The 144,179-nt window shown below is 39.9% G+C and overlaps 4 protein-coding genes across 9 annotated transcripts in view; 1 reads left to right on the forward strand and 3 right to left on the reverse strand.

The window, feature by feature from the left end:
• Positions 1-2,950: 2,950 nt before the first annotated feature.
• PLAG1 (PLAG1 zinc finger) lies at positions 2,951-55,214 on the reverse strand. Of its 2 annotated transcripts, XM_059860810.1 has the most exons (4): positions 55,001-55,214; positions 13,895-13,994; positions 9,758-10,116; positions 2,951-9,162 (listed from the first exon to the last, which is right to left on the reverse strand). In XM_059860810.1, the coding sequence occupies exons 3-4, from the start codon at positions 9,997-9,999 to the stop codon at positions 7,899-7,901; spliced, it is 1,506 nt and encodes a 501-aa protein (XP_059716793.1). In that variant the 5' UTR covers positions 10,000-10,116; positions 13,895-13,994; positions 55,001-55,214; the 3' UTR covers positions 2,951-7,898. The 2 variants fall into 2 exon arrangements, with proteins under 2 accessions (XP_059716793.1, XP_059716797.1); XM_059860814.1 differs by lacking the exon at positions 9,758-10,116.
• Positions 55,215-55,383: 169 nt separating this feature from the next.
• CHCHD7 (coiled-coil-helix-coiled-coil-helix domain containing 7) lies at positions 55,384-60,833 on the forward strand. The gene is made up of 4 exons (XM_059860909.1): positions 55,384-55,549; positions 58,267-58,344; positions 58,912-59,010; positions 59,759-60,833. The coding sequence occupies exons 2-4, from the start codon at positions 58,291-58,293 to the stop codon at positions 59,858-59,860; spliced, it is 255 nt and encodes an 84-aa protein (XP_059716892.1). The 5' UTR covers positions 55,384-55,549; positions 58,267-58,290; the 3' UTR covers positions 59,861-60,833.
• Positions 60,834-79,854: 19,021 nt separating this feature from the next.
• Positions 79,855-90,905, reverse strand: SDR16C5 (short chain dehydrogenase/reductase family 16C member 5). Of its 3 annotated transcripts, XM_059860843.1 has the most exons (8): positions 90,755-90,841; positions 88,089-88,184; positions 87,075-87,418; positions 84,366-84,497; positions 83,265-83,364; positions 82,319-82,463; positions 81,628-81,753; positions 79,855-81,079 (listed from the first exon to the last, which is right to left on the reverse strand). In XM_059860843.1, exons 3-8 carry the CDS (start codon positions 87,393-87,395, stop codon positions 80,986-80,988), a joined length of 918 nt encoding a protein of 305 aa, XP_059716826.1. In that variant the 5' UTR covers positions 87,396-87,418; positions 88,089-88,184; positions 90,755-90,841; the 3' UTR covers positions 79,855-80,985. The 3 variants fall into 3 exon arrangements, with proteins under 3 accessions (XP_059716826.1, XP_059716810.1, XP_059716818.1); XM_059860827.1 differs by lacking the exon at positions 88,089-88,184 and having other exon boundaries at positions 90,755-90,905; XM_059860835.1 differs by lacking the exon at positions 88,089-88,184 and having other exon boundaries at positions 90,705-90,842.
• Positions 90,906-133,420: 42,515 nt separating this feature from the next.
• Positions 133,421-144,179, reverse strand: part of LOC132334785 (epidermal retinol dehydrogenase 2-like) — a 12,031-nt gene continuing 1,272 nt past the window's right edge. For all 3 annotated transcript variants that reach the window (XM_059860925.1, XM_059860930.1, XM_059860936.1), the window contains exons 3-7: positions 140,870-141,001; positions 139,325-139,424; positions 136,992-137,136; positions 135,941-136,063; positions 133,421-135,431 (exon numbers count right to left, since the gene is read on the reverse strand). In XM_059860925.1, the coding sequence (XP_059716908.1) occupies positions 135,338-135,431; positions 135,941-136,063; positions 136,992-137,136; positions 139,325-139,424; positions 140,870-141,001 (594 nt within the window). In that variant the 3' untranslated portion in view covers positions 133,421-135,337. The remainder of the gene's footprint in view (positions 135,432-135,940; positions 136,064-136,991; positions 137,137-139,324; positions 139,425-140,869; positions 141,002-144,179) is intronic.

The following is a 144,179-nucleotide window of genomic DNA, read 5'->3' on the forward strand; positions in this document are numbered from 1 at the left end:
ACTTATGGTATGCCCCTAAACCATAACCCAAACCTGTATTTTATTTTTATTTTCAATATAAGTACTTGTGAAGGAACTTAAAGGATTTACCCATGACCATGTGTGTGTAACAATTTAACACAAAAGCCAGTAAGACAGCGTTGAGCCTAATTTAAGAGGCACAGCCTATAGAGCTTTTCTGCTGAAGTTGTATCTAGGACTACACAAGGACAGCTGACAAACACCTTCCTCACTGGAGTCTGTGCACCCTTTAGATAAACTGCTGTCTCTCACAGATTAATCAAGTAGTTGGAAGAAGCTCTGCCAGCTTGCCTGGGAAACCACACACTGTGTTAACTTGGGGATACCTTAATAAACAATATGATTCACTTTGGATTTGTAAAACACAAACACTTTAGACTTAAACATTTTGGAGGAAACCAAAATGAAAAACACCTGAAACTAATTTAGCAACTTTTCCAGCTTGGATTACTTTGCCATGCATACATGCATGCACACATACATGTGCACACAAAACATTCACCAGAGTTTAAGCAAAGTACTGATTTTTAGGAACTGTGACTCTTCAGGTTTTCTGCACTACTTAACACACATCAGAGATGTGACACATGAAAGTGACACTAAACCATTCTTTGTATGTGGCAGTTCAGTGCAACACTGAGAATCAGCCCCACGGGTAAAATATCAAGGGATCAATTCAAATGATTTCCAGCTCAGCCACAGCAGACATTACCACAGGCCTCTTTTCAGCAAGCTCAGCTGGCAGCTGATGTTTCTTCAGTCCCCTCTCAGGCAAACTAGCTTTGTAGCTGGTGATCTTGTAATACAAACATCCCCAAATGAGAAAAGGCTGAGTGATGACAATGACAATGAAGAACAGAATTGTTCATTACTATTTTTTTACAAATACTTATTTCTCTGAAAATGTTCATTACTCGAGGACATGCAGACCAATAAATAAATAAATAAATGTATAGAAAGATAAAAATACCAGGCAAAGTGTTACATCTTTATTAGGAGCAGAGAAAGTTCATACTGAATTACCTGGGGTATAGCACATGAGCAGGAACTTGAAACTTCGCACTACTGCTGGGTCTGTCATTTTCAATACCATTATCTCCGGTGTTGTTGACAACAGAAATACAGTGTTGCTGTTTATTTGCTAAAGGCCCCAGCTTACACTGATAAGCACCAGTTAATCTGCCAAAATGCTTCTTGAACTATTAAGTACAGACTAAATTTTGTAACAGAGTTTATCTTGCTGTCCCACTTGCTGCCTGTGTGTGATCGCCAATCCTTGCTGAGCCAACTACAACAACTACAGCAGCTGCCACTTTGGAAAACTTAATTTCTATCCGATTTTATAGAATGTTTTGATTTGCAAAGCAGGGAAGCCAACAGCATGTACCTGCTCAGTTCTTGCTCATCCAGCAGTAGCTCTGCATCAGTTCTGGATTTCTCTGTCAAAAACCAGTTTTCATCCTAGGACATGCTTGTATGTGGAAAGGAAAAGAAGGTGTAAAGAATGAGGGAAAGTGAAGGGGAAAACCAAATCAACCTTCCTCTTCCACTCCTGGAGGACAGCGAGACCAGCCATAGAGGATACTACAGAACCATTTTTCTGTACTTATGCAAGTTTTGGAAAGAAGTGGTTACAGGAGAGACAGAAAGGAAGATGTTTGTGGCTCTGAATTTTACAAGGAAATTCAGGAGGGACTGCATCAGGAGATCTCTGTATAACACACAGATGCCATCTGTGCAATCCCATTCCAATTATTGCAGAGGCTGATGGAATTTCTAGAGGCTATCTGCTTGGAAGGAGGGCACATTAAATCAGTAACAGCGGGTGAGACCAGCTAGGACAGCAACACAGTGAATGGGATGGTTTTCTCTCGAGGGTGTGTGTGGGGGGTATGTGTCTGTGGGTGGTTATAAATCGTTTTGCAGAGTATTTCATATCATAGAGCATGTGTTGAGCTTTTGACTCTCAAAATAACAAGGCCAACCCTCTCAAACAAGTTAGAAACCTGTGGCACAGAAGTGATACGTCAGCTCAGAGGAGTGGGGTAGGGATCACAAGCAAGGAAAGATGTCTGCATGTGGAGAAGGTGTAAGCTACCAACTCTCTCTAACAATCATTTCTCTCCAACTGGGTTACAGCAAGGAACCTAAAAAGCCAAGATTTGGAAAAGAGAGGAACTCAAAAGCAGGGAAACCCAGACAGTGCTAAAAGTGTTAACAAAAGATGTTCCAAAAAGCAATGAAATTTGAAATGCTACTCTTTTACTTTCCTGGCAAACAGTCTATGCTAGGGAACACCTGAGTGGAATGAGCAGAGGTAACCTTCTGCAGTTGTGTGCAGGCTGCTTGTCTGGCTGTGAGGCACCTCCTCCCCAGGCATTAGACTGGCTTCTTCAGAAGTCAGTGCCAGGACAGACAGACATCTATGGGATCAAAGCAACTGAGTTTCTCCTGGAAATACTGCAGAGAGACATCCCACATACTGTGTCTAGCACATGGCACACCCTAAAAGTTTGTCCTGCAAACTACAACAAACGATGTATGAGACTTGCATTGATCTGAAATGATGGGGAATCACCTATGTGTCCCAAAGGAATGGTCCCACTACGGACACCCCATACTTACCTTCCAGTGTCTCACAGTGGTTCAAAGTGCAATTTGATGGCAAACTCAGTTGCTTCCTTCAGTTCAGATCTGTTCTGTCACAGACACAGTGTAGCATCATCCCATTTGTTCCTTGGTGAAATCATGAAACGCAGATATTTATGCCTTAAGATTTTCTGAAAAACTGACATTTTACCAGTCATTAATTATAAAGACAGTTATGCCTTTGTAAACTACTCCCAGCAAAACTGGATGGATTCTGTAATTACATCTTGCAATCCCAAACATGCAGATCAAGATTATCTATTGAAATGCCAGGCATAAGTTATTCATTAACTAAAACCATTCTGTAATTTTATTGATATATTTTGTGGAGTTCACATATTTTTGTACAGCAAACATAACACTGTAGGCCACAAGAAGCTGCAGCACTATTGTTTAATAGCAGCAAGGTATATTTTATAATCAGGGTATGTGGACAATAAATAGTCTGTTTCTTTGGATGTGAATGTTTAAAATGAAGTTCTGCTGCAGCTTCATAACGTGATTGCTATTTTACAGAGCTTATACACAAAAATATATATGCAATCTTTTTGTCTATATTTTATACAAATACAACAGTAGTTTGTGAATACATTTTAAAGTACATATACATGATAAGCAACTCAATTTCCCATATCACAGGATAGCAAATTTTAAATGCAAGAAACATATACAAATTCAGTCTGGAATGCAGGGTTTTCTGTGTTCTTTTTTTTTCTCTATTTTTTTTCTGACTCAAAACTTTTATCATTAAAAACATTTTAGCATACAAGTCCAAACAATTTTTCCACTAGCTAAAAATAGAATTTCAACAATCCGAGTCAGGTTTGGGTGTGACATCATTCACCAATATACTCTTCCCAGTTTTTGTCTAAGGCTTTAAGTAACATATAGTATGTTCTTCACTCCACACCATATAAAAAGCCCACATTTAACATTTACTAGCAGTCACCTATTTTTGTGAACAAGAGCTGGGCTTGTCAGCGTTTAAATTTGCATGTCCAAAATTTTACTTTTGCAAGTGCATATGAATACATTGTGGTGTTGCACAAAAGTTCATTAATGACAAATTAAGTCACAGTATAAAAATATATCATACAACTATAGGTCTAGTATAGTCCTTTTTTTTCTATGGGTAAAAATACATCTGAATGAGACAGGGAGGTTTGTAGCACCATGAGAGGAGTTGTATCCCAAGTTACATTAGCAGCATGATCCAATATAACAATATTGCAGGAGTGTTTCTGAGGAGATAAACATTCACTCTGGTTCAACTGTACCACTGAAGCTTATACTGAAAAGTGTTTACATATGATTAGCAATAGTTCTGTGTCACTTCCAGGGCTAGATAACTGTTATCAAAAGACACTGCCTTCCAACAAAAGTAAGACACCCTTATTGCATAAAAGCTTTGGGACTACCCAAACACATTTTGAACTACTGTGGCATTACTTGTAAGTTGAGCATGATGCTAAGCTGTGGTTTAAACTGTACACTGGGGGGAAGCAGGACGGGCAGCTAAGCCTATAATGGTTTACTACATACCAGATAAGTACATATATTTCAGAGGCTTATCTATAGACTGAGAAGAATACAGGAGAAGCTGCTAAACCAGTGTATGAGACAGACATAACAAAGGATGCAGGATCCCCATAGCATTTACAGATGCAGGATCAGGCCCAAAGTCAACTTCAGACAGCAGCATAGCGATGATAGGATGTGATAAAAAAAACAATCTGTATCAAATACTGCATGTTAAATATTTTTGACAAAGTTTACCATCAAGAACTCCAGAAGACAGTTTGCAAACGGTGAGGACAAACTCCTAATTGTTTTTGACTGGTATTCAAAATGGCAGTAGAAGACAGTGTAGTTTGAAACATGTAAACCTAGTAAAAACCATTGTAAAACCCTTAAGAAAGACACACTGGTTCTGTGCAATATAGCAAATTGATAAGAAAACACTGTAAAAATGTACCTGTTTAAAATTACAATGTCTACCATTTTGTACACAAAGCATTATACCAAAGGCCTACATATATGTAATCTAATGGCACTTGAAACAAATTATAATAAAAGGTTTTATAATAAAAAGCATAACCTGTAAGAAATTTTCTTAAAAGGTTTAGGTTTTCTTTTTGAAAGTGCTATATCTTGTAATATGTGTAACATAGAGGTTGACCAAGCTTTATTTTAAAAAATATTGGCCTATAATACAAGTTTAGCTCACTAGGCAAATGATCCTGAAAATATGTACTCTTAACATTCATTATTAGCTTAATAAAGCAATCAGCTCTGGCTCATGTTTCAGTCAGTATATGGTTTTTAAAAACCGCTACTGCCAAATTAACAATAAATCACTCTATTCCACAATTTACTACTAAATAAAGCACAAGCAACAAGTACACAAAAATATATATATTTAAAAAAAAAAAAAAAACCAACAACAAAACAACCTTACTAGAAATTTAGAAGTTGCACAAAGAGTGGTGCATGATCAGCCAGCCCTCCCCCCTCCCACCAAGAATCCATGGGAAATAAAAAAAACGGGGTTTAAAAACTGGTGGTTTAGTAGTGGCCAATAGTGACTCTGCCTAAGTGATGCTCAAAAGCACTCTGGTGGTGCTGGTATTGCTTAAAGGGTCAGTCTGCTTCCATGTTACCCTACATCCTAGTTCAGCTGCAAACACTCTGGGTGCAGCCACCCACTGAAACCCTGACTGAATGAGGTTCAATATCTTGTCGGAGGTCTCTATTTCTCAAGTGAAATGTATATCTAACTCCAAGTGAAATGTCAATCCCCTTTCAGGAAGCTAAGGCACAAACAAGGTAGTAAGGGTTCTGGCTACGCACTGAGAAACGGGTGTTGGCAAAGTATCTGTGGGTTTTGGTTTTCACAAAATCTTTCAGCAGCTGGGGCCAATAACAAGTGGCTCCAGACTGAAAATTTGTGTGCCACAGGCTGCCCAGGGAGGGCGGCACTGCCCGGCCACACTGCTGGGCTAGCTGCAGGATGCCAAGCACCTGCAGCTTTCCTTTGTGGCAGGGAGAGTTGCATATGCTTGGCTCCACACGGGACATAACCCACTGGAGGAATTAAGTCCATTTATCTTCATCTCAGATTAAAAGGATTGTGAATAAATCCAAGTTTTTCTTAGATGTGTTACGGTCGTTCATGTAAACTAGAGCTACATTCTGTTGCATTCAGCTTGTGTTCTGTTCATCTGTGTTTTTCTTTCCTTTAGAAAGGTGAATGAAAAAAAGCAATATTGAACAAATCATTCAACTAAAGATGTAAGCAAGCGAGCAATCTGTTTCACAGAAACCAGAGGAAGCAGTCGTGAAGCAGAGCTAAACGCCCACTGAGATAACGTGCTCCTAAAACCAAAATCTAGGAGTAGTTTGCAGAATTTCAAAAGGTATTTTCCTTATTAATACATCCTTATTTTAATGCCTTTGGAACACAAACACATTTATAAAAATGTTATTTTTCAGTAATAAAATTTAAATACACATATGTATAAAATAGTAAAACTACACCTGCATATTGCTCCTAGCATTAAAAAAACCAGTAGGAGCTACTGGTAAAACATCCGGAGCATGAGCTCCTTAAATGGGAGCAACTTTTGTTTCTGTGAAGTATATTTAGTTTAACCACTTAAAACCTTGTATGAATTCTCATTATTCATAATTTGAGAGATACTAATGTACTCGATTTCCATTTTTTAATTCCTTGTACAAAAATGACAAGGAAAATAATGTTATTGTTGAATTACAGCAAATCTAGTTTGCTTTTATGCATCACAGGGTTGGTTGTTTTTTTAGGTTTTTTTTTTTTCCTCTTTTGGTTATTAGGGGATGGGGAATAGAATATATATTGCATTAGGTAAAAGTGGTGTAAGCAATATGCTTTTACTTCACTCCTAAGAGTCCTGTCTTTAAATCTTGGCAATGGGCAAAAAGTCCCTAACCAAGTACCCAGGTGTAGAAAGTGTGATTAACATCTAACTTGTTGCTTAGGAGGACATAACACACCATGTAACACAACTGAAAAGATCACTCCAATAAAAACAAAACAAAACAAACTGGTAGTTGCAAATTTACATTCACTTTCTGACTGCACACTGGTTTTGAACTGAAAATAGGTACACACTTTCTGGCTGGACTTGATCCACCCTTTGGCGGTGGCAGCGGGGAGAAGACTGACGCCTACAAAGGTGAACACACTACTGGAAGGTTCCTATGCAGTACTCTTTCTATGCTACTAAAGAGAAAAAAACAGCAAGTTAAAAATTAAAACAAAAACTGCGACAAAATATTCTGCATTACTACGTTACAACACTTTTATATTTCAAGATCAGCCATTAATTTTGCCTGTTTCCCTATACCAGAGTCACAAAAGCACAACAACAGTTTCAAATTCAACTTGAAACATCTGTCATTTAGGCAAGCAGAGATTCTCTGTCGAAATTCTGTTCAGCCCTAATTTTAGAGAATTACATAATTTTTTTTTCTTCTGTTATCCATAACAGGCCACCAAAATTTAAGCCAGAAAATGGCAAAATTCTTAACAACTTTTATAATGACTTCAATACAAGTCAAAATGCTATATATATGTACATGTGTATATATGGACTTCTATATATACACACACAAGTTTTCAGAAAAATCTGAATTCTATATTCATTTTAAAAATTTAGATTTGTCTTTATAGAACAGGTCAGATGTGTCACCATTTGGGAGGAGGATTTGTTTGGAAACAGACTGGAGAATTTTTTCCCAAATCTCAGGAATCCTTGTGATACATATTTTAAATGGATTATTTGCAAATAGTAGAATATGTTAAAAGGTAAAAGTGGCAGTTCTACCACTGACATCGATAAAATAGAATAGCTGGTATGGTTGAAAAAGTTTTAAAAACGGGATGAGTGTTGTGAGTTTGCTTGGGATGGCTTTCTACTGAACATTTTAAATGTGTAAATTGGCAGTGAAAATGAAAACAATACAATGAGACTGTTTAAAAAAAAACCAACAAACCAAAGTAAACACAGCTGAGAATAAACACTTTCAAAACATTTTAAAAAAGTTAATTTAAATTTCTTACTGGCTTCATGAGATTGGTACTGTACAAAAGCAGAGAATTTATAATGTCTTATAGTAGGCACTAAGTTAAAAATGGTCACCTAAGGCATTTCTACAAATAGACAGTTAACAAGCCAGCTTTGTACATCCTATTGGAAAGCTTGATGAAATCGTGGTAGGGTGGTGGTTGTGCTTAGACTGCTTGTGAAAGCTGCTGACAATGAGTGCAGAGACCCAAGACCTATACTATTGCTAGGATCTTGTGGATCCTGGGTTTGTGGTGGGAGTTGAGTCATAGAAGAATGTGCCTCCTCTTGCGTATAACTCATCCCGAGGTTTCCCACTGAAACAGAAGGATTATAAGGAGGGCCATTTACAGGTATGAAGTTGAACAGCTGAGAAAAGTCCAATGATGGGGCATTTAGAGGTTCACTAATAGGAACGGAGCCCTTGGAAAGGGAAACTTCCCCAGACCCATCATCTAGTGGCCCTACTTGTGGATCCAGCCCTAGTTTTGATGAAGATGCTTGAGAATCCTGGGATGAAGAAGGCATACCACTTTGCAACTCCATTAGGTAACTTTCAATTTCCCCTTTCAATGGCTGTTCTTTTTCAGGCATAGAAATTGAGTATGAGGTAGTACCGAGCGGGTATTTCAACGATAGCTGGTGAGAAGGGTGGACAGACTCCATATCTATTGGACAAGGCATTCCCAATGGTAACGACGTGGCAACCATTTGGTGTGCAGATGCAGAACTCTGCATGGACTGAATCTGAGTGTTGTAGAGATTTAATTGCAAAGTGTTTGTAAATGGCTTTGATGTCAGTTCACTGGAAGGTAAAGACATCACTGGAAGCAGCTCATCCTTAATAGGCACAGAAACATTGCAGGTAAAGGGATCTAGAAGGTCCATTGGCTCTGTTTTGACCTTCAGAAGTTCTTGGTTGTGACTTTTCTTCATGTGGCGCGTGAGGTGATCCTTCCGCCCAAATCTCTGTGCACAGTACTGACAGAGGAAGTCCTTTCTTCCAGTGTGCACTACCATGTGTCTGCGGACATCCTTTCGGGTGTAGAACCGACGGTCACAGTGTTCACACTGGTGCTTTTTCTCCTTCACTCCACCCGATGACTTGCCTGCATGAGTTTTTAGGTGCTCCAGCAGCACTCCTGTGCTTTCAAAAGTCTGCAAACATACCTTACAGGTGAGGTCACCACTTGTTGCAGCATGCAAAGCCAGGTGACGTTTGAACCCAAGCTTGGTATTGTAGTTCTTTCCACATTCTTCACACTTAAAGGCCTCTTTGTTGGGATTGTGTGTATGTAGGTGATTCTTTAGGTGATCTTTTCGGTGAAACATTTTCTCACAATAATTACACTTGTGGGTTTTCTCAGGAGAATGAGTAGCCATATGCCTTTAAACACAGATATATTCTGTAAGTAATTATTTTGATCAAAAAACACACGTGCTCATTTTTTAATGGCAGCTAAATACTACACTAAGGGCTGCTTTGCAACAGAACCTTTTAACTGAAAGCATGACACTACAAAGACAGTTTGACAAATTTAAATATAGCAAAACGCGAGCCATTTCTCTTAAATTGACACTTTAGTTTTGGTGGGTCTTAGCTACGGTAACAGGGGTATATGGGCAAGTATGAAAGTACTCGTGTAAAAGTCCATAGCCAAAGAACTTTCAGTCCATACTCTTTTTCTTGTGACAATTCCTTATACAAATGAAAATTCTACGCTCATTAAAAACGAAACAAAACAAAACAAAAACAAACAAACAGAAAACAAAAGCAGAAAACAAATTAAGAAACAAAATCAAAGACATTAGCTTGCAAACTTAGGTAATTTAGAATTCTAGAAACAATCCAATAGCTACTTTAATTAACACATCCTCTCTGCAATCAGCTGAAGGCGTACAGAAATATATACTTTTACACGGCTTAACACGGCCAACATAAAATAGATAATATAATCTGAAAGATAAATAGAGTTTAATACCTTAGTAATTTGTACTTAGAAACAAAGGCCTTGGTGCAGTCTTGTTGTGTGCACTTGTAGGGCCTCTCTCCTGTGTGAGAGTATGAGTGAACCTTTAATTTCTCAACACTGTTAAAGGCCTTGTCACACAGTTGGCAAGGAAAGTTTTTTCTTGGTTTGGTTTCACCACGCTTACGTTTCCCTGAAGGGACTTTCTGGGTATCTCTTACTTCTGACAAATCACCAGGAATGACAGTGGCCATCGCAGCCTAAACCAGGCCTTCTTGTTGGACACTTGGGAATTGCCCAACTCCACTAAATGATTTAGCTTTAGATGGCTTCTCAAGTTTCATGTGGTCGTAAAAGAAAGCAAAAGGGGACTGGAAAAAAAAAATAAGAAACAACTAGTTTGTAACTAAACTTAGATTTTGAAGTTTACTTGCTAAGTGATGCTTCTGAATAAAACTTAAAAATAAAGTTAGGTTCAGCTGGTCTAACGTAATACCTACAGGTTTCTTTATACTATTTGCTGCAACTCTTAAAATGCATTGCTCAGGATGAACAGATCCACATATGCCCTGAAATCACACCTCACAACTTTCCCCTCAAGCACTGATGGAGAACAGCAGAGTTTCTGTCAGGTTAAGGGATGCATAAGGAAAGAGCCTACCTACCCAGGCACCTTTTGGCAGCTTCCGATTTCAAAGGAACTACAGCCGCGCCTGTGGTGTTTGCACAGACATCCCCATCCCCTCCCCACACACACACAACTATCAAAGCCTCAATATGTTTGAAAACCTGCACAAAACACAGCAGTACCCATGCAGACACTATGGAGGTCAAAGCTCATGTTCCCTTTTGGATATACCTCCCTCCCCGTGATTACTGCACATCTATGCATCTACTCTGGGAAAATGCATGCACTGCCAATGAGGCCTAACACCAGGTGAAATTTCCTTTAAACTCACCCTCTGCTAACAGAGACTTGATCTATGAATGGCAGAAGTCCCACGAATTAGGGTTAGATTAGACAGATCAGGGTTTTATCAGCCCAGTGCTGGAGACCCCCAGCCTTCTCACGCTACCCTGGCAGACACGAAGGCTGTAAGCACTGAGACTCAGGCTAGCTCAGGATGGAGGCTCCAAGTCCTGCCCCTGTGGCATAACAAAATGTCAACTAAATCGGAGGCTTTCATTGTCAGGAAGTGCGTGACGTGATCCTTGTGTCTGACTGGTGGATGAGAAATCTGAAATTTGTCATCTGGTATCATATAGTGGCAACTGGGCACCTGCCACCACAGGGCACTCAACAGCCCTCCTTTGTCAGGGGTTGCTGACAGCTTTGCTTCATCCTTGGAGCACAGGTGCTACTATAGATACCAAAATCCTGTGCTACCCAGAGTGGGAAGGGTGGAGCGTGACATCTGCAGCAGCAGGGACAAGAAGGACAGCAGGACAGCACTCAATGCAAGCATTTTTGAGGGCTGGAAAGCCCCGAAATTTAGCCTTTCTCCCTTGAAAGTGCCACCACCCACCCCCAGCCCTGGTGTCATGGCTGGCAGCTGCTGTCCCCTCCGGTGTCTGCCGGGGCAGCTGCACAGGAGGCGGCCGGGCCGGGCCGGGCTGGGCGGCACCGGGGCTGGGCAGCGGCCGGGCCAGGGCTCGGTGTCCGGGCAGCGCCACGGCCCTGGCAGCAGGGCTGGGGAGGCCGCAGCTGCTGGGACAGGTGGAGCTGGGCAGCTGGAGCCCGGCAGGCACCACCAGGCTGCAGCTGCTCCAGCCCAACACCACCTCCCTGGAAAACAAATCGGGCTCTTCCCTGCTGGCAGTGAGGGAGGCCGGGCAGCTGGGAGGGAGCCCCGGCCTTTGCTGTCCTCTCACCCCTGCTGGGGCTCAGCAGAGATGGAGGCAACCAACTCCAGAGAGGAGTGGAGAGCAGTGCCCAGGTGTGCCGGGGGGAAAACTACACGGTCCTTGCAAGTGCCCCAGCATGGTCGTGGAAGAAAGCGAGAAGGAAGGAAAGCCTGTGTTTTCCTCAATGCATGGCAGGACAGGAGAAGCAGGGAGAGGAAGGGGAAGTGCCTCTTTAATGTCCGCATTTTAGGAAATCCTCAGACTTGAGACCTCCATTTGAAATGTGCATACAGAGTATGTCTTTGTCTAAGCCTTTTCCTCCCTCCTCCCTATCTTCCCTTGCCTTTGGAGGAGGAGAGAAGTACTGGTACACCAAGATGGAAATCCTCTTCCTTTCAACCCTGAAGTCCTTGAATGACAGGTTAAACTATGCTACCTCCTTTAAACTAGCAGTTTTGCAGGAACACCTTATTCCCTTAAATTTCATAAGGAAACACTAATGTCTTTTAAAGATACCTAGTGAGAGAAAAGGCATTTCTTTAAGGACTCTCTTGATTTCAGATTTGTCTCAAACTCATTCCCACTCGTGGGATGAAGCCTGGAGACATCAGTTCCATGAGTGGGAAAATGCACAGGTCTTCAAAGTATCAGCTTAATCTTATTTATTGTCTCATAATCAACAATCTAGTTCACTAATTCTAATTCATAAGAAACAGTTGTTTGGAGACCTAAGAGCAATAATTTTCTTCAATAAAAGTAAATAAAGACCAATTCCAAAGACTTCAATGAAGCCACCAATGTAATCAAAATGAGAGTCTGATTCACACCAAAGCTGTGACATATCTGTGGATTTAAAGGGTTTTTTTAAATATAGGCTTTAATCAGAATCCAGTAATAAAATTAATTTTGTTCTTCTGTTAATGAACACACTGGTCTTCAGTGCATACTGGCCTGAATGTAGAACGAAATTTTTTTTTAGTCTAATCTCTCCTCGCAAATGAAGTTCAGGGGGGAGAAGAAAAATCCTACACTTCAGGGTAGTTTTATACCACACAAGCACCTGCATGAGACCCACAGAGCTGAGAGCACAGCAGTCACAGCCCTCACTGCATGGCCAGGGCACACTTACAGCCCCAATGGGGTACAAGGGATCCAGCCCTTCTGGTCCCCCTGCCAAATCCATACCTAGCCTGAGACAGAGAAGGCAGGATTAGCAGAAAAGGCAAGGGACCAGCCTCCACAGTCTGCTGCATGAGAGTGGCGCTACTTCAGCTCAGCAGCAAGTGGACTCTGTGCCCACACAGTGACAAGAGATGCGGGGACAGCAGGAAACATACAGGGAAGGAGGATGAGCCACCACAGGGAGGGAGAGTGGACAGAACCAGGATGGGGGTATGGGGCTAGGGAGGCTCAGGGAGTGCTGTATAGGAGTTGGGAATATCTAAGGACATGAGGATAGGGGTCAGCTGGAAACACTGGGGTGGGTAGGAAGGAACTGAACATGCATCAAGCTGGGGAGATGCAGGATATGAGGTCATGCAGAAGGCTGAATCTGACGTGATGTCAATAGCAGCCTTTGTTATGAAACAGCATATGAAGCTTAACAAACTAACATCTCACAACTTCTCACTCCTTTTCTCAATGCAAAGATCACACCTCAGGCTGGAGACCATCCTATATTCAGGCCAATATAAGATAAATTTTGTCTTCTCCAAAATTCCAGGTAACCTAGCTGCTGTACCAGTCAAAATATTCACAGGGACAAAAAATTTGGGTTTTGTTCCTCTACGATCAAAACTAATTAAGCTGACTTTGAACTGTGTTTAAGTGTCCTTAAAAATGCATCACTAGAACAAATATAGTGTGGATCCAATCTTTGACAATGACAGAGTTTTATTAAAAAACACGTATGCACTATTATCTCAGTATCACTTCTCAATAGGTGAGGCAATTAAGAATGTCAGTATTGATCTCTGAATAGCAAATAACCACTTTTTTTCCTTTTTTTTGGATGTGGATATATAGACTGAGCAATGGAGATAAAACTTTAAAAAACCACTGATCCTCAAATATTAAATTTTCCAAAGACCAGCTGAAAGAGTAATGAGTAATATTGCCTGCTTGAGTCTCAACATATTATCACTTAAAATCCACATTCTTACTGGTGCTTTCACAACTGCAGGATGAATGATTATATGCAATATCAAATATAACAAACACATTACACAAAAGCTTATATATAATACTATTTTTAAAGGAGTATATACTTAAAGAGAATTAAAGCAGCCTCTGTTCAATGCACACCTGATGTTTGCCCACTAAAGTCCTCAGATTTTGGTCTTAACCAGTTCCGCTGACTCTTCTTGGAGGAAACCAGAATCCAGTACTTCCCATTTTTACTGGTCTGAAAAACAAAAGGAACAATGGACTAGACTCCAGCGAAACCAGCGCATTCATAAAGGCTGCGATGTGGCAAGACCAGGGATTGGAAAGAATTGGAAAGGAAAAGTTAAAAGGGACAGATCCAACCCATGCACAGAACATTATATACTGTTAATTATAAACTGTAGGAATCATTCTTGCATTATCAGTAGCAATTATGCACTTCAATTTGCAGTATACTTACATAATTTCAACTAATGCTATGCTGGACAGTGACACATAAAGAGATAAAATTAGACAAAAGCAAAGGAGTTTTCATATAGTTTAAAAAAAAAATAAAAATTCACAGACCACAAATAATTTAGATGTAACAGCAAAACATGTGAAATGCTGGGCCCAGACTTGAGTTTCTTACTCAGAAAGGACTGAATAAGAGAAGATTCTGGATTAGGCCCAACTTTACTAGAACCTAATGCCTTCATTCTGCTTAATTATACAGGAAATAGCAGCTTAAAAGGTGACCTGCAAAGGAAAATAAAATTAATTTTAAAAAAATAATAAAAGCTCTTAATGATGAACATGCTACAGGTAAATCTCAAAGGAGGGCAAGTCTAGGTACGCCTGAGCAAACTGAGAGGGCCTTTTTGGAATTTCCCTTGTATCTCCCTTTCCCTTGCCATCATCCTTTTGTAAATTTGCAGCAGGTCTTCCTTGTCTTGCTAGAAGGCCTGCTGGATGACACAGGTAAACACAGAAAACATGTTCAGTGCCTCATGTAATGGGAAGGTTTATCCTGTCCAATTCTTCCAGATGTGTAAGGGCAAAGCCCTATACATACCCCACAGCAGGCTGAAGCTGTTTGGCAGGAGCCCTGTAGTAATGTAACGTTTCCCCCCCACACAAAACATTTTCCCTTCTGGCTTCCCTTTCATTCCAGAAATCATTCTTCCTTTTAATACTGAGTTCAGCTCTACACAGCACCAGCATCCTCTGTTGGAGAGTGAGAATGTGAGCAAACAGGTATCCCTAAACACCTACTGATATCAGAAGTGCTTCAGAACAACCGACTGAAGCTCTCTGATGGCTGAGGAACATTTATGTGGGGCTTCGTACATACAGGCAGGAGGCAGAAACAGCTCCAGTACTCAAAGAAAAAGTTCTGTTCTCAACTAATGAGCACAACCCTCACCTCCACTTTTTGGGGTTCCCAAATCATCTTGTTTAAGGGAGAAAATGATGATGACTCCTTACTTCCTCTCCCAGCAAGACCCTTATAAATCCATTTCCCTGCAATGCTCATCTCAACATCTTCCACTATCACAAAGGAAGAGTTTCATTCTCCAGATGTTTCTACTGAGGTACTACTATCGTTAAGTGTTTCTACTAATGTACTACTATTGTTAGGGAGACAATATTAAAGACAGACACATAGATATAATAGACTAAGTCCTTATGGACTTAGCTCCTTCACTATTCACATTTACAGACTATTTCCTGTTTGGAAAAAAGACCCCAACAAATCCTGTTAAAATATTATCAAGTTCTCTCAGTGGCATTTAACATTTTCTCTTAAATGTTTATAGTCCTCAATGCTCAGAATGCATCTAAAGTCACTCTAGCAAAAAGCAGATGACCTCAGGGACAGGCCACTAGAGACATGGAAGGACTATGGAATCAGGGGAAAATGAAGCAACTGGAACAAGTAAATAAACAAGATAAACACGTGATGTAGCTAAAATGCTGAGGAGAATGAAGGAGGACAGTCAGGTACTCTCATTCATTCATTACCTTATGAATACAGCAAAATCACAATGCAGTGGATCCAGGTGAGGGCAATGCTACAGCTACAATTAGTGGGATCTCAATTTCTACAGGGCCTTTATTATGTAAAGAGCTCAACAATGTACACACAGAAGGGGCTACATTTGTATGAATAATGAAAACATTTACTCCGTTTGACAGGATTAAGTGAAAAGATAAAATAATTCCTATTCTTTGCAACAATAAGCATGCTATTGGTTAAAAGACTTTTCCTTATGCACAGAAGACCAGAGTTGTCCATGATAATGCCGATTTCTAGACCACCTTCCTCAGAAGCTTTTGGTGTTCGAAAATGTCTCAGGCATAATACTGGACAAAGATTGATCATTCTCCTTGTAACTGCTTATAATCATAGCGTTACTAAGCTTTTCACCTAGATGAGGTTTGAAGAATTTTTAATGAATAACAAAGTTCAAAGTATTCTCTACATGAAGCAGAGAAGCATCACACTGCAAAATGCATTGTCACATGCATGTGCCCAAGGCCCACTTGGGTATAACAAAACACAACTTCTCTAATCTGTCAGAATTCTTACAATTTACTAGATCTTCCATAATTTGCGAAGCACTAATTTTGCTAAGTCTCCAAACACCCTGAAAATTCCAGGTTAGATAATATTTCAATTTCAACTAAAAAAAAAAAAAAAAAAGTGCCCCAAAACCCTTAGGTGGACGATAAATAATATAAAATATTAAATAATCTATTCCTTTGTATTATTAAAAGAGTAACACTTTTTTCCCCAAATTCACAGTTCCTATTCAAAAATCTGATAAAATAGTTACATTTGAAAATATTTTAAAACATTTGATATCTCATCTAAAAGAATAATGAAGACAATATAGAAATATAACCAATAATCCTCCTCCTAACTTGCATTTCATACCTAAGAGGGTTCAAGCACAGTAAAGGAAAACAACAGTTTCATGGTTATTTTCATTCAAAATAAAAGAGCAATAATGAGAACACAGTACTGAGAACACAGTATTTGTCATTTTGCCTTTTATACAAAATAGCAAATCTAGCTTCAATTCCTGAAATCAATCAGTTTTAAACCAAAGGAAGGGTCCTAGAAATATCAGAATTGTAATAATGGTAGAACTCAGTAAGGAGTCAACAGCATTAGAGTCAGCGTGGATTTCAAATATTTCTTTAAGGAAACAAAATGGAAAGCGGTTACTTACCCTACGGAAACTGTGATTCTTTAAGAAGTGCTGTCCGCACAGATCCCAGGTGAGCACGTACTCACACGGACAGGACCAAGTCCTCTGAAGTCAGTTATGTCCATCCAGGCTGTGCCTGTGAACCACCTCAGCTCTGCACAAGGCAAAGGACTCCCCAGCAGTGCCACGCTCTCCCACCTCTGCCCTTTGCTCACACTGTGGCACAAACCCAATCGCCTGCACCACTGTCACCAACGCAATGCTCTGGCAACCTCCCTCTCCCCTGCTGCTCCCAAACCACTGCTCCCACCTCAGGGGTTTGGGTGCTGATGTGACTTGAGCTGGCAAGGTTTGCTGTGGTTCATGACGGGGAGCAGGGGCATGAGAGAGCAATACATGGGCAAGAATTGATGTCCTAGCTGGAACTGTGGTGTGAAGTTTGGAAAGCTGAGATACCGACTGGCATCCTAGTTGAGGAAGAAAAGAGGATGAACAAATGCAACCCAAGGGAGCAAGGAGTTGCTGCTGCTCAGGATGGTAATGGAGCAAACTAATCTCAGGATGCCCCAATCCAACCTCTCTCAGGTCTGCCAGCAGTAAAGATCCATTCAGAGTAAAGGACAATAGATGACTTTTGGTGCCTCTATTGCCCATGTACCAGAAGAGCCACCATTACCATAGCATAAGTAATGATTTTTCCTCTTTTCTGTGCCAGGTGACTAATAATCTAAAAAGTACTGACAAATGAAATCTGCTCTGTTGGAGCAATCAGGGACAGCTGGGGGAGCTGAGTTGGTGAAATCATCAGCAGGACACAGCTGATCTCATCATTGTGACTCAGAGGAGCCAAAATGACTATCAGACAGCATCTCCATTTGTAGAGAGGCAGTCACTGGAACAGGCTTCCCAAAGAAGCTGTGGGTGCCCCATCCTTGGAAATGTTCAAGGGGACAGGTTGGATGGAGCTTTGAGCAGCTTGGTCTACTGGAAGATGTCCCTACCCATGGCATGAGGGCTGGAACAAGATGATCTTTAAAGTCCCTTCCAACCCAAACTGTTCTATGACTCCAACTACAAACCCCATACCCTTCAGCTGGAGCTCTTACAATGGCACAAATGTTGCCAGAGCTCCTGAAGATGAAGGAATCTAACCCCACATTAAGGTGACAAAAGAAGGAGCACCATGTAGCCTTCTCTGGCTTTCCCTGTGCTGTGAGCTTACACACAAGCCTCTCACCAGGCAGTTCCATTTTGTGGGGGAGCAGATTTAATCCTCCTGCTGATTTAGCTGCTGGAAGGGGCTGAGGCCAGAAGTGGCAAAGTGCCTGCACTGCTCCAGGACAGCATGCTGGGACCTGCTGCCCTGCAAGGCTCAGACACCCTTCCTGGATCAACAAGGATCAACGTGCCTACTGCACACTTGTACAGGCCTCAGAGAGAGAGAAGGAGGTCTGACTGGCTCCGTAAAAAACACTTGATTTTTTGCAGCAGACACTTCAACTCAGAGTAGCTGCAGGCAGCAGAAGATCCAACTTCCCACCTGTGGCTTTCAGAGGCCCCTCTTAGAGAGAATTAACTTTCCATAAGGGAGGATCTCAAAAGGAGAAGCTGATCCCACCAAAGGAAACAGTCAAGCAGGTAAGAAAAATCCATGAAAAGATGTTGAAGTATTGATGCTTCAACATATTTAGGGGTGCCTTTCTCCACCCTGAATTAAAATCAAGTCTTCTGACTGATTCAGGGGTCTACATCCCTGCTTGTGCTTGGCAGGCCATATGATCTGCATTTATTTGAACAGCATGTCACTTTTTAAAAGAGACAGCTGAGGGAGCCTGCTCACCTTTGCTCATATTTAGAAAGAGAATCCTGGCTTTGGTAGGAAGATGCTGATCCTCTCCCATCTGTTCTTGGCTGAATAGTGTTGGAGAGGGAAAGGGACAACGAAGGTCTCTCTGTGGTTCTACATCTGGAAACTCAAGCTGAGGCACTGATGCTGGAGGGCAGAAAGGAAGAATGGGCATTGCTTGGGTGAGACAACAGAAAGTGAATTTGGCCATGAAGTCTTACTAGGCCAGGAGAGGCTCACACCTGCATTTTCACAAAGTGAAATTTAATTTTCTGTCTGCTTTTTTGTGTAATTTGGAAGAGATTTGAACAGCAAGCAACATGCGCAGACACCTGGCACAACTGTCCAAAAATAAGGCACTGCCAAATGGCAGGAGGGACTGATCTTGGCCCCCAGAACCCTGTCTCTGGCTCTGTGGCCTTTTGTATGGCAGGCAGTGAGAGGGGAGAGCTGGCAGGTACCCTACCTGAGAGCAGCTGGAAATCAGCCATGCTTTTATCGCTCCTCTTCTCTCCTAAGCCGACAGACAGATGTGAAAAGACAAAGGGGTCCAGCACTGAGGCCCCAGTGGGACAAGATGGCATTGAGAGGTGGGTGATGCCACCTGGCCATCTGCATTTTCAGACAACAGTTACTGCAAAGAACCATTCAAAGATGCAGGCACTGGCCCTGTGGTACAGCGGTGCTTCATGTAAAGGCAGCACGCACACATATGCAAACTAATCACAAAACAACAGATAGTTTTGCTGTGTGGGTTTTTAAAAATATATACAAGGCTGTATTTATTTTATCTTGAATTTCAGAACCTGCTTATAGCACACAGCTCAATTCAGAAAAATCCTGCTGAAAGGATTCAAGCTCTAGCCTACAGTGCAGAGGGGTGGCTGAGGGAGCATGGTAGGACAGCAGTGAGACCATGCACAGGCTGCAGGAAGACACAACCAAATCCCCAAATCCAGGCATGCAGCAGGAGAACTGCCTGCAAAAGCTGCTGCAGGAAAATGGAATGATGTGGGCAAAACAGTGAAAATATCTCTCCAGCAATCTTAGATATAAGCATAAGAATGACTTAGAGATAATAACACCTAAGAGTTCACCCCTCAGGAAAACAGCCTAACATCTAGAACACAATGAAATAACATAACCACTGAAACTAAAACCAGGCAACCATTGTAACCATTGTAGTCTGCTGTTACTGACAGCACATAATATCTACTGTGTGCAGAATGATGATAATGCTGCAAAGGATATAATATAGAAGACAGAAAAATACAAGATTCATTAATACTAGATTTTATTTAAGGCTTCGCTGGTTTGGATTTTTTTAAAACATCCACAGAACAGAGAAACCTACAGAAACTGCAGGCAGCTGAGCAGGAAAAAAATCCCAATCCCCTCAAACCAGTCTGAAATTTGGGTAGCAATGGAAAGAAATGCACTAAAATTATTAAACGTATTTATTTTCTTGTGGGTAGTAAATACATGGATTTCAGTAGTAGACATCTGTTAAATATACATATCTTTAATCATTAATAAAGCAAGCACTTGGAGGAAAAAAACCACTAGATTCTGTCCTGTGGGACAGTAACCATCATGCAAAAATAGGTATTTATATAGATATGACTATTAAGCTTAATGTTTTTTTTCATTGTCATAATTCTATGTAATTCTGATAGCTGTACTACCGTAATGAAATTTGGACAACTAGCTTTTTAATTTTAGAAAGTAATTAATTCTTATGCTACACTAGAAAGAAGATTACATAACTATTTTTGCACAATATAAAATAAAAAGTTCTATCATGCTTGCTTTTTTTTTCCCCCGTTAAGTTTCTGGAAAAGTAGAACATGAACTTACTAATGTTTATTTTAGCATGACCTAATAGTCTGTAATTTAAAGAAAAAAAAAATCACAATGCCATCCAGCATCTCTTTGTGGGCTTTTCTTGTTTCAGATTACTTAGGTCCACTTTAAATCTTGAGAGCTCAGTTTTGGTTACTAAATGTTCCAAAGGATTCCTGGTTATATACTAAATTAAAGGAAACAAGAGCTGCCTAGAGCTAACCCATCTGATGATTGTGGTTTTATGGACTTTTTAAGAATCTCTGTGGCACTGCATAGATGTTTTTCTAAAAACTTCGTAAAGACTGTGATACAAATAACACTGTTAGTGTAATTACTGTTAGAATTTTTAAAACCTGCAGAAGTGTTTTTGTGTGGTTTGGAATCACACCACCACCAGCACCACCAGTACTAGCACCAGCACCATCCCCCCTCCTCCTCATGAGTAATCTGCACCCATTTTTAAAGTGATGATGCTTTTATGAAAACAAACCAGTTTGGTGACTGTTCAATCTGAATACAGGCCTATACTATTTTTACTATAAAATGCAAAGCAAATCCTGTAGATGCACATGCAAGCATGAACACACAACCTAAAGGTGCATGAAATTATATACTAATATGGTCAGGAACTAATTTGATATTTTTAAGGAAAAGTATTCTCCTTTGCCACAAGTCACCTTCAAATGAGTGTGGGTATGAGGGCAAGAGTAGTGCTACATCTAAGCCAGTATTCTATTTTCAGTAACAGCCAAAACTACAGGACAGGTCACAGACGTGTGATATTTCTCTGATTCTCTTTAGACCACCCACTCCTTTGATGTCAGGGACTTTCTGAACCATATGTGGTTTCTGTTTAGCAACTTTGAGCACATCACCCTTTCAAGCAATAGTCCCCGATTCTCCTGGAAACCATATAATTTTTAATAATATCTACAATATATGTTAAACAAGTCATCCCACAGGTCTCTCCACCACTGATTTCATGGAGAATCTCTTATTTTTGAAAGCTCTTGAATGTGCCTTCCCTCCTAACTGTGCATGCTTTTGTTTTGAAAGGCAGTGGTTAGTATTCATCTTCCTTCCTCTGCATATGTCCACAACATTGCCCTCAATTAATTACTTCCCCAGACCAAAGTTCTAATAAACAGAAATGTTCTTTAATGGAAGCCACCTATGTAGCTCATCATCTTTACTGACCTTCTCTAAGCTTCTTCTAGTTCTAATATACCTTCAAAGGCTCCAGAAATACACACAACACTTGGAAGCAACTTTTATTATTTATTCTGTACATTTTTACTCTTAATATTTGGATTGTGTTTTAGTGACCAATGAGTTCATGATCTCACAGGATCGCCAATCACAATTCCCAAATTTTACTCCTCAGTGGTAATACTCACCTCAAACTCTTATTCCAATATATAAAAGGGATTGTTCTACCCAGTTATCCTTCTTAGTTATCATAATTTATCTACACTGAATCTTATCACCCATTTTGTTGCATAGTCCTCAGCACTTTAATGTCCTTCCATTGTTCTTCACAGCTAGCTCTCTTCTTCACAACAAAGTTGCTCACCCAACTGCTCATCCCCTTACTGATCCCATTCACGAACTCTCCCCACAGATCTCTGTGGAAATTAACTGGGACCCTTCTTTAACTGAGAACTGGCCTCCTACTTCCAGCCTTTGACGGTACCTCTTAAACTGTTATTCACTTGTGCAAAGACCTTCCCTCTTTTATCATCTTAGTTTCCTTAAAAAGTCTTTTTGATAAAGTTCACTTTGATTTTTGAACCAGAACATCTTCACTTCTTGCTGATCCTCCCAAGAACTCTAACTCCCCAAGACAGGACTTCCTCACAAATGCTTCTTTGACTCCTCTCAAATTATCATTCCTATGCAGCTGGCCACCAATGCTATGCTTTATTACACCATCTACCAACTAAATACAGATTTCAGATTTGCCTGGTACAGGCCTGCCTGGCCAAGACTACCCCTGAAACTACGATTTTCCATACTTGCATTTCAAATTTTTCTGAACCTGAATACTCAAGCATGTACCATTTAAACAATGTAATCAGGATGCAGAGCGCAAATAGATTGGATAGGCGTTAAAAGTTTTGCTTTTTGAGTCACCTAACAAATCATAACTAAAGATGTTTTTAACAGTTTCAGCTATCATTCAAGTTAAAGGGTTTCTGTTGCCCTAGTCCAGCTAGTTAACACAAGCTCAAATAAGAGGGGCAAGTTGGTGGTTGAAAAAAATCTCAATAGGTCATAGAAGCTGCAAGGACTGTGCTAGGACAAGGCTTTCCACAGGAGCTGATTTCTCTCATGATGCTACACTAGAGAAGATCAATTCTGGAACAAAACCACAACTCATTCAAGACAGATATAAAGTGACTGAGAGACAGGGTAGTCTCCCCACTACATAACACCACATCCTGGGTATAGCTGGCAACCATGCAGTAGTGCAAAGCCTGTAGCAGAAGCCCAGTCCTGCCTAGAGTCACACTGTGGAAACATTGCCTGGGGGCAAAACCTGTGACAGGGTTTAGCACTGCTTTTTTTGTAACCTTGGATTTCTTTTAACCATATTATTTACTGGACCTATTCCAACTGAAATGCTGATGATCCTGGTTGCCCTGTTTCCCCTGCCTCTTATCCCAGCCCCCAAAGAAAGGCAACAAGTAAGAAAGAGTGACCCATTTCCAAGCAGTCACTTCCAATACAACCTACAGTCAAGGAACTGCTGTTCTATCTGAAAAGAAAATACTTCACAGATTATTGTAGCTTTAGAGTAAATAGGAAGTGTTACACCTAGCTATGATTGCTTTTGCCACTACTGCTACAACTGTGATGATGGTATCAACGAGCTTATGAGCTAAAACACAAAGGCCTTAGGGAAGGTTAGCTGAAAATGCAGAATACTACATTTTGGTATTACCTGCAAAGGTAATACCAAAGCCAATGCCTCTTCAAAGCTGCAACCAGTGAGCCTTTCGGAAGCTGCACAGCACAGACACCGAATGTATTTCTGACTCTGTTCATGTGCTAGCTTTGTGCAATGCTGTTAGTACACCCTTAAATAGTTTACTCTGACTGGAGTGACTACTCAGAGCCCCCACAAGCCCTGCTGCTACCAGAGCATCCTTGTGAACAAGGTAAGTACATAGCTCCGCATTGTTCCCATTTCCCATTTTGGCATGTTGAGCATTCTGCTCCAGAGCACTGTGATGCCATCCAAAGCAATTTGGGATGCACATCTCAATGCATAAGAATTCTGAGATTTGATGCCAGATTAGTGAACAACTAAAAGCAGTTATGCATAATTTAGAGCTACACAACTGAACACTGCAGTGGGAGATAAGGCAGGCAATTAGTATCCAGAATAGGCACCTGGATTATAATATTTGGATTCAGGTGACCAGAAGCAACAACTGGATCAGTTTCAGGCAGCAAAGCCAGGATCTGCTAGAAGTCCACACAGATTTTGTCCTTGAGCTACAGCAACAGAAAACCATTTTGGGAGCTCCTGTCAGCCTGATGAAATGTCATAACGACACGGTCACCAAACAACTTTACCATTAAATCAGAAGATAATCATCATGTTATCGGCAGGACAAGCAAGCCAGGAAGGCTGACTGTACCACAAGATTTCTCCATGTCATGTCAAGGGACAGGGACAGGGTTCCCTGCTGTCACAGAAGCAGGTTGTGAAATGCATATGTGTTCCTCTACTCTGTCCCAGCTCCACCTCCAAACACACGGGCTTAAGTCTTTCTCAGTCTTGCTGGACACAGTTTACCACAGTAAGCATTGACCAACACTGGCTGATCTATGATGAAAGACCTGGATTTCCTGAAATTTAAATTTTATTCTCCACAGTCTAAGACACCAGGCCACTTACAAGCTCTCTTTTTTAAAGCAACTTATTAGACTCTGCTTCCCTGATTTCAAGCCTACATTAAGTGATGTGAGAAAAACACATGCAAGACTTTGCCTTGAACAGCTGCAAACTGCTAGTAGGGCAGGCTTCCAGAAAGGTGGAAGGAAGATGGTGACAAAAAAGATGGAATAAAAATAGTCTTATGACTGTATGGTATGCATCAATATTTCATGCACGTTATGGGAAAAAATCCTGGAGGGCAGATGGAAACATGAAATAGAGATGCTTTTGTGAATCCCAGAGAATGTCTTCCTCTAAAGTGCTCTCCAACAAGACGCTTGGGCTCCTTTCACGCTGTGGGAAAGTAGCTCTAGGCTAGCAAAAAATTTTGCAATCAAAAAGGTATGTTTAGTTTAATTTTATTTTTAAAAAGTTGTGAAGAGATGAAGGTTACAATAGTTGCGTGTTCAATTAATTTTTCAAACAGGTGTTTAGACAAAGAGATTTATTTACTGATTTAGCTGATGGTGAATTTTTTTCAGTGAAAAATAATGACCTTAAAAACAAAGCAAGTCTTGCACAGAGTGCTCCTTTAGATGGTATACACAAGAATCAGAGTAGTAAAGAAACATTTCAGCTCAACTGATGTAGAGGTCTCAATCTGAAATACCTTCTATGTTTTGCAGGGTGTTGGAGATCAAATGCTTCTGTTTCATGATAAAATGCAGTGTTTTGTTAAAACTGTTTAGGTTTAGCACCTTTGCACTGCCTGTTTCTTGTCCCCTTCCAGAAATGCATAATCCATCACAATCTTCTGGGGGTTCTCCAGGAAACCCTCCTTTCACCATTCTGCCTTTGCTGAGCTGACAATTTCAAGGTTCAGATCCACCTTTCGTTAATCTTCTGAAATATGATGGCTATCTTTTAGCTACTAATTCCCTCTTCATATGGGCTGCAGCTTTTTTATGTGCTAAGAGAAATCAGAAAAAATAAAGATGTTACTAGTCACCCCACTCAATACAAAATCTATTTTAATACTGCTAACTAGCTTCTTCCTTCATGACCACATTTAGATTCTTTTCTTCCAGTCTCTCTTTTCACCGTGTGCCCTTCAAAACTGCAAGATGCTTTCCAAATTACTTCCACATACTACATATGCTGTTGTAGGTTTTTCTGAGACATACGTAATGGGGTAAGTTGGTTGCTATTGTTTGAAAACTTAAATAGTCAGACATTGTTGGATAGGGAATTTGAGTATAAAGCGTTCTGCTTTTGGTTGTTTGCTGGTTTTTTGTTTGTTTTTTTAAAAAAAAAACTAATACGTATTACATATTTAACTGCATACATGGGAAACTCGCTGTCCTTATGCTGAAGGACAAATTCCTGGGAGACTTAAAGACCTCATTTATAAAGACAACAGGCAAACTGGGAAAATGCACTGCAAGGTAACCTATCAACAAGCTTCATCCAGGAGTGTTAGAGGACCATTTCCTTAGAGGGGAAAAAACCAGACCCCAAACCAAACAACCCAACACCTCCTTTACCGGCACTTTATGTGTCAAACCCCCCTCTTACACACTATTTTCACTCCTTTTATGGCTCCTGAAAATTACTGTAAAATACACTGCGAAGGTAAGAAATTTCTGTTGCAGCTTTTAGACCTACACAAGCTCATTCTACTACACAGAAGATTCAGAACAGCAATAGAGTTCAAAATTCTTTGTGTACTTCACCCTGAGTGAAGATTGGGCACAGAAATGAAACTCCGCAACAGCACAGCTTTGTATTTGAGACTGCTCTAGGATGAATAAACACTCTGAGCATGACTAAGGTCTGGAGCAGGGGGGCAGCATAACCAAAGCTGGGGAAGGCTGTGATTAGCAAGGAGGAAATGACAGATCAAATCAGTAGAGAAAGGAGGCAGAAAAGTGTGAATCATGTCTGGGACTTGGCACAGCAAAGAAATACATCATTAAAGCTTTGAAGAAAGACTGATGAGAAGATGACATTTCACTGAGGGGAACAAGAGTGAAGAAAAAAGCATGCAAAAGTATCAAAAAGTGTGATAGAGAGCTCTTACAATTGTGGAGTCAGGTACTGGACAAACTACAAAACACAAGTCAGCAGCACAGATGTGACAGTCACTGTCTGGGAGGAAGGCAAACCAACACTTGCTAAGCTGAAGGATGTCACACAGGCAGGGGTGCAGGCAGCAGCAGGAGGAAGCAATCCCATACAACACCATCCATTCTCCATGTCTGTGCACACCCCCTGAACACATCACTCCCTCCAGCCTTCAAACTATCTCCCCTTGCACCTAACCTGAGGAGCAGAGCTCCAGGGAGCATGGAGATGAGCCATGCCATGGCTTCAGCTCAGCTGGGACAGGCAGCTCCTTGCTGTGTCTAACTGGGCTGGGCTGCTTTCTGCCTTCCCCACAGCCTCAGGGCCCCCACGGCAGGGAGCAGGCAGTGAGCTCCATGGTGACATCAACACCAACAGCAGGGTCAGCACTCTCCTTCTGGAGATCTCCAGGCTTTCCAAATAGGGCAAGGTAGGTACAGGACAGAGCTGGAAAGATTTGGACAGTGAGGATGACTGATCTGGGCAGCTAAGATAATTTGATGCTACTCCTCATGAAACGGGTCTTTTACACAGAAGGTACAGAGCACTGAGAACAAGGGGAAGGAGAAGACATGGGAGGTATCACGGAGCTGGTACAGCAAAGTTTCTGAGAAGTCCTTCTATACAGCTGGACTGGTAAGTAGGCATGGCTAGCTGAGCAAAGACCAGGGAGAGGGGTAGGGGACAGTAAAGGTTGATACTGTGGATGACAGAGTAAGAGAAATGAAAGGATGGAGGGACCGTAGCTGGAGTGTAGAAGTTTAGACATGGTCAGTAAGTAACAGCACATCTGTGTGGATGAGGAGCTCACAGAAAATAAAACAGGAGTCTGACACAAGTTTGAGAATGGCTAAGTTAAATTACAAGGGAAAGGCTGCTACCTGAGTGATAGAGCGATGCTCCAGAAAAAGCAGTTTAAACCCTCCTGCGAAGTTATTTTGCAATTGGGCATGCAATACTTACTGGATCAGTTTCCTCCTCCAGCCTCCACAGGATCCTGTAGCTGTTTCTTGGGTATTGTTCGCAGCTGAGGAGACACAGTGCTTTGCAGTAGACCCAGGCCAGGAGGACACTATGGTAAAGGTGAGGCTACTGACTTATTTTTTGCTGGTTTGGTGTGGTTTTTTTTAAACTCATTTACCTCAGACCTCTCTTGTGGCACTGTGTACCATCTGAGAGAAAAAAAAAAAAATTCACTCCTGGATTTGGTGGCAATGTCACTTGCAAAACTGCAGCCCCGAGCACATGTGAGGGCAATGATCAAGAATCCTGCTGAGTTTCTTGGTCTTCTGCTATATCCTTTGTGGTGTCTTGTGCTGATTCATTCCCAAGGCCAGGTCCAGGTGTGTTTTCTCTCCTTCATTTATGTGTGTACCTGTACCTGTCCATCCCATAACGATTTATATCCAAGCAGACTCAGCCATATATGAACTGGAGGCCCCAGAGCCTCAGCAGACCCTTCAAAACTAATATAATACTATAACCAACTTTCTTACAACCTCCATCACAAAAAGCAGCACTCTTGCCTACCTGCCAATGTGTATGGAGCATCTACCTATACTCAGAATGATCCTGGACTAAAGCACGACATGGGTAGTGAGCCAGGTGGGAAGAAATAAGAACTCTGGTGCATTATAAACAATCAATCCAAAGAAGCCTTGAGTGGAACCCAGCTCACCACAAGCATTTACTACAGTAAATACTCCTTTGTGATGCAACATTGAGAATTCAGTTCAGCACAGACACATGATGCTGCAAGAGGTACTGCACTGTATTCAAGGCAACATCCTACTGTGGACTAAGCCATAGTGAATTGGATTTGTTAATTATTTCTCAGTAATCATTAGCCTAGAAATTCTTTCTTACTTCATCCATTTTAAAGTTCACAAAGGGACAATCCTACCTATTGACTGCTTGAGTGAATTCTATGTTTCCGTACTTACAAAAGGAAAATAGAAGTAAAGAATGGAAAATGCAGCGAATTTTACATGCACTTTCTGTTTGTTAGAGAAAAATATTTTTCAGCATATAGGAAGAATATCATAATGTAAAAAAAAAAAAAAACCCAAAAAAAACCACCAAACCCCCAACAAAAACCCCACAATGGGTTATTCCTCATCCTCTACCTTTAAGAGATTACTCTAACAGATAACACACACAGATTTGTAATTACTGTATTCAAGCATCTTCTATAAGCCACTAAGACACTGAAGGAACGGGTCAGATGGATATGTACATTTCAGGTCTGCTAAGTCCTGGTCCCATCTCTCTCACATACCTTTCTTCAACTTTGAGAAAAGCAGCTAAGGCATATCAGCTTACACATTTTTATCAACATCCAGTCCTTGCTTAAAGAAAGAAACAAAACTACTTAACCAAATCCAGCCTACCCCTTTGTCAAGTTTTCCCTCCTCTCACAACAAGACCCATCTATTCCTCGTTTCTAAAGTGCAGCCCCAACCACTGTGCTCTTCCAGAGCCTCCACTGCCCATAAGCAGATGCAGAGCCACACTCCTCCTTCCAAGGCTTCTCTGCTCTGGTGGCAAAACCCAAGGAATCACTTCATCTCCTTGCTGCCAAAGCAGGTTGGTCACTGTGCATTGCATACTGAGTCTTGGAGATTGCTATCAGATGCATAGGTTGCTCTTTATTTACAAAGGCTTGGATATTAAGAAGACACCACTACAAAAAGGAGGAGTATTTGTTTACAGATATCATTAGCCATTTACAAGAAAATGAAATAAATAGGTCACATAGGAACAGCTGAAGCACTGAGCAGCTAACTGGATGTTTCAGCTATCTAAAATTCAGTATTGCATCAAATGTTGTAAGACAGCGACAGATCACAAATGCCAAGTTAGTCATTTTCAGTAACAGTTCTCATGGAATTTTTTCCTTCTAAATAATCAAAACAATTGGTCATTGGTCCTTATAAGGAAAACTGCCATACCAAACAGAATTTCATAAAATACAGCTGTTTTAACTTCACAGTTCCCTCTAGCATATCAGCAGCACCTGAATTTTGAGGCTGCATTTTTATGCTTGTGTCCTTGTTGTTTCGGTTTTTTCTTTTCTTTTTTTTTAACAAGATAACAAGATAAAACTATTAAAATTATTGGCAGTGGAGTAAGTTGTTCAGATTCAGAGTAACAGGTTTAATCTGTTCTTATGAGAGAGAGACTCAATAAAGCCACAACACAGCAAATTTTAAACAAATAAACAGCCACAACTTGTTTTTTAACAGCAAAGTATTAGCCTGTGAGATTAATTGCCAGAAAGTACCTTACAGTCAAGACAGACATGATTTACATAGATAACTGGGATCATCCAAAATTATAATATGATTTCAAGAGGGCTTCAGAAAAAAATAATAGCAACCCTCTTTTTCCAGGACAAAACACAAATCAGCAGAGAATTAAATAAGAGAGGATCTTCTCCTCTGTATCTTACACTTTTACCACCCCTCGAGGCATCTGATAGCATCTAATATCAAGACAAAATACAGGACTAAACAGAATAGTAGTCAGAATTCTTGTGTGGTACCAAATCTAGAGAAGATAACACCTTTGTGGACTCCAAACAGCAGCCTCCCATCTCCCCAGAGCATCTTTTAAAACATGCAGTTGAGCTTGCCTCAAGTATAGCAAAGTGTATGTTTTAAGACCTCGGGCACTGGGATACCCGCCAAGTCACAACAAATATGTATACATAATCTAATCTACTTAAATTCAGAGTGGAAACTCAGTGCCCTTCAGGTATCTCACCCACGGCTACGAATAGTATGCTTGTCAGACAGGATGAAGTTTCCTTGTGTAAGTAATAACTGAGTGCTTCTGGCATCTAACCACGCCTCCCAGCTTCATCCAAACCCCAAGATCAGGGAGGGAGGAGTCATCAGCATGAAGGGAGAGAAGGTTTGGAAACAGGGGCAAAATGAGATTAAGGAAGAGGAAACCAAAACAAATTACAGTGGATTAGGAACAACAAGGCTGTCTTAATAAAACAGTTATAAGAAAGTCCTCTTTTTCCTTCACTTGTCCCTTTATGTGGCAGATGACAAGTTGGTAAAAAAAAAAAAAATCCCCAAAACAGTGATTCCCGTGAAGAGAAGGGAGCCTAAAAAGTGAAACGAAGCCAAGCAGAGGCAAAGCAGCAGAGTTCATGAATTACAAAAAAATGCTGCAGACAGGATTTTTCACATCATTGGTATGGTCACCTTTTCTTAGGAAAAAGTGGCTAGAAATAAAGCCAATGAAATCCTTTGGCGCCTGTAAAGGCTTCTACTGCTAAAAATAAAAATAACAAAACAAAAATCAAAACAGTTTAGGATACAGACAAATGTAAACACACAGGGGGAAATGTTGACAGCAAAAGCAGTAACCGTTCTGAAATGATGGAATGCAAGTATTTTTCTTTAAAAGCAGGTGACTATTGAATATGAAATTTCATACTGCACTTGTTTCTGTGACCTATGAACCCTCTGTTAAGAAAAGCTAAACAACTGGATAAATTTTAATAAGAGATCTTTGCATTTGGACTCTAGAATAAAGATTTCACTGGCAGCCTTACTTCCTACCACTAACCAATCTCTTAAAATATAGTATCTACTAATCCTTTAAAACACTTGGTTTAATAGCACATGCTAATAACAGCTTTATCTGAAGCAGATCTAGCATGTTCTACGCTACTTATTTTAGCAGGTTTTTTTTTCCTTTACTTCTGGCAGATAATATTACAATTACAAATTTCAAACTGCAAATGCCCTACTTACTGAAATCTGAGTATCAGAGGGAGGGGAGAGAGATGTGGAGACTCATGCTCATTCCATCAGTGTTTGTAACTGCTCACATGAGCAGTCTTTAAGAACAAAAGCAATATCTGTGAACACGAAGCATGGATTCACGACCAGCTGATGCTGGGTAATACAGTCTGACAGTGGGGCAGCCACCCAAGCCTTCTATCAGTAAGAACACATGAAAAAGCAACTCAGAGAAACTTGGCCGTAAAAATGACATTTCTTTCCTGCCTCCTATCACCTCACAGAAAAGTGCCAGAGAAAAGGAAGGTGTGCACCCCCTTAAGCAGGAAGAGCTGGAAGCTCATCTTACTAAGCCACACTTGCTACATACCATCAACCACACACAGTAAACTTATTTATGACCTGTAGCTTCCATCCGTCTCCCCAAACTCACCCAGTCCTGCCACCTTGCACAAGCTGCCACCATGACTAGTGCTGGGGGGAAACATCTGCTAAAGAAAAGGGTACAAAACGGTCAAAAAGAGCTAGGGTTATGCAAATGAATGGCTAAGAAAAAAGACTCACTACCAAAACAGGTACAATGAATGGCCTGATGATTTAAACATGTTTCTTTCTGAAATCATTTGCTTCCTTACCAAAGCAGGGGGGTGCTTTTGGAGGAGCCTTTCCCAAATGAAAACACAAGAATGTATCAAACACATTTTAATTTCTCACTGCTACCCTACTTGTCACCACAACTTTGAGGTTTGTACCCAAAAGGCTGTACTTGCCAAGATGAGGGCTGATATTTCCCTTGAATTATACAGAAACCAGCACTCTGAGGCATCAACTTTTCAAAACAAAACAAAACTCAACACAAAACAAAACAAACCCCTGAAAAAAATAACTCAGAATAGATATAGCTACAGTAAAGGTAATTGCTGTTAGTTAACCTCAAGGCCTGATCCGTCATCAGATTTGATAGCTGCCTTGGCAAGCAACTTCAGCAGTTACCTTCTCATCTCTGGATCTAATCCCAAAAGCAAAGCAGCCATCTCCAGAATTAGACAGCTCCACCCAAGCAAGCACCTTGTTTACCGGGTCAAGCATAGGCAGAGGCAACCATGCCCAGCCAAGATGCCAAGCTGGACAGACACAAGCCACCTCCTTGCTGGAAGCCAGACCATGCAGCAAAAGCAGCTGAGCTTTTCAGCTTTTCATCCATGTGCAGCTCAGAGGCAGGGGTAACAGCTCTGGCACAGCATCTTGGCTAATGCTCTGGGATCAGAGATGGACACATCTGTCCAGCTGTCACACTGAAGACAGCACACGTCAGCACTCTGTTAGTCTGCCCAGAACTTAGTTATTTTCAGCATGCCTCCACACTGAAACAGTTCAGTGCTTCTTCCTCCTTCCCTTTCCCCTTCCTTTCCTTTTTCCTTTCCTTTCCACACTCTGTGCCAGGTCAGAGACCTAAAACATTCAAGTTAACCATAGAGAGCTAAAACAGTCAAATTTCTCTACAGAAAGAATTCCAACCATTTCCATGCAGTCTAAGTCTTTGGAGTGGTTTTGTGCCAGCACAAGAAGAGGCAGAGAAGAGCCACCACATGAACAGGGATGAGCAGTTTGGGATTCCCACATCTCTAGCTCCAAGAGCATGCACAGATTTCCTGTGGTCTCTTGGTACTAACTGTTCAGTAGCCATTCAGAGTCAGGAACAGCAATTTCAGCACCCTGCTGAACACGGGGATTTGGCACCAGCTCTGTCCTGCAGACCCAACATCCAAGAGGAACCAACCTGATGGAACAGACTGAGCACAGCCGACTAATGGAGCATCATGGCACTGTGAGATGCTCTCACCTTAGTAGGGGTGACGAAAGGTGCTAAATGACCAAGCTCATATTATTATTGGCAGTGCATAGATCTCCTTGAATAAACTTGGTGCGATCCAAGTCTGCCTAACATCTACAATCACAAGAGGGAGAGAGAGCACTGGGCAACTGCTTGAACTCACTACTCCTACTAGAGTGAAAATAATGTAGAAGTTTACAGCCCTCTGCACCATAGATGGCTGTCAACCACAGAGACCAACACAGGGCCTTCTGAAAGGTGCATTTAAAAAAAAGAAAAAGCATCTACCACACTTATATAATTTTCCCTTTCATATTGAAATACTATCTTCTGATTTAACAGGAGGCAAGGCTGTGATGAGATAGAACAGTTTCACAGCAGCATCAAATCCAAGTACACACTTTTTGCCTCATTTCAATATTGAGAAAGGTGGAGAAAAGTTATCTGGACATACAACTAATGATGATAACATGGCCTCTTGCTTGGAGCACATTTTCAATGAAACAATGAAAACATGAAGGTAAAAAAAAAATCAAACAAAATTTCACATGATTTTTAAAACCATGAACCATGTCAAACACCCACCTTCTTTTCAACATTACAAACAGTCTTTATACAAAGGAAGCACAATACTTGTAGTCTCACTCCATCAGGAATATTCTATACTACCAACTGAGCAGTAATTTGTTGCGCTGAGAACAGAGGACTTAGTTCAAGAATAGTATGACAGGAAAAGCAGCCGATCAAGAGGAGATGACAACAGATTTCTTTCAGAAAAAGGTGGAAAGATGTTAGCTAGGGACTTCTGCCAATATTGGTCTTTGTTTCAACACTTCCATTTAGGATTTTTTTATGCCTTTAAGTGAGCACTACAAAAACCATGCAGAAAATATGAAACTAGGAGGTAGCACAAGTACAGTGCAGACTGAAACAACATACAAGAAAAATGGTAACAAATCTTAAGGACAGAAACAGGATGAAAAGGAACAACAAACAACAGAGTAATGCTCTCAGAGACAGTGGTTTCTGCTGAGAAGTGATGAACTGTTAGTTGGAAGCAGCAAAGAAGGAAAAAATTTGAGTATAACCCTCCTATAAGCAGCTAGTAAAAGTCACTAAAGAAAGCCGTTTCAGAAGAAATAAAATATAATGATTCAAAAAAAGCAGCTGTATTTTCAGTGCAGGAAGGGATATAAAGACACCACCATAGTGGACTACCAAGATCTTGCTGGGAACACCATGTATAAATCTGGTAATACATATTCAAAAAAATTTATCTGGTATAGCACAAAAAAACATCTGACCAAAGGGGTAAAAAAAAAGACTAAAGTTCTTAATAAGTAAACCAAAGAGACAGTCAGTAGGGCTGGAACAAAAAAGTGGAAGTGTAAGCTTATCAAAATATGTTTAGGCTGGAAATTAAAAGGCTTTCTAGACAACACAACACTGGCTTTAAGTTTACACGGAAAAAACTTCACTAGTTTGCAAGTGGCTCTATATAGCTTCACAGAGACAGACGTGGTTTCTGTGACAGCGAGGCATCTGGCTCAGCCAGGGTGATTTGTTCCAGTTCTGGGTGATTTGTTCCGGTTCGGGGTCTCTGAATACTCATCGCAACACAACGATGGTCCTTGCAGGCCAGAGCAAAAGTCCATCAGCCCAGCAGACTTGCTCCAGGAAAAGCCAACATCACATCATGAGGAAGACAAATGCACAGTATTTTGGGGAAGTATCACCACCTGTGATTTAGGGACTTAGATCTCTAGACAGATTTAATACCCCCCTCTTCCACTATTTTGGCAGCCCTCTCTCATGCCCATGTAATCTTTTGTATCGACAACATCCCATGGCAAGGAGTGCCACAGCTTTCACATTTTATTAACAACAGCTTTCTATTAGCTTGTTCTGAGCCCATTTCCCACTATTTATTTTTCCTCTTAGCTACTGATTTTGCTCACCCTTTATCCCATCAATATCACTCCTTTATCATTTTGTCTGTGATATGAAATCTCTGTTTTCAGTCCCTTTTGTAGTCTCTTACAGAGCCGAAAAGTCTAAACCAGCTTAGGCCTTCTGTGCATGGAAACTGTTTCACTACTTTTTTCATTCATCACCTTACCCTGCATCTCTGCCATGGTACATACTATATTGTAGTTCTTCTACTGTCTTGAGGAGATGCACCACAGATTGCTGCCTGTCTGATTTCTTTCCTAACAATTAATTCCCAATATGCAGTGAAGTACTGTACTGACATCTACACCAGGCAAGAAAGCATAAACTTCAATGAAAAACTGGGGTGTGGGTAGGAGGACACAAGAATAAACATATCAGTGAAGAAGCAACATAGTTTAGAAAAGGATGTCAAGCTCCAAGAAGCAAGTGGAGATTCTGGAGAAATCACTACACATGCAGAAAAGGGAGATGCAAATGAATAGCATGCAAGTACACCTCAACTGAAGTGGCTGGAGAGACAGAAAGCTGAACAGACTGACAGCTCTTCCAACTAAAGAGCTGGAGATGTGAAATTAAACAAAAGGACACAGGTTTGAAAAGGCAATGTACCTGCCTTTTAAACATATCTGCAGTTTAACTCCTTGCAACAGCACGTTTAGACACTTTGTAAAAAGCTCAAGAGGTAACCCAAAAATGTTATGGAAAAAGTCCAGTAAAGGTTAGTAAATATAAACTCATTTTGTTTAGTTTAGGAAGTCTTTGACAAGTGGACTACTGAAGATCAGGAGAATACTCTGGAAATATCATCCCTATTCCTCTTAACTTTTCATGACAAAGTTACTTTGGTTCTGCCAGTGCCAGAAACAGAGCACCAGGTTTTAATGTACACACAAGTATAATTATTATAATAAAAATAATAATCATTATTATTATTATTAACAAATAAAATGCAAGCATAGAATTTGATCAGCATTTATCAGGTTAAATAAAAGTTCTGTCATCTCAGGCCTTGATCAGGCTGCAAAACCCTCCTGTAACAGTTCTTCAGCCATCCTTGATTTCAAAGCAGGACAATTCCTCTGTTAATTTGCACAAGAACCAACGCTGCTGTCAGTAAGTACCGATGTGAACTCAAATCCAGTATATTTCACTATTTGCAGAATGAGTGGGATCACATTTCACTATGCTGCCAAACACTTGCCATTATATGATAAACTCCTCTATTTAAGCCAACTTACAACTTTGCCAAACTGCCATTGTTTGGGCTGAAATTTTACAAATTAGTGTCTGCTTCTCTGTTTTGTTTCTTCAGTTTTTATTCATTTCTAAAACATACAGGTTAATAGAAAAAAAAGTTTTGTTTGTGTAAAAAAATTCTGGCATATATTTCCTACTTTTCCTTTTCCTTCAAACACCTTTCTTTGAGATGGAGATTTGAAATTAGACAGGGACAGTGGTGTAGCTGTCATCCCTGTGAACTCTACCCAAATTCAGCTAGTATTCTAATTACTTATTCCACAATCCCATTAGTAACTCAGAAATCAATGTTTTGAGTCAGATAATTGAATGCTGTCCTAGAGGTCTCAGATTCTACTAGAGATCTCTGTGTCATTTAAACTAAATGCTACAGAGAAGGTCATTAATTTTCCCAGTCCTTGGCATGTGTCTACAAGGAGTGATTTGCAGAAATACTTAGCGCCTGAAGCTGAAGTGAAAGGCAGTGAAAGCTGCATTCTCAACAGATTATGAAGACAATGGTTTTGAAAAACTCTGCCTAGTAATCTCAGAACAGGTTCTTCCAAAAATTCCACAGAAATTTGATTCTTAAATAAACAACTGAAAAAAAAAGAAAACCTCACAGGAGTAATTTACTTCATTCTCACTGCATTTTATCCTGTGCATGCACTGCAGGCTCTCCTCCTTTAGAATCAAGGTGCTTTAAGCATCATAACGCAGGTTGGGCAAGAGGTGTCTCTCCATCATAAGAGTCAGCAACTACGTACAAGCAGCTCGGCATTTCACCAGGGCAGGGATTGTGGCTGTAAGGCAGGTTTTCTCAAAGTATCCAGAGCCTGAAGCAAAACATCCAACGTGCTAGAGAGCATACCAGAACTCTGTATAAATATGTTCCATTGTCAAGATCCATGTATAAGTTTCCAGCTAGAAAACTGGCTTGTGAACTCCCATCTGTGGGATAATACTGCTCTGAGAACCAGCATCCTACTGGGTATTTGCCTTCAATGATCCACAGCCTGAAAAACAGGATAGCATAGGAGTGCCCATGGTGATGAATGAGAGGAACATAATTTGGCTTTGTGAGCCTCTGTTGTGCCATATTGTTAAATTAACACACAAAATTAAACAGTGTGCACACATGTAACTCCAAGTACTCTAACTGCTTTTTTCCCTTTCCTTTCCACATGTCTCAGTTCTCCTCTTTCAAGCAACACTGTTAGCTTGTCAGGGCAAGGACAGATGCCTGCTGTGTTTTCCTTTTCAGCCTCTAGTACACTGAATCCTAAAAATGGATGCTATTTTTTTTTAAGACATTAACAAAGCAACACAACTCCTAAAGCCTCCTTTAGTTCTATTTATTCTTCTCCGGTCACCGGTGCTTGGAAACAAACATTCTTCCTGTCCACTGCTCTCCTGTGAAAGACCACAGTATCTATAGTTACTGGAGAAGAGTGTTTCAGTTATCTAGGCTCCAAACCTTCCCATGCTTTGCTTTTCAGCTTGCCCCAGAGGGCTTACTCTCTCCAACATCAGAACCAAGATTTCTCTCTTTCCAAAGGTAGCTACTAAAATTCTCTCTCCTCACCAGGAAGCTTGTCAACTCTTTAGAGAATCAAATACCACGATCACATCTGAAACTGAAGAGCTGAAGAGTCTCTTCTGATCAACTTACAGCTTCCAGACTACTTGCCAGCCCCCCCCCCCCCCGCCCCCCCCAGTGCAAGAAAGAAAGAGGTGAGACAGCAACTCTAGCCCTAAGAAATGCTGTCAGAGAGCACAGGTTGAGGTTTTAAAAAAAAAAAAAATAATAATTACCAACTTCCCCAAAACCATTTTTTATTCATATTTGTAGGCTTTCCTGCCAAAGAAAAGCACATTGGGCAGGTGGCACACACTACCACAAGTTGACGCTGCGAAACTCTCACCGGAAGGATACAAATAGCATCAGAAACAGCATCTCAACTTCCTTCAAAATATCCATGATTTTTTAACAGCCCCAAGAAGCAAACATCAGGATAATTCCTGATCCTAAGAATGGAATGGCAAGATTGAGCAGGGGGAGGAGGACTATATCAAGAAAGAATCTTTCCTATTCCTTTCTTAAAGCACAACTGCTTATAAGAGTCAATCTCATACAAATACAAGATATTTTTGTTTGATCTTGTTCAGCTGTTTCTCCTTGGACGTTTGAATACCACATTTATTAAAAATAATACTGTATTTCTGGTTAGAGGTGGATTAAGAATTTTCCTTTTTAGAATCTATGAGAAGATACTTCCCTCTTTAGCTCAGTGGAGCAGCACAAACTTGTGGCTAAGAAATTTTGGGTGTAATTCTGAAAGGTACAAACAAACAAGCTGAAGTCCAAGTTCATGCAAAAATCCTCTCAGGGCAGCTGTTTATTTTATATAATTCTTCCAGCTGTGAAAAGGTGCTCTAACAAAACAAAGCACACTGCAGAAGAAAGGATAAGAGCTCAACAAAACTGCAGCATGGCAGAGCTGTTCCCTGGGGAGGGGCGGCGCGGGAGGGTGATTGAGGCGGGGGTAGGAAGTCCAAGCCTGAGAAGCTGCTGTGGCACACAACACTGGGCAGCAAGACCCAGGAGCTGAAACCCTGCTGGCAGATGGATATTTCAGATGGTTCATCTCAAGGAATGTGTTAAGAACAGCACGCAAGAATCCGCTGAAGCATTCAAGTAGTCAGAGGATCAGTGCATTTTGCAGGTACATAGATCCTTGGTCACAACCTGCTAGTGCTTTATCTATAAACTACTTGTCAATACACAAACATTCCTGTTTCCCACTGATCCTATGTCACAGACCATCATCAGACTAAGAAGTGCAGAAACATTTTTCTTTTGCAACTGATGAGTAATTTGGGAGTGAAAACTGAAAGCAGAATACAAAAGAAATCTGGTACAGAAAAATGGTACATTAAAAAAAGTAGTAATGAAACATTCAGAAAGAATGAATCAAAACAAAACCTAAAGTGAACTTTTCCTATAAATCAAAGATTTCAGAACACTAAACAATAAGGGACCTGATTAGGAAGTAATCTAAGTGTGCAAAAATAAAAAGGTCAGATGAAAGTGTTTGGAAGCATTATTAAAATGATCATCCACCCAGAGGAGGTAGTTTTCAGATGCACTGACTACTCTGGACAATCTTATTTTATGCTCTCTCCATCTTTTCTTAGACATATAACTGAAAACCATTGTTGAGGAAAGCTGCAGAAACTTGGAATAAACAGGAAAGAACAACAAGATGAGAAACAAGTCATTGCTACACAGAAAAACAGAGAAAGGAGAAATCCAGAAAACCAGAAGCAAAATAACAAACAAACAGTTTAACCTTGTTAAGGACACTGGGACACAGTGATGATAACTAGGAACATGCATTCTTCTGGTCCTCTTTTACTATAAGGAATTTATAATGAGCTCTTGTCTGATTTGGTTTTTTAAATATAAAAGCTCCTCTTCGGTAAATACATTCTCATCTTTAAAACATAATTATGGTCTGAAAGTTGACACTAAAAATAGCACTAAGGAGCTTCATATTTACATCTTCTTGATTTCTGTATCAATTTACTCGATTACAACAGTCAAGTGTATGTCCTCTGGTCCTCAAGACTAAACGGAGTTCTCCTGAGGGTTAATCCTGAAGATAAGTTTGACAGGGTGACAGTTTTCAGTTTGCATCCATAAATTATAGTTGAAACTCAATATGTAACTGTAAACACATTATGTCTAAAGAACAAAGCATTTACAAATGTTTAGCAACTCTCTCAAGAACAGCAAGTATCTGAGAAAAAAAAAAACCAAAAAAACCAACTAAAATTAGATTAGGGAAACATAAGAAAAAATAAAAAGAATACATATTCCACTAATCCATACTGGCATGCCAGGAAAACTTAAAGACAATTTGGAACAAACTTCACAAATTCTTACAATTAGGAAATACATGAGGAATAACATCATGAATAAGTCTTCAAATTAGCAAGTGACCAAGAAGTACACACTTTGCCAATTTCAGTTCAAATCAAAATACTTCATGATACAAGCATATTTTTAGTACTTTTACAAATAAATGAGTTCTTTGGAATAAGATCCTTCACTCACTAACATTCTCATTTTTTTTCCCTGCAGTGTCAGAAACAGCCGTTTCAAGTTGACTTTTCCAAATCTCAAAATTGAAAGGGACACTTCACATGTAATCTCATATGAAGTTAGAGTCTGAAAAAAGGACAAACATCTTTTCAATATGCATCTTGGAAAAGCTGCATATGGGGTTTTTTTCCCTTCACTTTAATGACTATCTGAAATAACTACTGCACTAACCTGATGACACACTTATTTATTATATTTTCTTATGCCTGTTATTCACTTTCTGGCAGTAATACAACTTCATTTAGCAATAGTTTGGACCCCTCAGTAAGGGAATGTGTACATAGTAGCTCTCTAATCTTGCTGCCCAGCTGCTAAGACAGTCACATGAGTCACTTGCTGCCTTTAGAGCAACACACACCACTTGCTGAATTTAGAGACATTCTCTGTTTCTGCAGTGGCCATACATATAAATTGAGTAATACCCTATCCTAACTACATACAAAACTCTCTAGGTATTTGTTTTTAGGTTTTTTATATTTAAATCAGTGAGTCAAAGAACCTATTTTTTTACTAATGCAGTTAACAACCCAGCTCTACAAAGTGATTTATGTACCAATTTTCAGTGTTATCACTCTCATGCCTGTTGGGATAACTTCAGCAGTAGGTAACTGCATCTAATTGTTCAGTGAAAATCCAGCCCTGGAAGAATGAAGAACTCTGTCTGCCAGGACAATTCAGTATACAGCTTCAGAACAAAATATTTTACAACAATTCCTTCCTTATCAGTATTTTAAACTGTGACTGTTTGGAACACCACCATATTCAACAGTCTATTTAAAAACAATTTACATAAAGACTGGCATAGTTGCTTCCATGCAGCACCTGCTAATACATATAACTCCTTGTGGAAAATACTTTATTTACTAACATAATCCCTAAGTGTTATGTAGGAAGCACTATCTCATGCTATTTGGTGCAGTGCCTTACAGGAAAGCACAGTGAGGAGACAGTTCTTTGGACTATTGCTACATCGCCAGTAGGCCTGATGATGTTTCATTTTTCTCTGCATCACATAATACCTTCTTGCCCATATTCTCCCTGTGTCTCTTTACAGCACTGCTCTTTGCAGATGGTTATACAGGGACCAGATCAAAGCCATGATGATTGTGCTCTGGCCATACATGTTTACTGACTACCAGACTAACAAAACCCCCGCAGAATCACGTCAAGGTAAAGGGCTCATGCCACAAAACCCGAGGAGTCTTACATCGTATGAAACAAACTTCTACATTCTACAGTCATTCTACACACATTGCACATTCTACAGTCCAAAACCACACTGGCACAAATTCCAAAAGATGTTTCAGCGGGCCTAAAGAAGAAAGCAGCGTATCAAACCTTAGCTAACTCTGTTAGTTTCAAGTACAGCCAAGCTTGCCTTAAAACAGACTTCTTGCCAGTAGGAAATCACAGTAGGCAATGTCCCAACTTGCCAGTCAGGCAATAGCACATTTTCAAGTTAAATATTCTAATCTGTCAGGTAACATTAAATAGACCTCCATAACTAGCCAGAATAGATTATCACAAAGTAGCAACTAACTAAACTCTTCACTGATGTTGTACCATTCTGAATTAGCATTTAAAAAATAAATGAAAATGGTTACTTCTATGCTCTTTCAGCAAATGCTGCACAGTAATTTAAGTAAATACAAACAAATTTCTTGTATCAGTATTTATTACCTAAAAAATTCTAGTCATTGGTGTACACAGAGCCAGTCTAAATACAGGTAAATTCCAGATTACCACACATGTATGGACTGTCCTTAAAAGCAACACTTAAGATTTCTGAAGTCAAAAGATAAGACAGAACTCTATTTTTCTGTTGCATTTTTTCCACTTCACCGAGTTTTCTGCCAAGTCAGTACTGCTGTTTCCCACGTCTGTGTGACTCTTTACTCAGCAACAGTATACAATTACAAACACTGAAAAGACAACTTCAGAAAACAAAGTGGCAGAGGAACATGGGGCAAGATTAGCAATTGAAACAACTAATCCAGATGAATCTTAGAGTCTCCAATCCAGCTGGCATAAATTCTCATACTCTTTTGTCTTTTCCCTAATCGGTACAGTATTCTATTCAGGTATTTGGTTATCACAATATGATATTCTCCATCAAAATTAGGAATTACTACCCCTTCCCACTGCAAAAAAAAAAAAAAAAAAAAAATTGTATATGCCAGTTTTAATCATCAATTTGTCCCCAATAGCCAGAACTCCTTAGAGAAGGCCAAAACATGTTGTCAGTTCTTGGCAAAAAATTTCTTCAGTTTGATAATGAAGGTATTATGCATTCTATTGAGGATGTTTCTCTCCTTAAGAACTCAAGTTCACGGGTATATTTCCGGGCTATCCTGAAATCTCTCAGATGGGCTCTTGTAAGAGGTAGCTGCTTAAAATAAAAACATTTCCTACAGAGTGATGTATGATGGCTTAGTGGATTAGCATGTTAAAAACATAATCTCTTTTGACACAGCTGTTTTTAAGTGTTCTTAAAAAAAAATTACAAAATGTTAATTCTGTTTTCCAGTAAACATAACTTTTGATCTGCTGAGTCAGAGATGTTATGCATAATAATCACAGCAGGAATACAATACTATTTGTATTTTTTTGGAGGAAAAAGCATGAGCACAATTTTGTGCAAATAATCAGAAAAAGAAAAATCACAGAGCAGAATTCAATTAAAGGCAAATCCACCAGAGGGAAACTGTAGTTCTAACAAAACAAAATACTTGTTTTCCTAGGTAATTTCCATACTTCTAGAAAGTTGATTCCAGAGCCATGTAACACTCACATGCAGGCTTTATAATATGTACTTTCAACACTGGACTAAAATACTTTGTGTTACTAAGTCAACACAGTACCATTTTCCTATGTATCACTTTTAATTCTACTTTTAATTTTTGTTGGTTTCAAACCCCCAAACCAACACTCACTAACTTTAGAAAGCACTTTATCATGCACTATCTGAATGTAGCAGAAGAGCTTTGTGTTTGTACAGCTTCCAGAAATCGTCATGGAAGTTTCTGAATACCTAGGCATATCTAGGTTATGGATGCATGTAGAAACAATGTAATTTTTTTCTGTGATTGAGTTATGATGGTTTTGTTATCAAACACTATATTCCTCTAAATTATATACATTATGTATTATATTAACAAATATACTAATATACCAACATTCTTTTATTGAGGGATTAAAGCTATTGCTAAATGAATGTCTCATGACACATAAGTATTATTTACTTCACTGAAAAATATTACCAGATTAGTACAGTAGTTATTTTTCTTTGCTTTCAAGACAGTTTCATATTTTTGAACATTTTAACTTCATTTGTGGTTACATTAATTGCCCTTTCAAGTTGACAGGCTTGTAAAATCATCCTGAAGTGTCTGTTTCTGATACTGCAGGAAAAAACTGAAATGCCAGTAAGTAAAGGAAGCATCTTATTCCGAATAATTAATTTATTTGTAAAAGCCAGAATAAAGCAGTTCCCTGTTCACACTTTAGAAAGCAACCAATCCTTCACTGCTGGTCTGCTCCTTCCACATTCAGGACACTGTAGTTCCATCATTAAGAGCATCCCCTGCCGAGAAGCATATGACTCTACTGTTCCATGATGTACCCTCAAAGATCACCAGCTTCTGAATGAAGCTACAAAAATACTGGGTTTTACTTACTAGAAAAAACCCTGAACAGCTTGCTTCTTGCCAACCTGAAAGACCACCCCTTTCAATGAGTGCCACCTGAACCAATCTCAAATGCATGTTACAGTATTAAAAAAAAAAAAAGATCATGGGGAAATACCACTTGCTCCCCGAGAAGCACTTCAGTTTTAACACAGATCTCTCACTCTGAGACGGGTTCATTATGTTGGCACTACAGACCATAGTTACTACTATGCATTTACTACTATGCATTTACTAATGACCTATCTAGAATTTGACAGATGGAAATGGTGATGTTTGGAATGCATGAAATAGAGGCTTCATATCTCGAAGGTCCACAGTGAAAAGAATTGTTAGCATCCTACTAGATTCTAGATTCTAATAAGCTTTGCAAGAGGAACCTGGGTCATGCATTTTTACTAACTGTTTAATTTAATTTGTTTTCATTTATAGCAAAGCACTGTTGAAAAGAACAGGAAACTTTCAAATAATCTAGTCAAGATCAGATGGGAAAACAACTCCCTATTCCACTTAGAAATTCTATAGTTCAGATCATTCAGTAACTTTGCCAGCCACTGCAACATACTAAAAAAAATATCAAGAAACAAACTTCCTAAACAAGTGACAAATGCAGAAAGTAGAGGTTAAAAAGAGGATTAATTTTTTCACCCCCTTATAACAGGCTAAAAATACTCAAAGCAAGAAGACATAACACGCACTCTGGGGGTCAGAACTTTGCCATGCACAGGGAGTGAAGTAATTTTGACTACATTCTGTCTCTGAGGTACCCCCAAACGCAAAATCACATCACAAAATTACAAAGTTGCTAAGTAACAGTTAATTCATAAATTAACTCACAAAGGCAATATAATCTTTTTCCAGGAGACCTCATAACATTCCTACAAAGGCCTAAGTTACAAAAAATTTGGATATATTATAGAATTGTAAAATGGTTTGAGTTGGAAGGTACCTTAAAGACCATCCAGTTCCATGGGCAGGGACACCTTTCACTAGACCAGGTTACTCAAAGCCCCACCAAACCTGGCCCGGGACACTTCCAGGGATGGGACACCCAGAGTTTCTCTGGGCAACCTGTTCTGGTGCCTTACTGCCCTCACAGTAAAGAATTTCTTCCTAAAGCCAAATCCAAACCTACCTTCTGTCAATTTTACTCCTTGTCTTATCACTACACACCCTTATGAAAAGTCCCTCTCCAGAGGCTGTTGTCAGCCAAAATGGTGGCAAATTTTATATATATTTGGGAAGGAAGAACTAACAGTTAAGATCTTTCTTAACTGTTCTTAACTGCACTAAGTTAAGCTCTTTCTTGTCCAAACTATGAGTCTTACAGTCCCAAAGTAAGAAATGGGATTTAAGTATACTTCAGAGGACAGTTACAAAGCACTTGCGACCTGACAGATAATTTCTGCCTGCCTTTTAGCTTTTTTGGTTAAGGTGCCTACATGAAACTTTCACGCTAAAACTACCTTCAAATAGAAAAGTACCTCCTTTACGATGAAATTTGGATGCTTAGCAGAAGGGATTATTTGACCTTCAACCACAGTTTAACACCAAAAACTATGACAAGAACAGTCAATTAGAGCGTCCATTAAATCTTGGAGGCTTTGCTCAGAGTTGAGAAACTTTTTATTGCTTGGTTCCTGATGAAAAATGGAAGAAGCAGCACAATACTCAAGTTCTTATTCAGACAAAACCTTTAGGAAATTTAATCTGCTAATGAAGAATTATGGAGTTCATTTCAAGATAACTGAATATATTATCAGTTTCAAGGTTGCAACACAACTGTGTGACTGATATCACAAATTCATATGATTAAAGTATTTAGAGAAGACTGAGGGGAAGTGATTTAAGTCACCAGAACGCCTTTTTGACCACATCTGTCTTCTCACTTGAGGATTGAAGAAAGATCCAGTCTCTTTTTATGTTCATATGTTTTATTAGTCAAACTACAGAAAAACTGAAAATAATAACACATATCCAACCTCCCCAAACTAAACTATCCTGCTACTCCAGTCAAACTGACAAGCAATCAATGTAGTTAAAAACTGTAGTTAACTGTTTAAATATACTTAAATATTTGTACTGAAAGGAAAGTGCAAAAAAGAGCAAGAAGTTTGTTTTACATGATACATAGATAAAAACTACTAGAAATTGAAATGTATTTTTCAATATGGACTTACACTTACTTGTTCTCAAATATTCTGAAGTGGCCAAGTTTTCAAAGGTGAAATAATACAGGGGAGATCTCTAAAACCTTTTTTTTTCCCCCCCAATAAACTTATTCCACAGTTTAACATTTCTGAAAGTATAATCTAGATTTCTGTTTGCCTTCTACAGCAATTGACACTAGAAGTTTGAGTGTTTCTTATGAGAAACAATGATAGCACATATTTGACAAGACCTGACATCTTTTCCTCATAGGTAAATTTAATATTCATCCAGTTAGGGACTATTCCCATCACCCAAACACCATCATGATTAAGTTTCCTGTATTACTCTCCACTCAGTTTTTCTATTTGCAGCATCACCAGCTCAAGCTAATTTTGCAGTACTCCTTGGCACAATTTTTGTAGTACAAAAATTATCAATAGCTAAACTTAAAGGGACACAAATAGATTCTGAGAGAATAAAAGAGTTTTAAACAAGTTAAAGAAGTGCTGAAAAGAGTGTATCCAAAAGAAAAGGATACACTCAGGCAGCTAAGACAAAAAACCCTTTAAAATTATAACTGGGAAAACATTACATTTTACAAGTAATGAGAAATTAAACAAGTTTGATATAAATATTTCACATCTACTTTTTAAAGCAATTTCAACACATACTAAAACCAGCCTGAATAATTAGGATAATTAACATATTAGGATTCTTGGTTAAATTTTTAAGTAAAAAATAATGTAACTTTGTTGTTTAGGAATAGAGCTGATTTCATTGTACTGGTATGCTTATAACTGTACTTAAACACCATTTAAAATAGCAAGTAGCAACACCATCCTTTGACAGATGCAATAATATTTTTATTACTTTTTCTGAAACTGATTAAAATATAGCCATAAGCAATATGTTTGTGCTGGGGCATAATTAGGAGTGGTTTAGTCTGAGCACAATCCTAGTATTCAAAAGAATAAAGAAAACTTCAAATCACAGATGAAAAAAAAGCCTAAAGATTTAAATAACTGGCATTTATGTCTAAGCTCTTCTCTAAGCTAGGTGGTTCAATATTTCCTAGTGTCTAGGTGAAACAAATTATGTAAGTATTGATCACAGTAACTTCCAGTGAACAAAATAAGCTTGAACAATATTGTGTTTAGCTTTTAAACAGAACACAAAACTCTGACACTATTTTATGTTTGTTTTATTTTACTTTAATACTCTTCTTAAAGTACTTGTGAGGAGAAGAGCACAAGTAACTGATAGCAGGTAGCTAACACCATAAATTTACACCTTGGTAATGTATCGTCTTATGAAAACATAAGAACAGCTGCAGGCAATTTCTACTTTTAATATATTTATATTTTATCTATACTTGCATGTGATAAATGCAGTATTACAAAGCCTTGCATGTAGGCAGCTGCAGTAAATGCAAAATAGTATAAATGAAATTTCTACACGTGACAGTAGGAGTTTGAAGAAACTTAACATTTACAAACTTGTAAATGTTTTATTACTAACTATACTGGCTTGATTGAAATTTAATAGCAAGCTGCCAGAATCTCTCATTCTGCCCTTCCTTCAAAAAGATCTCTTTAAAAAAAATATTCCTATACCACAACTGATTCAAAAGACATGATATTGTCCCTAAATGTCTCCTAAAAATGTGTGCATGTCTGTATCTATCCCACATATAAATGTAACATTCATGATAAATACATACACCACACAGTAAACAGTTTTATTACAAATGACAAGCACTTGAGACAGTAAAATCTGATTTGCGTACACAGGGTCTTTCTGCTGCTCAAACACGTAGTATAGTGAGATCTCATTAACTCAGAATCGGATGGTTTGCAGAGTTTTTTAGAAAACTCATGCACTACCAAAACAAGTACATACTCAATACATGCAGAGGGAAGCTTTTCTGACAGCCTCGCTCCTTTTTGGTTATTTGGCAATTCACAGTAAATGTGCATAAGGCAAAATCAGCAATCTACATCTTATTTCCTAAGAAATACTTTACACTTTCAGACTGCCAAATCTGATGTGACTCACAACCATAAAGAAAAGCTTTTAGGGTTAGAGATACACAGTGTCAGGCTACTGGTGAATTACCTGCAGAATACATAAGTAAATCTACATGCAATCTGTATTGCTAAATTGTATCAAATAAAGTATTACTACAGCAATACGGAAGAGATTATTATTAGTTATCCTAACTTCAGTGAAAAAACAACTTTGACAAATAATGCCCTTTAAACACTTTCTAATCTGATTTCTAGGGATATTTTCCTTGAGAGAGGAATTTAGCACATTAAGTGCAAAAGAAGATTATAGCAATTCAGTTTACTGTAACAGACACTTTTTGCATTTTTCCAAGTTTCTTTACATAGTTATTTCTTAATTGCATCTGATGGCAATTCTAAGGTTTTACTTTCCTGACTCCCACTTGACTTTCTCAAATCTGATTTGAGGTATTTTACTTCAGAGTTCTGAGTAACTGTTGTATGCATTATAGCCAAACTTGTCTGCATTCATTTTTTTAATCTCACTTTTTGGTTTTATAATAGTTCAGACCTGTGGGGCTTTTTTCCCTCTCTTTCCTTTCCCCTAAACAAATACCCATTGGGCCACATTTTATTTTCTTTGTGCCCCCCTGTAAGGCTATAGAAACCACCAGATTTGGTCATTAATAGAACAGCTCATCACTCTGGCCATGTATTTTAATGCATTTGACAAGGTATCTCTACACTTGGACAGGCAATGAACCAGGAAGGAGAGAGAAGAAGGCTACAGAGAAGGCTATAATAGAAACTGATTTACTCCTTCAACATGAGAATAACTATATATCCTTTCCCACTCTTCACAGCCAGGTATGTTCTTAGACAGACACCTCAAACCCCTGACATACATGGTGCCTAATTTCAATGCCATGATCTGACAGAAACCGTTTGCTAGACATGCAGGGTCCATTTAAATATTAAAAATTTTAATACATCCTATGAGAAGGCCCCATCCTTTAAAACTGTGAGCACACAACTACTCTAAAAAGCATGCTGTGTCTTTTCAAAAGTAAAAAAACTCCCTCTAGTTCTATGAATTTCTGCTATTTGTCCTAAGATGAGACAATAACAGGTGAACAGTGATACAGATGTAGATAGAAAACACTTTAACAACACAAACTAAATAAAAATAAAACTGAATCTGCAATAATGGTGACCAGTTCTGTTTAATATTAGGTTTTCTGAACTTGCATACAATTAGGTTTTTTTGCATTTGATATTTGGTGGACAACTGTTTATTTAAAATGTATTAGTAACTGCAATCCATGCAATTTCAGATAAATGTTCATTATATTCCTTGGCAACTAAAAAAAAAAAAGCATCTGTGTAAGTGATTATATTGAGCGTTAATCAGTGTTTTACATTCAAGTTACAAGATCACACCATTTTAAAAATCAATATAAATTTAATTAAATTCTAGATGTGGGGTTTTTTTAGATTAGAGGAAAATACACAATTGTCTATTATCAAATGCCCAGATAACTGCAAAAAAATCACTCCAGTGCTTCAGAAATTTAAACATTTTATATTTGATCAATACAAGTGTTACTTTGTTCTAATATTTGAATTATTTTTAAATAGTTTTTTAAGGCTACCTAAACATTTGGTAATCAGTTAAAGATGCTTAGCAGTTCAGTGGATAAATGCTGCACATTTCTTTCAAAAGCTCTGCAAGCTAAATCCTTACTAGTAGCAGATATTTGGAGAATAACTCCTTGAAAGCAAGTTCTCTATCACTTCAGTGGTGGGCACTGCTGGCTCCTTTTAAGTCTATACTGATTTGAGAATGGTCTCAGTACTTGAAGAGATTTCATGTTTTCCAGAATATTTCTGTTTGGTAAACATATAAATTTGTTCAAGAACCCTACCAAAAAGTATTTGTTCACAAAAACTGGTTTTAACAACATAAGGGGTTATAGACAGAAAATTTAAAAACTTATGGTTTAGACTCTGAAGTAAAAACATCTATTTTACAAAACAACCTTGAACAGCTACAAACAGTGGTTTATTTAGAACATGAGAAGTGCCCTCCTTAACCCATTAATTTTAAAACATATGCAATACCCTGAAAGGAGGAGACTTTAGGGCACCATTTTGACTAACCAGCTGCAGAGATGGACAACCATTAGAAGTGGCTGCACTTTGTGCACAGTGCCTTTTGGAACTACACAAACTTTTTTAAGGTTTCTTAATTTAAATCTCAAAAGTTCTACATTGAAAACTAATTTTTCAGGATAATTACAAAATTAAAAGTACACACCAAGAGACACATTTGAGCTAAGCTTTCAAGGAAAGCTGAATGCAAGTCACTTTAGATTCCTGTATTTGCTGGTACTGTTGTAGAATACTGTAGTTATTAATTTTTAAACATTACTGAATAGGATTGGTAAATCTCTAAAAAGGATTTTAATAAATTTACACCTCTCCTGTTTACCTAGGAAAAGTAGGTTAACTTTACCAACAAGAGACCATAGTATTTGTTTCCTCAGGTGTTTTAATTTTAGAAAATCTTGAAAAAAATCAAACTGTATCATGTATGGAATCAGACCAATACATAATAAAGAAGATTATCTTAACTCTTAGAACAAGGAAGCTTTGAAAGTCACTCTGTATTTTTATTTCAAAAAACCACTTCATCACTGTAAGAACTCAGTTTTCTACAAAAGAGTAAGTTTGTAAAAAATAATACTAAACAACATTTTTTGTCCTGCTATTATTATCTCCATCTGGATTATACCTTAAAATTAAATCCAGTTTAGAAGAGTATCAAATTCTGAGAGAACACCCTTGCCTCTTTCTCTACCCTAAACCCTGAATTTTGTACTATGGTTGGATACACCGAATTTACTTTGTAATACAAAGCTGTAAGTCAAGAAAGATACTCCACAACACTGCTTCTTTCACATTGTTATTACCAGTGTCTATACCTATTTTCAGCATTAAAATATTAATGATTAAAAAGCTCCAAATTAGGTAAAAATGTAGAGACATGTTAAGCACTTCATACTGATAGTCACAGAAACAGCATTTGAAGAGTTCTCAGTGCCATTAACTAGCTTATTTAAGTTAGTTCTGCACATCTAGTACCATCTGTCTATATACCCTGGTACATTAAAACTACCAACATATGGTGAACTGCTATTAATTTATCAAATTTCTACGCATTCCAGGGTAATGTTACTTCAGTCAATAAAAATAATAGATCAGATTAAGAAATAATCAGAAAGGAACTTTTAAGTCTGAATACTTACTAACTAAAAAAGAAATCTCTAAACCATAAAAGGCAGTTTTGGAAAAACATTCAATATCATTTCTTTATACAAAATGATTAATCTTTCTTCCTTAATGACCCTTTTTTCTAACCTAAGAGTAGTTAATATGCTTTAATTTTCACAACTGTGAGTCACTGGAAAACTCTGAGATTTCTGCCCAAATCTTTAACCACAAGGCTATCCTAGGCAACAAGTTTCTTTGGTCCCACTTGCAGAAAGGGTACAGATCATTTGCAAGCACATGGTATTCAACACAGAGGGCTATCACAACTCCTGCTCAACTTCCACAAATTCACAAAAAACATGTGCTGCAGTAGTCTCCATCCAAGTTCAGTACCCCATCTCCCCTCTCAAGAACCACATACCTGTACTCAGTTTTCAATCTAGAACTAAGCACAAAGACTCCAAAAGCAAAGCAAGTGTAAAGGCAACATTGCAACTCCTCATAAAGGTATCAAATGCCATGTTAAGAGGTGATGCTAATTTTTTAAAATAGGACATTCAAAAATAAAATTAAAATACATAGGAGATAATAGGGACAAGCAGAGCATTTCACATCATCACAGTTAAACGTTTACAAGTTAAAAATTAAGAAAAAAACCAGTATCAGCCAGAACCCATGCTAAAAGCATGCATGCATACGCACATGCTCACATATACATGACACCAGACCACAGTTAGGATGACTTTTCTTTCTTCAAATAAAGCCAGAGGCAATTCTTCCAAGTGATGTTTTAACTACACACCTAAGGTGTACTTGTAAAGAGCCCCTACTTTGGCCAATTAAAACCTACAGTTATTTTCCAGTATTTTCAAAACCTTTGGGGATAGTTTAGAAGATTTAAGCATAAAATAAACTTTTGAACAAATTCACGTGTTCCCAACAAAACTGAATGTATTCAAAGTAAAAATAACGCACTTCACAACTTTCACAAAATGTCTGTGAAATTGCCCTACACACAGGGAATTCATCTCCTCCCACAGAATTCACAGCTAGCAGAACAGCACTAGATCTTAATATTAAACAACCTGAGACTATTTCATTTCTGCAACATGTAATCCAAAAAACACTCTCCAAAACACAGCATTTTAATTAACACCAAGAAAACTCCCCTGAAGACCTGCTACACACAAAAGAATTGCTTTGATCCCAACGATTCTGCACGTTTCCCCCTGCTATCCTTCCCTAATTTATCAGACTAGGGCCGATTTGATACCTTTCCATTAAAAAAAAAAACAACGAACCACCCCTCTGCTAGAGGCAGAGGTGCTGCAGAGGTGATGATAACCCTAGGAAAAGAGAAGCTGTCTCTTTAAAATGCCCTGCTATGTCCCTGATCCCACGTGGAACCAACATCAGCAGCACTTTCGCATTAACTTCAATGTGAGGCGAGATGAGGCATCATTATTTCATATAAATAAAACGAGGAGACTGCAGAATACATTCTTTGTAGGAGACAAACAGGTGAACTGAACGTGCCAGGGAAATCAGCAACCACCCGCAGAAGAGGTGCCCTGCCCCTGAGCCCTCTCTGCTCTCCCTATGGAGCATTAGCTCAACCCCACACCACTCTCAAGAATCCAGTTCAAATAGAGGAGTGAGCCACCAAGAAAACCTGAAATTCAAAGGCAACGAAAATGCACTTTATAAACCGGAAAGGTTTACTCTTTGCCTCACACATCCTAATTAGATCAGGAAAGTGACACTACAAAAGCATTACATTCCGGTCCGAAAAAAAAAAAAAAAAAAAAAAAAAAAAGGGAAAGAAAAAGACAGAGGAAAAGAAATGAGCCCCCATCTCCCCAAATCCCCCAAAAACACACACACAAAAAAAGCATTAAAAAAGGAAGTTATAAAGCACCACATCCAGCATTTATCTTATCTAGGATCACTCCACATTACCCCCAAGTTATACACTTTCTGCACCATCATCTCCCCCTACCTCTCTGTCCTGAAAGGGATTTTCACGTTTTCTCATTGTCGGTGGCGAGTTATAAGAGGCTTTTGCCTTTCCAAAGAATTCATCAACAAAAAAAATAATAAATATTAACTCCTTGCTCCCTGAAACCTTAAAACGGTCTCGGGAAGACACGGGTTTTATACTGTTACCTTGAGGAAGAAAAGGGGGAGCAGCCCCGATTTTTAGGTATTTTTTGGCATTTTTTTCTGATTTTTATTTTGTTATATGCCTCAGTTCTCCCTCCATTTTGGTTGTTTATGATACTGACAACAAGCTGTCCCTGCTCTCTCTCTCTCTCTCCGGATCTCTCCTGCTTTCAGTTAGCAAACCCCCCTCCCCAATGCAACACGACTCAGCACTTACTTGGGTTCACACTTTCCTCTAAACACACACCGATGGGGAAGGGAAAAGCTCCTGGGCTACTCGGAGGGGGAGAGCAGGCAAATTCGTTTCTTTATTACGAAAAAAAAAACTTTTGTCCAAAAAACGACGGGAAAGGGGGGTCGAGTGCCCCAAAGTCACTCCGGATCCCCCCAAAGACGCGGCCGCCAGGTCCGGGGGACACCCCACGGGTAGCCGGGTCCACGAGGGAAATTTCTGTGCGAAATTTGTCCGGTTTGAGGCGGTGGGCGAATTTATATTAATTTTTTCCCTCATTTTTCGGCACCGCGGTCTCTAATGTCTTCCGCTCCCTCTCTCGCCGCTCTCGCCGCTGTCACTGCATTCACAGCACAGGCTCCGGAGAGGCGAGGAGGGGAGGGGGCGGCCGCGCCGCTCCTGCCCCTGCCCCTGCCCCGCCGCCCCGGGCCCGGGCCGCCGCGGGGGTCGGCGGCGGGCACCCCGCGCCCTCCTGCCGTCCCCCGGGCAGCCCCGCCGCCTCGCCCGCTCCTCGCGAACCAGCAGAGCGCCGCGGGGAGGGAGGGGAGGAGTGGAGGAAACTCCTGAGAGAGGTTTTTCTGAAAATCATCTCTTTCTCCCTCCGAGGGAGGGGAAGGGGGGTGGGGGGGGGGGGCACCGCTCGCCTCGGCTCCCCTCCCCTGCTTTTCCCCCCGGGGGGGTCCGACGCGGGGCGGCGGGGGGCTGCGGGAGATGGGGGGAGAGGGATGGAAGGGAGGGATGGTTAACACAAACTTTTCCTCACTGCTCGCTGCTCCTCTCTCCTCTCCCCCCTTCTTCTCCTCCTCCCCCTTCATAATTTAAATAACCCTGATATTTCCCTGCTAAACCCCGGCGCCTGCCCCCCAAACCCGCAGCAGACTCACCGCGGGAGCCTCAGCATCCCCTCTGCGCCCCGTTTCCACCCTTTACAGTGTTCTCCGATTTTTCTGTAATTTTTTCCCCATATTTCGGGCTGGACGCGGCGGGCCTGGAAATTGTTTGCTTTCCCGTCTTTCCAGCAGCCATTGTAGTGTATGCGCTGCGGTGCAGCCCAGCCTGCCGCACACGCCGCGCCCACACCGCCCGCCGCCCACACGCACCGCGGGTTGGACGCCTCCCCCAGTCAGTCAGGGCCGCGGCCGCGCCCCGCCGCCGGCGCCTGCGGCCCGCGCCGCCCGCCCCGTTGGTGGAAGGAGGCGCCGCTCACGGCCGGGGCGGGCGCGGCGCCGCCGCCATTGGCGGCCCGGCCGTGCCACTCAGAGCCGCCGGGGCGTGGGCGGCGGCGGCGCGGGGCCGGGGGGAGCCGCGGGGCCGGGAGCGGGGTAGGCTGCGCCCGTACTTAAGCGCGCTGCCCGAGCCGCTGACGTCTTTCGAATTGGAGACGGGCTGCCCCGCTCCCGCCCGGGCTCCAGCGGACACGGCCGGGGACGGAGGTGAGTGCTGCCGGCGGCGACCCGCGCTGTGCCCGCCCGCCGCTTCTTTTTCCCGGCCGGCGCAGAAAAGTCTCGCTCGACCTTCGCCGCCCGCGGGCCGGGGCAGCCCCGCTCGGGCCCGGCGGCGGCGCGGCCCGGGCACCGCTCCCTGGCGGCAGGTGGTGCCGAGGGGAGGCGGCGGGAGCGGCCGCGGGGAACGACCCGGGGCGGGGGAAGAGGTCGCCGGGCGCCTCCGGCCGCTCCGCCGCCGGCGGAAGGCAGGGACCGGGCGGGGGGCTCCGGCCTCGCCTCCGCACCTGGACGGCCTCCGGCCTTCCCCGGGAAGCTGAGCTGGGCAAGGCGGCAGCTCCGCGGTGCTGAGCGTCAGGCACCCCCGGCTGCCTCCTCCTGCCTCCGACGCCGTAACAGCCCAAAATGCCGTAGGAATTTTAGTAGGGCCTTGGCTCCAGGATTCAAAGTTTAATTGAGCTGGTCTACATTGCAGCATAATTAGCGAATTTGTATCTATATGTGTGCATTTTAAGCAGCCCAAACGCTTTTCAATGGGCGGGAGCCTGTAGCGAAGTGCCCTGATGGTTTATGATCTGAAAAAGCCCTAGGGTTAAAGAGTGTCAGCAACAGCCCTGGTTCTCTGTGGTACAGTTTACAACTGTTAATGTGTTAAAGCATAATTAAGAACTGTGGCATAGACAAGCCTTCGGTTGTGGTTGGGCTCTGACCTGTAATCTGAAAGCAGGAAGGGAAGCCCGTACACGTGCAAAACCTGGGAGGAGGGGGAAAGCTCGCTTCCTGCCCAACTGCTCATTCAGTCACACAGCAGCATTTCGGCGTGACCTGCCTGCCCTTCCAGCTGATAATGTTTCAAGTCTGAAGTACTTCGGAGAGGGGGAGAGAGCAACACGCGCAGGAGCTGTCAGACCTTTTGGGTAGTGCTAAGAATGTTTAAGCATTTGCCTGCTCCGAGCTGTGAATCTTCATTAGAACCTGAACTGCTTATTCGTTAAATAGGTATTTAATGGATTGTGTGCATTGTTCCTTAGATCGGGCACGGTTGCAGACTCTGGTAGTGTAATCAAACTGAAAGTGTCAAGTGCAGTTTGTATAAGGAACACTGACTATGACGGCCCATCCTTTGACTCCCAAGTATTCTCTTGGAGAGTAAGTCTGAAGTCAGAGTGACAATGTACACCTTGAGGCATGTCTGCTTAGGCAGCAATAGCAATGAAATGCAGAGTTATAAAACAGACACATGCAAACAGCTAAAAGTCTTGTATCTGTTGTGGTGAGTTAGGTGAGGCGTTGTGGTATGCTGCTTTTGTTTCCTACTTCTCCCTTCTCTCCTCCTTTCTTTAAGTCTGTGATGATGCTGGTATATGTGCTTGTGTTGCCATTTGAGCTGGAAGTGCCTGATCAAAAATGCACTTCCACCCATCAAAAAGGAGAACATTTGCCTGGCTTATGAAATTAACTTAAGCACTGGATAGTTCTCAAAGGAAAGTGGAAGTATTCCCCCCCCCCCCCCCATGCTGTTAATTAAAAGGCCCATTTGCAGAAGATGATCATATGGAAAGCACAGAGTACTCCAAGCACCAGGAAAGCATACATGCACAGCTTGTAAAACCGAAGGCTTGTTTACTGGGAGTAGTTTACTCTTCCCCAAAGAAGAAACCCCATCTAAAACATGGTTTTCTATGCAATACAAAGAGCAGTAATTGAATTTTTTTTTTAATCTGGTATCAAGCAAAACAGGCTTTTACTGAAGACTTGCACTTATCATTCCCTAATGTGCACAGAAACAGGTCTAAGTTAAGAATTAGCACCGATTTTTTTTTGAGAAAGAAAAAAACAACAAGATTGTGTCCTTCATTAGCAGTACTTTAATTTACTCCCTCTGTCCTGTGTTTCTAATTGCACTGATTCAAGTCATCTGGTCAACATTAATTTACTTTTTGTTAGATTTAGTATTTGTTTGGAACACATTCCTGTATCCCCTTATGTCTGCCGAAGGCAATGTATAGGAAGCTGTAAAGGGAAAGAGTGCTGTTCATCTCGATGATCATCTTAGATCAGTGTAGAGTCTTGGCACTGAATTCTGTCTCTCAAGCTTACAGAGTCAGTGTCAAAGTACAAAATGGTAAAAAATGTGATTCAAGCTGTCATACACTGTGTAAGTGGGTCTGGTCCCACCTTGCGGTGAAACCAGTTTTTTCTATTAAATATTTGCTATAGCAACACAGGAGATAATTGGACAGTTGTTGTACCTGAGAAAGCCCAATGATGATGCAGATGTGATCCAGCTAAGGAGTAGGAACAAATCTGGAAAAGCTTACTTGTACATTCCTCCCACACACTATTAATTGAAGTGTCTACAGTGTCTTGGCTGTGAACAGCTTCTATGGAGCAGTTTCTCCTACACGTGGTTACTTCCTCCATGATACACAAGCTGGAGTGAGAGCTGCTGCAGTGGCTCCATTCTCTGCAGGAATTTATAAGGGAGTGAGCAGTCTTGGTGATGGGCTAAACTTGCCAGTGTTGTCTTGTTGTTACTGCTTTTGAAATAACACTTTGCAAAAGAAGGTTGAGTTTTGTTTAGTTTTTTTTTTAAAGATAACAAAACTGTGTGTTGCTAGAAGGCCTTTATTACATCCTGAAATTCATACTTAACCCTGAGTCGCTGTTAAAAGTAGATACTTAACCTGTTTATTTTCCCTTTCTAGCCAAGGTGCGAGTGTCTGTGTAGAATGTCCAGGCATGCAAAAAAGCTTAGAGATCACGATATAAATCCATGTCTAGCGGTAAGATGCTCAAATTGAGATTTCTGTCTGTACATTTCAATGTTAAATAATGCACTTTCTAGAGGACTGTTTTGTGGATAGAACACTGGCATTATAGCACTTTGCATTAAAAGTTTCTTAAGAGTCTGAAATGGGAAGGGCTGAAAATATTCCATTATAATAAGCATGAAATAACAAGTTAATTCCCTATAAATAGGAGTAATAGAACTGCTGGCAATCTCTTAAATTTTCTGTCCCTAAAACCAGAGCCTGAAATTCTGGTTAGAGAAGCTTGGTTATTTTTTCAAAGTCTTTTGTGAGTTGTACCAAGCATCATTGTAAACAAATATTCTGTGGACTCTGCACTTACTGTCTGAAGAGTACTATTCTCTGTCATTTCCAAATTAAATCACTGCTTGGAAGTACTGATGATCCTTTGTAATAGGTGTTACTTTGCTCTCTTTGATAGTGTTCTTTCATCTGAAGAACTCACTCCTATCTTCATAGATATTCTGGACTTGTTAAAATATTTAAACACTGAGTACAGTAACTTCCCTCAGCTCTGAAGTATATTTTCCCCTATTAAAGGAAACAGATGCCACTACAAAATGTATGAATGACAACAACTATAACAAGGATATGTGTACTGATTATTTTTTGAAGTACAAAAACTGCAGAAAATTCTGGGTAAGCAGAGTAAACTTTCTAAATTTTATTCCCTGCTATGCTTTATGTATGTTATGACATGCTTGTTTCTGAACCCTTCAAACTTGGCTAATGGTGTTTTTATGGTAATTTACCAGCCCAGGTAGTACCAGTATGCTTGCTGTAAGACTTAAGCACATGCACATCAAAGCACTTCACTTGATTGTTCTGGGTTTACTCTCTTAGATTGTGAGTCAGTGTTCTTGCAGTACCTGATGTTTTCTTCTGAACTTGAGTCACGTATTTCTAGTAATAAGTTCTCTTTTAAACTGATGCAGTGAAAAAATTCTGAGGCAAGGTAAAGTTATCTGGTTTCTCACTGACTTGGATCATGTTTACTTTAACCTGATATAAAGCTTATTTGTTGGTGGAGAAATAACATGAGGATCTCTGTGCAGTTAAACTGTTTTCTGCTGTTTCCTGATACCATTGAAGTAAAGAGGTTGTACCTTAGCCTTTAAATACTTGTGCAAATTACAAAAAAAACTATTTACAGACAATTGTGCATTGGTCTGGCATAGAGTAATGGGAATACTGATTGTACTGTGTTCTGAAGCAGCAAGGTAAACTATCAGGTATCTTGAACTAACTACTAGTACGTTTAGTTATCAGCTAATCAGGCTTTTAGAGTACCTGGGTCTTTATATATAAAGCATTTTTCTATTAAAAAATCTTGTTCATTTGGAGCTCAGGGAAATCTGTTCTCATGGTCACTTTTTTCTATTTTCAGCATGGCATTATGATGCAAAGGAAGAGAAATGGTGTGAAACCAGAGATGCCCTCAGCAGAAGAAAGAAAGAAAATCTTGGAATCAATGGGGAAGCCCTACTGACTAGAAATCTGAATTGATTGACTGTTGTCGCTGTACATATGAAGACTTAGCAGCAGCAAGTTACCATTTTATGAACTGGATTTTACAATTGCCATATGTTGGATTAAAATAAGATCTTAAATTTTGAAATGTGTGAGCTTTCTAGGATAGAACTTCCTGGGTTTGTTCCTACTTCCTGCTGTAGGAACCTGGCCTCTTTTTATTGGAAGATCTGGGTCTCTGCAACTTGTGTAGAAACTTTTGGAAGTAGAAACTACCTTGCTGTACCTTGCTGAAATGCTAAATTTAAAATCAATGGGACTTGAAGAAAGCCTGTTTGAAAAGATGGGTTGGTGAGCATTGCAGTGTGGTTCTAAGTTCTAAGACTGGAGCAGGTTGAGAAGCTGGTACATGCAACATGTTTCTTGCACTCAGCTGTTCTGCTCAATAGTATGGATTTACCATGTGTGATTTTATCACTATTTTCACATGTTGAATTCTGTGTCCCCAGTTGAAATAACTGAATTCAGTTAATTACTGAAAATAACTGATTTCAGTGTCATGAACTGAAATCCTAAATCCAACAAGCTTGTCACTGGGTCTGCCACTGCACTTGCAGTGACAGCAGATGCTTGTAGTAGTCAGATCTGCAAGCTCTGCTAGTTAGAAGGTTAGAGAGACGGGTAAAGATAAAACTGAACTCCTCAGGTCTGAGCTGCATAGTAATTTCTGTGGATAGTAAATAGATACTTTGGTGGCGGGCAGGCAGGGGGAGACTTGCAGACATGTAAACAGATCCTCTGAGTGACATGGCAGGTTTAACTATAGTACATCTATCTAAGACTCTGGACAGCTGAAACCTGGGGTTTGGAAATGCTTACTCATACGAGATTACAAAGCTCAGTTTAAACAGGTACTCTAATCTTAAATAAGGTTTATTCTTTAGCTAAATTGAACAACTAATAAATGTAAACATGTTGCTGTCTAGTAGAAACAGTGTTTTTTACCTTTTATCTTCTGGTGTCCTGACTTAAAAGCTTGTATGCTGTGATAAAACAGAAGAACTACTGTCATGAGCTCAGGTTCCATGTGAAATCCTTTAGTTCTTACTGGGATCAACTTGGCAGAACTCTGGCTGACCTCATGAAGGATGGTGTAAAAGTGTTGTCTCTCTATTTAGACTGTTTTGGAAAGACTTCATGGCTTTCTGTTTCTCCTGTCTGGCTTGTCTTGTTTCTTTCCACTGTAGGCCTATTTCTTTGCTTGCTGTGATTTTAGACTGTTTCCTCATTGTTTGATCTGACTAGTAACCCTACAAAATCTGCTTTTGCTCTTCCTTTCTGCTCTCTGTTTACATCTGAGTTTTGAAATTGATTGATCCCACCCTCTCTGTTGGAATGAGTGTGTAACTCTATGCCTTTTGAGTATGCAGTTCTCCAAGCAAAGCTGTACAGCCTTCAAACATGTCACAAGTTCTCTCGTCAGTTCCTGGCAAGGAAAATGTACTTTCTTCCATCAAGACCATAAGATTCTTTATTTCAAATTACTTTCTATTCACCTAAAGTGCAAACTTTGACATTTTCCTCTTTTTGTGGTTGGGTTTTTTGGTTTTTTTGTTATTGTTGTCTTTGGCTGTTTTTTTGGTGGTTATTTTGTTTGTTTGTTTTTGTTTTGGGGATTTTTATTGTTTGGTTTTGTTCCCCTGTATATGGAGCTGAATATACTTTCATTCTAGATTCAATGGCTTGCTCTTTTCTGCCACATCCTTGCTATCTTTTAATACACTTCTACATACCAATCTTTCCTCATTTTTTTGCCCATTTGACTACAGTTCTTTTTTGACTGATTTTAACATTTTGGTCTCTTCTCATTGCATTTTTTTCTAGTACCTTTGTTTCATCTCTAATGGCGTAGTCTTGCAGTGACTTTCTAATAGATCTCCTTTTGAAGGTCGTGTGTTCTCTCTTCTCTTTAATAGTGAGAGAACTTCTTGCTTTCATTAAACTTAGCCATATTACTTCCTCATTAACCATGCCTCTCTTTGATCTTCTTGTTCATCTGCAGATTTTGGGGAGCTGTTGTTCTCTTCCTTAGGGCTGTGTCTCTTCAGACTCTTCTGTGTTTGCTGCCTTTTTGGCTTTTTGCCTCCCTTGGTGTGTCTAAGGGCACCTTCTCTCCTACTTGGCACAGGTTTGTCATTTGCCACCTCTGCTGTATCTTTGGACATGTTCCTTGCTCCTATGGCTTTAACTACTATTCTAGTGCTTGCTGTTTTTCTGTTGCTGTGCTCTTAAATTCTGGGCTTATCTTAAAATTAACAGTACATTTTACGCGCAAGAAAAACATCTTGTTCTTGAAATGGGTATGCCCATTCTTCTTTGCGTAAGCCCAAGTTCCTTAAGGTTATCTCATTTATCCTTTCAGGTCTTCTTTGCATATAGAAATGTTCTTTCTCTTAGGTTAACTGTTGCACTTATAAGTTGTTGTGTTTTTGGTTTTTTTCCCTGACAGTATTTGCTCGGGAAGTTTCCACTAATGTTATTTTCTTTTAAAGGATGACTGGCCTATCTTTTGGCATTGATAGGCATTGCTGCTTTGTAAAGTGTTTGTAAAGAACTAGTACTGGTCTTCAAAAAATCAGAGAAGGAGATGTGTTACTGCTTTCAGGTGTCAGTGCCAGAATGTGGGATTACAGGATGGGCTAAGGCACATGTAATGCAGGAATAGTAGTCTAACATTAGACTTCTGATCATCAGTGGATGTACATGGCAAGCTCCCTGTGGATGTTACGACAAAAATGAGTTTAGTGTAGAACTGAGGGCAATGTAAGTAGTGACCTTGTTGATTTAATTCAGGTAATCAGTCATCTGTTGTACGGAATGTAATTTATTTCCATTGCGTATTCCTTACTGTTAAATAACACAAGTTTATGAAAAATCTTGGGGGAGCAAGAAGTTTTCTTCCTCATGTCATGATGTCCCTCAGGAGTGATCTTTTACTTGAGTATGAGTTTTTATTATTTTTATCCCTCACTTGAGGTTGCTGTTCTTGCTTTCACTGCTGAAGCTTGAGTGGTAAAGTGTGATAGCTTAAACATAGGCTCTTACGAGTTGAGATTATTCCATTAATTTTTGTAGTGTGATTAACTACCTTTGGTTGTAAGCCAAAGATAATGGTCTTTTCCTCATACCTGAGAGCTTACATTCCACACTTCATGAAACAGAGGTAAGCTGCAGCCTGCCACTCTTAATGGACAAAAAAAAACCCAAGTCTGGGCTAGATTATTAATTTCCTTAAAGCACACTCTTGTATGTTAACCCAGAAAATGTAACACAGTGGATCATTACAATTCATTAAGAAACAGGGAAGGGCCTGTGGCTTCGGTTTTGGTGTTTTGTTTTGTTTTTAATACGTGTAATTACTCATTTTGCTTATGATACAAGGACCAAATCTGGATAGTGGCATTAATGTTTGATAATTTTTTTGTTTGACAGCTGGATGGTGCTGTTGTACAACAGAATGAAAACAGAAGCACTCCACCCACTACTAGCTCTTTCAAGCTTTTTTGGTCTCTTCTCACAGAGGTAGCAGAACTCACCCAATAGAAAGGAAAGATTGGTCCTGTCTCTACACTATAAACAGAAAAGGAGGACAGGAGTCTAAATCATTGCTGGAAAATAGGAAATTTCTGTGCAGCCTGAGAAGCCTTGGAATATAGTCCTTGATAGATTTTTTTCATTGTGGTTGTTTGATCACAACTAGGCACCGAACAGCAGCTGTAGGCTTTCTCCCAGGTCTAGGTGAATATCCTGATTCCCATCTGTACATGTTTGCCTTCTCATTTTTTCTGTTACCCTACAGTGCAAGGCCTTGTCTTGCTCAGTGTTCTGCTACCACAATTGGGATGAGTCTGTGTTCTTGAAGATATTCAAAGGAAGTTCACAGAATTGCAGAGTATGCTGATTTGGAAAGGACTCACAAGGATCATTGAATCCAAGTTGTCTAGCTCTAGAGTCCTGAAAATTTCTTTGGATTTAGCTGAAGCTTTTGAAAGGCAGGGAGTTGAATCTGCTGCTGCTCCAAGTCTCTTTCATGGTCTTGTAATGAAACTTTTGCACTCAAGTGATGAAGAACATGTGCATAGATGAGCTTTTGTAAAACTTTTGCAGAACAGATAAGATTAATTTGGAGTACACAATGTTATGCTGCTCTAATGCATTTGGAGACAGCCCTTAACTCATGTTAAAAGTACCTACATCTTTAAAGTCAGTCTTCCAAAATAGCCATGAGAGAAGTAATTATTGTGTGGAAAAACACCATTGCAGGCTTTTGTTTTCTTGGAAGAATCTCAGGCAACTGGAAGAAATAGTTCTGTAAGTATTAAAGTAGTAAAAAGTAAAACAAGCTGGCTATTTCAGAATATTTTAACTTTTATTGCAACCTCCTTGATATGAAGGAGAAAATGGAAGTACTGCATTTATATTAACTAAATGCAGTGGAGCATTTAAACTTAATTGCTTTATGACATATATCATACCGTATGTAGTAACTCAAACCATCAGATTGTGAAAAAGTAATTTTTCTCTACCCTTTAGGTTTCTACCCTGATGCCTCCTATCTCAAAATCCTTTTTTTGGAAGAATGGTTCTGAATATCCTCAATCATTACTTTCTCTTAGAAGTCCCACTACCCTTGAGCTATGTCTTTATTTATTTTACTTCAATAAACTGCTATGCACTGCAAACACTTCCTGATATCAAGTGACTGGCAGAACACAACAGAATTCTGCATAGAACAAAATTGAGCTTATGTCAAAATGGAAAACAATTGTAACAAGGTGATGTGTAGTGACAGAGAAGATTATGCTCAAGATAGTATATTCAGTCCATACCTCATTTCTAAAAGCAATTCACAGCTCTTAAGACAAATTTACTAATAGAAATAGTGTAGGGACAATAGGGGCCATCAGCTCATGCCTGACTTTGAAGAATCTAAAAATTTTTAATTGATGATAAAAGATTGCAATTGTTTTGGCAAAAAAAGATTTTGCAGTGTTTTTGTGGAAATAGCCTACTGGTAATATTTTGTTACTGTGTCACACGTGGATCTCGAATTTTTGTTTCCCTGAAATATGTTCCCTGAGCAGTTCTTGTCTGCAGTTCGCCTGCAGCTGTTGAAATTGTCAGCAAATGTGGTTGCATATTACAATTAGGGTGGCATTTTCTCCTATTTTTATTAAACAGCAGAATTGAATGAAGTTGCTGCATTGGAATATGTCAGTCATATAGTGCTTGCTTCAATCTACAAGTTACAAAAGGATGGAATTAAGCTAACAAGATAAATCCTTAGGTAGGAGGTACACTGTGAATTTACCATATCCTGCAATATCAGTTTTGAGTACTTTCTGGCTGTATTTTTCCTAATGCTGAATGACTTTGAATGGATGTTACTGATAATCCAAGAAATGCTGTGGTTTGGTATTTATCTACGTGACAGGTAAACTAAAGTGGTTCTTAAGTTAAAGGTGACAGTTCAAGATGTTGGAAAAACCCCTTTGACTTTCAGATTGAAAATTAACAGGTCTTGAGGGTTCTGTACCTTTGACTGTTGGGGTTAGACATCAAAAGCCTATGGATGACAGCAACTTTGATCCAAAAAGTCTCTGATGCTTCATGTTCTACCTTGCACTTTGGTGCTGACAGTGCTGATGGACTGCTTGTTCCTACCTCAGCACTGCTGGGATTTATAGAAAAAATATTTCATCAGCCTTAGGATTGACTGTGAAGTCTGCTAGGGTGTAGGTGAACAGAAGGAAATTTATTTTTCTGCAAGACACTGTTTGAATGGCCATCTTTACAGTCATTCCCTTCAGCAACTGCTGTTCCATGTCCTTTCTTCCTCCCTGCAGCAGGTGCCTCTGTGTGATCCCAGCATCAGTGCTAACACAGACCTCTACCCTGGGCTGTGTATCCAGCTGCCCAATAGCAGAGGGAAAAGGGGATAAGCATTCTTCTTCAGCCCAGCTGGACCTCTGAGCACCTGTCTTCTATCCCTTGGCTGGAAGGGACAATGTAGGGTGTCTGAGTAAGCAGCAAAATACAGGAAGCAAATGCTTGAAGTCACAGCTGCTCTCACAAGTCAGAAGAGGCTTTCTGTGCTTGAAAAAAGGCTTAGCTATTCAAAGCTGTGAGCACTCAGGGGCCTGTGATTCTTAAACTCAGAGCTGTAACATTGGGTCCAACTGTACCCTGGCATTAGCCAGTCCACCATCAAACCCTGTTCCTGAGCACCACATCTACACATCCTTCCAATAGCTCCAGGAATGGTGACTCCACCACTCCTCTGGGCAGCCTCTTCCAATGGTTCACAACCCTTCTGGTGAAGAAAATTTTCCAAATCTCCAATCCAAAGCTCCCCTGGCAAAACATGAGGCCTTTTGCTCTTGTTTGTTACTTGGGAGAAAAGCCTGACTCTCACCCCATTACAAGCTGCTTTCAGGTTGTTGCAGAGAGCAATGAGGTTCCCCCACTGAGCCTCCTTTTCTCCTGGCTCAACAACCCCAGTTCCATTAGCTGCTTCTCATAAAACTTGTGCTCTAGACCCTTCTTGAAGAATGCCTAGCCTTCCTGGACTTTGTTTGTCCTTCAGGACTACTTCCAAAGCAGTGGTGTCAACCAGGCTCCTAAACAGCCCAAAATCTGTCCAGTGGATGTCCAATGTGGCAGTTCTGCTGGACACATCTCCCTCCTACCCCTCTGCCTGCTCCCTTCTCTGAGAATCAAAAACTCATTTCACGATTGCATGCTCAGATGGTTTCCAACAGTTCTTTTCTGTTCACAAACAACTAGGCTGTCTTCCCTAGTTGGCTCCTTCATCAGCTGTGTTAGGAAGTTTCTTCCACACTCCAGGAATGTCCTGGGCTGTTTTCTCTCTGCTGTGCTTTATGAGGTGGCAAGCACCCAGAAGTAGATTGAACCTAGAAGGAACCATGGTCTCCTAGCACCTTCAGCCAGGCAGTCTAAGTAGTCTTTGCAGTGTGCTCATCTGTTTTGTTGTGGATGTGCTCACACTGCAATTGGGTGCTGCAAGCATATGTGTTTGAGGAGCAGAAAACTTTACTTACATCTGCATCAAAAGCAGCTTTCAGGTTTCTGTGTTTTAAATTTTAATGTTCAAAACCCTGAGAATCAATTACAATAATAAATAACACTTCAGTTCTTTTAGTGTCGCTGTGAGACAAGAAGAGTTCACTAAATGCTTTGGTTTTCTGTGGTGTAGGAAAATTTCCAGCCAGGAGTTGGTAGAAAGCATCAGTATCTCTTTCTCCTCCAGTTTGGCAGCTGCAGGAAATCAGCCTGCCAGAAAAGCTGCTACAAAGCTGGATGTTAGCAAACAGGCAGCTGCTCCTTGAGTCAGGGAAATCTCTTTCTCTGACCCAAATGGGTACAGATCAGCCCAGTTTTGTACAGGTCTGGAACTGCAGGCTGGTCATTTTTGATTGTGCTGGTGAGGTCATTTGTTGCTGATTATTGCTACCAATTAGCCTCCGTAAAGCCAGAAGCTAACACTGTTTTTAAAATCAGAGCAATTTGCTAACTTAAAATATTGATTAATTTGGTTTTGTTCACATTCTTTTTTAGGTCTATAATTGCTGTTTACTTGTAGAAAAAGATTCTTTGGGCAAGCTTTTCATCATGATTTATTTCCAGTTCAGCTTTCACATTGCTAGACTCTGCACCAACCCAAGAGAAAATACATTGGCTCTTCAGTAAGGGATTAATGCCATTGATGAGATGTGCCTGACACAGGAGGTTCACACATGTTCTTGCACAAGCCTTTAGAAGGACATTCAACATGTGGCATTGCAGGAACATACTCAGCAAATCCATAGGTAAGGAAATTGACTTAATAAACCTCTTTTCATCAAACTAGATGGAACCAAATCAGGTACTTTGCTGAGAAATTTTTATTAGTGCAGTTTAACTTGCTGCTTACCAAGCTCTCTGGTTCAGGCAGTGTTTGTGAGGGGAAGGCTTGGGGGTGTTGGGAGCTTTCCTGCTGGAAGAGGGCAGCTCTGCTGGGAGCACAGCGGTGCTTGCTGCAGAGATGCTCCTCCTCTGGGTCCTTAAGGAAGGGACACAACACATTGCTACACAACCCATCCCAAAAAAATCACTTGACATGAAAACCAAAGAAAGCTGAGCTGTTTGGTAGCCTGTTTGCTGCTTTTGTTTCATCAGTGATAAACACCAGAGAGAGGGTAAAGTAGGAAATTGTCAGAATACCAGAAGGCATCCTAGGACTCTGCTTCCAGTCTCATAATTATTTCTGGGGTTTCTAACAAGGGGTACCCTTCACTGTGCTACCTTCACATGCATAAACCCTTTCATGGGTAGTGAATGTATTGGCATGTGCAGAGTTCTTTCAAAAGTACATATTCAATACAGATTTCAACATCTGGACAACAAGTTATCTCTCTGTATCCCCAAGCAGCACAGAAGTTGGCCATGTTTTATAATTAAGTGTGATTTCTCCAAAGAGAGATGATTGCAGGAAAAAGAAATTTTCCTCTATCACAAGTTGCCTCCCTGTATCTTTTTCTCTGCTGAAAGATATGTGTGGTATTTGGGATATGCTTTTCTTCACAGTGGATCTTGGATTAAGGATCATGTGCTTTGGATTTTGCCTAACAGGTGGCCTGTCAGGTAGCTCACAGATAGTGGTGACTCCCACAGTATTTTTCCAAATGACCTCAAAATGACTTCTTCAAAGAAACAAAATGAAGGTCATAGCCTTTCCCACCTCAACCCCCTATTCCAATAGCTGAAGTAGTGACATCTAATATTGGTTTGCCAAATTATTTCACTTAATGTCACAAGAGACCCTACCTAACAAAACAGTAGCCAGCACATGCTGGATAATGTAATAAGTGTAGAAGTAATAAAGTGGTATCATGGGTGGTGAAACACAGGGCTTTTGGATGCCTTACTCTGAGAAAAGCCATGATAAGGACCTGCCTTCATAATAAGGTATGAAACTGTCATTCTGACAGTCTAGTAAGCTCTGTTTGACACTGAGAGAATGATACCTACCCAGGAACAGCAGGACATAGTAAAGAGTTCCTGTACCACAAATAAGGGTAATATAAACAAAGTTTTCCTCCTATACATTTCTTAAACTGTTTATGGTATTTATGCAGATCATATTACTAGTACCTTTTTTCTTCAGGTACTAAAAATCCCTAATTCTTGAAAGAAAAAATAAAGGTGTTTGTCAGTAGCTTGGTGCTTCTTATGCATCTGCCTTGAATTTTCCCCTGCTGTGGAGGACAGCTAAGATTTAAATAACTACAAGCAGAAAAAGAACTTCTGAATTCCTCATAAAGACCATATTCTGCCAGCTGGGCTGAAAAAAAAAACCCAAAACAAAAGATATGGAAGTAGTGGCAGCTAATGGCATTTCCAAATACGCTGTCTCTAACCCTATTATCAAGATGGGTAGTTTGTACCTATCCCAATAGTTTAATCCCACTCCTCATGTTTTTACACCTTCATGCAAGCTCCTCAACACATGGTAACTTCAAGTCCCTCCTCCCATGTGGAGAAGTTGTTGCAAAAAAAGAAGGTATGGGAATATTTTGCCTCTACTCATGTTCGCTTAGAGAAACAGCTTTTCTTGGGAAGCTGGAGCCTAGTTCTAGTCCAGTTTTCTTGTCCTGAGGTAAACTCAAAGTTTGCCTTTGAGAAGGCAAGTGTGTTCACTTTATTCACCTCTACCCTTGATGGCAGAAATTGCTTTCAACCCAGGCTGCATGGTCAGAGTAGGAGTGTAGTAAATGCTCCTGTTCTTTGGAAACTACAGATCAAAGTGATTATTGGGATTTATTTTGACTGTAGCCAAGTGTTCTGAAGCATTACACAGTCTGTGAAATTGTTTGTTCTGTGCTGTTAATGAATAATCCACTGTGTACCTTTATGTTGCGAAGTTTGGTGTTTTAATTATTCATTGCAGAACATGGAAAGCAACTAATTATTACTAGTTTTTTTTGGCTTTGTTTTTTGTTTTTTTTTAAGTGGTGCCCATGATTAGTAGACAAAACATTGTAAGGAGAGATAAATTGAAGGTCTGAGCTGTCTAACAGCTCACCAATGTCAAATGAGGAGACCCTGCTCCCTTTACCCTGTCCCATTGCCTAGGAAAAAGCTCATCTCCAACCTTCCACCAGTTTTTACACTTGCTGGGTCCTTCACTGGACTGCTCACATTTGCTAACAAAGCAACTTAAAGGGAAGAGCTTCTTTGTGGGCAGTGACTTGTCTCCTATAATTTCACACTTAAAGTGATCGTGCAAGCCCTGGGACAGGTGAGGCTCAGGCACAAAGCAGCATCTGCTTACAAATAACCATTTGTGATTGCTGCTCTTCTGTTCAGCTGTGGACATTTAAGCCAAGTGACCTCCCATGTAAGCCTGGGCTACCACCAACCAAAGTGATGAGTCAAGACTGCAACAGCTCACATCCTCTGTGGCTCACCAGAGAGACCTCTAACACCAAAAGACTCTAGTTGCATGTCAGTGACTTCAATTCCAATTTTCCCATCTAATTGTTTAACAACAAAAGTCTGCAAAAAAAAAAAAAAAAAGAAGTCTGACTAACTAATCATGAGTATTGCTTCCTGTTTTCTGAAGCTAAACCCAGAACAACGGTTTGTGTAATGATGATGAACTGTTAAATAAAATTAAGTCTCCTTCCCTATGGACTTCTTAATAAAAATTGTAAACAATGTTTGGCAAACAAAGCTGCAGGCCTATGGGCTGTCATTCCCAGATGACATGAATTAGTGGAGAAAGGTTTGTTGTGCTTCCCTTCCTCAGCCACCCACCCCTCCCTGGGTTTTCATGTGCTAGCTTTGGACAGGGATGACTCAGCTGCTGGTGAATCACCTGCTGAAGTGCTGAAAGTGCTGGCTTGGCTGCAGTTCCTCAAGCAACAGTGAACTGTCAAGGCAGACTGGCAAGAGAATAATCCTCTGCAGCTGGGAGAATTTTTGTGCTTGCACATCTTGATTTGCTGCTATTAGAGGTTGCACAGATACTACTGTGATTTCAAAAATGCCTATTGAAATCTTGCTTGCTAAAAAACTTCTTTGTGCAACTGTTTATTCGTGATATGGATTTTCATAGGCATTGCTCAAAAGCTGTCTTCATGAGACACTGGCTGGTGAATGGCTCGTGTAAATGTAACTGGAGAAATGCTCCTAAGGGATGTTTCACTGTTTTCCTATTGGTGACCTGAAAAGTAAGGGAATGTTCCAACCAGGGAGATTGTTCCAGAAAAATATATGAGGTCTAGTAAATCCTTCTGAAATTTTGCTATTTCAAATTACTGTTTTCTGGATTGGTTGTGGTGGAGAAAGACAGAAGGAAAACTAAAAACCACATGGAAAGCTGCCAGGCTCTACATCCCTACATGTCCAACCAGCTGCTCAGGAGAAAAACATGGAAAACTTATTGTCACTATGTGGGAAGTCTAAATGTCTTTTACAAACAGCGACTGAGAGATATAAACCAAAGTTAGTTTATTACAATAATTTTTAACTTATGTGATCAATGTGTCTTTTTGACTATTTTATTCAGTGTTGCTATCCTTCACCTTAACAGTCAAAGAATCACAGAATCTTTTAGCTTGGAAAAGACCTCTGAGGTCATTGAGTCCAACCTATGACCAAACACCACCATGTCAACTCGACCATGGTACTGTGATATTCAGTCTTTCTTTAAACACTGCCAGGGATGGTGACTTATCCCTCCCTGGGCATTCAGTGCTTAATGACCCTTTCTATGAAAAAGTTCCTCCTGATGTTCAGCCTGAACCTCCCCTGGCACAGCTTAAGGCTGTGTGCTCTCATCCTGACATTTGTTACCTGGGAGAAGAGGCCAGCTCTCCACCTTGCTCCCTTCAGGTAATTGCAGAGAATGATAAGGCCCCAACAGAGCCTCCTTTGCTCCAGTCTAAACAGCTCCAGCTCCCTCAGCCTCTCCTCACCAGACTTGTGCTCCAGACCCTTCACCAGCCCAAAATGTCCCTCCTGATCTGAGGGGCTGAGAACTGAAGAGGACTCAAAGCATGGCCTCACCAGTGCTGAGTACAGGGGGACAATCACTGCCCTCCTCCTGCTGTCCACAGTATCACTGACACAGGCCAGGATGCCACTGGACTTCTTGGCCACTTTAGCACACGCTGGCTCATGTTCAGATGCTGTTGCCCAGCACCTCCAGGTTGTTATCCATCAGGCTGCTTTCTGGCCACTCTGCCCCAGCCTGTACAGGCAGTAGTAGCATAGAGTGTATTGTAGTAGTGCATATGCCAGCAGCCTGTTCTCAGCAACAGTAGCCCCTGCCCCTGCTGATGAGCAGACATTGTGAGGAGAACATCCCCAAGCCTCTCTTGTGGCCCTAAAGAAGAATCAGCATGTGGAGAACAGCAGTGCCATGGCTCCTTGTCACGCTGGTTATCCTGGTCACTCTTTCCCAACAGGTATTTCGTATCATTATCTTTGTCAGCATCTTCTGAGCCAAAACCCTCTTTCAAACCAACGACTGCACAATGATGGTTAAATTCCCTGTCATGTAGGATGGGGAAAACAGAGCCAAAAAGGGTTATTTGAAGTTACATATCTGTGTAACTTCTCATTGTGGCAAAGCCAGAGGGTTCATCACCTGCAGGACCAAGGTAAACAAACAAGACAATCTCTATAAATTCTTATTTTTGGAACAAGTCTGATGTTATTAATATTTTTGTGGGGGAAGATCCAAGGATGTGGCAGAATCCCAATATAAACCAGATTTGCTCATATAATCTCTCAATCAGCCTTCAAACTAGTCTTATGACAAGCATATTGTTTGAAAAACAGATGAGGGATTTACTCACAGGCATTCCTTCACAAATTTTCCCATGAGGATTCCACATTAGTAATATTAAAAAATAGTCTATTGTCTGGAATAGCAGACATTGGACTTGGTGCTATTTGAGGTTGTTACACAGAGAACTAGTGATCCAAAACATCACCTCCTACAGAATGCAAATATCCATATATATGCAGAAAAGCAAATGCAAGGGTGCACACGCCTCTCCAAGTGCTGCCTACTCTAATCCCATTCCAGCCTCAGTGGAAAGCCACTGCTAAGTTGTGTGTGCTTAGTTGCATCACAGCATACATAAATCTTAAATACAAACAATTATTATCAGCATTGTACTGACTGTGATTTGCCTTTGTTTTGTCTTTCTACCTCAATTTCTTTTCAAACCATCAGCCACTTTAATGTTGGAAGTCTCCATACCATTGAAGCTATTTACAATTATGTTAACTGTAATCTAAAGTTAAGCATAACATATGTGTGTGCAAGTTTATAGGTATTTATCTTCTAAGACAATTACTTTTGTTAAGAGACAATTACTTTAAGAGGCTATAGTCCAGTTACAATCAATCAATTTTGCTAATCTCTAAAAATATCCAAGGTAACAGTAGTCAATTTATAGCAGTCCTTTCTCCATGCAGGCAAAATACAAAGGTTCTTAAAATTTTCCATCCAAGTCTCATTACAGTCCAGCTAGGGAGTGGCAATAGGATGAAAGCCAAGGAATTTCCAGAAATCTTGAAGTGCTACTAAGTCACTACTGACGCAGTGCCCTGACTATTTGCTTGATGAAAGATGCAGGGCCATTCTGCCCTTAATTAGCAGATATTATCAATGCATCCCCAAAAAAGTAAAAAATTCTTGCCTGCTTACAGTGGAGAAAGAAAAAGGATACCTACTTCCCCAGTTAGGAAAAAACACAAGCTTTTAGCACTCTTTGACTCCAGTCTCTGGAAAATACTATTTTAGTTAACACATTTTCTAAGTCCCTTCCTCAATTCAAGTCATTCTTTATTCAGATTATATCTGGATTACAGTTTAAAAGATTAATGCATCTATTGATGTGAAAATATCCTAAAAAATATTATTAGGTGTATAAAATCAGGAGACAAGTCCTGTGGCAGAATGTCTCTCTAAACAGGTTTAATAGAATATACAGGGGTGAAGCCCTAATGAATCCCAAACTTCATTAGCCACCACAGAACCTCTAATGATTTACATGCAGGAAGGTAAGGATGAACATTGTAGATTTCCTTGGGGTGATTTCCTGGATTTCAGAGTGGAAAGCTCACATGCTTCAACATAGTTATGAGAATTTGCATTTGGTTGCAAAGGCATAATTTATTGCACTATTCTGTCTCCTTCAAAACCCTCAGAAAAAGAATTGGTGTGAACACTGAACTTATCCCTTTGCTTGTTCTCTTGATCTCCTCGGACTTCTATGGCTACTTTCTGGATTTTAAGACAACACTATTAAAAAAAAACCAAAACCAAACCACCAAAAAACAAAACAAATCAATCTAAAACTCAGCTGGAGAACACGGGTAGATATTCCTGTGTTCTTTCTGCTGTAATACGACAAAACAAAAAAGCATATATATAGAAGAGAGTAATACAGGACAGGCCTTCACACTGGAAATAATGCAAAAGCTCTTCCTGAAGATGTGAAAAATGCATTGTTTATATGCCATGTTCTGAAAAATAATGTTAAAATGGCTAGGCTTGTAGCTGGCTGAATAAAAACTAATGCTGTGAACATGCCACTGTCTCCTTATTCTAGGTTCCTAGAAGTCAGGGGTGCTACCCCATAAAGTGCTTGTGATAAGAGATTATTTAATCTGACAGACAAGTCACTATCTGGCTTCAGATGTAAATCTCAAACCTGCTACTGTATACTATATTGCAAAAACTATTTGAAAATACTTTTAAAAGGGGATAGGCCTGGAAACCTTTCTGTCTGCCTCTTTATACCTCTGTGCATACAGAATCAAAACAAAATCTAAACATTATACTTCATATATGTATAATTGAAGTGTGAAAAATATATATATGTATGTATGTTTATATATATATCCTATATTCCACTCTTCCAAAGTGTTTATCCTTTTTACAAAATATCTTGTTTGTGAGACACAATGCAAACCTGCCCCTATTTTAGGTCCGGAAATTCTCTAGAACAGTAGAAACTGATCCAGCCTTCAAGAACTCCATGGACCAAAAGGAAGTCTTCTGATACATCCCACAAGGAAACCATATACCAACTAATTACTCATCAACAATATCACCAATATCACCCTTCCCTCTTTTCTTTCATTTTCCACATATTTAGTGGATTCCCATTTGAACTGGTGAATTAAAGTCCCTAACTTTTTTTATCCCTCCTCCAGTCTTCTTTCCTAAGGGGGTTTTCTACTTTGGATACTATAGTTCTTTTCCAGCAAATGTAGCTGCCTCATTCCAAATCTAGGAAAAAGCAGATGTCAGGACATTATTTCTTGAATGCGAAGCGATTGTTTAAGTGCTCTCTCCCCTTTGAATGGGAGCTGAAAACCTGACCCATTTAGACAGGCAGAGTTACAATCACAGACAAATTAAAAGCAAAGATACTTTGTTTTTTCAATTATCTGAATGCTAAGGACCAATCCATAATCCCTAAAATGTTATAATAAATGTCATTGCAGATAAAATTATTTCGATCTAAAGGCATGGAAGAGGCCAGTCAGACATTTCATTGTCAACGTGGAAAAAATAAAGGTTGAATAAACTAGTTTCATAGCTGTCTTCCAAGCCCTTGGCTCAGGAGCAAGGCTGGAAACAGATTTCTGCCTCTTGCTGCCAGCGGAGATAATTGCTACAGCAGGCTCTAACTGCTTCAAGTACTTTTATTTTCTTTTTGGTGGATTTATTTTGGTATTCCATTCTTTAAGAAATTTTAACACAGAAATTTCAACTAGGCACATTGTCAGTTACTCCCATCCTCTGTTAGACACTGACTAAATACCAGAGGGTAGGAATTACATACTTCTGAAGGAAACACTGCAAACAAGCACCTCACCTGGCTATTCTCATGATATTTGCTCCTTCTGGATGCACCACCCTTGACAGATGTGATTACTTGGAATTGACAGCTTTCTCTTAATTGGTCAGAAGCTCCCCACAACACAGGTAGGACATTCTGCAATAACTGTAGCATGATTCAAATCAGTTTTGTAACTGTATTAGCTGTGCATGGTGCACTGTGTGTGTGTTCTTCAGGGTTAATCATTATTATGACAGAAATACACAGACAATAAATAATGCTAAGTGTGTTTTCTACAATTAATATAGAGAAGACCTTGATGTTACCTTCCAACAAGAATTCCCATTTCAGGGGAACAATCATTAAAGACCATGTGCTCAACAGATTCCTCAGCTATCATATAGGACCTTGCATTAATCTCTGAGCAAGCTGCCTTTACAGCAACAGTTAATAGAGGTGATGCAGATACCTGCCCAGGGGGACTGCACCATCACCCAGGTAGCCTAGACCATGGTACCTTCTAGGCATGAAGTTTATGGTACCAACAGGCCAAACTTGTTCAGCAAGAACCTCTTTAATTGTTGTTGGCTGCATGCGCTGACAGGGCTGCTGCTGCTGTTCATGCTCTGGCTCTGTTGATTCTTCTTTCTGTGCCCAAGCCAGGGTTGCTACCTCTGGACCCCAAGACATGGAGAGGCAAAAGTGTAACAATATGTCTTAGGGTTCTTCCTTCCTGGGCAGGGATTGTGGAAGACTACTCCACTACAAGTTCTACAGAACAATGTTTCCTTAGAAGTAGTTATGCCTGACCTTGGATAAGGTGAGAAATTTCTCAACACAGCTGAACCAAGGTTTGTTTTAATCAAGCAGTAACTACTCAGCAGATGCAACAACAGAGCACCTTGGCATAGAACATCTGTCCTTGTCACATCTGTCTTGAACATCTCTGTGGCAATCCTGAGAGCACTCATCTCCCTAGCGTGATATTGCCAAGGGCAAAGGAAGAAGGTGTGATTTTTTTCCCACTTCTCTTCCCTAGGCAGAGCTGTTTTCCCCAGCCATAGGCCACAGGCTACCTGTGAAGTTCTCACAGAACTTCAGGCTTTTAGCTTGGAGGCTTTGAAAGGCAGAGAAAATATCATCTGATCAAATATCATCAGAGAAAACATCCTCATCATTGATATATCATCAATGATATCAAAATATCATCTTAGGTGGAGACACCTAAGACTAGAGAGAAAGTGTATAATGCAGTGAGTGGACAAAAGTCCCTGCTTGTAGTGCTACTTCACCTACTGAGGCATTGATAACACATTTTAAAGTGCCACCTGAGAGACCATAATCCTGCATTTTCCTAGAATATCTGGTAACTGTGGATCCAAAATAATTTCTCTTAATTGTCACAGCAAAGAAAAAGTCAGTGAGAGAAGTCAAGTTATTTTGTTGAAATACTTATTTTATGAAGCCTGGGGCTTTGAACAGCTGCTTAGCAAACTATGCAGTCCACATTGGTGTCTTTGGAAGATCAACTGTCCCAAGGAAAATCACCAGAGAGGAGGTACCTGCTTGGCTCCTTCCTAAAATGAAACCAGACCACCATGAACACCGGATTCCAAGCAGAGCACATAGCTCCTGGGTATGAATTCCAAATTCAGAGAATAATAATGGAGTATGTATCTCAGCTGCTTGTTTTTTGTTTGCCTTCCTTCTCAATCTTGTTCAGAGGACTTAATCAAGTTAATTTTTATTGGCAGTAAGTTCTCCATGTTTTGAAGCATGAGGGGACAGGAAGATTTCTGCTACCACAGGAGTAGGATCTCACATGGCAAAGAAATACAGCAGGCAATAAATTACCAAGGGTTGCTTTTGAATCACCATAAACATTATTAATAGACTAATGCAGCCATCCTAGTCAAATTTGGGACAGTCATTTTTGGGGAGAGACTATTTAAAATTTCAGGCAATGGCCATGAAACCAACAATTCTTTTGTGGGAGCTGCCTGATATATCGTCCAGCAGTCAGACATTATGCTGTCACAAATGAAATGCTCTTCCTTTTCAAGTTTTATCTTCTTGTTTGGCTGTCACAGTGATCCTTCCATGAGTTTTCCTGCCGAGAGCAGAAGGAAAGACTCTTTTTTGGCATCAGGAAAGTAATCAGTCAAGATCATGGTTATGCTGGAAGTAGAGCCACCTTTTATCTTAAGACACTTACATCTCAGTTGAAGATCCAAACACTCACTCCAAGCAACCTCCTGAACACACATATATGTTGTTTGACCTCCAGGATACAACTCCACATCTCTCATGCCACCATAGGAGATAAAAACCACCACAGGATAGGCTGTTATCCTCCAGGTACATGATGTAATTTACCAGTGACCACAATAGTTAATGTGGTAGCAGCATATTTATATAAAAGCCATTATTTGTGTACTCCTACTAGTACAGCTAGCAAGCAGAGATTTTCTACTGAAGCTCTGTATGACATATGATGCATGCTCAGTCCAGTACAGAAATTGGTCTCTAAGAGATGTGAATATGCTCATAACTAGTTTTTGCACATACTCAGTGAGTCCAGTGAAGGGCTGCAAAGATAACTAAGATACTGGAGATACTGCCATACAAGGAGAGGCTGAGATTTCTGGGACTGCTTAGTCTTGAGAAAAGGCAGAGCCCAATGCATGGAAGTACCTAAAAGGAAGGTGTGAAACAAACTCAGACTCTAAGTGGCATCCTCTGAAAGGACATGAAATAAAGTACATTCAATTTAAACATAATTTTCATTTATCTGTTTTTAAACAGAGTGTGAACAAACACTAGAACAGGTTACCCAGAGAGGCTGTAGAGCTTCCAACCTTAGAGATATAAAAAACTTAATTGAGCACAGGTCCTTTCCACTGATTCTGTAGGAAAATTCCTTGGAGATGTATTTATCCGGCACAGATTTTCAGGTAAAATCCTCCTTGGGCTGTGACAAGCATGAACCTGCTAAAAATCCCCAAATCCTACTGCCAGACTTACTGCTTCTAATTTTTCTCAACAGAAGGTGTTCACAAAGACCCTAAAAATGAAAAGCTACTTGCTCTCACTAGAGCTGGAGTTTGATACTCATAGTGCTCATATGCAGAGCTCACTTTTCCCCTTTGCTATAGAACTCTGCATATCTAGTACTTCATAGTCAGAAGGGAAAAGTATGTTCTGTTGGTATAAAAAAGGTAAGGAGGCTGAAGACACAGTTACACCACATAATTATTAGTAGTACAATTTGTGATCACTGCAATGTGTGTATGGACTGCACATTGAGACAATCTCTTTTTTACTTCGTTAACTTCTGTTTCCTGAGGTGTACTGTAAAATGAGTAAAAATTTTGAGGAAGAAAAGCTGAAGATCTGAAAGGAGATTGAAACAAATCTCTTCTTCATCAGTCTAAATTCTAGCTCTCATCAATCCATCATAAAGGTAAGGTGATTTTTAACACACTTGTTTTACTCAGTGTTTCTTGCTCATCAGTAGTAAAGTAGTTCTATGTGAACCTTTCTCTGCTAGTAAACCTTACTATTTGTATAGACAAGGGAAAGGAAGGTAGTTTCTAGGCCATCATTGAAAGAAAAAAAAGACTCCCCATTAAAAAAGTCCCCCTTTCGTCCATACTGTTTCAATTGCTATACCAATTGCTAGCAGAGAACTGTGAGATGAAATGGACTTAGCATGTACAGAAGTGATATACACATAAGCTTCCTTTTTCTTGTTTTGGATTACAAAAAGTCAGAGTAGCTTTCTAAGCATCCATTGTCAAAAAGGGCAACTCCTCCTCAGCATATGCTCAAAATAATTGGACAGTCCTAAGAGTAAAGGGAAAGTAAAACAAGTCTCTATAGACACAAGGCAACCTGTCACCCAACTCAGAGAAGCAAAACATTATGCTGTTACTCAAAGAATGGCTGTAATGATACCATTCAGTTCTGTCAACATCATTCCTTTCTGAAATAATCCCAAGAGAAACCCCTGTTATACAACACAACACCCTTGCTTTTAGTAGTTCATTGTCTCTTTGAATGAGACATTGAAAAGCCCACCTAGACTGGCAGTCTCATGCTTTATTCTTCTTAGGAGATGACAATTTAAATTAGTTCTTAAAATACTGTACTTAAAAGATACAAAGACCTCTGTTACGAAGTTGCAGTCATAGTATTAACTTTTAAAATAATTAGACACAAAGATTAGCAACACAAATGCTTAGTTTTGTAGGGGGATACAATATAAGAAATTAAAGGTAGTATAGAAAGTAATCTTACCCCTAAGGAGTTGCAGCTGAGCCAATTACTAGAGATTAGGAACAGGCCTGGCTCTAACAGGCCGCAGCTGTAGCCAATAAGAAGAAGAGTGTTATAAAAGAGTGGGTTGGTTGGTTGAGGGGGAACTGGAGTCAGTTGGCTACTGCAAGAAGAAGGAAGAGTCAGTGCTTAGAGGAACTGCCTACGAGAAACATCAAGGAGGTATAAAACTCTTGCAATATGGAACCTTTGCAATATAATGACAATAGAACCTTTCTGATATAACAACATAGTTTACCTTAATTTACATATCCTTCCCTATCCCTGTCCCAACATCCATTTTCATCTGAGAGTTGAGAAATCCCACCTCCAAAAATTATTAAATATAATTGTTTTTTTCACCAACACAGTGTATATTTTTATTTCCCAAAACTTTTATTTGGAAGAGTTAGAATCTTTTGTTTGAGGAATTTCTTGAATTCCTCAGCTTACCAGGGAATGGTAATGGCACCAGCAGTACAGCCCATCCTCATGGTTCACTGCATGGCAGCAAGAAGTCAGATCCACTACAGGCTTTTCTGGCTGCCTGCTAAATACATGTGGTTTCTTGGTCTTTTCTTCTCCTCAAAGTTGCCAGTTATTGGTTTGTGATGCAGGATCCCATTTAAGGCATTATAAACCAAAGCAACTAAATTCAATTATTTATCAAATATTTTCATAATGAGGTGAAAAGAAAACAATTCAAAACCACTATTTTAGATGAAAGCTGTTGATCAGGAGCCAATTAAAAAGCAACTTTTAAAAATCTTGTTACTATTGAGAAATGAGGCACCCAAAGTTCACAGCTGCTAGTGAAGCGAACTTTTCCCACCACCACCTTTAACTAACTTCAGCACCCACTTTAGAGCTGCTGGTCTCTGAATTTTGTGCTTTTTCACTCCTTCTTTGGTTGACCTTTGAAGGTATTCATGAGATCAAGGAATCCAAAGTAGTCGAGAAGGAGAACGAATGCTTTCACTGGTAGGAAGCTGTAAGGTAGGGGCATAGAAGAAGAAGACAAAAAGAAAGATATCAGAAGAGTTGTGCAGTTTTATCACAGAATTAGTTTAACCTGGCTAATACTGGCAAAGGCAGTATATTCTTTAGAATATAGACCCACTGGTCCTCTCAAAATATCCTTTACACTCATTTGGCAATCTGAGTTACAGATAGATCAGTATTCCAACCTGGCTTGCAACAGAGTCGAAAGTGCCCAAATGCTAGATGGGTTTACAGTTGAACTCAGTGACCTTAGAGATCTTTTCCAACCAATAATTCTCTGACACGCAGTTATGGAGAAGCAGGCGGTCTCTACAGCCCCCAGTAAAACTGCACCCCAGTGGAGCCAGCAAGGCACAGTTAGACATTTCTGCCATTGCTCTATGGCCCAAGGGTAGACTGGACCCATAGAAACAAACAAAACCCTTCCAAAAATGTGCATAACTTAATGAAAATTCAAACCAGCAAGTAGAAGCTTCTTTTGTACTTTAGGCATCCCCAGACAGAAAAGAGAGAAGGGAAAAGAAACATAACTTACCTTTTCAAAAAAATACAAACATGAACGATGCGTGGCAAATACAGGATTTCTTGGTTTTGACGAATAGCACTGATTATCCTCTCAGCCACATAGTCTGGATCCAGAACATCAATCACACATGGCCACCTGAAAAAGAGAATATTTATTGCTATAATATAAATTGCTTTGGATTCACATTTTCTCCAAAAAAGTCTCAATTTTACAGTTATTCAACTAAACAAAGCAATAAATACCACAAGTCCTATGAGCAACAGAATCTTCAGTATGTTAGAGTGAGTGGACATTGTTATTTTTCTCCGTATGACCTCTCATAAGACAAAACCAGAGACCTCATATTAAGGCACGCCAGACTTTTATTTGGCTCCTAAAGTTTGTCATTATACACGCATACTGAGCAAAGCTATATCATCAGTTTCAGGAGGAGAATGGGGGTTTAGAAACCAGAGAGGACAAATCTAGCATTTGGCTTCTGCGAAGGAAAGGACACCAATTATGTTTCACATTTCAGCTTAAATGAATACTAAAGTACCTAGGCCTTTTGAGTTGCCCAGTCACTGGATAACACCCATCTGAAGCCTTAAAAATAATACAAGCAGAAAAAAGCCTGGCACATGATTTTCATAAAGGAAATAGGAATTTATTACATGCTAAAAATGCAACTTTCATAAAAACCTCACAAGAGTTTACTCACTTGGATTTAACACCATCAAACATTCCCGTGTTTATGACATAAGGACACACAATTGTGGTTTTAACACCAGTCTTTCTCAGAGTTCTCATCTCTATATCAATTGACTCTGCAAAACCAACTGCTGCAAATTTACTTGCACAGTAATCTGTAAAATAAAACATTAATTGCAGTTAAATATTTAAATTTAAAAATTAAACTTTACTGTCTAATACTAAACCACTTCACATCAGAATAGAAATGGTTTTCAGGATTAGGTTAAAATTTGCTTTTGATCTTATTAATTCCTTTTCTTTCCTCTCCTAAATCAATTGTTGTTCTAGACTGGCAGACAATTTCTCATGACATCCCTGCCACCACTTTTCCACTCTCTAACAAACAATGGTAAATGAAATTATTTTTCATACTATTTTTTCTTTAAATCCATGGACTCACTTACTATGCCTCAAACTCCCATTTTCAAGACTCTCTAATGTGGTTTCAACTAGAAATTCAGTTTGTACTCGCGATCATTCTCTTGGAGCTATATTTCTTTTACTGCTATGTCACCTTATTTCATATTCCGCCCTCTTTGTATACATATTCCAGAAATGCCTTCTGAGCTTCCTCTAAATCTAAAGTGACCTCTCCCCTATCAGAAACCTGCAAGTAAATTTTAACAACATTGAGATTCTCAGCTTCCAAAGTTCTATATGGCTTCTAGATCCTTCTGCCTTGGCAGAAAAACCTGTTTCACAGCACTGCTGAGCTTCTGGAAAACGCTTTGTAAAGAAATGGTCTGTTTAAGGTCAGCTGTTTGGGAAGTCTGACTACGTGCTTTAACTATACAGAACGATCCAAAAATTCAAAAAAAGTTAGGTTTTTTTCCCCCATTGATATTGATTGCACAGTTTAAAATCAAACTAATTACTTCAATTTATATTAGCTTTAATCCACTTTAATACACTACCTGAAGCCTGACTGGTTCCACACAGTCCTGCACAGCTTGCTATGCTAACCAAGTGTCCATGGTTAGCGGCAATCATTGCTGGGAGGAAGGCTTTGTAAGTCTGTAAAGTAAATCGGAGTTGCAATGTAACATTTTACTAAGTAAGCTACACGCCATAATATTTTGAAGGTGTTTGATGGTTTTAGAGAAAGTCTCTCAACAATTTAAATAAGCTTTCCCCCTTCCATTAGGGAAAGGATGTGTGTATGTATGTGCAACCTGAACCACACGTTGTTTGAACTCTAACCTTCAACTATTTAAATGGTGAGTTCCTACCCTACCAGTACTACCCAAGACAGATAACTTCATGAAAGCTGAATATATGGCTTAATCTAGTCATGAAGTTTCTTTCAAATGAGAATTAAGTGCTCACTGCAAATTTTGTGAAATGGTAAAGATTTTAATTTCATGTTTTCCTTCCATTAAATTCATTAAATCTTTGTGATTAAATTTATTTCTAAATAAACTGAAACATGATTGAATATTTTCTATACAGTTCTTTATGATAGAAACACCATATAAGTGACCCGCCTTCACTAAAAGGAAGAAATAGCACACCAGGTTACTCATTCTGGACAAAAGCTTCACTTATTATCAAGAGGATTATCAGAACATATGGTGTTTCTTACTGAAATTATCACAGCCACAGAACAACTAGAACACTAACAGTACAGAAGAAGTGAAGGAGAATTGAACACTTCTTTGTTACTAGGGGCAGCAACTATTAATGTGGGCCTGCTTCATGTCAGTTAATAATGAGACTGTAACTTATGACTAGCCTCAGAATTTAGTAAATGGTAGACTTCAGTTCTTAAGAGAATTTCTAAATGTGAAGTGCTTCCACCTGTCTACACTAGAGATTTCCAAAGAATCCATTCTTCCATTCTTTTAAAAAAATTTATCCACTCCAGAGCAAATAAATAAATTTTTGTATAATTTCTGACTGAACTTCCAAAGAGGTCTATATCCTCGTATGCTTTCCTCAATTCTAAAAGGCAAAATTAACATTGCAAACATGTTAAAAGGATGTCTTAGTATGTATATGCAAAATACAGGTTTTACCCAGAAGTGTGCCATTGTGTTCACTTCCATGGTTTTTTCTAAAAGTGAATCTGGAGAATCAAGAAATCTCTTCCCAATTACAATACCAGCATTGTTGATCAAGATGCTGACATCGCCAACTTCTTTTTTAACCTAAACCAAAAAGCATCAAGAGAGTGTGCAATAAATACAAAACATTCTTTCCAAGTATTATATATGAAAAGTTAACAAACAGAAATATTACATATTTAAATAAGTTGAATTTATGCTTGTTATGGATCCAAACATCTCAGGTTCTTGCAGTCACACCAGATGTCTTTTTAAAGGTGAGCTCTCAAATACATTTTCTTCAGCTTTGTGGAGCCCAACAGCTCCACACAAGCTTCTCTTGCTTTCAGCACCTCTGTTTCTGAGGAAAAATATTCCAGATAAGTCTTTAATGCAGAAAGCTTAACTAATACAACAAGTATTTTTCTACACTAAACACATCTTAAAACTAAAGAGCAATTCTGGACTAGAATCTGGTACACTCTACCCCAGAAATTAAGTTGGCTAAAAAATAATACCTGTACATTTAGTTCAGTAAGAGGAAGTATAGTTTTCATTTTAGCTCCAGACTGAGAACCTTCATGAACAGACTCATTTGAGAGAACAACTGTAGGCCAGGTGATTGCAAGATATTGTGTCAGCTCTCAAAAGAGAATGATAATATTTAATACAGAATTTGAAATACAAGCTCTGAGCTACCTGGGAAAAATGAAATGGGCAACATAGTGAAGAATTAAAGAATAATTTACCACCTATGCTTTATTTTAGCTTAACTTCCTCGTATTCCTTAAACTTGCTCTAATCTTGTCTATTTTTTTAACTAAGCTTTAGGAGTTGGGTACTTCTGGAACAGAGACATTAGAAAAAAAATTTCAAGCTACAGGTTTTCATAGCCAAAAGGCTGTCCTTCATCATGTTGGTACAGGAAAGAAACAATGACCTGATACATGCAGAGCCTTTTGATTTCCTTCTGACTGAAGTAACTTTTTCATGCTGTCTCTGTGTGGCTGATGAAGCACATATTAAATATCCACATACGTTTCATTTTGGCTATAAAACTTTTTTATTGGAAGCAAAATTTTCAAACATATCCTGCCCTACCAGCCCAAATTTAGTTCACCATAGTCTTGCAGCTCCAAGCCTGTATAAAGCTGAATCACCAGAAGAGGAAAAAGGACCTGGAGCCATGCTGTCGTATCTTCCAAAGGCTGATGCTGAACACTAAGAGCCAAAGTCTACTATGCTGCATGAATTAAGCAGTGGCACCAAGCACCACCTATACTAAAGTCTTTTTGTAACTGGTAAGATTGGATGATTCTACATAATCAGCAGGACATGACACTTCTGAAATAATGGTAGTAAGGTGTTTTCTTCTCCGCAGATCAGCATGAGGATTGTTAGTGAATCTGACAGTTGCTGAACTGCTGACAGAAGGTTTTAAGTGAAGGACCACACACTGGACCCTACTGCAACTTCTTTGTTCCTTCAAGCTCTGCTTGCATCATCCTGAACCCATGTCACACAGATCTACACCCAGTTCTCTTTTTCAAATTTCACCAGCATGGCTCAGCCACTGCTTTTCTCCATGGGCCCAGAGTGCTAGCCCTCAATTCAAGTCCTCAAACCTAAAGGGTAATTTTCATCTGCTTCATTCCAGTATCCTTCACACTACAATATTCCTCCTCCAGCCCTCCCAGTTCAGCAGGAAGCACAGCTACAGGCCTATGGAGAGACATGCAACTTCTCTGCAAAGACAGCAGATGTCCAGCTCAGCTGGTGTAACAGCTGCAAGGGGGACCAAGGCTGATCAGCATTACTGGAATACAAAACCAATAGCACCAGCCTCTAACAAGCTGCAATTCATGCACAAGTTTCATGCATCAGAAAGTCTGCCATAGTCATCTTTTGCACAGATAGAGAAAGACAGAAGGCTAGAGCTTTCTAATAGAGCACCAAAAGATTATTTCAATCACAATATGTTCCTGAAGACAGCTGAACTTTTTGTTAAAAAAAAAAATCATCCCCAGGCAAGACTCACTGTGGAAATCTCTTAGTTCAACAGTTATGTTTAGCAAATTTTAAGTGAATGAGAACAGGTTCTTAGACTTCAAACTGTTTAACAATTTTAGCTTTTGGTAATACTGCTAGTCTGCCCAAATTATCTAACCACATGCTATGTTTACCAAGCTCTTCAGAAATGAAAGAAAGAAATATTTAAGACATCAAGATACATTTATTAATTCAGATAAAGTAATTCTGCCAAGATCTCCTCACAGCAATGGAATTATTTGAAAATTGCCTAAGCAGTTAATCCTTTTTACCATGTATGGTCTTTTGGTAAAAGGCTGCCAGAACTTGAAATACTGCTTTAGCTTCAATAAATTGATTTTCCGCACTTCATGATTAAGTGCCTGCTCAGTAATTGAGTGAATGAATAAGAAGCTACCCAGCTAAAATGAGCTACAGAAAAAGAGAACCAGCTCTTTTTATTTTTTAAGGAATAGAGATACACAAGTCAACTCTAAAAACCAGAATTCTTGAAATAGATAGGTAGCAATACATTCAGAATGAATTAACTTTAATCTCTTGCTTTGAATCCACTAGAAAACTTACTCATGCATCTTACACCCACACTTGCACTCATCTTGGAATAATGTCAAAGCTACAAATAAGATACTTTACCTGGTCAGCTACTCTGTAGATATCCTGTCTTTTGCTACAGTCACAGACATAAGAGTGTATTCTTCCTGCTCCTTTTTCCTTAGCAAGTCTAACTGTGCCATTGAGCCCCTCTTGATTAATATCCCAGAGGACCACCGTGGCTCCAAGGTTGGCAAACTTCACTGCTAAGAGTCTTCCAATGCCACTTCCCGCTCCTGTTATTAATACGATTTCACCACTAACATTCTTCTTCCGTCCAGGAATAACAAAGAACACCAGTGACTCCAGTAAGTAGTAAACTAAAAGTACAATCACTTTTAATGTTTCCAGGAAGAAGTTCATTTTCAGGCTATTTCTTCAGATACCTGATTAAAAAAACCCAAAACATTAACCAGATAGGGTAAACCATAGAGAAAATGCAAACATCAACATTGCAAAAACATTTTCAGATCCATTCTAAATATTTTCTGCTTTTGAGTATTGTTTCAAAGAAATATATAGGCATACACCTGCATATCTAATCTATTTGTCCTGTTTGTGTCTCTTCAGGTTGCTTCACTTTTCCTCCAGGATGCAGCATGCAATTCATTTACCATTCAGCAGCAATAGGAAACACCTGCCCTCATCTGCTTTAGAAATTCCCCATCCCTCATGCCATGGGTTTCATTCTCTGCTCTGACAGAATGGGGACAAAAATCTAAAATAAATAAATCCATACTACTACTAATAAAAATCTGCCCATTGAGCATCTCAAACAGACATGCATGACAATTACAAATCAAAGCTTATGGTTTGATCAAAGAACTTCAGTGCTCACACACTAGTACTATAGGTCAGGAAAAATTCTCCTTTTAGGACCATGATTTTTTGCTTTGTAGGCATTCCATGTGACCATGAAATCATATGCAGAACAAGTCACAGTCCCAATTGTGCTGAAAAAACATGAGCATAAGGAGCTTCAGAAGACAATATGCTTAAAAATCTCCAAAGCACACTAGGTAAATACCTGCGTGTGACTATTGACTTTTCAGCTACCTGTTCTGCCATTATTGAGGAGAGCCTGCTTCTGCAGTTGAACACAGCTCTTTGAGAATGCACTGCAAAGCTGCTGAGTCTCTTCTCTTCACCTCCCTGCATTAAGCAAATGTCATAGGCATAAATCATACCATCTCAGGTACATGTTTAACCTCACAATCTGTACACATTCCAGTAAAGCCGACACCAAGCAGACCTTTAAGCCCTTGGAGGAATATTATTTCATTTTCCAGTATACAAAAGCTGTGCAAGAAATTAATCCTCAGTTAAACTAGGTTTTAATCTTTGACTAACAACATTATGAAGCAATAACATCATCTTTCTCAGCTAAAGGTAGAGCATGCTGGCACCTACACTTCAACCTTTAGCACTTTTAGACATTCAGCACCTTTAGCAACCTTTAGACATACCCTGATCACATCTCTTAGTTAACTTTGCTATCTATGTGTCTAGGTAATCGTGTTTGACAAGTGCCAGGAGATAAGTAACTTAGGTCTCTGCTACTCTGAGCAAAGTTCATGAAATTGAGCATGTGAACATACACGTTACCACGACTCTCAGGTGTTCTACATGGGAAACTAGGCCAGTCTTGAAAAGAAGCAAGCCTCTCCTAGAGCAGAGCTAGTTACTTCAGAAAGTTTTCGGGCAGAAACATTGGGACATCTTAAAACTGTTCTGATAACAGTAAAAACATTTGCCACAGACATAGTGGGTAGGAAAACAAGTTCTTTCTGGCAAAGGCATGGGGTGAATGCTTTCTATTGAGTACTTTCTATTCCTCATTCTCATTAAAATGTGACAAAATGGCGCAGAGGGTTTAACTCCAGTGAGAAGTGAAACAAATATCAAAACAGCAACAAAATATTTTTTCTAGAGCCAATTTTAGCATTTCCTGTAATAGGCTCTCTTATCTATACAGATATTACAGTTCTAAACAAAAACAGATTTATAAAGGAAAAATGTTACTAAATTTCATACACATTAAAAAGTGCAAGTTTTTGGAAGCCCAAATTCTTTGTTGAGTCTAAAACAGAAGAAACAAGTCTTTAAAATAAATTCAGCTTCTGAATTTAACTTGATTGCACTAATTTAATTCACTTAACATAAAACCCTCCACTTGCATGAAAGGAGACTGGTATCTCTGGCATAGATAAAGATGTTAAAGTTAATCCCTATGGAAAACCAAGTGAGGCAATTGCCTTCAGAGGCAATACACAATTTGAACTCAGTTTAAAATTTATGACAGTAATTCTTTAAGTAAGAATTAGGTTTATATAGGTCAGAGGCACACTAGATCTTTCAGAAAAATATACCTTTCACTTAATGAAGCAGAGTTGCTTATGCATGCAAACCACAGGAGACTTCCTATTAGAAGACCAACTCTGCATCCTTCAACAAGATGCTTAATTTCCACAGACGCATCTCTCCCCTAACCCAGATTTGACTGGGCCTCCAATCTAGCTCAATGCATCAGTATTGCTAATTAAACCAGCTACTGTAACCAAGCATATCCATACAAGCAATTAAATTTGCCACTCACCTGGCTGATTTTGGCTTGTCAACTAAAGTGAGCAGGGATGGATTTACAAGTGAACTAACCAAGGGGGCCTTTGGCACATATGAAATCTCAAATCACTTCTGATGCCTTGTATTGTTTTTTAGTACGCCTATGTCCACACAGACATAAGTGTGGAAGGCTTTTATGCAGTAGAGAAGTATCAGATGTTCTACAGTGTTTTACTGTCGTTGCAGGCCCCCAGCCAGCCAGATAATAATTAGCATTGACCCCATGATACTCAGAAGGCTGATCAATCTCTTTATTTTATATATATATATATAATATATATATAATTATTAAGAAACCCATTGCTTTTATAGACAGTTACAATATACCACCATCACCATTGGCTAATTAAGAAACCACCCTTTGGTAAACAAATCTCCACCACACATGTTCAGAATAACAGGTGCAGCAAGTGAATATAAGAATTGTTTCTCATTCTTTTCTCTGATCTTCTCACAGACTTTTCCCCAGGACAATGCCAGGGAAAGTTGTTTCTCCCTGTAGCCAGAGAGCTGCTGCCACATTTCATCAGATTTCAAGTGCAGATAACCTGGTGAGCAAAGGCTTGTTGGTACATGGCAACGCTCACCACCGACAGGCTCTTGCAGACCTGACAGTGTCTTAAAGACCATCACTGCTCACGAATCACAGGGCCAGGATTGAGGCTGGCAGCTGAACGGCACACCACCCTTGCTAGTCGAAGGACTAAAGGTTGATCACGCAATCACCGGAGCAGCGTTTGGCAAGGATGCATTTTTCTCACTGTACCGGGAGAGTTGCGATCCCACAAAAGTACAGCTAAGGCTGCCCAAGTGCAGCAGTAAACTCCTCAGTCCCCGGGGGATGCTGGATAACCTTGCTCCCACTTGGCACAGCGCGCCTACCAACCCAACCAGCACCGTAAGAAACCCCCGAAGCAGCGCTCAGCTGCAGTGACCAGCTCACCGCCTCCTCAGGCCGCCTCCCCAGGACGCACCGCTGTCCCGCAGCGCCCGGCTGCCCACGGCCCTCGGTCCTCCCACCGAGTACCCGCACACCCTGTCCTGTCCTACCCTATCCCGCAACGTCCGCCCGGCCCACAACGCCCCAGCACCGGGGGTACCTTCGCCTGCCGGCCTGAACTACAGGCAGGGCACCTCCGCCTCCCGCCGTGGCGCAGCGGCTCTGGGGCAAGTGGGCGAGAGCAGTGCGAAGGGAGCAGGAAGCACAGCAGGGCGGAGCCAGGCAGCCCTGCCTTTACAGGCAGCCCTGCCTTTATCAGGCAGCCCTGCCTTTATCAGGCAGCCCGCCCCGGCGCTGGGCTGAGTGGATGCCTGGGGCTGGGCCGGTGTCCGCTCCGCGGCGGCGTAACGGCGGGCTCGGGGTGCGGCTGCCGCGGCGCTCTCCGCGCTCCGCCCGGGGCTGCCGGCCGCCGGGATGAGATTCAGCCGGGCGGGGGGAGCGGGCCCGGCAAGGAGCTGTGGGGTCGTCCCCGGGAAGGAGAGCTGCGGCCCCGGGCGGCCGTGAGGATACTTATTCCCCGTGGCTCTTCGCTGAGACCGGAGTAGGGTCAAAAGCTCAAAGGACGGAATAGTTTGTTTCGTGGAGGCCCTCGGGACAACGCCCTAACTCCCACGCGCTTTTCCTGGGGTTTGTTGTTGTTGTTTGTTGGGGTTGTGGTTTTGTTTTTTGTTTGTTTTAAAAAACTATTTATATACTAAGGTGGTTATCACTCCGTGCTGAGACCTGCAGCTAAAGGCGTGGTTGGTGTAAAGAGGTCACCTGGCCTGTGTGAAGCCATGCTGCATGGAAGTGGCTTCACCGGGTGAGTGTGACCCTTTCAGGGTGGTGTTCTTTTGAGGGAACGAACACTTCAGTTCTGTCTGTGCTCAGGCTAGAGTATTTGGTTTGCTAATTCAGTGAAATGCTCTTCATTTACTGCTATATATTTACATAAGTCCCTTAGGGCAGCATTATTTTGGAAGGTTTTTTTAATCATATGCTCATCCTTAGGCAGCAAAACTCTGAACTGTAAGTTGTTGAACATTCAGAACTTCAAGGAAAGTTTGTATGATGATAGAATGCTTAGTACCACCAGAAAAAATATGACTGAAGGCATTTGCTTGGCAAATCGTTATCATGATTTTTCATATGTCTACTTTCCAGCATTATTGTATTAAAGCAGTATATTTAGGAGGCTAATGATAGTCAGACAGTGACACTGGCTGCTGCTTCTTTTTAGAAAAAATTCTTTATGAAGTAGCTCACTTAAAACAAGAAAGTGTAAAAAAAACCCCCAGTTATATAATTTTAAAGAGGTTTAAATATGAGCTTTGCATTACTACTTGGAAGTTGATAGTATTTAACATTGGGAGTGACCTTACGATTGGAGTTGGAGGCTAGAAGATGGAAGACACATCCCCTTTCCTCATCTTGTATGAAGATTTTGGGCGTGTAAGAAACTTGCTAAATAAAACTTGCTGAAACAAAATTCTCTGGATAGCTTCACTTTACTAGTCTACATTATGAAAGACTAAAACTAGTTTGTAGAGAAACTATTTTTAAGACTGTCAGATTTCATCTTTCAGAGTCTTGTGTCTGAGAAGACACAAATGGAATCATTACTCTTGATTCTAGCCTAGAAATGGAACTATGCTAATTTGTATAAGATGAGGATGTCTCCCTCTTGCCACATGTTACTTTTGGACTGAATTTTGAGTACTGTCAGAATTTCAGGAGTGTAGAATTGGGACTGGTGTTGTTTGTTTTGTGTAATGTCCCACTGGATGTCTTCAAAGGAAACCAAGGTCATTCAAGTCATAAGAACATGTTTGAGGAACTTTTAAAGTGCTGTCATTTCTGCTTGTCTACAGTACTTACGCTGTATAAGTGTACTGCTAGTCTGTAGCATTTTTTACTGAGGGCTGTATTGTATTTTGGCCTACCTTAACTTCAGGAAAGCACTTGGCATCTGATGTGGGGTAGATATTGGCACCTCTGCTGGAACAGTGTACCCAGTAGCACTCTAGAGTGCTGTTTATGCTTCATGTCAATCTGTGGTAGATGTTCTATTATGTTCACCTGACTTCACCACCACTTAATCTTGATTATAGATACATCACAAGAAGCATGGATAAAGCAAATAGAGAGTTAAGGTTGGTCTAAGCTGGATAAATGCAATTGTATGGTGACTGGAATAGTCATCCTCACTTTAGAGTAAAAAACAAACAAGAATATCCTGTCATGCTATTGGAACCATATTCTCTTAAAAACACTCATATTATTTCTCTTCCATCAGAACACTCAATATGCAATAAATATTTTGATATTAAAGCTCAGTTATCCCCCATGTACCCCAGCTGTAGAAGTGGAATAGTGTAATATGCTTGTAAACAGTCTGATCTTTCTGCTTTCTTTCAATGCTTACTGTAGGACCTCTAAAAGGACCTCACTGTGCTTTTCAACATCTTCACAAGGGGAAGTGGTGGGGCAGGTACTGATCTCTTCACTCTCATCAGGATTCAAGGAAACAGCATGAATCTGAGTCGGGAAAGTTTTAGGTTGGATATCAGGAAAAGATTTTTCACCCAGATGGTGGATGAACACTGGAACAAGCTCCCCAGGTAAGTGGTCACAGCACAAAGCTCAAGCAGCTTGGTGCAATCAAGTTTGGACAGTGCTCTCAGGCACATGGTGTGACTCTTGAGGCGTCCTGTGCAGGGCCAAGAGTTGGACTTAATGATCCCAATAGGTCCCTTCCAACTCAGTGTATTCTGTAATTCTATGGTTAAGTTTTCATTGGCAGTATCAGCTGCTTTAGCAATTGTAGGTATGTCACTGCAATTGCAGCCTACACAAACTTGTCCTTAGTCACACATTGCAACTTTTAGGAGGGGAGTGGGTCTTCATAAAAATCCTACTGCCTTGCTCATAGAAGTCATGTGTCCTGTGTTGCCTCTGAAGGAAACAGGGCAAACACCACTTAGCCAGAGTTCCTCAAAATTGATTTTTTCTTTTTTATTCCCGGAGAAGACAACCATCTGGGGCAAAGGAGATTCCAGCCAAGAGGAAGGATTATCCTCCTGAACACAGAAGACTAAATGATTCTGAATTTTCATATACTATGTGCATTTCCGTTGAGTGACTTTTACTATCTAATGGAGATGTAAGGAATTCTAGTATTAGCAGATTTAAAAACAGAGAAATTGTAAAAGTGACAAACCATTACCTGCTGGTGCCCTATTCATTTCATCTGGGAAAAGTGCCAAGTCCTGTTTTGTGAGGGTTAGGGGCTGGGATGTGCTGCATTAAGATCTGTTCAAAGTATTTACAAACTGCACAGCAAATACAACCAGCAGCTTTGGTGTTCCTCAAACATTAGGAGAGGGACAAATTCTCATTGGAATAGGAATATGCCAGCACTAAGTATCACCATGACTTAGCCACTGCATGCTCAGGTCCCATAGTTCAGTGCCTGTTAAGATGTGTTTCCAATGTCAGGCAGGACCTGATAGATTGTTTTTAATTCCCTAAGCATTTTTGGCAGTGAACCTCATCAGAACAAGAAAATGTGTTGATATGGGCCAGCTGTGTGATGAAATTTATTGTATGCTCATACAGTGCAGAGGATTGTGTGGCAAGAGGAGTGAAAGCTTGCAAAACATGACTACTTAATTGGGTTTCCCATGCCATAAGAAAGTGTGGTATGGGTGCTCTTGCCTCTAACCATGGCAACAAGTATTGAACACAGGGGTGTGTGTGAAATTATGTTCTTTACCCATACACGAATGCCTGTTAAATGAGTCTGATAATCAGGCAGCATTGGCTGACTTCCCATCTCCAGAGTTAACCCACTTTATTCAGAACCATGAGATGAATGAAAAGAAAAAGGGTGCATTCTAGTCTGATGCAGAAATGCTACAGCACATGTTCAAATATTAAATATCAAATATAATTATGTATTCAAGAGCTGTTATAAATCAGCTTTGTTTAGCAGCGTGTGTTTTCTGACCCTGCACTAGGATTTTATTTGCCAATGTATATAAGCTGTAACTTTATGCACAATGAACACAGGTAATCTGTTGGCTGCCACAATCAGCTGCCTAAAGACTGCTGCTATGTAGCTGTTTGCTGAGAGCTTTTGCATGCTCCCCTGTGTACCCATGGTATGTTCTTATTAGCATCCTTACTTACTAGAGTACCTGCCTGTACTGAAGGAGGAAGTGTCCCACAAGAGATTTTTCTCCTTTCTTCATGGAAAAAAAAAAAAAATTGAGAATAGTTACTGGAAGAGTCTGGGCTAGAACATAATTTATGATGTACAGGCTGTCAGGATGGATTTAAAGGGAGAAGTTGGAAAAAAAATGTAATTAATAATTCCCACTGAATAGTAAAGAGAGTGAGGCAGTTTCCTACCATTTGGGACTTGGAAAAATTGCTTCCTAATAAAGAGTAATGCAAGATTTCTGATGTGGAAAAATTAGAGACACAGCAGGGAAGCAAAACCACCAAAAACAGTTTGATGGCTGGGAAATGAAGCAGCAAGGCTGGTATCCTGTTAACAGAAAGAAAAGTTAGCAAAGTTTTAATTTATTAATTGAATATATAGGAAAGCAGTGGGTTGGAGAAGTGTGTTCTAGTACAGGAATCACTAGGGATTGGAGGAGAACACAGAATGGAAACAGCAAGGTATTACCAAATAACTAATTTAAACCTCCATGTGCTGGAGGGAGGACTCCAAGTGTGGCAGTCATGAATATCTCATCTGGGCTTGCAAATCTGTGCCCTGATGGAAAGCCAGGGCAGCCTAACATGCAGGTAGAGGCTAGAAGTGAACATAAATGATAGGGGGAGAAGGAAATGAATAATGGTTCTGGGCCAGACCTAATATTCATTTCTCTGCTTTTCCTTCTTTTCAAATTCTGTTGCTTTTTGTCTTGTTTTAGATATTTAACAGCCTGGGGAGAATGAGGTGCAGAGTTTCCAGTGTATTCTAATGCACTCTGTAACATGTGGCCACTAATTCTAAGCATTCAGCTTCATTCCATACCTGTAGCACTGTAAGCTACCATGAAAAAAAAAAAAGCTCCTTTGCTCTTCTGTTACTTTGTTTTTTGTAGGCCTAAAGAAGATGGGGGTTTCCAGCTCTGCACCATACTTTCTAGGGTATCAACTGATGTGATTATTAAATATCAGGATTTTTGCCTATTGTCATGTAAGTGCCTCTCAATAAGACAGAAAGTACCCTCTGTCCCTCAGTAAAACTTTGTAACTGCCAGAATATACTTGCCATGTCTTGTGATGGTTGATTTTGGCTTACAGTGTATTTCTCAAAAGCTGAGATAATGCTGCTAAATGTCTGTGAAGAAAATAAAGGGTGATAAATTCCTCTGCATTGTTGGCCTGTAAATTGGAAAAAAATGCTATGAAAGGAAAAATTTATTATATTTTTATGCTTTTATGTCCATGATATCATACTAAGCTGCTAGCTGCAATGACATTAACCTTCGTGTGTCTCTCTGCTACATGCAAGATCACAGCACTGTTTTGCTTTTGCATTTTAACTTGCCCTTTTCTCTAGAATTTCTAAGTTATTAGGGTCTTCAGCTACAGAGGAAATCCACACATAAACATGTTGGTGAAATTATTTTCTCAGAGAACATATAAATTAATGAACATTGTGCATGAAGTATTTACACTTACAGGAGTGTACTGGCTTGGACAATGTTTCACTGTGTTCCCCTGGTTACTTCAAAAGAGTTATTTCAAACCTGCTACTTTTGGAGTGATCCAGCTGATTTCTGAGGGACCAGAGATTAAATCACCTCTGCTTTGCCAGGTTTGATTCAAACTTAAATGTCACTCTCTCTCATCTGCAAATCTGGATTTCTATGATCCACTTAATAGTCCACTTAACATTTAAGTTGAACAACTCCCCAAAAGAAGCTAAGAGTGGACAGGCCTGATTTCCACAGGTTCTAGATGTGCCTCAGTGCTACACACTTGTACTGCATGGTACACCTGACACAACATGCAGTGCAAACAGCAGTAAAATTCTGATCTAAACTAGGGAGATGATTTGTATTCAGTGCTTTGAGGTCTTCAGTACTAATGAGTCTATTGACCTATGCAGTACTCTGCAGGTTAGAAAGTTAAAGAGTTTAAGGAAAAAGACATTTCAAATCCTAAAGCAGATAGAAAAATCCTGTCCAGCTCTTTTAGTTACAACCCACAACCCTTTAAGTTGTACCACATTTTGTCGTATTTCATTACTATATTTATGCTTTGAGGATTTTGTTACATCCATTTGCCCACACACTTGTTTGAAATGCATCCAATGCATTTGTTTATGAATTTTTCCTACAATAAACCATTGTACCTTTGAGTATTATATGTAAGATTCTTATTTTAAAATTCACTGTTGTCTCATTTCAGCTCTGATTGTAATGCCTGTAGTATCTGGCTATTGATGGATTAAACTGAGCATCATGTTGGTGGAAAAAGGCTAATGCATGTGATGCCAGAGCAGCACAAAGTGATGTGATGAAAAGGTCTCAAGGAAGTTTGTGAAGAAAGGAAACCTGTCCAGGAGATCTTTACTCTCAGCTAACCTAAGGAAAAAAAAAATATGACTGTGTTTGTAGTCCTTTATTTGTCACTGTATTTTATACTAGAAATGGAGAAATTAAAACTTTTTTTCACAGCTGACTTTCAATAGCTATGGGAGATTTTGATTTTGTGATTCCCCACCCCCCGACATCACTTGCTAAGTGTGGAATCTCACCCAGAAATCCTGTGACATCATCTCAATATTACAGAGACAGAACTTTTTTGCCCATTTTCGTTCCATTTGAATGCAGGATATTATTTGAGCACTCACAGTGTCATTCTCATATATCTGAATATAAAGTAAGTCCCTTACATTTCCTGAAAGGTCTGTATTCCTCACTATTGCTCATTTAATTTATGAAATTGAAATTTCTGAAGTTTCTGAAACTGAATTTCTGAAATTTTCTGTACTAAACTTGAAATCTGAAATATGTTAATTCCACAGCTGAAAGCCATTTTTAAAATGCTGTACTGTTGCCCATTTGATTTCCTGTGGATGAAGGAGAGTTCCACCAACGTTATCTTCCTCAGCCTCCTTCCTGTTCCCTGAAAATTACACTTGGAGGAAACAAGACCACAAGACCACCTAGTTTTTGACTGGATTTTGTTTCAAAATGTCAGGCTGAAAATTGCTTCCTTTTTAAACCAGAATCAGTGGTCTCTAAAAAAGGGAAAGAGTTTGGAAAGCATTGGAAAGTATATCAGAATAACATGCAAAGTGACGTAATACCTTTTTCAGGGAAGAAAGGATAAGGAAATATAAAGCAATAATCACATCATGCAGCCACATCTTCCTGCTAAGGGAGAACTAATTCCTCTGCTTTCTACTCCCATCTCAGAAAAGAGGTGTGATAAAGGAATATAACATCCCAAATGGTGTGGATGAACTGAATGTGTATTCAGTTTCTCACAATAAGCAAGCAGGTGATAACAAGTGACTGGCATCCTCAAGGGGTAAATGAAAGAAACTGCCCTTTCCCTCTACACCCTTAGTACTGAACAGCAGACTGATTTTCATGGCAAAAATTGTAATTATTTTATGCAGGTTGATTATAAAATGAATATATACACAGGAAAAAGTGTATTAAAACCCATTGTTTTTAATGATTGCCTACTGGAAGTCCCATTTCAGAGATTCAACAGTCTTTTATGTATGTATGTAGGAAGTATTGGACACTTTGCAAAGTGATTGTGGAGAACAGACTTATTGCTCAGAGCAGGAGTTTCAAGAAAGAAGTGTTTCATTGCAGAAAGCCAAATTACACGGCTGATACCTATACAGCACTGGCAGCAACACTGTTCATTGCAGAAGAGCCATACTGCGTTAGTCAAAACATCTATGTAACCTTGTATTTTACTCCTCATGCAGCCAGCAGCACGTACTTAGGCAAACAGTGTAAGAACAGGGAAAGCAAATAAGTGCTAGCTCAGTGCATATGGACACATTCAGTCAGGGACTTCCTAAGCCACAGAAAAGAGTTTTGCATTTAATGCTCCCAGTGGATAAATGGAGAAAATATAATTGACATGCTTGTGCATTACAGCAGCTTCTGAATAATTATAGGAATGTTGCTTTATGCCTTTTGATCTCTAGATAATGTCTGTGAACTTTCCCTTAGGAAAAAGACCTTTTGTATGTAAGGTGCAAGTTCTTGGTTTGTCCATGTTAGTATGTCACACACATAATTAAAGTCTTGGGGTTTTATCTCACTTACCTGCCCTTGTAGGTATTAGAGAATAGGCACATAATATTTATACTGTGCAATTAGAAGAACTATAAATTATTGAAGGTACCACTGAATTGGTAAACAACATACATCTGCTTACCTGTTGCATTTTAAGCTGTGATCCATGGATTATTTTATCTGTGGATCATGCCCAACATATAACAACAGTAACTAAAAAAGTAAACTTCTTCCCACTGGGCTTAAATTTGCCATATGGGGACATGTACCTCCACTGGAAAAGTTCTAGACATCTGAAAACTGAGATTGAAAAATATATTAGGAAGGGAAGGTTAGTAAGGAAGGAGGGAAAATACTTTCCATCATGTTCAACAAAGACCTAATTTTTTTTTTTTTTTTAATTGACAGGTGACTCATAGTTCTTGAAGAAAAACAGTGCTCTGTCAACCTTCTGAGCAAAGAAAACGCATAGGCCAGCTCGGGCAGCAGTTTTCACTTAGAAGCAACCAAAACCAAACCTGAACTTCAACGATTCTGTTCTTATTTTCACGTTGTCTGCATTTGTTTGTGTGCCCTCCCAAACACTGGTGAGCAGAGTTTTGTTTTGTATGTTTATGTAGCTTCATATGTAACTTCATCTGGCATAACACTGGGAAAAAAACATTGGTCAGGAAGGTACGGCCAAAGAGATAGCCCAGATGGCAACCTGACATTCCTGGTCTTTCCTAGCAAGGTGAACACTGGTGTACAGCCACAGCCTCACAGGGCCTGACTTTGCCTTTGGAAGGAACACCCACCAACAGTCCCAGCCCGGAGCCACCACGATCCCCTAACAGCTGTTAGTCTCCAGGATGCCTGCGAAGTGATTACAGAAACCATAAATTAAATAAATGATTTCCAAACCCGACCTCTGAAGTGCCACAGCCCTCCGGAGGAAGGAACCGCTTCCCCCGTAGAACCAGCTGGGAAGCGGCTGGAGCCCGCTCCCCGCCGCCCCCACTGACCGGCGCTGCCGTTACCGGTCCCACTGCGAACTGAGGAAGCGGTGATGCTTTTTTTAGGCTGCGGAGCTTTCCCCTTTGGGCTTGCACCTACAATAAAAAAACCCCAAACAACGCTTCCCTTTCTGACGCTCCGGAAAGCCAGCAGGCGAGGCACCGGCCCTCCCAGCAGCCCCAGTCGGGCCCGGCCGGTCCCCGCCCCGCGCTGCCGGGAAATGTAGTGCGGGCGGGGGCGGCCCGGCCTGCGGGGCCCGGGGGCGGCCGTGGCGGGGCCGGAGTGCGGGTCCCCGCCGTGCCCCCGCTCGCAGCCTCCTGCGCTGGGGGGCGGCGGCGGCGGCGGAGCCCCGCGGGGGCCGCGGGAGCGGATCGGGCCTGAGGTGGCACAAAATGGCACCTGCCGGATGGAACGGGCGGGCGCCGCGCACGGCTCGGCCCCGTCCCTCAGGGCGATGGGCCCCGTTGCCGCAATGGTGGCACTTAAGCAACGAGGGCTAATAGAGCAATAGGCACCTGATACAACAACTTGGGTCCCGGAATGTTTTCTCTGAGCCTCGAGCTTAGGTGTGCCCCTGTGACGGCGTTTCCATGAGTGGGAAACACACCTGGGCGCTTGCATGCGAGCGGGTTTGTACCCTGTGCTCATGTTTTAGTTGTGCCAGGTTTCAGTGTTGCAGGCTGCGTTTCAACCAGACCTGCTTCTCCGTGTCACCAGGTCTGGAATCTCTTTTTTTGCATGTCCGTGATGCTAAAAGCTCAAGTCATCCACAATTACTGGCTTGCTTTGTCTTCCCCACAGCCTTTCTTTTGGGGTGGTGTGCTCTCCTCAACTCTTTTGGGATCTGAAGCAGATCACGCGCTCTCTTTTACGAGAATCTTATATAGTTCCCCTGAGGAGGACCTTAGGCAACCCATATTTACTACATGTTGTAATCCTATCAGTCTCCCAAGTATCACTTTTTTGACATTTGGATATGTGTCATACACACACCTTTTTATGGCCAGATTCTCAGCTTTTCTCACTGCTCCCTTTTTGTGCATTACTAACTTCAACACTCCTAAAACTATACAGTACTTCCTACTCAGCCAGCTGACCACTGTTTTGTTCTTTCTACCCTTCACTAGTCTCTTCAATTTTGTTTTTATCTCTTTAAATCTTAAAAATCAATCCTTTACTTACAAGCTGCAACATTAAAATAATGTCCATGTTTCAGTCATTCCCCATTGACCTCAGAAATCTAAGGAAAGACTTTCCACAGAGGAGGTTGCCCAGACACTTGACTATCAGGACACAGAAATGTGCAAAAGATTATGGGAGGCTGCGAGCAGATCAGTTCCCCAAACAGGAAAGCCAGAGACCCTCGTAAGCATAAGGGATGTAAGAATGGAGAATGCATTGTTAATGACCCACGGGGTCTGTTTCTTTCTTTATTCTGTGTTAGGTCTGGAAAGCAGGACAGGAGAAGCTCTGATGTACACACCAGCTGCTCTCTCAGAGAAGCCTCATCTCTGAGGTGAAACAACAGTAGTCAAAGGATAGTGCAGCCCATGGGAATGTGCTTTGCCAGCCAGGCTTACACAGGTTAGAACTGCAGTATGAGAGGTTCTGCTGCATGGGCTGGGACTGGAGCTAGTGGGGAGCAGTGGTGTTATACTGGCACCTGTGCTCCTTGACTTCTTTTCCTTGGCGCTGGGAAGGTGCTGGCCTGAATAATGCCAACCATGAACTAAGCTATCCATTGTAACTTACTTAAAGACTGCTGTAAAGTGCAGAGTTTCTCTCACAAGAAATTATGGGAGTACCTTGGCCACAGGCAGAACTCTTCCAAACCCAGGCAAATAATGTCTGACTTAAATACTTTCTATGTCTTGCTAAATGTACAACTATTTAGGTGTATCTCCACAATTTGCTGTTGTTTGTTGTCCACTTCTTCATCAGTTCAGTTTTTGCTGTATCTATCTACCCTAGAACTGTTTCTGCATGTGGTGAATTGTGAATGAAATTTGGTTGGGAGGCTTAAGAACAATTCACTCGGTGGCTTGATGGTTTTCTTTGGGTGTTTGGTTGTTTGGTTTTGTTTCTTTTATAGAAAGAGATCTGTGTTTCTTTGTCTGCCAGGTATTTATTCTGCCATCACAGTGGTAAGGTGTGATAGAAAATGAAACCTGCTGGGGTTTATTTAATATACTTTCATGTAAACCTCCTTCATGTCTGGCTAACTTGCTTCACATGTGGAAAATTGAACTGTAACCACTTTTAAACTAGATCATCTTTCTAATTTTTCCTCTGAATTATTTAATGTGCTCCATAGAAAATTTTATGATTCTCAATATTATTTCCTGACGGCCCTATAATTAAAAAAAAAAATGCTTCCTGAATGTCATAATTCAGACCTAGTAGATGTTTGAAGAGGTGATGGCCATTAGATGTTTCTGGATATTACTGGATTATTGCATGTACAAAGTTTGGTGCAGTACAGAGGTTTCAGGTTTAATAGGTTAATATGATTCTCAAAACAATCTCATTTTAAAGTAGATCTATTTATGCTCTTGTAGAGAAATTTCCTCTGTGTGTAATTTTAATATTACTACTAAATCTCTATGACCATGGAATCTTAAGCGAAAAATGTGTGCATTGGAGGACATGCGACTCCTTGAACAATTGAGCCAAGAGTTGACTGTCCTGAACAGCTGAGTTCAAACCAGTGGTGCCTGGTTTTCAGATCTAATGTCTGCCCTAGTCAGTCCTTCCAGTGGAGCCATTCTTTTTCTTAATGTCCTAATCTTCTTTTCGCTGGTGTCCCTTTGTAGAAAGTCCTTGAAGCAAATTTCCACTTTCATTCTCCTTTCATGTCTCCTGTTCCTTCTTTATCACTGTATCCTATGAACTTTTAAATTTCTTCTTGTGTGTCCTGCCAGCTCCTGTGAAGATGTAATGATGCATTCCCTCATTTGTTTAGGACATGTAGCAACCACAGTAAAAGGGACACACCAAGATATTTGATACATAATAAAATGACACCTTAATTTGATTTGTTACCAAGAAAAATAGGACAACTGTAATAAGGAAGTCCTGGGCTTTCATATTTGAGCAATGACACACATTGGAATGGAGCAGGAATGATTGTCATCCTGCTGTGTGAGGTTAGGTAAGACCTCACTCCAGTTCCAGTTGTTGATGACCATCTCTCAAGGCCTGAAAGATCTGGAGTTGAATGAACATCAGAGATGAGAAAGCTCAAAAGTAGAATATGAGCTTGCTATAGGAAGAAGTCAAAAGGCCATCTTAGATTTTAAACAGTCAGTTTAAACTGCCTCGTACAGATATGATAATTTTGTATCATCAGTAGATAGATTTATTTACCTCATGAACTTTTCAAGTTGGTCTGTGTCTGTTCAGATTTTGCTTTGTCTATTTTGCAACACTTAAAACACAGTTGCAGGTCAAAACTAAAATGAACACAATCTTTGCAGGATGTTATTTTCCACTACTCCACATCAGTTTCACATATTTTTTAAATCGTAAATAATCATAATCATATTTCTTTTTGTGGAAAGAAAATATACATTGTTTGTACTCTACAGAATAGTTTGCATAGGTAAAATGCAAGCTTGTTAGGCTTATGACTAGGTTTACAGCTCCCTATAACACCTTTCATAAGCTCTTAAACCAGAAAAACAGGGCCAACACTGCATCAAAGACTCATGAGAGATAAGCTGTCTTTAATTTTTCTGAACCTGATTACCACATGACAGAAGAGAGGATTGCATACAGAGGGGTGAGGAAGAAGTGGTCAACCTTGTGATTTAAAAAGCTTGGCCATTAGCTCAATAGTCCTGCAGGTTTCACTGCAGAAAAATGTGTTACCACATTGTCAAAATTGTTTTGTAATATCTCATGCTCTTTTAGGATGTGCAGTTCAATAACATTCTGATCCCTGAAAATCAGAATGTTGAATCAAGGTAGATGCTAATGTCACCTTAGCTCTTCCTCATTGAACGGATGATAATCACTTGGAGTTGCCTGATGCTGTCCCCATCTTTAGAAGATGCTGATTTGAGGGATTAGGGGATCAGCTGGAACAGTTTGAGAAAGCTGTTAATTGGACGTGATATGATTCATCCTTCAGTACAGGATGGAGGATGAAAGCTCTTTTCAGGAGGCTGTCCAATAGATGATCACGAAGTTGATTAGAAGGAAGGAACACCTCTCCTATGAGGAAAGGCTGAGAGAGTTGGGGTTGTTCAACCTAGGGAAGAGAAGGTTCCAGGGAGACCTCACTGCAGACTTTGAATACTTAAGTGGCACTTGTAAAATAAATGGGGACAAACTTCTTCACAGGGCCTGTTATGATAGAAAGAGGTGCAAAAATTTTAAATGGAAGGAGGGTACATTAAAAGTAGATATAAGGAAGAAATTTTTTAAAATGAGGATGGTGAAACACAGATACAGGTTGCCAAGAGAGGTGGTGGATGCCCAGTCTCTGGAAACGTTCAGGTAGGATGGGGCTCTGAGAACCTGATCTAGTTGAAGATATCCCTGCTCATTGCAGGGGAGCTGGACTAGGTGACTTTTAAAAGCCCCTTCCAACCCGAACTATTTTATGATTCTATGATCCACCCCACTTATACGATCAAAAGAAAACGAGAGATTCCCAAGATTCCCTAAGCAATCCAGAATGGCCAGAGCCAAGTTTTATAGCATGTATCAGTGGTGAACTCCTGTGTTCTTATCAGGGCTTTTGATATACAGAGGTCCATATGTGTTGTAGGGGTCCATGGTAGGCCTGTGAAAGGATAAAATTGTGCAAGGGTTGGTGTGGCTGAGAACAAATTAACTGTTTATAAAAATTAACAGGGTTAATTCTGGACACACAACTAAAAGTTTGAGTGCACAGCTGTGTGGGATGCTTTGTTTAATATGTCTCATGTAGACATGTGCTCATGTGCTTAGATTTAGCAATGGGATGGAGCCAGTATTATCAAAGCCTCAATTCTAGAATGGTATCTTCACACGCAAAATATGTTAATGTTAATTAAACTACAGATGCTCAAAGAGAGCAGTATTTAGGTGATTTTGGCATACATCTTAACTCATTATTGCTTATCTTCAAAAGTCTGAGTGACAATGAACATGGTGCATGGTTGATGTATGACCTTATTCTTAGCCTTCCTCTTCCTGTACACCACTCTATAGAAGAAGAGGGCTAATGCTCATACTTCAAAATAGCTAAAATATCTTAGGGCCATTGAGAGAAACAAAAAAAAAAATTTAATTGCCAAATCCCTACATCGTATTGGGGACATCCTTCTCCTTTCCACTTACCTGCTCACTTTTCCCCCAAAGACACCAGCTTTATGCCAGACAGCATTCCCAGCTCACCCTCTTTAATTCCTGTTGAGTCTTGTAGGTGGCAATGCAGGCAAGTAAAAAGCTGGTGCTTTCCATCTCATATTTTATGTTGCTGGATACACCATAAATGTCAGTTTACTTTGGGGTTCAGGAGTTCTGGGTTGCCTGAGGTATCTGATGTGCCTGCAGGTGCCTCTTTATAATGGTGTGATAACTTCATTATTTTTCTCTGAAAAGAAAAGGCTGAGACTCTTATAGCCTAGTGAATTTATACCAAGATCTGATTGAAATAGTGAATGCATTGTAGCAGTTAAATCACTACGTTGATCTGGATAGATCAGTGCCTTGGGTGGAAGATGAGCCCAGGTCATTGACTCCTCAGTAGTTTATGCACAGTGCTGGTATGTTAACAAAGAGCTTGTGATTGCTATAGTCACCCAAATAATGTATAAGCACATGGTTAAAAGAAATAAGAGGTCAAGATTTTCTGGCAGCAGCTTCTGGAAGGAGCAGAGATGAGATCTGTGATTTGCTTGTAAGAGCTTTATTTGTCTGTAGTGAAGAGACTTATTTAAGTCTCATGAAAGTGGAATGTGCCCTTCCCAGTCTGAGGGTTAAATTTGCATTTCCTACAATGTCTCTCCAGCTAACAGGAAAATAACTTCCATGTGTCACTTCTCTCCTTAAAAATAGCTGGATTTCCTTCAAAATTATGTTTGGTATTCAGAATATACCCCCAAACTACAATTATCCTCAAGCACTTGAATGTAGTTTTAATTTCTTTATTTCAGTGTTTTCTTGAGAACTACATGACCTATTCTGTTCTTTCTTCAGTGCTAAAAACACCAGTATGTTGATATACAACCATTGTCTTTAACTCCCAACACCTTTCTGAATTTTAGCTTTAATAAACTCTTTCATGTTTCAGTTAATAGACTTAGAAACGAGGAGTGAGATTCCTTTGTAGAGAGGACAGTGAAACTTGGTTTTTAGTATGTGTTGAGACCCCAGGACCTTTGTGTCATGAGTGTGATTTCTGACCACAATGACACATTACTAACCAAGATGTCTCTGCCAGTGATATCATCAGGAGTATTTGGCAGAATGGCATAGAAGTTGCATTTCCATACTTTTTGTGAAGAGTTGTAGGAGAGAAGAGATTTGAACAGAGAGAAATGTAGGAGGAATTGAGTCACTGCCTGCTCAGAGGCAGCCAACACTTGGCCAGTCCTCCAGTGCTGTCTGTGCAGGGTGCTCTCAGTCCCCAGCCAAACTGGCAGGAGCCATGGAGAGGAGACTGAGCTATGGAGAGGAGACATCAAGGGTGTGAACCAAGTAGTCTCAGCTAGGCATGCAAGGGTTGACTGACGGAGTGGCAGGGTCCTGCCTTGATGGGGAAGAACTGAAAGGGTTAGGAAGGGATATGAGAGATTAGACAGGGGTGCTGTGATGGTGTTGTTGGGGTAGTGTGTTGTGCAGGGCCAATTAGTAGTGCTGCCCATGGAACAATTTGGGAGCTTTGATTACAACTGAGAGAAAGAGATGAGAAGAAAACAAGGGTGGCCGAGAATAGTTCTGTTTTCTTTTGTGATGAAGTGGGATTTCAGTGAAGGGTGCAAGATCACATTTAGGTCCAATAATATAGCTTTGCAGGCTCTTTCACTGAGAATGGTTTTGTTTCTTTGAAGATGAGATTACTAGATGTGACAGAGCTGTCTGTCTCCATGGTAGCAGAGCAGGCTATGGAGGGAACAAATGCAAACCCAAGTTTTCATTTTGGCTAATGTTGTTTTCTCAGGGCTTGCCTACACTTGGACACTTTGGAATGTTAAAATGAAATAAATTACTGCACATATGCTAAATTGCACTAAACTTCTGTGTGGATGTTCTCAGTCATTGTAACATAGGTCACCATATTTAGCCTACCAAAAAAATTAAACTGCCCTTCTTCTAAATGAAAATGTAATAAAGCCTTGCTTACATACATCATCTGGTTATTTGTCTTGAGCAGACATTTTCCTTAGTGCCCCATATGAATGAAGCCTTAAGTGAAGACAGTACTGGAGTCACATTGTTGGGCAACAAAGGTCACAATCTTAGCTGAAAGTGGTGTTAGGGTATGATAGGACCATCAGCTTCTCCATAGGAAGCTCTTGTTAACACAAATCTAAAAATATTTCCTTCTTGATGCAGACGGGCACATCTATTATAGGACATTTCAATCTGCCTTTTTTGAAAAAGTTTATAGTGAGGCAATTCCAGAAATATTTGGAGGCTTCATATTTCCTTGATCCCTGCCAAATTGGTTTCAGGCCTCATTATGGTAAGGAAACTATAAGACAGTCTGTCTTATTAGCTTACTGGCAATTGCCAAAGACTGAGTTTACACATCAATTAACTACAAAAATCAGGTCAAAAAATTTGGGGACTCCATCATAGACAAATATACTTAATTGATAAATATTTTTCACAAAGGCCATGGCCACTTTTTTCAGTGTAGGAAGTCACAGTGAAAATGTCAGCTGGTCTTTGTAGGATACATTACATGATGTTTAGCAAAGCAGACTGAATACAGAAACTTGTCAAAGTAAAATACTATAGAAGTGGCCCCACTAACTGTCAGAGCTCAGTATTTCCTATTTTGTGATAATGGGCAGATACATGAATTTAAATATGTCTTAAATACTTAAATGCAATAAATAAGATAATTAAGATGTTCAATCAGGTTAAGAATTCATTTCACACTTTTTGTATCAGAGGAACTTCCCTTTCTTTACCTGAAAGGTCATTCCCATAGGATGGCATATGTAGGTGATACCCTTCTTCATAGTCGGGGGCTGACTGATTCCCAGAAGTCAATTATGTTCTGAAGGTGGAGGTGCAGGAGAACTACAAGACTCAGCAATCGTTCTTTGAAAGATCCAGAGCTGAAGACTCGAAGATTGCTGTATTTTTCAGGCCATATGTCTGTCCAGACCTGGATAATATTCATATTCTCTAAAGTAAATGTTTCTCTAAGCCCCGAGGAAAATAAGGGATAAACACAGGAGATTCTAACTAAGATAAAGTTGCTGCAATGAAAAAAGCAGGCAGAATCACTGAAAGAAGAGAAAAGAAATAGATTATACACTGAGGCCACCTACTGGGTATTGTTGAATTAGCAGAACGAATGGTAGAAAAGCTGCAGATTCGGTTGGCAGGAGTCCAAAGCAAAACAGGAAAACTATCTTGCTCTTAAAACCAAAAATAAACAAACAAACCAAACCAAACCAAACCAAACCAAAACAAAACAAAAAAAAAAAAAAGGGAGGGGGGAGGTAGGAGTGGAAGACCAATCAAAAAACCCTCACAAAAGCAAAACCAAAACCAAAACCAACTTCCCCCTCCCCCCCCAAAAAAATGGAAAAAAATTCGTAACATCAATATTTTTGAAGATCTGACTTTTTTTTCCTCTCTAAGAAGTTTAAGAAAAGGAAACAACTTGTAATGGGATGACTTAATGGTTCTCTTCTCTTCTCTTCTCTTCTCTTCTCTTCTCTTCTCTTCTCTTCTCTTCTCTTTTCTCTTCTCTTCTCTTCTCCTTTTTCTTTTCTTTTCTTCTTTTTATTTTCTTTTGTCTTCCATCCTAGCCATCATCTATCTTCATATTTCTCTTTTGTAAAATCAAAGTAGGTTTTCATAAAGGAATCCAGAAGACTATTTGTAAAATTATTCATTCTGATGCTTTAAATTAGTCCTGTTCAAACAAACAGTAGAGGGTATCTATGATGATATGTTAGAAGAAATGCATTTTTATCTCTTGAAGTGTGATGTTAGAAATTATGAGCATTAAATACCCATGTTAATCCTTTTAACTTATTCATTACAATGCTTAGTATCTGGATAAAATTGGCATGCTAGTGCTTCTTAGGCTTTGTAAAAAGGCATTGCTCTTATCTAATTCTGTTAAAATGAAATTTGTTTCTCAAGTTTAGTATTTATTCTTTGACTTTAAGGTAACACTGTTTGTGGGCAAGTTCATCAGTCCAGGATAGTCTTTGCACCCTAGAAATATCCTTGCAGTCAAGGCAGTATGAATAACTGACACACTTTCAGCAATGCCTTCAGCAGAACTTTGTATAAGTGTAGCCTGATGGTAAGACTGAAAGATTTATACAAGCTGAAGATTCTTGATGTTTGATTTTTTTCTGCACTTGGAAAAATCTGTCTAAAAAGTGAACTGTTTTTGGAAGATGGAATGCCATCACCAGAAGATCCCTATCTTTTAGGCACATCTTCATTTATTTTACTTTCCACAGCCCTTTCCTCTGTTGGTGTGGAAAAGTGTGAATGACTGAAGAATGTATAGAAATTTGGCCACTGATTTCAATGCAAAATTCACAGTGCAACTTAATCTAAGCAAGAAACTTTTTCTACCACCTGTATCAATACAATCTATAGCAACTAATTATCATAAATGTCGTATGGTAACACCAGGTTTTAAAGGAATCAGGAGTGTGAGAGATGAGCTTTGGTATGTCAGAGGGTGAAGAAGAAGCAGGCAATGCTGTGTAGGTTTTGCTAAAAATGGTTTTGAGTGGGATGAAAAGGAAGCTAACTTCCAGGCTGCCCAATTGCTGAACGCATCAAGACAAAAGAGGGGGTGGAATTTAGAAAAGAAATAGAGCTGAACTTTGTGGAAAATGAGAAATTCCAGCCTTCCTGACAGGGCTGGCCAAGGCCTACCTGGTGAGGTTGCCACAGGTAATGGCACTGGAGGGAGCACAGTGCATCCCCTCCTTTCAGCCTGTATGCACAGGTCAGTCAGATGTGAAAAACTCGATTCAGCAAGAGGACTTTCCATCCAATAGGACAGGGCAAGAGACCAACCTGGTTTTCCAGTAAGAACCTGGACAGTTTTGACCCCAGTTGTTATGTTTTCTGCTTCTGGTTGTTTTGTAACTAAATAGAAGTGAAGAATACAGAACTCAGGAGCTTATTTCATAACTTAAATACAGCAACACAGGCATGTTACAGACATGACTATATAGATGGGAAGAGAAGTCTGAGTAAAACACATACTGTAGGGACAAATGATAAGGGAGAGACTCCATTTGCCACTCAGAGAATCAGAGCAATGTCCTGTGCTTGCTGATGCTGAAACATCAGAATCAGGGACAAGCACTGTCAAGGCTGAAAGTCTGCTGTCTGGTTTTCCAGGCATTTCACTTCAGATTTATGGTCAGTAAGCTTGGCTTCTGAATTGCAGGGATGTATTCAATTTTTTTCCTGGCTTCAGTATGTTGCTGATCTTTTGTGCACTATTTTTTCTTCAGAAAAGTTTCCAGATTTTAGTGAATGGATTATGTATTCAAGTTCTTCAATTTTCTTCCCTGCTGAAAGCAATATGTTGGTCTTTGACTGGTCTGCAAAGAGCAAGTCTAGCTTTCATCATATGTGTTACTTGGTATTTTCTGGAACCAATTATCAGTGTGATAATGTAGTCATAGCCTCATACAGTATAATCAAATATACTCACAATATCAACTGAGTGGCTTTTGTCTGTCTGAATTAGGTAAAGCACACATTGTCATGTCAATATATTCCATAGAAAATCTTCTGAAACTTGGAAACTGCACCTTGAAACTGCAAGTAGTATTGAATAAAAGTAATTCAGACACATATGGAGGAAGGTTTACCATCTAAAATATCTTAAATTATTGTTGCAGGTAAGAACTCCAGTCATGGCAGTTTTCTTCTACTTTTAATGTTTGCATTTGATTAATTGTATCTCAAAATTGTTCATGTTTTAGTTGTGATATAATTTTCAGCACTGAAATATAGCATTTGCATGTCAAACATGAAGCCTTTTCATGAAATAAGATTTTTTTTGTTGAATATTGTTTGATCTCACCTGTAATGTGTTGGCTCTGATATGCAGTCAGTTTTACAAAAAAAAATAAATTGTTGATGGAATCAAAAGCTTTTCCCTGATATGAACTTCCCAAAATTTACTTAGCAAAAACAAGCCTTTATTTAATTAGGATTACTCTTTTTCCTCATGTCATTGTCATAATTATTTTTTCATAAAACTAGTATTTATTTGGCCAACTTTCATGTGTAAACCACAGAAACTCATTCCAAAACAGAATGTGCATTTAAAGATGAATGTCGAGGTTGAAGTATTGTTTTCTTAATTTAAGGAAGAATGCCATGCATAAGTAAATTCTAATTGATTTATACCACACAATATAATAATGTGTATTTTTGGATTAACCATCTTAAAATTCTTAAAATGGAAATAAAACTGTTAAATATGTCTGAGGTTATTCTATCTTGCCATGCACTCTGGTGTGCATAGCACACACATATATATATGTGGCCTAAAATAGCATATTACTGTTCTTATCTTCTCAAGAAAATTAAATTCAGAGGTTCTGGTTTTAGTGATGCTGTTGAAGACCACTGCTGGATCCCATTCATTGTTTGAATATGTGGTGGAAAAAGCAAGCTGTCCTTTTTTATGGACAGAAAGACTTGCTCCTCTCTCAGCAAAGGGATGCTTAAAGGTTGACTAGCTGTCCTGTTGCAAATTATGTGGGTGTTATAGTGGTCAAATAGAAGTCAAATTTGGACCAAGGCTGTGTTCTGGTGCACAATAAAGCCAGTTGGATAGTAGGCTACTGTGGGAGGATCATTGCCAGCAAATTGTGGGAAGTTATTTTGCTTATCTAATAATAAGGTGCAATGACCAGAAGACTTTGGCCTGGGATGTTCAGGATGGACATTAGAAAAAACTTTACTACACTGGTAGTGTAGCACTAGAGAGTGAGTCCAGGGAGATGGAGAAATGTCTTTCCGGTTTTCAAATAGAAACTGCCCTGTAATGTTGAGTGGAAAGCTGGGTTAGAAACCCCCAGAGAAACCTTCCAGTTGATGTGCTTATGATTCTGTGATAAGTCTTATGAAAAAGAAAATTCTGCCTGCCTGAAATGAAATCTGGCAAAGTTCAACTGTGCTTAGTACAGCCCATGAGTATTTTTCATGTGATTTAGGAGTTATTCCAAACACAGTGACATCATTCACACAGCTCTGGATTGTACAATAGTTACACAGAATCTCTACTATCATTCTTTGGCTGTTGATATATGTCTATATGGCACAAATTTATAACAGAAATATCTATGATGCCCCTACAGTCCTCATCCCAGGTTATTTGCAGATGTGTGCTCCATAAGAATAGAGAGCACCTCCTTACTGTGAGTTTTCAAAAAGGTTCTGCAGCAAGTGGCCCATGAGTCACAAGAAAGAAGTGATCAGTCACCACAGACTTCCCTGGCTCCCTTGGGATTGTGAGAAGATGCATCATATCCTTGGTTTTTGTCTTCATCCATTGTTAGTGGGTTTTGTCCTTATCATTCAGCCCTCCCCGAAACTGTGCATGGTCATGGTTTTGAGGACAGTACAGGCCAGGGATTATTCACTGAGGCCAACCCAAGTTTGAGAAAATAATTTAGGTTTGTAGACTTCAGTGAGAAGACATCCTACTTATTATTTGTTGCAACATAAAAATGTCAAAGATTTTATGTATCTGCGAGGAGTCAAATAAGAGATTGAGGTTTCTCAGGTATCTCACTAGACATAAAGAAGATTCAGTCAGATGTTCAATCATGGAAGTGTTGCTAGTAAATTCAAGTACCATAAAAACTGCTCATCTAGTGTCTAAGATTATTTAAGAGCTTGCAGCTGTTCTTCTGATGAAAAGAAATGGTAACAGTTTACACGTTTGTATCTACAGTGGATTTTGTTGCTAGTGATTTGATGTTTCCCAGATGTTTCTGAAGAACAGATTCTCTAGTCACTGTTTTCATGCCACCCTTGATTTCTTGACCTCTTATATTCTTAGCTGTCTACTCACCAGGTTTATTAATCCTACTCTATTTTACCTCTTCCTTATAGGAAGGCCACTTTGCAGGTCAAAATTACCCTTGCTAGGTTTTTCCCTACCTTTTCATTTCTGCTCTGCCCTTTCAGTCATGGTCTTGGTATTCATAATGCATATAATTTATTTTATCCAGGGGCAAAATGACATTTTTTGTCTTTTTCAGTATTAATTTCCTAATAATTCATAGCATTTTCCTGAGTTTTTATTAAAAAATCTTTATTTTTAAATAAAGATTAAAACAGTCTTTATTGTTTTCATCTTTATTAAAAAAACAGTGGCATCTGATGTTTGTATTTGTGATATTTTTACGCAAATATGTATTATATCTATAAAACCTCTCTAGCAGTAATAGTCAAGTTGGGGCCATAATTAGATTTGTTTGCAAAGTTAGGATTGTGTTTTCATGTGTCATTTTACATTTGTTTACATAAAAGTGATTTCCTCTGGTATTTTTTTACTTAGTCACTCAATCTCCTGAGGCTTTTCTGTGGTTCATTTTCAGGCCTCATGATGCTGAATAACCACATCAGCAGCACACCATGTCTCCTTCTGAGTCACACCTTTTTGTGGTCATTTCGGATATGATGAACACTTTGGATTAGAACACCATGCAGTTTGTGGCACTTGGCATTTACTGCTATTTTTTTTTGATCAACTGTAATAGCACAACAGGTTTTCCTGCTAGCCCTTGTCAGTATAATTTTTTAAAATCTTGTCAAATGTCTTTTTGAATCTGTATACACTGTAAATTTTTCTCTCTTGTCTGTAGGCTTCTTTTTTACTTCAGAGATAGATCTGTGAAGCAATTGCAGTAGCTTTCCTAAAGTATATTAAATTGTACATTTATTCTCTATTTCTGATATCAGTCATTTGCAGATATACTAAGTATAGATGGGGATACATTGAATGATATGAGTGGAAATGGACACCTGAAACCATTAGGAAAAAAGATATTTCTGGAATATATAATTGACTTGGGTTGTTTGCACTGCTTTAATGATCTTCTGATAGAGTGGCAGCAATGTATACATTGCACATCTACCATTCACAATTTCCTCGATCAAGAAATATTGCTGATGGAACTGTATTTTACCATCAAAAATTTCCTGAGTCCTTATGCAGAGGCAACTACCCATTAGTAAAGAGATATTATTACTTTTTTCCTACTCCATTGCAATGAAGATGTGAAACATATAAAGTAATACTACAGAAAGACTGTTTTGACTCAGCACTAATTTTTTCTGTGGTGTGAATAAGAAAGTAAAGGACTGTCATGACTGGAAAAGAATTAGAAAAAGGAAATACTGACAGACTCATTGTATTTAAATACTAAAACTTCAGTCTTCATTGTGATCAATTAACTAAAGAAAATGAAATGTCAGGCATTACAGAGCTAAGGTGTGGATGACATGTCAGCCCCCAGTGAGCTCCCACAAACAAGTACTTATTCTGCAGAAGAAATAAGGTTACTTGATCTCAGGTCTGGACACTGACCTGCAGAGTCATTGAGCTTGAGTGGCTAAATGTCACGAACATGAAGAGAAAGGACTACTTAGAGAGAGCTAGCATGTTCACACCTCTCATATTCTTTCCATATCCACAGCACTCAAGATGGTCAGCCATGAAAATGAGTTGTTTCCTCTGAAAGGGAAGGATGCTGGAGAATGTATTAAGTTGCTTTGAGTCCTTTCTGCAGGCTTACACTGATGAATAATTGCTAGATACTATCAGATTGCTCACATGTGGTGTTCAAGAAGGATGTCTCTTGGGTATTTTTTATCATCAAGTGAAACTCATCAGGTGACATAAACGCAAGTACTAGAAAAAGGTAGATGAGATACTGCTCTGTTACTTCCTCCATACAACAGTGCTGCTGTTTCTGCCTTGTCGGCTCTGTAGTTGGACAAAGTTAGCCCAAGGATGAAAAACATCTGTGTGAAACTGAACCCATGCAAGAATCATGATGTGAGGAAAGCCGTTCCGAAGAGTGCAGTCTACTTTGGAGTTAGTCGTTGCACATCTGTGATTGATCAGCTGAATCTATAATTTAGAAGTCCTTTTGCATTCCTTGATTGTGCTAAGTTTGGACATAGCATTACCCATGAGTAATGCTTTCTATAAGCTTTGATTGGCTAGAAGATCCCATCCCATGCTGGCAGACGATGACACGTTACTCAGTTATTCATGCTTCACTTGCTTCCTGGCTGGACTACAGGAGTCTGATGTGTTTGGTCACCAGGCTTTCAGCACTTAGAACAATTCACCTACAATAAAAAGCCCTCAGCCATTCTGTTTACTTTGAGTGTATCATCAGACCTGTCCTCAGCTGTCTACAATCTCTCCCCACAAGAAGATGGTTCTTCTCATCGCTGTGAGGTTTTTCCACAATGGCCAAAAAAGTGTCTAGAGCTTGGTGTTGACAACTGCATTCATCTGTCCACACAGACTGTTCCCTTCGCTCCCTATCTCCACCTCAGTAGGGGTAAATGCTGTCATAGAAGTTGTCTGTCTAGGAGACAGAATGTTCTTGGAGACACTCTGAGACAGTGAAATAAATATCCTGGGATATAAGGACAGTCACAAACCTGACCTTCCAATTAGAGTTCAAGGCATATTTATTTGACTTCTAGCAAAAACACTGAGGCAACATAATTGTTTATAATCAAACCAACTCTACCAAATAGACGAGACTTCACTGCCCAAGCATCTTCCCTTGGGAAGAAGAGAAGAGAACAAACAGCATGCAGCAAGCAGGAAGTCATGCTGCTTAATGTATTTTGGAATGACTCTCCAATGCCATGCTAGTGAGGTATAAAGAACTCTTGCAAGACTAAGCAGAAAGTTGCTCACAGCCTAGTTCCAATGCTGTAAGTTTTATATTTTGGTGCAACCTTCATACCTGCTTTTTTGGGCAACATGTAAATGGCATTGAGGAAGTAAGCACACCCTTTTCTTCAAATGCATTTGGTTCTGCTACTTGAACATTTGCAATACTGTCATGCAAAACTGGTATTTTTATCTTATTTAAGTTTTAGTGATTGAGGCCCAGACCCTGCAAAAACACCCTGAGTTCTCTGTGCTCAGCCCCAGACTTGTAACCCCTGAACTCCACCTTTTATTCGCTCTGCCAGCTACCAAAAGTTTTGTTACGCTTACAGACTTCCTATCCATGATGAGAGCTCTTAGGCTAACTTTACAAACACATAAACCCACAAGCTAAGAACCTGATTATCATACTGATAGGAAAGTGCAAAACCAAATACTGATAGAGGAATAAAAATTAAGGTAGTGCCCATGTATTTGTGTTCTGCCTTTATAAGAATTCATCTTCCTTCATCATCTACATCTTGAGAATTCAGCAGAAACCTAAAAATACTTAACACTTCTATTGTAAGACATTTTAGTGTCATACACTAAAATGCATTCAAAAGAAATACTTGCAGTGGAACCAGCATCTTGGAAACCTGTGGAAGAAGTTAGTGTCAAAGTTTCATGGAAGACATGAGAGTAAATTAATTCCCATGTCTCATTTGCCATAACATATAAATAAATATGAACTTTACCTCTACAGGGATACGTTTTAGAGGTCATGGGTAATTTTGACCACTACAGACAATGCTGAGCAAACACCAATTATAAATGACACCACATTTTCTCTAAAAAATTATATATTTAAGTCTACCCAATATTAATGGAAGCTTATTTTCATTTAGACTCCTCGTAGCTTCCAGAGTCACTACTGAATCTTTTTTATACTTTGCATGTTCTTGTTCTTCCTCAGCAGATCTCATTATGAAGCCTTCAGTTGCCTGATGTGCTTGGAGCTCCCATCCCATGCTGACCCAATCCACTGTGTTTGCATGTTTGTCTTGGCTTCCCAACCTCTTCAGGTGTGGGACTAAGTTTGGGATGGAGCAGCTGAGAGGCATGTTAGCAAAAGGCAGGTACAAGTGAAAACATGTCTGCTGCCCTTCACAGAGGCAAGATTTTGCTTTTACAAGGACCATTTTCTCTAGACATTCACTGCTACTCTTTTCAGATATCAATAAAATACCAAGAAACTGCAAATATATGTCAGAAGTTATCTGGGACACTGGTTCTTTATTCTGTGGTGAACTGTGCGTTGGATTGGGATTGTGTTCAGTTACTTTTATGCATCCAGAATGCTCTGTGAGAAGAATTATCATTCTATGGATTTAAATGGGAATTCAGTGTGTTTGTTATTTGACTGTGTGCTTAAACTTGTACATATCTCCACACAATGATACAGAATTTGCAGTTGAATACCATAACACAAGGAATTCTTTTTGTGATTTGTTTGTACCACACTGTAATTCAGAAATTACAAGTAATTAGAGAAAAAAAGACATTTTTAGAATACTCGCTCAAAATTAAAAAAGTATGGCTAAAGACAGGAAACTTCAAGGCAATCTTTTTTTTTTTTGATGACATTAAAAAAAAATTCATTTTACACTTGAATCTATTGAGAAAAGTAGATTTAGAGAGGAAAGAAATTAGACTTGCTCCATAATAGCATATCCCCTTTTTTAAAAAAAATAAAATTAATTCTTCATTTAACTATAATTCAGTTTGTATTCAAACATTTTCATGGTCTACTGTTTGAAGGCAGTTATCTAACACTCTTCACAACTCCAAATGTCATCAAATTGAAGGTTAAAAATTGCAAACAACAAATTCCCAACAATCTACTAATGAATAAAACACAGTTTATGGAGTTTACAACAGATATTAATGAAAAATAATTTTGTGTGAAAGTACTTCCTTTCCTGCTTTACCTGTAATGTATAAATATATACTTAAATATCTTCTTTTTTACTGCTTTATAAGAAAGAGATGATTTTCCAGCTAGATTTATTGTGAAACTCAATGTGTTATGTGCTTTTTAAAAAATAATGAACCGAACTGTATGTGGGAAAGAATAAAGAGAAATTTTCACAACATCTTTTTGTTTAAACAGATATTAAAAATAACAGCCTGAAAAATCTTCGGTATCATACAGAAAATATGACCTAAAGAAAGATTAAACATATGTAATTTATAAATTCTGCAATTGACTAAAGAAGAAGTTTATTCACCAGCAGCAATATTTTAAATATGTCTACTTTCAGTCTTTCCTTTTCTGAACACTGATCTTATTTGGGCAGTTGAAAATCCCAAAGTGATTAAAAAGAAATACTATCATTTTCTTGGTACAAAATTGAGGTGGCAAATACAGACTTCCTCTTAGCCTAAGATACTGTCAAAGTCACCTTCTTCTTCCTCATCCCAAATAAACCAATCTAAAATGAATGTGATTAAGCCATGGTCCATGGTATTTTTTTAAGTTTCTGGAGTTTTTTTATTAATGTTGTATTTGCAAAGTTGCTCAAGAGACAACAAAAGTAGAAGAACCCATATGGCCAAGAACACAGGGTAAATGCAGTAATAGAAATTGCTAAATTGCTGGCACTTAAGATCTTCAGAGCCATTTTTTTTTCATAAGTTCTTTTTCATCACATGAGTCTTCAACAAACTGAGTAATTTCACTCAGTGAAAGTTTGTAAGGTAAATGAACAATGTGAGCATCAGTTTTGGAGGTGCCAAACCAAGGACACATTTCTAGTTAGGCCTGAAAATATTGTATTTTGCCTCCACTAATGATATCTGAAACCCCCTCATTAAATCTACAACCTTACCCCCATTAAATTGCACAACATTTATGTTTATATCTAGTTATTGCAAACTTTGTTTAAACTATTATGGAAATACCATCTTGCATTTACATTTCCAACACTGTTTTTCATGACCTAGCTGACCTCCTCAGGCAGCAGATGAAGAAGGACCCTTACTTAAATTATCCTCTGTAGTTGAGAGAACTGTCAGTAATAGAGGCTTCAGAAACTGGGAATTGTTTATTCCTCCTGCAGAGGGCATTTTGCCAGAGCATTTTGCTTTAGACTAATGAAGATTCTTGGACTAAATATATGCATGCATAGGACTGGAAAAATATATCTGAAGCATGTGTCTCTATAGGAATATGATTCATCTAAAGCATAAAATTTGGAAACACATTTTCTTTGTAACTCAGATTGAAAATGACTGTGAGCATGACAGTCTATTTTATTTCATGGTTTTACCATGTTTGTAGTAATGGATATTTGCTAAGCAATATTTGGCAAAGAGAAGAAAGACATTATAAGGAGGAAAGACACATCCTTAAGTGCTTAAGTAGGAATGTGCTTGAGTTTTTCCACTTGAACTTCAAGCCTAATCTTTCTGATGGCGTACCCTATGTCTAAGTAGAAAATGAAAATGTGCACCTGATGAAATAAGAAATAGGGATTTACAAAAGTTTAAAGTTTCACTTTCAGCTTTTCTTGTTTTAAAGCAAATTATTTCAGTATCCATTCTCCAGTCTCACAGAGTTACCTCAATAAAATCTGTAAGAACAGCTGCAGACATTGTGAGATTTTAACAATGAATAAATAACACTTCTTCCAGAGCCTGGTGAAATTTATAGGACTTTTTCCCACAGTAACGGACTTGTTCAAATGTTTACTAACTCATGCTATGTGTAAATATTCAGGGTCCTGTGCCTGTAAATGCATGCCTAACTGGGGCCAGCTGAAGGCAACTGCAGTTTCCTGCAGCAATGCCGACCCTTTTCTGGGAAGGCAGACCTAATTTGCACACTCATATGCACAAAGTGGGCTCAAAATCTCCGTGGTACTTCAGACTACTTACCTGCCTTCAGTCTCCTTTTCTTGGTCTTTTCACTGCCTGCAAGGGGAATTCGTGCCAGCAATTCTGGTTACAGTTCTCAGCAAATTTGTTAAATAGGATGTATTAAAAGCTGAAGCTCATGGCTGATGATCTGTACTGCTGGAACAAATCCTATCAACATTTCTTGGGATATCATCTGTCTAGGCAACTGAGAGGTAATTTTTTCTTTCTTGTGCCCTGTTACACTTCAGAAAAATACTTGTGCTTTCCAATGAAAACTGAAGGAAAAGCATGAAAAAGTGCAATGTTATTTGATGGGGTGTTCAAACCAAATCTAAATTTGATGGGGAGAAAGCCTTTATTTTTCAGAGATGAAGCATATTGGGAGCATACAAAGATTTTATAACAAATGTGTATAGCCATGCAGTGGATGTCTGTGCCTCAAAGAGGTACAGATTATCTTCATGGCCACTCTGGTTTGATGTGCCAGTGGAACATATCCACATGATATGCAGGCTTTGCAGAGCCAGCAAGTGAGAGAGATTGTAGGTTTTACAAAGTTTTACACAGTTTGATTGCACTAGGACAAAATTTATTTTTGTTTGTTTCTGAGGATACTTGCTGAGTACCTGATCTCCATGGGGAACTTCATCTGCTTCATGAGAAGAAGGACTGGGTCTTCCTGAGTGCCAGACCTGTACGACAGGGCTATCACTCTTTTTCGACACTGCTCTTCATCCTGGATATCCTCATGTTTACAGCAAGTGACAAACCTCTGTTAAGGACATCTCAGCCAGAGGATGAAATGCCAGAGGAAGTCTTCATTGGAATGTGAATGAGGGCAACTGTCTCCTGCAGTAACCTGCAAATACATGACTTTTCATTGTAAATTAGGCCAGTGATTTATTTGCCTCTTTATCAGGGCCTAGAGAACAGTATTGCTATTCCATGCTCATAACTGTATCTTCACAACTCTTAGAGTACCCAATGGGCAGGAAGCTATGGCTCTCCATCCCCAGCTCTTTGGCATTTTTCAGAGTTCATCCTTCTCTTTCCTCATAAACATTGGGCAACTTCTGCTATTTCATGTTACCAAGGGATTCCAAATTTGGCTGTCTCATGTCTTGTCTTTTGGATCCACATCTTTTTGGATCTACACCTCTCTTTTTAAATAGTTTGCTTACTTCCAAAAAAAATTGCTGCATGAATTTCACTCTTGTGCCCTGCCTTGCTAGTTGCCAGGCTTTCAATTACTAAGGTGTTTTAAATGCTCTTGTCGAAAATCATAAAGAAGTGCCCCTGGCATATGAATGACTACAAGATGTTTTAGAAGGTGTATATGGATTTTCTCATACAAGGGACAGTTTTCTAAAGAAAACGCAAAAAACTACTTGCAGTTCAAAACCGTGACAATTTCTCCTAACTCCGAAATGTTCACGGCAAAATATTGCTTTCAATATACAGATATTGTTATTCACTAGAGGGCACTCCTGTGTGCGCAAAGCTTGTGCGGCGCAGTACAGTCAGGCGAGATCGGCTGGGTTTAGGATCTTGCGCTTTTATAACAGCGTTATGTGAGGATGTTTCCTTCACGTTTCTTTCTTGACGTACAATTCTATTGTGTCACTGAAAGCCGATCTTATCATTCTAGGGGCTTGTGAAGGCTGAGGGTGGAAGAAGGGGGTGAAAAGAGGGACTGACTCCTCAGCCTTCTCCAGTGGTGAATGCTCTCGCCGTTAATCACGCACCCGAGTGTGAGCGGTAAATATAAATCGCCACCATCTGGAAAATAATTAAGCACAAGTACCCCTCTGCCTCTCAAGTCTTGCCGACAGGATTGGAGGAGCAAGTGAAGAGTCTGTGAAATTGCCTCTTAGAGATGCTCCTTCGTCGCCTACGGGTTCCCGTCGGGGCGGCGACCGCGGCCACCCCCGGCAGCGGAGCCTTCGTCCCGCCTGCCGCCCTCTGCTCTCACGGGACGAGCCCTCTTTCTCCACTCCAGGGAATCAGTGCTGCCGCCAAGGGCTGTGCACTTGTGGTTTGGCGACCCTCGAAGGTTTTTCTCCTTTTTTCCAGACAGTTGATGGTATTAAAAATTATATGTTCGGGAAAAAAAAAAAAAAGAAAAAGAAAAAATAAAAGAGGGAGATGAAGTGCTTATATGGTGTTTCATCAATAGATGAGGTTCCGGGTGTGAAAGATGCGAGTTTAATAGGATTAAGTAGCCATGGATATACCATGAGTATAGCCGTAAGTGCGTGGGTCGGTAATACGAAGCGACCGCCGATGCTGGAAGCAGGGAGGGCCGGCTCGGCAGCCCGGTGCCGGAGGCGCGCAGGGCAGGTCGCGCCCAGCAGCAGGCGCGGAGCGGGGGGTGCCGGCGGTGCCGTGCCCCGCAGTGCCCGGTGCCGCCTGCTGCCGGCAGCGGCAGCGCCGCAAGCCCGGCGGGCGCGGGGCACCGGCGGGCATCCAGTCTGGGGTCCCGTCCCCGCTAGGAACCGGGGGAGGGAGCAGGTTTAGGGCAGGTTTATTTTCGTACAGGACTGTGGTCTCTCCTATCCTCCGTAATTTCGGGAGCAGTTGATGAGCTGCAGGAAAATTCCGCGAGAGATGTACTGTATGGGAGGGAAACCAGGGAGAAGAGGAAATTGGAAGAGGGCCACAAATTGTACCAGCAGAGGTTCAGACTGGAGATTAAGAAAAAAGTCTTCTCTGAATAAGTAGTCAAGCATTGGGTCAGGTATCCCAGAGAAGTGGTGGAATCCCCATCCTTGGAGGTATTTAAAGACCTGTACACGTGGCCCTTGGGGACATGGTTTAGTGGTGGACTTGGCAGTGCTGGGCTAACAGTTGGACTCAGTGATCTGATAGGTCTTTTCCAACATATGTGTGTGATGGAATGCCATTGTGCCAGGGTGTTTTCTGAAGTTTAGGGTAGCTGTTGGTACGTAAAGCTGAGTTACATCTGTGTCTAAGTTCCAGGCTCACAGGGACCATGATACTTTCCCCCCTCGCTCATGTACCTCAAACTTATAATGGGCCATTTGGTTCCTCTTTTCTCCTCTATTCTGGCCATAGTGCAGTTCATCATTCCCACAGTCATGCCTTCCATCAACTAACCTGAAAATGTTGACCAGTGTTCATTTGGGGAAAAAAATGAAACTGAGGTTTGCCTTAGTTTAGCTGGTAGCTAGCTATTACATCTGCTCTAGGGATGCCTGGGACATCAAGGACATAGGTGGACATACCTGGACAAAGGTGCCAAATGAAGAAGGGAGTGAAATAAATAATTCAAGTGTCCTGAATATCATCAGATGATTTTGCTACTTCATCCTCTATTCCAGATCTGTAACAAAATTGTGAAAGGAGCACAGCACTGGGGTTTCCCAAACAGCCCATCTCCACTCTGGAAATCAACTCTTCACTCTTCCTAGTTGTTTTTCCATATTAAGCCTACCTTGTTTACCTATATAAGGGCCTTAATTTTCTGGTTTATAGCAGCTTAGTTTTCATAAGTGAAAACCAGCATTTCCAATTAACATAAAATCTTAAAAGGCACACTGAAAATTTGCACGATAATAAAGAGATTAAAAAAAAAATCAGAACTTGAACTAGAACTTCATGCCTACATCAGTGCATTTCAGGACCTGGTTTCCTTTCTGAAGCTGTGAATAAGAAAGGGCAGGCAAACCTTTTAGCTAAGACCACATTCACCAAAGCAGCTTTAGAAATGGGAAGTAACCTCCTTCCTAATCTCAGCAGCATTTTTGAGGATAATATCCTCAAAAGTGTAAAAACCTTTCACTCCACGTTGATCTCCATGAGTGATGTGAGCCAGATTTTTCCAGAAGAAGGTTTTTATCTAAAACACCAGTTTGAACACCTATTGCTAATTCAGCAGCCATAGGGAAGACGTCTGGTGTTTCAATTGCCTGCTGCACTCAACTCAGAATCCATTGTTTCCAGCCTGCCCAATCAGTGCAAGTTTATTAGTTATAAGTAATTGCTAAACTTTGAAGTGAAGAAAGAAGGAATAATCCAACATATCATAACATGGTGATGTTTTGGCATTACCTGTAGTTATAATGTACATGTTATTTTTAAGATGTTTAAACTTGGATATAAATTAGCTATATATTTCCTCTCTGTTTTGTGATGCATATTAAATGTCCAAATATTTGAGCTGATATCAATAGGAGTATAGGTTGAAACTCCTTTATCCTATTTTTAAACAATAAAGTGGACATCTCAGGAGAGGAAATCCATCCAAACTTCCTCATCTGCTGGTGGAAATAAATTGCTGCTCTGAGAAAGCAATCAGGCAGTGAAATGAGTAGTTTGGGTCTGCCACCTCACCTCCAGATAACTAAAATTAAATGAGGCAGATCACTTTCTTACTCGTGCAGGATCATTCAGGTGAGCAAATACATTTTAGCTTAAATAAGCAAGTGCTGCACAGTTCAATCTTCAGGTGAAAGTGTGCTGCAATTCTATGTAATGGACTTTGAATTCAAACCATCAGGAATATTCATTCTGCTGTTTAGGCTCTGCAGGGTCCTTACGTGATAGTTGGTGATTAAAAGGAAGGTGTTAATGTGTAAGCAAAGCAAATGCTATCATGTTATTATAAAGTGAAAATTTGAAAAGATTCAAGTAGATTTCATTAGCATTGTTTATTCTGTAGTTTTTATGGGAGGAAAAATAGGACATCTAGGAAAATACTGTAAATACATTTGAAATTTATTAATGAAATCTGTTTCACAATGATTGGTTAAAAAAAAAATATTAACTCCCTCTGTATTTTGAGTTTAGTCAGAAAATTTTACTGGCAGGGAAGACAGCTTTTCTGCCTTTCTTATATTATGAAGCAGTATTTTTCAGAGAAATTGTCCTTGCTTACAAGCACAAGTCTCTCTCGTTTGTGCTAAGAATGGTGGCAGCCAATTTTAAACACGCTTTTCCTTTTTCTCACTCACCTAATCTTTCCTCGGTTCCTTTTTTCAGGACGAGAAAATTTTAGCTGTGGACCAGCCGTCATCCTGGCATTTGTCAGACTTGTAGGAACAGTTCAAATGTCTTTTTACAACTTCCTTGTTGAATTAGAAAAAGATCACAGACTTGTTTGTTTATTCCCCTTTCCCAAATGTCACAATTTAATAAACATGATTTTGGAAGATTTACTCCTTTAACGAATAACAACAACAATAACAAGCAAGAAATGCTGACCTTCCTCTGTGGGCCTTCCTCCTTACTCCTGCAGCCCTGCTAGTAGGTAAGAATTCCTTACACATCATTTTGTCCAGATAACCTAATGTTCTTTTTTGCATTCTCTGTCAGTGACCTAGAGCTCTAGGGTAGGTCCAGCTGTGTCTCAGTTTAAGGCAAACTGCCTTTCTTACAACCTGAAGTTCTGATTTTATTGTTTTGGGGGAAATAAGAATGATACAAAAGCTTCAAAGAAGAGTGCCAGTGACTGAACTGTCTCTGAGAAAATTGTAAAGTTGCACACGAAAAATACTAAGGATAATTTTCTAAAAAGAAAGCAAAGAAGCCAGAATCAAAAAGCTGGAAACATAAAAATACTAGGACAAAAAGAAGGCTTGTGCACTTAAGAATTAAACACGTACAACCTCTCTCTTGCATGAAGTACCACCTAATGTTAAATGCTTTTTTTTCATATTTCCCCAGAAAGATGACATTTCCCATTAATGTTACAAAAGCAACACAATGCTGCAAGTGTAGTATCATCAAATTCTTCTAATAGAAGCCTTCTGCACTTCCCTTTTAGATATTTTATCAGGTTAAGGAGTATCTGAATGCATCTCTGTTGCAATAGTATTGAAGGAGCTATTTTAAAGGTATTTTGCTTGTGGTGGAACACAAACCACTAAAACTAATTGTTATCATCAGTGTCACTAGATATGATGCCATCTCCAAGATGGAAACACCTTTCATTTATAGAGCATGTGTGATGAGAATTTACCCCAACAATGCATCAAGTTGCCATTTTGAGTGGCTGAAGTAATTTAAGTTTTCCATTGTGACATCTCTACCAGGATTCTCAAATTGTGGGCGTTGTTCTTGTGTAGGAATTCTGTGTGTTGCCTCTGCTGATATATAAAAAACTTTCTCCATATATAAAAAAAGTGGTATTTATTTTTCTGATTCTTATTTTAGTTATTGCAGTGGCTTCTGACTTTTTTGTAGAAGTATGTTCCTTGCTTGGAAAGCAGATTGTAAAAACGCAAATGGAAGGAAATAATTGATTAGAAAGTCATTGTAAAACCTTTGCAAAACAGGAAATCAGCTGCCATGAAATGATATATTAAAGAATTATGTATAATAAATAAACACCACCAGTTTACCAAGTGGTAAATAGATGTGTGTTAGGCAAGCAGAGTCCTATGTAACATGGCTTAAATACTGAAAAGGAACAATTTTCTTTCTAATTTCCATTCCTGCATGGTCCCACAGTGTGGTCTCTTGTCTCCTGCTTTTGCAGACATGGTTAGAATCATGGGTCTTCTCTTAGTTTGAATGGGGACTCTTAGATTTGCCAGTTTGGCAGTTGAGGCACTCATATTCCTTCAGCTTCCTTCAGGGAAATTCAAGCTATAGATAATTAAGGGCTTTAGACAACAAAGTAGACATCAGGTCTAGCCTGATTTCTTACTTTTAATTTATTTGCTGTTACACTCTAAGTAGCTTTCAAAGATCTTTTCAGGACTATCACACTCTCTGGCTTATTTTCCTGTTCTGTAGGAGTATCTAATTCCTTATCTCCTGTTACCTGCTAACATATCATCCTAGGCAGACAGGCAACATGATGGTCTCTTGAAGCCAGCTCTACTCAGCCCATTCATCTGCAGAAAAGAAAATATCTTTAGGTCCAATATTCAGTTGGACTTTAAATCCAATATCCATCCAAAATGGATATTGGAACTATTAACATTTAATTTGTTAACTACACTTCTGAGGGAGAAGATATGGAGGAAGCAACAGAGCAACTGCTAGAATGCCCCTTCCACCACCACAGGGCACTTGATCAATGAGCACTGCAGAAGTGTGGAGTTTATGAAAGCATTGAGCAATGCCTCCTGACTCTTTAAATCACTGCTACTTCAGGCATGGCTGCCAGCTGAGGTTAGTTAATGAAGTGGAAGGCCACCTGACCATTTATTTGGCTTTAGCAACAGTTCTGTGCCACGGTAGAAGGCAATTAGAGCTGTATTAATTCTTTCTTCAATTACACAGTCATTCTTTATTAGCGGTCTGTAGCATCCTGAAGAATCGGAAGTATTGAACAGAGGCATTGTATTGACTACAGAAAGAAACTAGAAAAATCCATAATAGTAATCAATGTAGAATTTTGATCCATTAATAATTGGGCTCTTTGGATTGATTCAGATCTTTCTTCCTCATTAAATTATATAAGTATTGAAAATCATCAGGCAATATAGAAAGTAGTAACATTTCTCTAGGTGTAAAAGTAAATAGATGAAAATTTTTTTTCTAGTTACCATGAAAAATTGTATAAGCATGAAGCCTCCTTTTCCCAGGACAGGGATGAAAGACAGGGACAGTATACCTACACATAGTTTATGCCGCTTTCACTATTTTAGGTTTCTCAGGGTACAAATAAGGTCAAAGACAAAGGTAAGTGACAGAGAAACAGGGAATTTCCTGACTTCCAGTGCCAAATCTATCCCTCCACAATTGTCCCATAACCTGTGGGCACTGTGAACTAAACATCTTTCCAGAGTGAGGCTGCAAAAATACAAGTTAATAATAAAAAACATTTGGAAAAATATTTTTCCTTTTAGTAAATGAAACTAGCCTCAACGCAGCTTTGAGTTTTCTTAGAGTGTCTTCTATCAAAGCCATCCTTCTAAAATAATAGAGGGTGATCAGGCCTTCAGAAAGATGGAAGCTTTTATGGAAATGTTTTCAAATTTAATGGGGCAATGCCAATTCAGGTGATAAAGCAGAACAGGCTATCAGAATTTCTGGGAAAGCCCAGTTGTTTCCTTGATTTCCTGCAAGTTGCATCTCAGTGTCTCTGGGCTTTTATTACATACTTAGGTATACAAATGAAGAACTTGAGCACCTATGAAAACTGCAATAATGACTTTCAGGGAACTCATAATGAATCTGGGTGGAAACATTAAACTCTGAAGTAAAAGAGGAACTAAGTAATGTAGAAGAATGAAATTAACGAGAAATCAAAGTTGCATATCATTGCCTCTAAGGTTTATTCAAAGATTTAGATTACAAAGGGACCCAGAATAATTCAGATGTTTCTTTGTCGGAACTCAGGACATCCCTCTGGGAGTCCGGAGTTTCCTGGGACCCTTGCCAGGGGGCTCGGAGACCCTGGCACACAGCCCAGAACACCAGTGGGTTCGATTATGAACCACGGAATAACTTGTCACCTTTATAGAAAGAGATAAAAGCCACAATAGTGTAAATAGTGTAAGAATAAATAATTACAGAGTCTAAATGTAGGTTTTAAGATTTTTGGTATAGGGGTTTCTGGTGACAAGATGGAGGGATTTGGGCGTGTCTAGCCTTTCTTCTTCTTCTCTACCTCCATCTTGTCTGGTGATGTTGGCACTTTTAGATTGGTCTAAAGTAGAAACTCACTGTCTAATATAGATGATAGGTATTGGAAAATAACTGTAAATATTGTACACGTAGTTTGTAGTATATAAAGATAACACCGCCCTGGAGGAGGGGGGAGTGCCTCTGGCTGTCCTGCCAAACGGATCTCGGCTGGACAGGGAGAAAGAACTTTATAGATAAGATGCAATAAACAATCTTGAGACCGAAAAAATGAAGAGCCCTGACTTCTTCTTCAAGTACCGGGCTGGGAAAAGAAACTTTCGAACTTTAGTCGGGGTCACTCTGACCAGCTAAAAAGACAGCCCCCGGCAACTGGCGTCCCTGGGTGGGCTCGAAGAAAGACACGGTAACTGGCGTTCCCTGTGCGGGCTCGAAGAAAGATGCGGCAACTGGCGTTCCCTGGCTTGGCTGCAAGAAAGACCCGGCATCTGGCATTCCCAGGTGGGCTGCAAGAGCTGGGCGGCAAGAGAACAACCCGGATGGGCGGAAAGAGAGACGGCTGCAAGAGATGGGCTGCAAAAGAGAGACCACGACACGTTGGGCAGCAAGAAAGCACCCAGGTGGGCAGATGGCAGGCAGCCACGCCACCAGACATCAGCCGCTGAAACACAGCCCGTGAAGAGAACAAAAAAGGACAAGGAAAAGAAGCAGGCACTCCCAAAAAGAAAAAAAAAAGAAAAAAAAAGGGAAAAAGAAAAAAAAAAAAAAAGAAAAAGAAAAAAAAAATCCACACAGAAGATCCAAGATTCAACTTCTGCTAAACAGACTCGCATCCAGATCTGACGGGGGGGCCAGTGACCAGGGCGACCTCCGGACGGACCTTGCAAATGATTCAGCTTTTGGTAAGAAGGTTGAGATTTGAGAACATGGAGGGGACATGCTCTCAGGAACAGTTAAGGATTTTGTCAGCCTTACAAGGTCTGGCAGCCACACACCTTGTGAAAATCTCTGAAAAAAGGTAAAACGGCCTTGAAGCTTTTATCCCCAGCAAGGATCATGTTAGAGGCAATTACGGCAAGATCCCGGAGTAGAGCTAAAAGGTCATTAATTGTGAATCCCACAGGGGCGGGGGGAGGAGAGCAAAGCTCAAAGCAGAGATTGTCTCTGGTCCCAACCAGCCCTGGGGAAGTAGCTCCCGATGAGAGGGAGCGGGAAATAGCTCCCGATGAGAGGGAGCGGGGAAGTAGCTCCCGATGAGAGGGAGCGGGGAAGTAGCTCCCGATGAGAGGGAGCGGGAAATAGCTCCCGATGAGAGGGAGCGGGAAATAGCTCCCGATGAGAGGGAGCGGGAAATAGCTCCCGATGAGAGGGAGTGGGAAGCAGCTTTACCGCCTCCAATTCCTCTACCCCGAAAGCCCAGCTCGCGGCGAGCGTGGCTGCGCGGCGGCGGCGGCGAGCGGCGGGGGGAGCGCGGAGGCAGTGGGGGACGCGAGTTTCGGCGCGGGGGCTGTGAGCATGACACCGACGGCGGCGGACTCAGCTGGCGCAGTGCCAAAGACGCGTGCGCAGGGCGAGACCCGCGGGACGTCCGGGAAGGGCTCTCAAATCATAGCGTCCACGTCAGACGCGGGCGGTGGGCTTGGAGCAGCTGCAGGGCTCCAGGCGGTGCCCGTAGGCAGACGCAGGAGACGCGTGGTGATGATGCAGGACCCGGAAGTCGGGGCGCGAAGGGTTTTTTCCCCAGTTCGCGGACGCGGGACGGGCACCGGCCGAGCAGGGACCGCGCGCCGGCTGCGGGTGTTGGCACGGGGCCAGAATGGGATCTGAGCTGTACTGGTGTCGATCAGAGAGAGAAGGACATTTCCGAGACCGCGCCTGCGCCGAGACGAGCGCAGGGGAGGCGCGGTCGGGGCGGGGTTGTCCACACTCCCGTGACGGCACAGGCAGAGACGGGGCGTGATCAGGGTACAGAGGCTGCCCCAGGTACCACCCCTCTCCGATCCCAGGGCAATGGGCACCCAGCCAACCGCAGCAGCCAGCACACAGTTTCAGCCTCCATCAAAATCTCAAGTTAGAGATTTTTCGCGGGTGCAGCACATGTTGAGTGAGGCACACCGAACTCTTCAACAGGCTAGTCCCACAGAAGTGACAGAAACAGCATTTATCAGATGATCAAGTCTCAGATGCAAAAGATGGGCGTGGAAAGAATAAAAAAGTTGTCCAAAAATCAGAGAAAAGTAAGAAAGCACCAGGCTTTTGCCCAAGATACAGAAAAAAGAAGGGAAAATCAATGCAAATCAATGTTATTCCAAATATGATGTAGATGGAAATCTATTTTGAAAAATGCCTCTCAGGGAGAGAGACGGCACCATATAAAGATAGAAGTATTAGTAAGGATTCAATTACTCAAAGTGTCTCTGAAGACAGAGCATTTGAGAAACATCAATCAGATCCTATCTGTGGGGTCATCAGCTGATTCTCCAATGGTTCAGAGTTTTAGGGATTGTTGTCAGTGAGTTTGTAACCTTTGTTATTTTTAGATTTTATAGGTAATACTGATAAATAAGGATTGCTGTTAATGTTATATGAATACTTTAAAAAGGTTGTCTTAACTCCTTCAAATACTTCCTGTTGATAAGTTGATTATATAATGAGAATTCTCAGAATTTGTGATAAGAATTATTATCAGGGTATTGTAGTGTTTATAGCCAGCCAGTGTTCCACTATCTCTTTTGTGTGAAGCCACGTCTCTTCAGAATCTTGTCTTTATTTCCTAACTACTCATATGTTTTTGGATTTCTTTTAAATCCAAATTGTCGCTTTTGTGGTTTTCTTCATTTATTGTTTCTTCAGTTATTACAGAGGTACTTCAGCCAAGAATTCAAGAAGTCTACTGTGTTTGAAGAATTTCTATCCCAACAGAAGTTTCAGAAGGATCCAATTATTTAATGGTTTGATAGATCTTTAATCCTAAGGTTTCCTATTCATAATTGCTGTTTTTAAGAGTCTCATTTTAAGAATGTGCTAAGTGATATCCATCAATTAGAGTTCGGGCTCTGGCCAAGTCCTAGCTCTACTTGAATGGAGTGATTGACAATCAGCCCAGATGTTTTCTGCATCAAAAAGTATTCAAGTCCTTTTGGCTTGGCAATTTGACCGTCTATGATAGCTGAGCCTGTTTTCAGAAGGAGTTTGGAGAAACATGAATCCGGACATGGATTCTCCACTTCTCTGTTGTTGTAAGGTTCATCAGCTGTCGCAGACTCTGGGATGACAGTTCAGTGTTGTAGTGTTTGACAATTGTATGATTTCAGATGTGTTATTGGTTATGTGTATTATCTAATTGATTTCTAATTGCTGTCATTTTACATTTCCCTATGCAATTGCATAGAGACTGAAACAGAGTTGATCAATGTTTTATTTTCATATCAAGACCCATTCTTCACCTCCGAGATTTTGAGAAAATCCTCCAGTCTCTTCGGGGGCGTGGATTTGTTTGTGTTTTAGCAGGTACAAAAGTCCAAGTGAATCTCAGTGAAGAATGTGAAACTCCATCCAGTGCAAGATAATGCTGACAAGAAGCGTGGGCAAGAAAACGCTGACCATTCCATAAGCAGAAAAGAAAATGTAGAGATGTGGACTGCACAGAGACTCCAACCCTTGTGTTTTGCCCACAGAAGACTGTGGACTTTGAGTCTTTTCATGGGTGTGGGAATCAGTGGTGTTGTAGAACTGTTGTTAGATGATTGCTTGTTATATTTTAGTAGGGCTTTTAGTTCTCTTGTTCATTGCGCCATGCATTCTTTTGTGTATATGGCGGGTTGTCAGCCAAGCTGCCAAAGAGGTCTTCTTGGTGCAAACAGAAGGGGGAGATGTCGGAACTCAGGACATCCCTCTGGGAGTCCGGAGTTTCCTGGGACCCTTGCCAGGGGGCTCGGAGACCCTGGCACACAGCCCAGAACACCAGTGGGTTCGATTATGAACCACGGAATAACTTGTCACCTTTATAGAAAGAGATAAAAGCCACAATAGTGTAAATAGTGTAAGAATAAATAATTACAGAGTCTAAATGTAGGTTTTAAGATTTTTGGTATAGGGGTTTCTGGTGACAAGATGGAGGGATTTGGGCGTGTCTAGCCTTTCTTCTTCTTCTCTACCTCCATCTTGTCTGGTGATGTTGGCACTTTTAGATTGGTCTAAAGTAGAAACTCACTGTCTAATATAGATGATAGGTATTGGAAAATAACTGTAAATATTGTACACGTAGTTTGTAGTATATAAAGATAACACCGCCCTGGAGGAGGGGGGAGTGCCTCTGGCTGTCCTGCCAAACGGATCTCGGCTGGACAGGGAGAAAGAACTTTATAGATAAGATGCAATAAACAATCTTGAGACCGAAAAAATGAAGAGCCCTGACTTCTTCTTCAAGTACCGGGCTGGGAAAAGAAACTTTCGAACTTTAGTCGGGGTCACTCTGACCAGCTAAAAAGACAGCCCCCGGCATTTCTTTATCAAAATGCTTCTAATTTGAATATGATTAATGCTCTTCATAAGATACTCAATACTACAACTTCCTTTATATGAAAAATGTGCTCTGAAGGGCTATGCTGTGCCAATGGGCATGAAACAAGATCAAGAAACTGACATCACAGATAATCTCACTATTGGTGCAGCAACACAGGCCTTTCTTCATCACTTTTGCAGAGAACAAGGAGTGAGAAAAAATTAACATAAACTGTATCCCAGTCTCATTTGCAGTTTCTGTAGTAACAGAATTTCTCCTGTAAACATGTTTTTGTCATAGAGGAATTAAAAATAAGATGAAAGTCTCAAAAAAAGGACACAATTCGCAGGAGCTGTTGATAAGTCTGAGATACTTCTTAAGTGGCACACTAAAAATATGAAGATAATTTTCTATTTAAAAACATGAACACCATTCAAATGCATCTTCTGAACTTTAATAAGAAGGTTTTGTCTTACAGTTTTGGAATTGTATTACTGGATCTATCACACTTCTTTTCTGTATGAAAAAGAAACTACTCCCCCCAAACACCACCACCATCAACCAACACCAAACCCCAAATTTTTCCTGGTATTTTCACGGAAAAGAGTGAGTTACTGATTTCTAGGACTGATAAGAAGATCTGACAGATCACTGTGAGACTTAGAAAGCATAAGCTTTACAAATTCCTTCTTGAGACAAGCAGATTAGCCTGAAAAGAATATGGAGTCAAAAGTGCCCTTGGCTGAGGTTGCAGCAATACAGAATAAGGTTCTGCAGGGTGGCTGTGCAGAATAGGTGAAATAAAGCTTAGAAAATAGGCTATTATTTTCTTTGCACTATTCTAAACCTACTCATGTCCTGTCTATATGGTTGTGAACTTATAACTGCAGAAGTAGGTGGTAAGATAGATACACTTTAGTTAAGAAAACTGAAAACAAGAGAGGTATCCTTAAAGAGAGCTCTCACAACGAGCTCCTAGCCTGCAAATATTTCACCCTGAAACCTTTAACATTTAAATGATGGACAGTCCACCATGTATTAATGTCACTAGCATGTGACATTACTTCAAGTGGGAGTCTCTTTTCACAAATCATTTTAAAATACATTTTTCTCACCTCATGAGCCCTGCCCTTAAGCTCTGCAGCACCAGCAATGAAATTATGCATTAAGATGTTCAGGATCTCAATATATTCCCAAACATAATGTCATGTCAATTTGCATTGACTCCTGTAATCATACTTAAAAATGATGATAGATCTAGAGCCAAATAGTGACATTCATGCAGAGCAAGGGAATCCCAATGCTCAACATATTTGCCTGCAATTGAGAAAATGATTGGTATTTGCAAGAAGCAATTTAGACTTTGCTGTCTCATTAATAAGAGAAAAAATATTTAATTACTCATCACCTAGAGAGTTTTAAATAATATAAATCAATAAACCTTGCTTTCCAAAGAGCCAAGCTTCAGATAGCTTTTCCCTTCTCTCAGAGAAAAGTTTCCCTGTAATATTTACTGGTACATGAAAATTTATTGAATGCACACATGCTTTGGAAACACAGGAATTTCACTAGTGTGTACTCTAATAACTATTTGTATCTGGGAGCTTGTGAGAATGAGTTTAGTTAAGTACAATTGAATTATGATGGCAAATGTGGTTAATAGATGACTGTTAAATGTTTTCTGTAATTCCTTAAGGTTTTATGAACTAGGCTTTGTGGATTCACTATTCGGCTATGCAGTTTGTTAGTTTTTAAATTAAGCCAATTATGAACATTTTATGTTAGCATTTTCTGAAAATTTACATGAGGATTGATTTTTATCAATCAAGTACCAGCATATATTTTGTGTAACTAAGCTCCAAACTTCTGCTATTGAGGGATTTTTTTGTTCTTTAGGACTTTTAAGTTGTAATTTCATTTGAAGACAGTTGAAGAACATGGTTGTGACCTCTCTCCAAATACAAGGAGAGATTTCACCCATAACTTTCCAGGTATTCCTCCTGTCTTCATTTTCCCATGATTTCCAACAGAATTGTGTTCCACTCTAACAGGATACCTCATTGAAGCTTCAGTCTGAAAACAGTACAGTCTATGCAAAGCTGTTGCTTGGTCATTCAATGTAACACCTAATTTATTTTAGATTTCAGTGATTTTTCAAAAGTTTCTCAGAAAACTGCCAAACATAAAGGCTTAAAAGAGAGTTGTGAAGAATTAAATGGCATGCTGGCCAGTGTGAAATAACATAAATGAAGTTATTTTTTTGTCAATTAATAAATAGGATTTAAAATTATTTTTTTACTGAAAATGTTCAATTAGATAGCACTTGAAATCTTCAGAATATTTTTTGTTTCAATCCTTTTTCTTCTGACCAAAGGCTTCTTCCATGCTCTCAGGGAACTTGACATAAGACTCAAGGAATAGCACTGCTTTTCTAGGAAGGAAACTGAGGAGACAAACATTGAATTAGACGATTTTTTTTTTTTTTTAGATAAAGGTACTCTGTAAATAAAGAAATGACAAATGCCAATACATTATATGTGCTCAATTCTTCTAATGTCTGCCAGTAACACATTTGGCACTTCAATGTTATAAATTGGGAAAATGAATGACAGAGCAAGACATTTTGTGAAAGCCCAGCCTGCAGTGGCAGCAGGGACTGGAAGCAGACAGTGCTGGACCAGGCATTGCTCCCTGTGTAACATCTCAGGAAAATTTTTGAAGTTTCTATACCTGACTGCAGCTTAAAACATTTCTTATAGACAGAAGAGGCCAGAGGAATGTTATTCACCTAGATTATTAAAAAATCAAACCTACTCTTTCTTTAAAATTGGGTATCTGGATTGACTGCAGGAATATTAACTAAAGGACTGTTTTGACTAAACTTTCCTGCTGATTTTACAGGCAAATGGCAAAGGAAAGAAGGTAATGCTAGAAGACAAGTCACGTGCTTACATTTTGAGACCAAGTAAGTATACAGCTGGAGGCATGATCAGATAAAATTTCTCCTTTTTAATTGCATCCACGATCCTGCTGGCTGCATACTCTGGATCATAAACAGGAAACAAACAGGGTTTTCTGTAAAACAAGAAAAAAGGGTTATGAAATTATAAAACTTTACTTTCGTGATAAATGCACACACATCCATAATTGAATAATTTATGCATTTCCCCCTTCCCCTCACATAGGGGTCTTGAAAAGGGATCCCCAAACCTTTCTGTTCCCACTATCATCAAAATTGAAAACACTTTGATGATATTGTGAATTTAATGACTTTTTTGTTAGCTGACCACAATGAAGTTGATACCCACACTGATTGCAGCTTTGGAAACTTCCAAGCTCAGCCATACTATGTGCTGTTCTATGCATCATTGCCCTCCAGCAGTCCTTTTCTGCTGTAAATGCTGAAGTGACAGCTGAACAGACCAGGACCAGGCTTGTCACCAGCCAGGAGGAGGGCTCTGCTCTGCATACATATGCTGCTGCATGGTGATGAATGGTGCAAGCAGGAGCAGAGCACTGAAAAACCAAGATCACTGGTACTGCACTCCTGCAATGGCTCATTCAGTGCTTGCAGCCTCTCCCATCAGTGCAGCCACAGAGCCACCCACCAGATACCATCACCACAGCTGTTCTCACTCAGAAGTACAGTGCCTGCCAGTACAGACTGTTAATAAGGACAGGTCATGGGTATCCTGACAGCCATAACTGTAATTATATTGCCAAAATTACTTGGGGCAGAGAACATCAGCACTCTCCTGACAAATAAGGTTCCCTTAACCCTTAAATACTGATGTGTATCCCCAGCTGTTCCTTGACTGTGAGGTTACTGCACAGTCCTTGCTGTTCACTGCATGCAAGACTTGCATTTCTTTATGTCTGTGCCAATAGGACAAAAATACTGAATTGAAAATCAAATCAACCAACCAAAAACTGAATATGATATACCCAGTGAGTGGCAATTATTTTTTATATATGAAATAGTACAAATCTAAGCTTTACTTACGCGCTTTTGAAGCCTTTGCTTAACCTAGTACTAATAAAATAAGGGCAAATGATTGTGATTTTAATGCCCCGTTTTCCTCCATGATGCAGTTCTGAATTTATGGCTTCCATCATTGCAATGACTGCAGACTTACTTGCTGAATAATCTGGAAAAGAGAAATATCCAAAATTTTAAAAGCACCACAGTAAAAGCCATATACAGAACTGAATTCTTTGTAATACCATTTAAGCCACAATATTATTCAGTCCTATTATTGGCAGTCTTGTAATTAGTATTTAAAGCATATTGGTGATCCAGCTCTGGAGATTAATGGTTCTTCCCATGAACGATGAACAGTTGCCTAAGGATAAAATGAATCCTTTTCAGAGGAGCTTTTTTTTTTTTTTTTAAGTGCTCTTTAGAAAGATCTAGGCAATTGAGCTTATTCAGTATTTTCTGTAAATTTCCAGATACTCCTATAACAACCAGGCATTCTTTCAGTTCAGAATGTCTTCAACTTTTAATATCACAGGCTACATTTCAGAAAGAACTATTTCTAGTGGTAAAATAAAAATACCTTACTTAAATGTTGCTTCAGCCTATTACTTCTGATTTGCCCTAAAACTAAAATACTGTTTTCTTTGCCTAGAAGACTGAAGACTCATCTGATTTTTATTGTTTGATGAATGTATGGAACCCCATCCTTGGAGATAATCAAAACTTGCCCTCACACAGCACTGTGCAACCTAACCTAAGCTGAGCCTGTTTTTATCTGGGGATATGGAGCAAGTGACCTTCACAGATTTCTTCCCACACAAATTATTCTGCAGTTTTCCAATGGTTAGAAATTAATTTAATACGGTGCCTTACATGTAATTTCCTAAAACCTTTTCAAATGTGTGTGAAAATGCTAGATACAAAGAAATCTAATTTTGCTAAAAGACTGACTCCAAGGACTGGCATCAGAAGTAGTTTGCTATTCTTCAGGAGTTCACTCACAGTGAATGATGGGACCACACAGCCTAAAAATATATACCTAAGGTGTTATTGATTGCACTGAGCTAGAGATGACTGCTGGGGATATTTCTCCTCAGAGACACCTTTAGCTCGCAGGCAGTTGCAGCCAGGCACTCGGAATGAGCCCATGCAAAGCAGAAACTCAGTTTACCACTAGTGGAAAAGGTTCAGGCGATGGTGAAGAGAAAGAGAGCGGGTTCTGCTGGAGGGTTAAATCCAGAGTTTATTCCAAGGTGACACAGTTCTGAATCTCAGTACGGCTCCAACAGACCCGGACCACATGGCTTTAACGCCTTTTAAGCTCACCGGGAGGTGGGAGGGAGAGGATAGGTGAGCCACCAACCAGGTGGGAGGGGGAGGGTCTCAGGGGACAATGACACCTGGACAGGCCAATGACTCCAGGTCTGAAAAGCATCTTTTGAACTTCTGCCAATCACACGATGCCCTTGCTGGAATGTGGATTTTGACAGACAGCAATTAGGAAGAGGGCAGGGGGAAAGCAAGGAGGAAGTAGAGCTTCACACCACAAAAAGGTGTAAAAGTTTATAATGCATGGATGGGAAGGCCCCCTCCCATGAGTTATATGATGAAAGTTACAGATAAGATGAAAGCTGAATGTGACTTGTATTATCAATACCAAATACTGATAATATATCAAGATAACCCCTAGGTAACAGGTGGCAATTAAACACTACAGTAACACCATCAATCAGCAGAAGAAACAAGAGATCCTATTTACACTGAAGTTCAAGTTCTCATAGGGTGACCTCAGAGATACAATCAACATGTAAGAGAGGCTTGAGGAGAGACTGGGAAGCAGACCCAGACTGATGAAATAGGCTAGACTAGCAGACTGCTCTCCTGAGGGAAACAGCTGAGAATACTGAGCTTTAAATAGCTTAAAGCATAGTTCATTCCAATGAATTTTATTGAAAATTCTGCCAGAATGCCTTCTGCACTTGATAAACCAACTGGATGTGTAGTTCCAGGTTACAACCCTTGTGTGTCTCAGGTCTCCGAACATTCACCTGTAGAAAAGCTCTCATGAGAAAGCACTACACAACCTGTATGCAGGGCTCCCTCCCACTGCACATGTACGAGCTGAATTGTCCTTCTTGTGTGAAAAGAGAGTCTGTGACCAGACAGTAAAACCTGCAGAGAGCTCCCTGTGTCACTCAGGCATGTGACACCATCACACTCCAGTACACCATCACCTCTGGCAACCACAGGCTCTTGTCAGTATAGGCTGCTAAAGCCAAGCATTTATGAGGCATCCAAGAAAAGTGATTAGCATTAGCATGTAGATCTATTTTGTAATGGCAGTTGACAATAATTACCTGACTGCCTGTAGAGTCCCAGTAATCCAGATCCACTGGCTGTGCTAACCAGGTGCCCACGGTTACAGGCCACCATGGCTGGAAGAAAGGCCTTGCAAGTCTAAAAGAATATAAATACATTTATTTTAAAATCCCCTTTATAAATAGGCATAACAAAAATGTTTCTTTCCAAAATTAGGTGGTACAACCTGACTTGCTTTCTGGGTCTTCAATATACAAGAAGCCCAAATGACATTTTATTTCTGTAGCAATTTTTAAATGGGAGACAGCATTTCCTTGAATGACTGCTCTCTGTCTGAAGATCTAGCAGCACTATAAGCATCTTATTAAAAGCAGCAAAACTTGTATTTTCTCTGCTTTCCTGGCTCCTCACAATTTGTCTATTGCTAAAGGTTTGGCACACAAGAGGGAGCTAGAAGCCAACACATTAAGGAGAGTTCAGCTGTCCATGGGTCCTTTTTGTTACAAGCGGAACTGCCTGACAATTCCAGCTCTCCAGGACACCTCAGTGGGTGATACTAACTGGGAAGAATGCTTGTGTTTTACAAAGGGGGAGATAAGAAAAAGAGACAAGAGCAGTAGCGTTTTTTTTTTCAATAGCTGAGGAATCCTATTAGACTCCAGATGTGAGGGCTTAGTATATTTTTATCCTCCTGCCCTGGGTTTGTTCAGACCTTTCAGGGGGAACACCTCTCCCAGTACATTTTCCTCAAGTATTTGGAAGAACAATACAGTGTGACTGGGGAATACTCAGAGAACTTCTATCTGCAATGATTTTTCATTGAGGAATGCCTTTTAACAAAGGAGTTGCAATGCTATATTGTTCCCCGGTGCAGGTGGTTCACTCAGGCATATAAACAAAAAATGCAAGAGGGGGCAATAGTAGCACTCTCTCAAAAAAAAAAACCTCTCCTGAATCTACTGAGACCCCCAAAAACTGCGAATTCCTCCATAGGTAAAAAAACCAAAACAAATTCTTACTAGCTGGGTTAATTTTCTATGTATTTCAATCAGATGGTGACTAGAAATGAAAGCACAGCCTGAAGGGCAACATGTGCAGCATAAAATCATGGAATCATTTAGGCTGGGAGAGGTCTTTAAAATCATTGAGTCCAAGCCTGAGTGTACCACTGCTAAGTCTGCCAGTAAACCATGGTTGTGTCTCCCTGAGTGCTGCAAGTCTCTTAGGCAAAGCCTTCAGATGCTTTGGAAACATCAGGAGCAGGGAAGTCACATGCCATCATGTCAGCACTCTCCTTTCAACCACAGCTGTTACAGGTAGGGTGTGTTTCCTGATACAGCTGCACAAACTTTAATTTACCAGAGCGCCCAGGCAGGTTTGTGTCAACATTGCTGAGACATACTGGGGAGACTGTCTCAAATTACAGGATGACCATGAAAACATATATTCCCCCAATCAAGGTCCTTGACATCCCTATTCCCAGCTGAGTTTTTAAGGTAGATGCCACCACTGTGGTTTTCACACTAAGACACTTGTCTGTACCTTTTGGTCACTCAGGAGTAAAAAACCCACAAAAACTTTACCCAGACTTGAGAAAAGAAGTTGATTCTGAAGGTCTTTTCAAAGTCTTCATCTGTAAGATCACAGAACTTTTTCCCAATCAGTATGCCAGCATTATTGATTAGAATAGTAACATCCCCGACTTCTTTTCTAACCTGAATTAAAAAAAAAAGAAAAGAAAAAGGATAAACAGAAAGCTTTAGAAGGTATCCTTGTGTCTTGTGCTTCATTTATGAAAACATTTAGTAACATTTGCAATAATTGATTTGTATGTAAACATAAGAATGCAAGAACTGTTGTTTTGCATCAGATCAAATTCATGGTGAAATGCAATGAAAAAGGACCCAGACTCTAAGGTCTCCTGTGTGCTCATGTGTTCACATGCTGCAATTTAGGGGCTTTTGAGAGCTATAAGATATCTATATTATTGTCTTTAATATATCCCGGTGATTCCTCACCCTGCCCTCCTCCCCAGATTTGTCTAATTGCTTCCTGAACTCCAGAATACTTTTGGCTTCCACAGAAACCAAAGGTAAAATATTATGCAGCTTTAGTACGCACTGTGAGCATGCTTTAACTGCAGTCAGAACACTTCCAGTCCCCTATTTTTGGTATTGTGAGAACCTGCATTCCTCTGCTAAGCCTGCTCAACCCCTTCTCCACAGAATTTCTACTGAACTGGAAAGAATTCATCTCAGATAACTGAAAGAATTCATCTCAGATAACTGGGGGATAACATCCTCTGAGCACAACAGCATCTACCATGAAACAGACAGATAAAATCATCATTAGCTCCATTTGGGTTTCTTTTCAAAAGACTTTGTGCCATGATTTGGATTTGTATCAAAGCAGCTGGCCAAGATTTACTTATTGTATGAAGAATAAGTCTCATAGATTTCTCTGCTAAAGGTGGATGATTATCTGTGGTCTCAGAAACTATGTTATGACCACAAAAACATTAAAATCCTACATGTGCTGCTCTCTGGCAATTTGGAAACAGGTGATTGGATCTGGTGCCCCAACATCTGACCTTCCTTTGGCTCTCTCAGGGAACCTTAGCATTCAGTGAAGAAGATTTCTTTGACATTTCTCCAGCTGTGTCAGTTTTAGGCCTTCTCATTGACAAGTAGGGTTCAGATAATTGCACCTTTCCAGCTGCATAAATGAATGCAAATCCAGACATTGTTCAGTATGGCAGGATTACTCAATTCTTCCTTTGAGGAACACGTCTGTGCTTTCTCCCCACTCTTTTAACTGCTGTGTCAGTCCATATGATGACCCTCTTTTTCTTAACATGACAACATATCTTCACCAATGGCAGCATTTTATTTGCCATGGCATAGGTCGTCCTGTTTACTCACTACTACAAATACGTGTGAAGCTTGGCTTTCATTTAGAAAAAGTCAAGATGATTATTCTACATTATATTTTTAGGTGTCTGTTTATTATTCTGTTAACGTAATTTCTACTAGTTTTCTGTAAGACAGGTTCATAGTGTGTTTTTGTCCTCTCAAGTGCCTTTTAAGACTGGCATATTTACTTTGCTTTGTTCCTTGATCATCTGTTGTAGCAAAATACACATTCTGCATTTCTAGCCCACCAGATCCATGTCTGATTTCCTTCAGCATTCCCAGGTGGACACCTCTTGTTCCTGAAAATTAGTTGCTGTTCACTTGACCTGTTTGTTCTAAAACCTCTTCTTTAAAGACTTCAATGGTCTCTTGTTTCCTAGAAGCAAAAGTTCCTTTATGGGAAAATACTTAGGCTTTGCAGCAGTGAGTATACCAAATAAAACCAATTAATTTAACTTCCTTGCTATTGTTTTCTCTTCTGTGTCCAAGCTCAAGTCTTTTCATATTACCAATCAAAAATTTGCAGGTATTTCCAAGAGCAGAGAAGGCCCATATTTGAAGAGCTCTTCATCTAAGAAAATTTCTATTTTCTCCAGGACTGAACAATACATGCAAATATCTGTGAATACGTTGGTTTTGTTAACAATAATCTGACACCTTAACAGCAATTTTTAAATTTTGAACTGCTCTTTAAGTTTCTGTTGGCAGGTCAATCTGTGCACTTCAGAATAGTGTTTGCTGATTTGGACACAGCAAATTCCACAGGCTGCAGTCCTGTGGCTGATTTGGTTAATGTGTTTGGAGATTGAAAATTACTGGCGGGCACAAAACAAACATTTTGACACTCTGCAAAAGTAAGAGCAAATGAATAATTTCAAAATGTTCTTTTTTTTGGTCTACAGTGTGAGTGAGCTGTGGCCCACGTGCTACTTATGAGTACGGGTAAAAGAAACACTTGCTGATTTGAAAGCATGAGAATTGCAGTTCCAGACACTTAAAGATCCTGAAATCAACTTACCTTTTAAAAGTGCTTTTCCTCAAGAGCAGTTCTTGAGAAAAAAGGTGTTTCAAACTTTCATTACCTTGCTCAGAAAGACTTAATCTGATTTGGTTAAAATTAAAAACAACAACCACAAAACAGAGAGCTGAGCCCTCCCGTGTCCCCACCTTTCCACCCACAAATAAAAAATTTGCAATAGAAAATTAATGTTACATTTCAAGTCTATTCTGAAACAATCTATCAACATTCACATCATAAAATAAACTAGCTAATTTCTCTGATGTATGCCTTCAAACACAGAATGTCAAAGATGTGGCTTGAGTCATGTATATAAGCACAGACATTGAGAATTTAACAGAAATTTACACTTGGATGAAGTTTGCAGAGTGGCTAACTGGATTATAAGTGAAGTTACACCAAGAAGCATTTTCAGGCAGTTTAAGGAAAAGTAAAAATTAACCATGTTAACTCAATGTCCAATTTCTGAACTCCGACAATAATATTAATAAGATAATGGTTTACAAAGCAGAGGTCAGCACATCAGAAGAGTTTCATTGAAAGTGGAGCTTTTAACCTTATTTTCCACCTGTACTGATCAAAAAAAGAACTGAAGCTCAATCATCGATTTAACTGGAGACTAGCCCCATGCCAATGACATGTCTGAAAACATTACATCCCACATCACCTTTAAAGAACAAGTTTCCTTTCTAAACAATTAGGCAAAGAAATAATCCCCCTTTTACAATATGCACTGATAGTTCTTTTCTTTTAAAATTATTTATTGATATCTTAGAGAAACTATAAAGCTATATTGGTTAATATATGGAGATAACGTCTGCTGCAGGTTTTACCACACTCTTAATCTAAACATTACCATCTCACAATGAAGAATAGAAATGGATAAATCTCAACAGAACCTTTTAAGCCCAGTTACATTGTTGCAACCATAATTTAATTTCCATCTAGAAACTATTCAAAAGT

This window comes from Haemorhous mexicanus, chromosome 1 (genome assembly GCF_027477595.1).
Source record: "Haemorhous mexicanus isolate bHaeMex1 chromosome 1, bHaeMex1.pri, whole genome shotgun sequence".
Lineage (NCBI taxonomy): Eukaryota > Metazoa > Chordata > Aves > Passeriformes > Fringillidae > Haemorhous > Haemorhous mexicanus.

What these genes read in the sequence shown, in the direction of transcription:
- SDR16C5 (XM_059860827.1), bottom strand. Translation starts at nt 87,395, where the DNA reads ATGAACTTCTTCCTGGAAACATTAAAAGTGATTGTACTTTTAGTTTAC. An exon ending in TCTACAGAGTAGCTGACCAG is followed by an intron (nt 84,498 to 87,074) that starts GTAAAGTATCTT and finishes TTTTTGGTTTAG; the next exon opens with GTTAAAAAAGAAGTTGGCGA. An exon ending in GTTTGTATTTTTTTGAAAAG is followed by an intron (nt 81,080 to 81,627) that starts GTAAGTTATGTT and finishes CCTACCTTACAG; the next exon opens with CTTCCTACCAGTGAAAGCAT.
- PLAG1 (XM_059860810.1), bottom strand. Translation starts at nt 9,999, where the DNA reads ATGGCCACTGTCATTCCTGGTGATTTGTCAGAAGTAAGAGATACCCAG. An exon ending in TCTAAGTACAAATTACTAAG is followed by an intron (nt 9,163 to 9,757) that starts GTATTAAACTCT and finishes CTGTGTTTAAAG; the next exon opens with GCATATGGCTACTCATTCTC.
- CHCHD7 (XM_059860909.1), top strand. Translation starts at nt 58,291, where the DNA reads ATGTCCAGGCATGCAAAAAAGCTTAGAGATCACGATATAAATCCATGT. An exon ending in ATATAAATCCATGTCTAGCG is followed by an intron (nt 58,345 to 58,911) that starts GTAAGATGCTCA and finishes CCCCTATTAAAG; the next exon opens with GAAACAGATGCCACTACAAA. An exon ending in AAAACTGCAGAAAATTCTGG is followed by an intron (nt 59,011 to 59,758) that starts GTAAGCAGAGTA and finishes TTCTATTTTCAG; the next exon opens with CATGGCATTATGATGCAAAG.